The sequence below is a fragment of the Mytilus californianus genome, unplaced genomic scaffold, assembly GCF_021869535.1.
Source record: "Mytilus californianus isolate M0D057914Y unplaced genomic scaffold, xbMytCali1.0.p SCAF_3, whole genome shotgun sequence".
NCBI lineage: Eukaryota > Metazoa > Mollusca > Bivalvia > Mytilida > Mytilidae > Mytilus > Mytilus californianus.
Window position 1 is genome coordinate 43766244 of NW_026262679.1, and position 124665 is coordinate 43890908.

Genomic DNA, 124665 nt, shown 5'->3' on the forward strand with positions numbered 1-124665 from the left:
TATTAATTATTTACATACATGTATCTTAATATATATATATAAACATATGAAAAAATAATAACCACAATTATTCCGAAAAAACGAAACCATGATATGTTATTATATACTATTAGGTACAACTTAGCTAGAATAATGTAAACCTTATACGAACAAGAGCTATTATATGGTTGACATGAATGTAAACTGAATAACTGAATAAATGAATAACTCGATCATGAACGACCTCGCCGGCCAGGAACAACCAAACAAACCCAATAATGGGATAAACTGGAAACCTGGGTCCGACCCAATGCGACATGTCGTCTCACGAGACATACTCGGACGTGTATTGTTTTGAAAACATATAAATACATGTATCATAATATATTCATAATATGAATGAAACTTGAATGTTGCCCTGTCTGCGGCGGGCTAGAAAGTGATAGTCTCAGGGAAAAAATTTCCCGCTATAAAATTAGTCACGTGTCTTATACCTAGTGACGTAAACTTATAAAACTATACGCTAGTACCGTACATACAATAATTTCTCCCTATACTAGCGAAACGTGAGAAATTATACATATTTAAACCATTACAGTGATATATGCCTTTTTATTAACCGTGAATTCTTTTATATTATTCAAAACGTATTTAAAAAGAACTGAAAAGTGCAGGGGGCAAACTTCTGAATTAAGTGACAAAAAATATCATTTGTTGTAGTTAGTCAATGTCTTCTTTAACTTTTAATTTTATTTTCAATATATAAGTTGTCTGCCAGAAAGTGGCACAGGAACCGAAAAAGTTGAAATGTCAAAAATATTACAAAGTTACGAAGTTGAAAAGCTTCGAAATCTCGTATATCGATTAAGAAGAGACAAATGAAGGTAACAAACAAAAACTGAGGGAATGATCATCACACGGACTCACAAGGGAGCGAGAATGGGTGTAGACCGTTGTTTTTCTCTTTTCAATTGTCTCACATTTTGCTTACTATACAGTATGGAATGTTGAAGGCCGTACGGTTACCTGTTATTGTTTAAATCTTTGTCCTTTGTGTTGACTTGACAGTTGTCCCATTGCCAATACCACATTCCTTACTTTTTACAGTACAAGCACGTTAGTAATCTAAAGTAAAACCTATGCCAATAAGACAAACTAGATGCCGATTTATTTCTGTTGTTAGGTTACTATTGCATTGATCCGCCTATGCATCCCCTCTTATTCTTATTCATTAGGAGCTTCTTCGGAAGAACGAAAAGAAGCTATAGTAACATTATCCTTTAACTTCACATTCTACTATAAAGATGATGTCTTCTCACTAAATAAAGATTGGCGACTGTATTAAAAGATTATATCACATCGAACTTGAAATAAAGGATACAACAGACACAGTTAAGTCTGTCTTATATCTTGACTAGCACCTAGAAATTGACAATGAAAGTTGGCTGAGAACAAAACTTTACGACAAAAAAGATGATTTCAGCTTCAGATATTGTGAACTTTCCATTTATATATAGCAAAATTCCAGCAGCGCCTGCATATAAAGTATATATCTCTCATTTGATACGATACTCAAGAGCTTGCATTTCCTATCATGATTTCCTTGATAGAGAGTTGAGGCTTAATAGGAAGCTTTTAAACCAAGAGTTCTAAGTGGTGAAGTTGAAATCATCGCTTTGAAAATTTTATGGATGCCATCACGACTTAGTTTACAGTTTTGGAACATCTATTTTACAGATGACGACAGATATTTTCCTACTATAGTGAACACAGTCCCGTCCTCTTTTCCTCGAATGTGACCTACCGAATTAGACTTATCACCGGATTTGTACTTACATGAGCAACACGACAGGTGCCACATGTGGAGAAGAATCTGTTACCTTTCCGGAGCACAGAAATACTATCCCCGGTTTTTTATGAGATTCGTGTAGTTTAGTTTTCTATGTTGTATATGTTTTGTATACTGTTGTTTGTTTTGTTGGTCGTTTTTTCGTTTTTTGTAATGGCGTTGTCAGTTCGTTTTCGTCTTATGAGTTTGATTATCACTTCGGTATCTTTCGCCTCTTCTTTAATGAATATATTTTTTATAACATATCTATTTGTTTGCTCTGTAGTTATTTATACCAAACTAATTATCTACCGAACTGATGAACTCAAAATTATTTTATGTTAATTTTTTCAGACATCAGAATTAAAAAAACCAGAGAAAACTTCTAAAAAAACAAATAGAAAATAAAATATATTTTCATTTATACAATTATATGATAGTTTTTTCTTTTATCGGAATAAAACCAGGATAACATCGTCTTCAAACCTAGGAGACAACACAATGTATGTATTGAAAACATGTTTTTATAACAGTGTAAATTTTTTATTAGGCTTCGTGAGAGCATACATCCACATCTTTTAGTCTCTTGTGGATAGTTGTCATATTGGCAATCATGTCACATTTCCTTATTTTTATTTTAAGTTATCGTGAGAGATATGGCAAATCTTCCTTTTTGTTGACCATTTGAAGTCGCTTAATCTCTAAAAAGCAAATCAGACAATCGTCTAAATAATATAGGATTTTACTTAGTTTTTTTTTACATCAAATTTCCGTTGATAGCCCACGTGCAAATGTGATTTATCACAGTCATGGCCTATTAAAAGTTGTTTAGTTATTAATGATTGTAGTTCAACAACAATTGGACGAATAACTTGAAAGGTAGAGGAAGCTTTATGCTGTTTGAGGTTTAATGTCATAAAAGAATTCAGGAAACCATACGTGAGACATTTGATAAATTGCATGTCTGATTTTTGACGAATAATGTTCCATATTTCTGCAACAACTAATCTAAAACATCAACAACACCAAAAGGTAGGTAGTCGTCGTGAAACCAACATTGTGTACATAATTTCGTTCAAGTATACTTCAGTTAATGATGGATAGCAAACGGATGGATAGCAAACGGATGGATAGCAAACGGATAGATAACAAACGGATGGATAGCAAACGGATGGACAAAGGTATACAATAACAAGCATTCTGTGAGTATTGCATGGCAATACATAGTCCCCTACCGGTTAAAAATTCATTGTATTGGAACAAAATTCTAACTTGTCATGGTGTAAACTATATAACAAATATCAAGTCAATATCTTCAAGCATGACGAAAAAATGTGTTGAAAACTGATTATTTAAGTGAATTTTCTAAGTCCAAGGACCATAACTCTGCACAAAATCATCAAACCACAACAAAATTCAAACTTGATCTGTAACTTGTCATGATAAAACTATATACCAATTTTCAAATCAATATCTTCAAGAATGACGAAAAAAAGTGTGGAAAACTGATTATTTTAGTAAATTTTCTAAGTTCAAGGACCATAACTCTGCACAAAATCATCAGACCGGAACAAAATTCAAACTTGATCTGTACCTTGTCATGATAAAACTATATACCAATTTTTAAATCAATATCTTCAAGAATGACGAAAAAAAGTGTGGAAAACTGATTATTTTAGTAAATTTTCTAAGTTCAAGGACCATAACTCTGCACAAAATCATCAGACCGGAACAAAATTCAAACTTGAACTGTAACTTGTCATGATAAAACTATATATCAATTATCAAATCAATGTCTTTAAGAATGACAAAGAAAAGTGCGGAAAACTGATTATTTTAGTAAATTTTCTAAGTCAAAGGACCATAACTCTGCACAAAATCATCAGACCGGAACAAAATTCAAACTTGATCTGTAACTTGTCATGATAAAACTATATATCAATTATCAAATCAATATCTTTAAGAATGACAAAAAAAAAAAGTGCGGAAAACTGATTATTTTAGTAAATTTTCTAAGTTCAAGGACCATAACTCTGCACAAAATCATCAGACCGGAACAAAATTCAAACTTGATCTGTACCTTGTCATGATAAAACTATATACCAATTTTTAAATCAATATCTTCAAGAATGACGAAAAAAAGTGTGGAAAACTGATTATTTTAGTAAATTTTCTAAGTTCAAGGACCATAACTCTGCACAAAATCATCAGACCGGAACAAAATTCAAACTTGAACTGTAACTTGTCATGATAAAACTATATATCAATTATCAAATCAATGTCTTTAAGAATGACAAAGAAAAGTGCGGAAAACTGATTATTTTAGTAAATTTTCTAAGTCAAAGGACCATAACTCTGCACAAAATCATCAGACCGGAACAAAATTCAAACTTGATCTGTAACTTGTCATGATAAAACTATATACCAATTTTCAAATCAATATCTTCAAGAATGACGAAAAAAAGTGTGGAAAACTGATTATTTTAGTAAATTTTCTAAGTTCAAGGACCATAACTCTGCACAAAATCATCAGACCGGAACAAAATTCAAACTTGAACTGTAACTTGTCATGATAAAACTATATATCAATTATCAAATCAATATCTTGAAGAATGACAAAAAAAAAGTGCGGAAAACTGATTATTTTAGTAAATTTTCTAAGTCAAAGGACCATAACTCTGCACAAAATCATCAGACCGAAATAAAATTCGAACTTGATCTGTAACTTGTCATTATAAAACAATGCACCAAATATCAAATCAATATCTTCAAGCATGAAGAAAAAAAGTGTGGAAAACTGATTTGCCGGACTGACGGATGGACAGACAGACAGACAGACGGACAGAGTGCAAACCTAAAGTCCCCTTCGACTTCGTCGGTAGGGGACTAATTACGGATATATAAAATAAAATAAAAGCTGAGATTTGTAACTCCATGGTGAAATCATAGATAAAGGAAAAGCAAAATTCTAGAAATGCTGACAGTTTAATTGTTAAAATTGCAATTACTTTGCAAAATTGTTAGCCATAAAAACATAATGGTAAAAAAATTACATTAAAGTATAGCTCGCTTGTCTATTGAAACTTATATATTTATTGCTCAAATCATATTAGATCTATTATACACTTCTAGTATCTATCAAATTTATACTATGCGAAAATCGAAATTCTTAGTATAATACATATTGTTTAAAACGATGACTGTAGTTGAAAAAATTAAACTAATATAGTTTGTATTGAGCTACATTGTATCAATGCTTCACACGAAAAGTCTGGTAAAAAATCAAGTAATTAACTTGTGTAGACTTCATAATTTTATACATGGTTAAACAGGAACTCAACTATCTTAAATTATCAAAAATAACAACAACAATAAAAGTAGTAATAACAGTAATGACCGTGATTTTTTTTAGATATTATTTGTAAGAATAAATATTCATTCTAAACACCCCCTTTTCAAAAAGTCTAAGAAAAAACTAAACATCTTAGAAAATATTTGTTTTGTTTTGGTTTTTTTTCAGAAAAAAATTGCGACTTAATTGCTTTATAAAATAATGAGATGTGGTACATGTATGATTGCCAATGAGACAACTATCCACCGGAGACCAAATGACATAGATGTTATATGACCTTCTACAATGAGCAAATAAAATACCGCATAGCAAACTAAAAAAAGCCCCGACATAACAAAAGATAAAACATTTCAAATAAGAAACCAAATGGCCTATAAACATTGAACATATATTCTGTGTTCATCTAAAAGTACTTGACCTTTGAATTGTCTCTTAATTTAGACAACGTTTTTGAACCTTTGAAAAAAACTGTAAAAAATAATCACGATGCCTAATTATATTGTTAGCAAAGAATTATATAAAAAGTACAAAAATAGCAATACAAATAAGTAAAACAAAATGGGAATTGCCCGAACAGAAAATTCGTTCATAGAAAAATTCACACGTTAAAAAAATTGCTAAGGGCATATGCCAATGACTCCTATGACTGCAAGTACTACAATAACTAACATTTTATATCTTAAAAGTTTCATAAAAATGGCGCCCATCAAAACCACCTAAGTAAAAATTTGTCAAACATTTGTTAGCAAATACCAAAACTTTATGTATGTTTTGAATATGACTTTTAAGGTGTTACATAGACATATTACTTGTGTTTATGGTATTGATAAATTTGTGCTTTTGCAATAAAACAATAAAATACAAATACAAAAAAAAAACCAATACTAATATTGAACTAAATAACAGAAAGAATAACTTCATGTTAGCAACTGAAGGAATTACAACTTACATATCAAATAAATGGCAATACACGAATACAACAGTGACAACTCAAACATTTCATTATTTCATTAATACACATGATTGATTATTGTTCGCCTAACATTCAGTGGCAGATATTTCATGCACACTTAAAACGACCTCATTGTTTTTATATATATATTTTTTTGACAAAGATATAAAAATACGAGTCTTTATGTTCCAATTCCTACAAATGTCATAAAACCAATTCATTCTTGATTACATATGTTAACATCGCCTACTAAAATTATTTTTTAATTATATTTAAAAGAAAACTGTATTTAATTCAAAACAAATGTTTCAGAAATCATCACATGTGTATGTTTTCTTACAAATTACATAGTGTTGAATTTAATCTGATATTTTTCGACACACTTGCATATTGTACATTTTATGAATATTGACAATTGAAACATTGGGGAAATATTTTTTAAGTATTAGAGTGATCATCAAGGCTTATGTGATAGTCTTAGTTGATTTGACTGTCGGAAGGTTAAAATATTCATCCGTCCAAACACTTTTAATGTACGAAATGAAAAGCAATGCATTTCCCGGATATAAAAATATCCTAATATCATTTTCTCAAGAGGTTAGGGATTATTGAACTTTCACTGTATTTAAGCATACTGTTGAATCATTTAAAATGGGTAAAGCAATTTTCGCACATTGAGAAAAAAAAAAATTTGTCAATACTTGATTGTGTGGATTTGAAAACATCCTACTTACAAACATAGACTGTTTGGATTATTTATGATATGCCTAAAATCGTTGTTCACTTTTACCCCCAAAATCCAACAATGTGTATCCCACGAATAATAACGAATCCACTACATTTATTTGTAACCAACAGTTATTTACAAATTTTGAACTGAATTAATAGTAATTGATAACTTCGGGTACATTATATTGATAAAATATTGTACATATTTGTAAAAACGCTATTATCAATAGTTTTTATCAGCGACCACGACGGCCCCTACCACGACCTCTGTTTCCACCACGACCTCGTCCACGGCCGCGATATTCCTGAATTCCTCTGTCATTAGAATCATCTTGATGTCTGTCTCTACTGAATTCTCGACTTCTTCTATCAGGAATTTCATCTCCATTATTGTTGTCTTCATGAACACGACCACGACCCCTATCACGACCACTATTACCACCACGACCTTGTCCACGATTGATTTCTCGACTTCTACCACCACGACTTTCATTTCCATACTTGTTGTCTTCATGACCACGACCCCTACCACGACCTCTGTTATTACCACGACCTTGTCCACGATTGAAATCTAGACTTCTACCATCAGGACTTTCATTTTCATATTTGTTGTCTTCATGACCACGACCTCTGTTACCACCACGACCTCGACCACGGCCGCGATATCCCCGACTTCCTCTGTCCTGATGATCATCTCGATGTCCGTCTCTTTTAAATTCACCGCCTCTACCACCACGACTTGTATTATCACCTATATTGTCTGTTTCCACCTGCATTGTTTTCTCAATTCCCTTCCAACGACCTCTACGATTTTGTCCCCGACCTCCGCGGAAGTTTTCACTATTACGTTTGTTTCTCGAAGGTAGCTGCAACTTTTGAGGCGAATTCATATTTCCAACGTCATCGCTAAAATCTGCTTGTTTGTCATTACAAATAATACTTTTTTTCCCACTACCAATAGACACCTTGTTTTTTTTATTGGTCCTTTGCTTTGTCTTTCCATGTGTGGCAAAATGTAGTCCATCATAATACTTGAATTCTTTTTGTTGATTATCGTTACCTTCACATATGTGACAAGAACAGTCCATGAGCATAGGCATAGCATGCCCTAAAATTTAATATACAAATATTTAAATATAAATTCTACTAGGCATAATTTTATGGATTAAGAAACTGTAACAATGTTTTTACTTGTATGGAACTTCAAATAAATGACAACATTGAGAAAACATTTCACTATTTAAAACAAGAGTGTACATGCTGAAATGTCTCGTCTGCCTTACTGATCATGATTGAATTTTGACTGAAAGTCTTTAAGAGAAAGGTTTTACTACAAGTATAACATACGGTTTACATTATGAATGATCCATGAAAATGAGTTCAATGTCAGATAATTATAAACCCTTCCAGGCGGACATGCACACAATACAATTATTCCATACACCAAAACTAATTAACCTATTGCTATTGCTGAGCGACAGACATCACAAAAAACTTAAACATTGAAAAAAGAACCTTGAAAATAGGTCAAGGTCAGAAGACCCTACCAAGCAGATATACACACCTTACAATCATTTCACACTTCTATTTATATATAGTTAACTTGTTATATATACTTAAACCATTGTGATGACGTCAGCCTATTCATTTACCGTGGATTCTTTTTCTAGAATCAACGCTTCCTAAATCTGCCGCTGAAATTGACTCACCAAATTATATTCAATTGTTTCCTTTGTGTGCCTAATTTCTTTAAGTTTGAATTGGCTAATTTACTGATTTCTGTTCACTAATGGAATTAATTTAAAAACTTACCTTTAATTTTTGTAATTTTTATATGCCTTCACTGGGAATCGAACCCTTCCTTGAAATCTGTTATGTGTGACTGACATCAACACACCGACGAAACCTCTCGGCTACCAATGGGTTACACTATAGATGTTTATTTTATATATTTAAATGAACATCTGATATACATCGGTTCATAGGACACACAGGGCTTGTACCTTTATATAGACACAATAGGCGGTCGTATAGTATGAGTTGGTAGCCGCGAGGTTAGCATGGTTAAAATCAATGCGTTAAAGATCGGGATTTGTCGGTTTAGGTTCGAATCCCTGTATTCTCTCTGTTGTTCCAATTCTTAAGCTATCCTTGTTTTTTTCTAATTTTGCAAGTTATAGCGGATATTTTTGTAATAATAGCGAGTTTTACCGTTTTTTTATATATTATTATCGGCTATTTCACATGTTTGAAACAAAAATGATTACATTCTATTTGTCAATTTTTGTTTTATAAATATAGTATGATTTCATCTGTTTTACTACATAATTTTACAAAGGTTTGTTCGCAAATTCCTATGCGAGAAAATCGTGATGTGCCTAGAGTGTTAGAAAAGTTTCGATAACATACTTATTATATTTGTATTTGACACGTTCCCCATTTCCATTTTCAATTTTATTAGAAATAATTTCGAATATGTCTTATTTTGTATAAACAGATAATATTCATATGCCTGGTAATATAAAGATCTTTAAAGGTAGAAGTGTTATATTTGTATTTTGTTAACCAATTAATTGTGATCTGAGATTTATCAATGCATCGTTGGACACGATAACATGGTAATTTAAACTCACTTACAATACCTTCTAATTAAGAAAAGGCTTTAATTTTGAAAAGAAATTAACACAATAGTTTAAGTTATAGATACAATGGATAAGCGTAGATTCATGAAAAAACAAACCATTCGCCCTCCGGGCTCATGGTTTCTTTTTCAAGAATCCACGCTTATCCATTGTATCTATATAACATATAGTATCTCAGAAACAGACTTAACCACTAGAAATAATATAACGCATGAACTATGACAATGAGGTCAAGATCAAATGAAACCTGCCATACGGGCATGTATGCATTACAATAATTGTGTACACCAAATGGTTCAGACATTGCTAACATTTATGAGTTTGAATGTTCCTCTGGTATCTTTTGCCTCAATTTTACAATATTTGAGAACCGGACCAAACCACGAAAACGTAACATTGACCAATGAACCATCCATATGAGGTCAACAGCAGATGAAACCTGCCGGACAGACATTTACACCCTACAATATGTTCACCAAATATATTTGATCTATTGATTATAGTTTCTAAGAAATAGACCTATCTACAAAAAACTTCACACTGAACAATAAACCATGAAAATGATGCAAAATTCAGATGACACCTACCAGACGGACATGTACACATAACAAATTGACAAATTGCTTACAATATCTGAAAAACGCAACATTGACAAATGAACCATAAAAATGAGATCAAGATCAGTTGAATCCTGCTAGAAAGACATGAACAAATTACAGTCATTCCATATAACAAATATAGTTAAACTATTGCGTATAATATCGAGAAACAAACCTAACAATGAAAACTTCTCATTGATTTATATGTATGAACAATGAAAATGTAGCCGCTGTTGGATGAAACATGCCAGACATGGACACCTTGCGTATTCCAAGTACGGTTGACCTATTGTTAACAGTTTCTTCGATACGGACTTGAACACGAAACTTTAATCACTGGAATTGATACATGGTCAGGTGAACCCTGTATGAAGGTATGGTGACATTGAAAGGATTCAATAAACCAAATAAACGCTATTACACGTAATAAGTGATTTATTCAAGTGCCAAAAAGTAAAGGTTTTTAAGCAGTCGGTGATCCATGAAAATGACGGTTTGTCTTGATGGATCTCTGTGACTATATGGTAGCTCTCCACTTATTTATATAAAGTTGGCTATATAATATATTTTGCTATAGTATCAGAGAGTTCCCGATAAAAAGTACAGAAAAAAACACCTTAAACAGAAAATTAAATATTTTCATTTTTATTTTTGTTTTGTGTATAATTCTGTAATTATTCATTATTCAAGTAATGAATAATTAAAGATCGCACGATAGACGATCATCAGAAATTTATATGCTTTGTTAATGATTAACGACTCATCGTAAAACGTATATATGGAATGAACTTTTGTAAAACGCAAGTCTGGTCTTAAAACACAAAAATGAAAAACAGTTTTCCGTTTTAAGATGTTTATGTATATGTAGAATCTTCGATTTTTTTTATTATTGAAGACCCTACGTTATCTCTACGTTATTGAATTGTGTTGTTGTTGATATGCTATTTTAAATATATGTGTGAATGCATTGACAAGTAAATGACTCAATAATACATAGTTTACCTTTTTGACATATTGTCCAATCACTGCTATGTATGCCAACCACATCCCGTAATTTGGGATATCGTCTTGTATTGGCCAAGTATCCGTCGCCTTCCATGTCAACAATAAAAGGTTTTAATATCTCATTTAGCTGTTCCAGTTTAATTTGTTTCTCCATCACACGTACAACTACAACTATATCATGGCCGGTTATCGTGAGATGACCATTCGGGTCGGTCAATGTTCGATCATTTTCTTTTAAAATGTTTTCCATCGACTGGACCAGTTCAAGTGGAAAATCTTTTGAATAATTTTTCATAGACTTAACCAATGGCGGAAACCAATCCGCAATGTAATATTTCTTTAATAGTTCTGGCTTTGTCGTGAAAAGGCACAAAATCCATTGGATATGCAAAATTAATATCTTCTTAGAAATTGGTAAGCAATTTTCGAATGAAGTTGAATCAGTTGTTTCAATATCTTCGAGAATAGATTCGGTCAATTTCTCGGCATCTTGGAATTCTTGATCAAACTCAGTTTTATACTGTGTATGCTGAACAATGTGAAGATATGTTGCAATGCTTGTTGTATACTGTTCAAATGATTTTAGTATTCCCGCTTCACACGCAGGATATAGCGTTTTGGAATTTATTCGCACTTTACCAATTTGTTTTTTAACATCTTCTAGCGCCATTTTTTGCCTTTTCAAAATCAGTTCATACCTTGGATGATAACAAATAATTGTTCTACAACATGGGCATTTTGACACTAAGTCATGTGTCATCTGATCCATACAAGCATCAAGATAACTGCTTTCAAAGGAGTGACCACAGTGTACCAATGTTACAATTATGTTATCTTTAGTAGGATCTTTAAACACATACATTTCAGGTTTACAACCAGCACACTGCAGTGGACACGGTTCACTGCAGTACCCAGGACACTGATGGCCACAAGACAAAGTTCTATCGCAATTATAATTACATCTTTGGCGGTTGCACTCTTCGAAGCATAATTTGGTACACTTATAATGTTTACATTCCCATGGACATTCTTTCTTGCACAGTGTGCATGGATCCGTGCATTTAGAATAACATTTCGAATGTGAACATGCAAATAAACAAGACTTTTGACAGGGACTGCACTTCGTGCAAGCTTTACTTGGACAGGCATGACCACATAACAATTCTTTTTCACAGTGGCTTGTGCATTCACTATGGTGGTCATTTTCTCGACATGCATAACATGACCCCGGGCAGGGATGTCCACATGACAATGGTTTTTCACACTTCTTGTCACAGAGTTTTTCTTCAGACTCACCGCATACGCTTTTTATAAAATGGCCGCATGAAAGTGACGTGTCTACGAATTCCTTGCATTTAGGTAACTCTTTTTTTGATATTTCCCAACATTGCGATGTTACAATATGGTCACAGTCGGAGCGTTTGTGTGCTACAATCTCTGAACATTTAATTTCTGGTAAAATCATAGTTCGTTTCTCCCAGCATTTTATCTTAGCTAAATGTCCGCATTTTTCCAATTCCATTTTTACCTCTATTGTACATTTAACGTCTGAAACATTTGCTGAACATATAACCATTTTCTTATGTCCACATTTAGGCAAAGATTTCATGACTACAAATTTACATGTTACAGTTTCGGGGTCTATATGGCATTCCATTTCCTGAGTATGGCCGCATGAAGTAAGAACTTTCTTCACCATTGCTTTACACGGATATGCTTTAGGGTCGGCTGAACATGGGATACTTTGATGGTGTTGACAGCCTTTTAAAATGGTTTTAGTTAGCACTTTGCAGTCACAGGATGTTGGGAAATGACATAATTTTATACACTGATGGCCGTTTTTGCATATTTCATTGCATTTGTCGGTACATTTGATTGAATTACTTACGCTACATTCGTGTGTCTTGGAATGTTTGCATTCAAAGAAAGTTGTAACTTTTTCTTTACATTTTACCGACTTAACATCTTGATGGCATGGGAGCATCACTTTATGGCCACAAAGTGGGAATTCTTTTTCTACGTTGACGCTGCATTTGTGTTCCATCTGATAATTCGTATCAGAACATTTCCTTACATATTCATGACCACAATCATCTCTTTTGTCAGGAATTACAACCTGACATGTGTGCCTCTGAACATAGTTAGAATCATAGCAATATCTTATATAGCTATGTTCACACGATAACCATTGTTCAGTTACAGTGTCATTGCATTCATGACGCATCTCATACAATTGGTCATGACACTGCCTTTGATATTCGTGTCCACATGATGATCTGTTCATTGTTACAGTAACGCTGCACTTAATACGCATTTCAAATTTGGTGTCAAAACAATGCCGTTCGATCACATGGTCACAGGAGGATCGTTTTTCTTTTATCAAAACTCTACACTCATTTAACCTCTCATAATTAACGTCATGACACTGACGTTCGAATTCATGTTCACACTTTGATCGTGTCTCTGTTAGGACTGTTACACACTTCAGGCGTTTTGGATCAACATGACATTTTAACTGTGTTGTATGTCCACATTCTAGTTCTCTGTCAACAATGACTTTACAGAGAATAGAATCTGGATCGATGCAGCATTTCATAGTTGCAGCATGTCCACATAATAAAGTTCTGGTTACTTCAGCTGGACATGGGTATTCAGAATAATCCTCGTGGCACTGAAGATTAATTGTGTGTTCACATTTTAGTTCTCTTGTCATTACTACACTACAATAACATAAATCACCAAAATGGCATCTCTTACGGCATTTATGTCCTTCTTCACAAGTCTGCGAACATTGTTTGTTGCATTTATATGTTTTATGTTCCATGTCAAATGGATGACAATCGTATCGACACGCATGTCCGCATGGTAATCCAAATTCACATGGAAGATCACAGCCTCCATCTTTTACTTTCTTGAAGTCACTAGGCGACTCGGCTAGAATTCCTTCGTTTAATGGGTGATTTTGACAGTACAATGGTAATGCCTTTCCAAGCGAAGTGTATTTAGGAATTGTTTCGTTTTCATCGCTGTCTACCTCCTGAATTTGTAGTTTTTTAATAATAGTCTGCCAATGCTGAGACTTCATTGTCAACGTAGAGCTGTTTCCAATTATAAAAAGACCTTGTTTAGCTCTTGACAAAGCCACACAAATTCTGTTTTCCCGATTTAAGAATCCAATATCGCCTTTGGCATTGCTGCGCACTAATGATAAAAGAATGATTTCATTTTCTTCGCCTTGATAATTGTCAAGCACACAAATGTTCACTCCTTCGAATTTCGATCTAGGCATTTTTTCTTTTAAGCAGAACATCTGACCAGTGTATGCTGCAATAATCGTAATATCAGATGGTTTGTATCCCTGTTTAAGCAGATAAAGACAAAGCTCTCTGAGATATTCAGCTTCGTATTCGTTTGAAAAACTTCTTCCTTCATCCTTGAAAGCTTCCTTTTTGTTATGTGTGATGAAGAACAAACTTTTCCGAACCCCTTTAATCGGGGGATATTCATATACATTTTCGTTGTCATAAAGAACATCATATATGTGGCGTACCAGTTCTGAAATTTCTGGTCTCATTCGATGTTGTCGTTGAAGGCAGTGGTAACTCAATTCGTTCTTTACCATTCTTTCAAACAGGGAGACAGATAGATTATATCTAATGGCAAGGTTATAAACGGCTGGTTTTGGTTCCAATTGCTTATGGTCCCCAATCAAAATCAAATGTTTACATCTTGGGCTGATTGCAGTTATTATATGAGCCTCAGGCACTTCTGCCGCTTCTTCAATTATGGTGATAAGAGGTCCAACTTTGTGTAAAGATTCACTGTATCGCACTGCATTGGTTGTAGTCATGGCGATAACCGTTGTCTGTTGCATGATAAATTCGTCTAATTCCTTACTGGCACGCATGTAGTCGTCAAATATTTCATTAAATTCCTGTTCACTGGTGCGCAGCTGCTCGTGAAGTATCTTAATGTACTGCATTAACCAATACCTATACATTTTCCAACGATCTTCCATCGAAAGTGTCCAGATATTTTGTATTTCATTGATTTGGGCTTCGGACATGTTTTCGCCGTAATGCAATTCCTTTGCTGCTTTCTCTTTTTCCAAACGCAAAATTAATCGACATTTTTCTTCAAGTTTTTTTGTTCTCTGCAGCTGATTTTCATATTGCTTGTCCAGATCGAGACCAATGGATTCAGTGTTAAGCGTTAAACCAACATCATCAACCTCTAAGTACCGGTCGTTGTATGCATGTTCCGACTCAGAAATTACTGTAATTAATTCTTCCTCTTTATGTTCAGTCTCAATAGCACTAAGTTTATCTTTGATTTCCTTGTCAGTTTGTTGATTTTGATAATGCTTGTTCACTTCTTTATACCATGACTGTTCTAACACATGTAGCCACTGCAACCAAACAACACCTTTATTGTCTCCAAATTGATTTGCATGATTTTCTGAAAGAACACATTTCAAAATATTGAACCATAAAACAATATTTCTGCTTTGTAATGCCTCGATTGTTTCCCGAATCTTTTTTATTTTCCTTTTAGCTGCTGTTGCTTTTTCAAGTACACCAGCTCGGTGATTATCAAATTCCCGTCGAACTTTTCTCCGTAAATTTTTTATCGAAAGTTCTTCAACTTTCGGATTTTTACAACGGCTTCCAAATCTAACTACTCTGGGGAAACGACCATCAAATAAATTTTCCGGCATAAAATCAACAATTCCTTCAACAAACTGATCTAATGCATGGTTTGTATAACAAACAACTAACATGTACGGTTTCAGTAATGCTGCAGGTCTTCGAGCGTTACGAGTAGGTTTTGGATCCTCTTCATCCACACCAATGGAATCAATTTGGAGCCATCTGCTACTATTATGCAGTAATGCTTTAGCAATTTGCAATCCAAGGTACGTCTTTCCAGTTCCTGGTGGGCCTTGGATGAGCACAAATTCCTTTGTTAGTGCTGAAATAAACGCTTTTCTCTGCGATTCATCCATCCTTAATACAGCAGTTGACGGCCAGTCTTCCTGAAACAACCTTACATCATTTGTTGGTGTCTGTTTAGGTATACCAATTCTACGATTTCCACGTAGAGTATTTTCTATGCCAATACGGAAATTTTTAATTAAAGGTCTTAGATCATATACACAATCTTTTAAAATGTACGATGGCATACTAACATCTTTTTCACAATGAACAAGATATCGTTGGAAGGGGAACGTTTCCTCCTTTATGCGCTGTAAGGCTTTTAGTACATGTTTGTAAGCTTCAAAATACGCTGATGTCGCCTCTATCATTATACCATATTCATTTCTTGGAAGTTTGAAATTGTTTCCAGACTTAAAAACTTGTACAGCAAAGCAACCTTTCTTTTGTAAAGTTTCTCTCTCACTTTCAGCTACAACAGCGAAGAAAATTGTGTTGAACCGATCAAAAGAAACAAGCAATAAAGCACCATAAATGAGTCTCTTTGATTTTATCCAGTTTATCTTTTTACAATGGTCTGGGTCTAGTTGTAGTTCAAAAACTTCCCCATTATCTATCGAAGTGCTCTGTTTCACTACCACTACGTTTCTATACACAAGACCACTTTCTAATCTAAATTTTCCACTCCTCTTTTCATTATCTTTCTGTTTAAATTCCAAAAGAGCATCTCGGAGAGGTGACACACAGTCTTCTCTGTACAACCTAAACTGTACATCTAAATAATGATCTAAATTCAAATATTTCCCGTTAACTTTGTTTCGTCTTAAGAAATTTGTAGCGTATAGAACGTCGTTCTGCCCAGGAATAACTGACATAGTTCGGAAATCCTCTGGAGGGGCAAACTTGTCTTCAATGTCTTGCTTTTTTACATGTTTTGGCTTTGATCGTTCCTCGGCAATCTTCATAATGTCATTCTTCAATTCAAACACAGTGTCAAGCATCATTTCTGTTCCTTCCCAATCATCACATTCCCTTATTTGTTCCTTCAAAAATTCTACCAGTCCAATAACTTGTGGAGTTGTACACAAATGAGGCATACGTTGATATAGTTCCTGAAGTATTGTTAAGTAATCGGATAATAAACAATGAAAATCATGATCACGGGAGTTGTTACATGTTACCCCTACAAGCAATGGAATACTCCTGGTTGTGATCAGTGAAGAATCCGACAGCATATTCAACAGCTGAAAGACTTCCTGTTTCCTTCTCTGTTCCGTACAAGTAGAAGCCTTTGCTATAAGATGGACAAGCAAAGATAAATAATCATCTGATAGTTTCGTATTATCAATCGCCCTATTTATTACTTTCATTGCCTTTACCAATATCTCTAATAACTCTTCACTTTGGAGGTTTGATATGTATAATTTCTCTATAAAATCTGTAGGTTGAAGTTTGTCTGGACCTTTTGAAGCCATTGTCAATTTTTTTCTGTTTGATTACCTAAAAAGATATTCAATATAAAAAAGAAGATGTGGTATGATTGTCAATGAGACAACTCTTCACAAGAGACCAAATGACACAGAAATTAACATATATAGGTCACCGTACGGCCTTCAACAATAAGCAAAGCCCATACCGCATAGTCAGCTATAAAAGGCCCCGAAATGACAAATGTAAAACAATTCAAACGAAGCAACTAACAGCCTTATTTAAATAATGAACGAAAAACAAATATGTAACACAGCAACAAACGACAACCACTGAATTACAGGCTCCTGACTTGGGACAGGCACATACAGAATGTGGCGGGGTTAAACATGTTAGCGGGCGCCCAACCCTCCCCTATGAAGTAATTCTTATTAACGCAGATTGTAACTTTTCGGATTAATTTCTTAATAAATAAAAGTTGAGTCATTGTAAAATAAACATGAATTTCTTTTAATAACCTTCTTTCAATATCCTTACATTTTGAAATTATAACATGTGGAACTGCATATGAATATCGAAAAAAATATACAGTACAGAAATTTGTATTCTTCGGAGAAATAGCCAAATGAATTTTCTGTGGAAAGAATACATTATATAGGATGCAGTGCACGTAAATATCGCGAACATTATTGAATAATTTGACTTTAAATTGCCTTCTCTGAAAAACCTATCCTACGAATATTCTTTGAAAATAATATATAATTGCCACTAACATTTCCGTTTTATTGATATGAAAATGATAGGGGGTCAACGAATTCGTTTTTGCTGTATGAATCATTCAAATGTCTCTGTTATATCTAAATAAAATGCTTCGCCGAGCGCAGCCTGATACGATCGCAGAGGTCGAACCCTAAACAGTTGGGGCAAGTTTGGACACAATATTCAAGCTTGATACTGTCTGAATTTGGATTGTGATCAAATTTTTGACATAATAGGTTTCTGACACAAAATAAATGTGGTCAAGATCTTAAAAATTTGAAATGGGAAATTTGATTTACCTAGTATGGTCTTATATCCAAAATCTAACAACATGGTTAGAATCAGCATATAAAAAACACCCAAAATTTAGTTTTAGTTGAAATCAAATAAAGTTTAATTTTGGACCTTCAAACCTTAATATGGACTAATTAGAAAACAGGGCCCAAAATAAAAAATCTAAATGCACAATAAGATTCAGCATATCATAGAGCCGCAATAATTCAGTTTTTGATGAAATCAAACAAAGTTTAATTTTGGACCCTTTGGACCTCAATGTAGACCAATTTAAAAATGGGACCCAATATCCAAAATAGTAATACAAGGTTAGAACCCCCAAAAATTAAAGACTTAATTTAATCCCATTGAAATTGGTTAAAAGATTTGTATTTATTTTCAATTGAAGATTTCTTGCTATTGTGCAATACTGTGCTATTGCGCAATACTGTGCTGTTGCACAATACTTAGTTAATCTGTTATATATAATAATTTACACACCCTGTTTGGTGTGTATCTCCTGCCATATCAGTATTTGTTGCTTTTATATATAAATCAGAAATAATCAATGTAAAAATGGAAAATTTTGGGAAAAAAAACCCCAAAAATTATGAAAAAAAAAAAATCCCCACAAAAAATTTGTCCCCCCAAAAAATTTTTTTTTTAAATAAAAATATGAACCCCCCAAAAAAAAATTTGAAAATAAATACATCAAAGAGTTGATGGTCAATACTTAATCAGTTTAATGATCTTTCATCTTGATTAATGTGACAGTTTATACGGTACATGGGTTGCATAGTAGAGTTGCAATAACATTTATAAGTTTATCAAAATACTCTAAAACCATAAAGCAATGTTTAGTCTAAATTAAGAACAGATGTTTATAGCACGATCTTGTGGGAAATATTATATTGGTCAGTAGTAGCTTGAAGTACCAAGTTGTATGTACGAACGTTTATTGGAAATTATAATTGTGAATATTTATTATATATGTACTGTTATATGAAGATTATATATATGATTAAACATGTGAACATTAAACGGACTTCGTTATATAGACAGTACTTAGTGAGCTTACGGAGAAACTTTACATTAGCTAGTTCCCTATGCTAACGGGCAAAATGGAGTTATTGATCCCGGATACATAGATCCCGAAATAATGAGTAGGTACAAAAAATACAGAGTAATGCCCGTTACATTTTTTTTAAAACCTCCCCCCAAATTTTTTTGGAAATTTTGAAGATTATTTTCTTTTCAGGAAAAATGAAAAATTTCAGAGAGTTCCATAAACTAGAAAAATGCTTGTTTTTGGCCCCTTTTTTGCCCCTAATTTCTAAACGTTTAGGGCAATTACCCCCAAACTCAATCCCAGCCTCCCCTTTGTGGTATGGAACCTTGTAGTACAATTTCAAAGAGATCCATACACTTAAACACAAGTTAGTGTCAGGAAACTAGAAAAATGCTTGTTTTTGGCCCCTTTTTTGCCCCTTATTCCTGAACGTTTGTGGCAATTACACCCAAACTCAATCCCAGCCTTCCCTTTGTAATATGAAACCTTGTGGTACAATTTCAGAGAGATCCATACACTTACACACAAGTTATTGTCCGGAAACTACAAAAATGCTTGTTTTTGGCCCCTTTTTGCCCCTCATTCCTAAACTGTTGGTACAATAACCCCCAAAATCAATCCGAACCTTCCTTTTGTGGTATTGAACCTTCTGGTAAAATGTCATAGAGATCCATTTACTTAAACTAAAGTTATTGTCCGGAAACCAAATGTGTCTTCGGACGACGACGACGACGATATGATAGCATTATACGAACGCTCACCCGATTCTACTCTGGTTTTTGAAATCATGTAAAAATAGATTAAAATCATAACAGATACCCTAATAATGATTGAGGCCAAATTTGGTTTAATATTGGCCCCAAAATTTAATAAAAAATTGCCATCTTGAACAGTAAATCGGCAACAAAGTAGCAACACTTCATGCACCTCATAAGGAACATTTATGCCATGTTTGGTTTCATTCCATTCAGTGCTCCTCTAGAAGAAGCATTTGTATGTATTTCCCATAGGGTCTTATGTTAAACTAAGTCCCCTGCTGTCGGCCATCTTGGATGATGGTTCGGCTACAAAGTAACAACACTCTGTCAGCACCTCATTAGGAACATTCATGCCATGTGTGGTTTCATTCTATTCAGTGGTTCTCTAGAAGAAAACATTTGTATGTATTTCCCATAGGGTCCTACGTGTATGTTAAACTTACTCCCCCTGCTGGTAGCCATCTTGGATGACAAATCAGCTACAAAGTAACAACACTTGGTCAGCATCTCAAAAGAAACATTCATACCATGTTTGGTTTCAATCCATTAAGCGGTTTTCTAGAAGAAGACATTTGTATATATTTCCCATAGGGTCCTTTGTTAAACTAAGTTCCCCGCTGGCAGCCATCTTAGTTGATGGATTTGCTACAAAGTAACACTTGGCCAACACCTCATAAGGAACATTCATGCAATGTTTGGTTTCATTCCGTTCAGTGGTTCTTCAAGAAGAAGACTTTTGTATGTATTGTCCATAGGGTCCTTTGTTAAACTAAGTTCCCCGCTGGCAGCCATCTTGGATGATTGATTGGATACAAAGTAACAACACTTGGCCAACACCTCATAAGGAACATTCATGCAATGTTTGGTTTCATTCCGTTCAGTGGTTCTTCAAGAAGAAGACTTTTGTATGTATTGTCCATAGGGTCCTTTGTTAAACTAAGTTCCCCGCTGGCAGCCATCTTGGATGATTGATTGGCTACAAAGTAACAACACTTGGCCAGCACCTCATTTGGAACATTCATGCCATGTTTGGTTTCATTCCATTCAGTGGTTCTCTAAAAGAAAACATTTGTATGTATTTCCCATAGGGTCCTATGTTAAACTAAGTCCCAGCTGGCGGTCATCTTGGATGATTGATCGCCTACAAAGTTACAACACTTGGTCAGCACCTCATAAGGAACATTCATGCCATGTTTTATTTCATTCCATTTAGTGGTTCTCTAAAAGAAGACATTTGTATGTATTTCCCATAGGGTCCTATGTTAAACGAAGTCCCCCTCTGGCTTAATCTTTGATGATGGATCGGCTTCCAAGTAACAACACTTTGTCAACACCTCATAAGGAACATTCATGCCATGTTTTATTTCATTCCATTAAGTGGTTCTCTAGAAGAAGTTCAAAATGTAAAAAGTTAACGACGACGACGGACGACGGACGCCAAGTGATGAGAAAAGCTCACTTGGCCCTTCGGGCTAGGTGAGCTTAAAAAGGTCGAAAAATAAGATTTCTATGCACAGTGCCGTCATGAATCGAGTTCGGTGACCCCGAATATATTATTATAATATTAATCTGAAATTTCAGTAGCAATAACATATCGTTTTTAAAGAAAATTCGTAGGACAGGATTTCGAGAAACAATAGTTTTAATTCAAAATTACTAATCTTTTGTACGATATTGACGTGTATTTTATACATTTGTAATACTATTTTCCGGATATTTGATTTGCTATATCTCAGAAGTTATAACAGCTACATGTACATATGTGTATATTTATTCATATGCAATTCTTCATTTTTGTTGCATGCAAAATTTCGTAAAATTCCTCGAGACTTATAGGTTTCATAAGGAGTGAGAATTCGATATCGCTTGATATCAACTCGAGTTCTTCAATTTCAATATAATTATAAACGAGCCTTCTGTGATTTTATTATTACTATTTAAATTAGCGAGTTAATTTTATATTCGTCAATTATAGGTAAAATTGGACACATGGTATCAGAGAAGAAGCTTTGCACTTATACACAAGAAGATTTTGTAAAATTGGTAAAACAGAATACAAGATTGCCCCTTGTGTTGACGTTTTTATACAAGAATATATTTAATAATTACAATGCAGACGACATATCATACATTATTTCTGAAAAGATCGGTTAAAATTGGCCACACGATATCGGATAAGAAGATACAAATGATTTTCTATTGTGTTTAACTTTTTTCTCAACCTAACGAAACCAATTGGAGGTCGTATGCAGAAATTTTCCTGGAAAAGTGTAAACTTGGCCAAATGGTTGAAGAGAAGAAGATGAAAATGTAAAATTTTACGAATGACGGTCAACGACGTATGCTTTCAGGCGAGATAAGCCAAACAGTGTTGGTGGGTCAAGAATCGTGATTAATCAGTATTTGACGTGTTACCAAAAATGTATTCAATGATTTTTTTATTAGTTAGGACAATACAACCTAAATAAAAAGCAATGCGTCGGTTCTGTAATTTTTAAGTAGAGTACTTACAAGATTTAACGTCCTTTCTATAAAATGGCTGCAAAACCAGATGAGCCTTTCAAACCTAACCAATTGTTAATACTAGTGATTGATCATGTCTTTTGGCCACACCTAAAAATAGAGATAAAAAATACAAACATTGAAGTATAGGAACAATATCGTATTTATCTAGCTTAACATTGAAAAGGACGGAAATGGCAAAAAAGGATGAACTTTACAGCATTTGTCTTTCCTACACAGTCCAATGTTAAAATACAAACCAGTGACTGCGTTATCAACCTAATAGAAAACATCTACCATGTTATCAATTTGTCAGATTAATTAATACAAGGCAGTTACCATAGTGTCAGTCTTATCCCAACCAGTCACGGTGTTGATGGTCACAGTAATTTCAAACTATACAAATCAATCAATGTGTTGTCAAGCGTGTTATCATATGTCAGACTAATACAAATAAAACTAACAATCAGTCACAGTGTTGTCAATCTTATACCAATCAGTCACAGTGTTGTCAATCTTTTATCAATCAGTCACAATGTCAATCTTATATCAATCAGTCACAGTGTCAATCTTATACCAAGCAACGTGTTGTCATTTTAATAACAATCAATAACGTGCTGTCAATCTAATTTCAACCAGTCGCAGTGATGTCAATCTTATACTATCAGTTACAGTGATGTCAATATCATACCGACAGTCACAGTGTTATCAATATTACACTTATCAGTCACAGTGTCGTCAATATTATACTTATCAGTCACAGTGTTGTCAATATTATACAAATCAGTCACAATGTTGTCAATCTTATACTTATCCGTCACAGTGATATCAATCCTATACCAATCAGTCACAGTGTTGTCAATCTTATACCATTCAGTCACAGTGTTGTCAATCTTATACTAATCAGTCACAATGTTGTCAATCTTATACTAACCAGTCACAGTGTTTATCAATTCTATACCAATCAGTCACAGTGTTGTCTATCTGATACCATGCAGTCACAGTGTTGTCATTATTATACCAATCACTTAGTGTTGTCAATCTTATATTAAGCAATCAACGTAATGTCAATTTAATATCAATCAATTAAAGTGTTGTCTATATAATTCCAACCAGTCGCAGTGTTGTCAATCTAATACACATCAGTTACAGTGATGTCAATCCTAAACCAATCAGTCAAAGTGTTGTCATTTTTATACTTATCAGTCACATTGTTGTTAATCTTATACTTATTAGTCACAGTGATGTCAATCTTAAACCAATCAATCACAGTATTGTTAATCTTATACTTATCAATTACAATGTTGTCAATCTTATACTTATCAGTCACAGTGTTTTCAATTCTAAACCAATCAGTCACAGTATTGTCAATATTATACTTATCAGGCAAAGTGATTTCAATCTTATACCAATCAGTCAAAGTGTTGTCAATCTTATACTTATCAGTCAGCGTTATCAATCTGATACCAATCAGTCACGGTGTTATTAATCTTTCACCATTCAGTCACAGTGTTGTTAACATGATACCAATTAGTCACAATGGTGTCAATCTTATACTTATCAGTCACAGTGTTGTCCCAGTATTATCAATCTTATACCATTCAATCACAGTGTTTTCAATCTTATACCAAGCAATCAACGTGTTGTCATTTTTAATAACAATCAATAACGTGTTGTCAATCTAATTTCAAACAGTCGCAGTGATGTCGATCTTATCTTATCACTTACAGTGATGTCAATATTATACCAATCAGTCACAGTGTTATCAATATTATACCATTTAGTAACAGGGTTGTCAATATTACACCAAACAGTCTAAATGTTGGTAATCTTATACCATTCAGTCACAGTGATTGCAATCTTATACCATTCAGTCACAGTGATGGCAATCTTATACTAATCAGTCACAATGTTGTCAATCTTATACTAATCAGTCACAGTGTTTATCAATTCTATACCAATCAGTCACAGTGTTGTCAATCTGATACCATGCAGTCACAGTGTTGTCAATATTATACCAATCACTCAGTGTTGTCAATCTTATATTAAGCAATCAACGTAATGTCAATTTAATATCAATCAATTAAAGAGTTGTCTATATAATTCCAACCAGTCGCAGTGTTGTCAATCTAATACACATCAGTTACAGTGATGTCAATCCTATAATAAATCAGTCAAAGTGTTGTCATTCTTATACTTATCAGTCACATTGTTGTTAATCTTATACTTATTAGTCACAGTGATGTCAATCTTATACTTATCAATTACAATGTTGTCAATCTTATACTTATCAGTCACAGTGTTTTCAATTCTAAACCAATCAGTCACAGTATTGTCATTATTATAATTATCAGGCAAAGTGATGTCAATCTTATACCAATCAGTCAAAGTGTTGTCAATCTTGTACTTATCAGTCAGCGTTATCAATCTGATACCAATCAGTCACGGTGTTATTAATCTTTCACCATTCAGTCACAGTGTTGTTAACATGATACCAATTAGTCACAATGGTGTCAATCTTATACTTATCAGTCACAGTGTTGTCCCAGTATTATCAATCTTATACCATTCAATCACAGTGTTTTTAATCTTATACCAAGCAATCAACGTGTTGTCATTTTAATAACAATCAATAACGTGTTGTCAAGATAATTTCAAACAGTCGCAGTGATGTCGATCTTATCTTATCACTTACAGTGATGTCAATATTATACCAATCAGTCACAGTGTTATCAATATTATACCATTTAGTAACAGGGTTGTCAATATTACACCAAACAGTCTAAATGTTGGTAATCTTATACCATTCAGTCACAGTGATTGCAATCTTATACCATTTAGTCACAGTGATGGCAATCTTATACTAATCAGTAACAGTGTTATCAATATTATACCAATCAGTCAAAGTGTTCTTAATTAAACACCAATCAGTCACAGTGTTCAATGTCAATCTTACACTAATCAGTGACAGTGGTCTCAATATTAGACCAATGAGTTAAAGTGTTAACAATATTATACTAATCAGTCACAGTGTTATCAATATTATACCAATCAGTCACAGGGTTGTCAATATTATACTTATCAGTCACAGTGTTGTCAATCTTTTACTTTTCAGTCACAGTGTTATCGATATTATACCAATCAGTCACAGTAATGTCATCTTATACTTATCAATCAATGTAATTTCAATCTTATACCAATCGGTCACAGTGTTGTCAATCTTATACTAACCAGTAACAGTATTATCAATGTTATACCAATCAGTCACAGTGTTGTCTATATTGTACAGATCAAACACAATGGTGTCTGTCTTAAACTTTTCCGTCACAGTTTGTCAATATTTTACCATTTAGTCACAGTGTTGTCAATTTAATAACAATCAATAAAGTGTTTTCAATCTAATTTCAATCAATAAAGTGTTTTCAATCTAATTTCAACCAATCGCAATGTTTTCAATCTTATACGTGAAAGTTACATTGATGTCAGTCTTATACCAATCAGTCACAGTGGTATAAATATAATACCATTCAGTCACAGTGTTGTCATTATTATATCAAACAGTCTAAGTGTTGGTAACATTATACCATTCAGTCACAGTGTTGGCAGTCTTATATCAATCAGTCACTGTATTGTTAATCTTGTACTTATCAGTAACAGTGGTATCAATAGTATACCATTCAGTCACAGTGTTGTCAATATTATACCAAACAGTCAAAGTGTTGGTAATATTTTACCATTCAGTCCCAGTGTTGGCAATCTTATATCAATCAGTCACTGTATTGTCAATCTTATACTAATCAGTAACAGTGGTATCAATATTATACCATTCTGTTACAGTGTTGTCAATATTATACCAAACAGTTTAAGTGTTGGTAATCTTATACCAATCAGTCAAAGTGTTGTCAATCAAACACCAATCAGTCACAGTGTTCAATGTCAATCTTATACCAATCAGTTACAGTGTTCTCAATGTTATACCAATTAGTCACAGTGTTGTCAATTTAATACCAATCAGTCGCAGTGTTGTCAATCTTATACTTATTAATCACAGTGTTGTCAATTTTATACAAATCAGTCACAGTGTTGTCAATCATATACCAATCAGTCACAGTGTTATCAATATTATACCAATCAGTCACAGTGTTGTCAATCTGATACCATTCAGTCACAGTGTTTTCAGTTTTATGCGTATCAGTCATACTGTGATTGATTGTTATCAGTCACAGTGATATCAATCTTATGGCAATTAGTCACAGTGTTGTCAATTTTATACCAATCAGTCACAGTGTTGTCAATCTGATACCATTTAGTCACAGTGTTGTCACTATTAAACTTTTTATATATGTTATATATATTTTTTATAATTTCTTTCTGTCATTGGAGCTCAAACCTAATATATGAAATCTTAATTAAAAAGCAAAGAAATACCTTTATTTTGGGGTGATTTATCCTTAGAAATTTAACAAATTTTACATCTCTTTGTCATATAAAAAGTAATAGCATGTCAGTAGCATGACACTGTTTACGGGACGGGCACGGGCCCCGGGGTTGAGCCGTTGGATAGGTAGCATTGCCAAGCGTCATAATATATGATTAGGTTGAGAAATTTAGATCTGATATGTGATCTGGTTTCTGATCATATCATAAGTATCGAAAATGTTAAGTATTTAATGAAAGTGCAGTTAAAACCTTAGTCATAAATGGATCAGATATTTGAAAAATCTATGTGTACTCTCCATGAAAAAGTGTAATATAGCTAATTGGTCTTTCTGTTGTCAAAAACCAATGAAAGGGTATGAGTTTATTTGATATTCAAAATATAAATATGAAAAAGGTGGGTACTGGATGTCTCTGATACTACTACCACAAAATAATCGAAATGCCCGCCCACACCCTTCCTCAATATGACGGACAACAGGGGCGGATTCAGGCGGTAAAATTTGCAAAGCATGGGTTATCCTCCCCCCCCCCCCCCCCCCCCCCCCCACCTAAAATCCTGGATCCGCCGTTGGACAGTGCCATGAACCAACATGTATATACATTTAAGCCAAGAGTGAAACTTCCTATACGATTCTATACAATCTTGTGGAAAATATGAGTATGGGTTGGGCTGATTTTTATTAAAACTATATCAGAAAAAATCTGCCTTTAGGGTTTATTTATAGACCAGCGATAAAATATTTGGACATGATTTTGTATTTTCCAAAAGTGTAAAATCAAGATCATTAGCTAAGTGGTTGATTTAAGTTGATTTAAAGAAAAACAAGGTGTTTTTTTGCAAATATAAAATTGGGGTACCATTTTTTACTATCGGTATCCCCTGGCAAACCGTATAAAAAAAGTCACGGTTTTCGAGGGAATTAAGCTCTTTTGATACTATATAGTATTCGTCTATGATATATATCATATCATTCCATGTGCTGTCACAAATTAAAGAACCCTTAATTTGAGCAATACATAGTCTTATATTTATCCAATACATGCAGGCATTTAACTGAATTGTAAATAGTTCCATATATCTACCGATTCTGCTGTAGATCCTGCCAATATATTCTAAGATTATTTTGGCATTATATATCGCAAATGTATTATTTGTCATAATTCGGTATCAAAGTACAGCTGCAATATTAAATTAGTATTCTTACCGATATTTTCCACGGATTTTGAGAAGACTCGTTCCACAAAAAATTAATTAGGTATATAATACATGTACATTTATTTCTCGTGACGTTTTAAAATGGATGTGGCTGTGAAATCGATTAAGATATACATGTATACATTTCATAAATTATTATACCTATCAATGCTGAGTCATATTAGTAAACTTTGCGGTAACCAAGATAACATATAATTCAAACAGAAAGTGAAAGCAGATGTCCTCAATGTTCAAATGATCATCATTTATATATAGTCCTATAATATATGCCTTCGCATTATATATTCACTATTTAACGTTTTCATGCTGATATTTTCTATATATAATTAACGTCATCAAATTGAAATTGTTCCTTCTTTTTTACTGTACCGACTTTGTTGTGGACCTTGCCATATTATCAGTAATATAGTCACAGGCACTTGTCTCAGAAAAAATACCTATATATACTTACTACCATGCAATGAATTCTTACCAGTTAGTCCTTTAACAGGTATTGAGCATAGTTATTCCTCGACAAGTTAAATATTGTAAGGAAGTAATTTTCTTTCCCGGATGTAAAATTTCTGTCCACTTTAAAAAATATTGTACGGTGTTCATGAAATAAATGAATATACATGTATAGATATTGATACATGTACTGAACACGATATATTGCGTGATTAATTATCCAGAAAATATATCCTTCAAAATAGAAAGTGAAAGGGGATTTCCATAATTTTCAGAAACATTACGTCATCGAATGTACAATGTTGTAATATTAAATGAATCACGCTACTTGTGCATGTGTCAACTTTTAGGTGCAAATCAGATGGTAGTAATTCCAAATAACTGACTAAAGTAAAAAGGGCATTAATGGTGGTGATTTTTGACAAGATTTCTTAAAGGTCAACAAAGAAGATTGTATAACTGTACATGTATATATTACACTTTTTTTTAAAGGACCACCAAATTAAATCCTATCATCTTCTGTGTCTTTTCGAAACTTTTGATCGCGTAGTATTAAAATTACGCACAGGGATTCTTAAGTCTACAGATGCAGATCCAGGATTTTAAAGGGGGAGGCACTACGCAACGTTAAAAGTGGGACAGATTAAAAGGTCTATGCATTAACCATATATGTAATTCCATAAGGGTGCCAATCCATTCCTCCTAAATCCGTCTTTGGTCTATACAAGAGGTTATACACACTATTTATAAAAATGACAGATGATACTAATATTCATAAAGTAACTGATCTACATGTGTAACGTGTTTGGCTTATATATGAACTATCTGTTCGTATCCGTTTTCACGGAATCTGAAACACTTCAATATCAATCTTTATCATTATTCCAAAACCCAACTACAACTTAGAAGTTTAATTATTAACTACGAGACCAACTGTATAAACTTTGAATCTAAACTACAAACACAGGAATCGGAAATTCTTTCAATAATAAGGCATAGAGGCATCTTAAAGATAGTCCGGCAGCTATGTGGTTTTTTATATAGTTGCCCGACGACCTTTGAGATAGATGCCCCTATACCTTATTATTGATAGAATTTCCGATTCCTGTGCTACAAAGAATCAAAAAAATTACACACAATTTACTTTGTTTTCAAAAGTCTAAACTATATTGTCTATAACTTCAATTTATCCTTAATCTTTTAACTGACTCCGAGGTCCAACGTTGATAAACAATAACCTTTTAGAAACTATAAGAACCGAACTCAAACTTACAAACCACAAGTTCCTGAGACACCTAATCTCCGAGACACCAGACAATCACAAGCTACCTGTTCGAAGGACTGCGACCATTCCCGAGGGAAATTACAGTTTCAGAAAAACCCGGTAGCTTGCAACTATCACTAAAACTTCTAATTACTGCTTGCTACAAACCACCAGCTTTCAACTTGAACTAAGTGTTTTTCGAAATTCCTACTTACTGCACTATTGTCTCTTTACAAACTAACTTTCTTCGTCTACCATCGATACGTAACTGACAAAACAAATGGGCTCATGTCTACTTTACTAATGTATGAGCGCGGACCTCGAAGAGAGCACCCTAGCAACAACGAGTCTCATAGCAACCAAGGATAAAGGGCTGAATTTTTATTGAAGTTTTCGTTCACTTCTTTGTTCAAACGTGTAAGTTATGATGGATTTTAATTAAACAATGAGTTACAAATATTACCTTATGCTTCAATTGTTTTTTTGTCACACATGTATCTATACGTCGTATCAATGTTTTTTTTAGGAATATTTCAAATAGTTCAAATGGGATAATAACACTGGCTGAAAGGAGTAATTCCACCAGTCAAACTAAATTACATGTGGCCAGCAAAAACTAAACTGGGTAAGAATGTCACAAACACCTGTTGAGTACAATTTTTTTTGTAAATAAAAGTATCGTTAAAGTCTTTGCATCTAAAAGTTGCTTTACAGTGTTCCGCGTGAATTATTTCAGCGAAGCATGCGATGAATTCTTTTTTTATCAGCTATACACTTGTTATCATTTTCCAACGATGTATTTACTGAATTCCTCAATTTGGTATTTTTTTTACATCGTAAAGTTTTCTATTGTAGATATCCTCCTGCATGCACATCCATGTTGCAATTGATTGATTGATTAATTGCTGTTTGCTTAACATCCAGATTCAAATATTTCAGGCACATTTATAACGTTCCATGTAACAAAGGGTGGTATATATCGTACATACACAAGGGGAAAAAGGGGGTCCCTGTAAAGTGAGAAACGAAACAGAGCGAAACGAAACACAGCGAAACACAGCGAAACAAAACGAAACACGGCGAAACGAAAAGAAACATGTAAATTGAGAAACGAAACACAACGAAACGGAAGAAAATCTGTATTTGGAGGAACGACCCATAAAAAATCTTCCTGACGAGATAGTGTAATATGATGTGTATATGTGCATAGCCGAAGATCATTGAGGGCGGTTTAGAGGCCCCTTTTGAACGAAAAAATCTAATTGTTTGCTTAAAAATTGTCAAAAAAAATACTCGGTGGTATGTTTATCTTTTTGGCCAATTACGCCTCCCCCTTTCCTTAAACCCTGAATCTGTCTCTGCTTTTTTTACAAAAGATCTGATTTAATCCCAAGAGAATGTGTGCATAACTACACGATTAACGGTTTATTCGAAGACACATTACATACTGGGCTTAATTTCACTGATTGCTGCATTACATACCAGTCCTATTGTGCTTTGTATTTGTCGATGCTTTATAGTCCAATACGTTGTTATCGTTAATAACATTATGATATATTAGTATGTATAACTTTTCATTCTATCATGTCTGTTAATATCATTGTATATGCAATAATCTGCAATAAGTCTTTATCATTTATTGTTAATGAGTTTGTGCCAATTAAGGTATTTGTATTCACGAATGAAACACTTAAGTATCCCAAATGAAATAACCATAGCTTAAATGTGTAAATGGTATGGACACTTTGTCATACCTTAAGATAGTAGGATCCGAATGTTCAAGTTGGATGCATTCACCCTATATGTGGCTACAACATGGTCAAATCCGACCTGCGACGTTAAGGGTGAGGTTGGTTGACCACCTTGCGACCTGACGTCTCTTTTGAAAGTACCTGTGACCTTTAAAATGTTTAAACCGAGAATCAAATCAGTTTAGAACTGAATAGTTTGCTTAAAAGTGACCTGGTGACCCGAGGCAATTTTAATCTTGACCTTATGTCATAAGGTGGGTACCCTACTGGAGCACCCTTTTTCTCTATTTATTCATACCATATTGTATGTTGGACTCTTCAAGTTCTACTTTCTTCTTTAAACTAACCCTAGATAAAGCAAATACATTGTGTTTTGTTATTCGCCATTTATCTTAACAGATGCGTGTTACTAGCTAGTATCTACCACATTTTCAAAATAGAAGTTAAGAAGTCACGGCATCTCCATAAAGTTGAAGTCGATGGTACCTGTTGCAAGTAGTTTGACAGGTTAATATGAATTGAACTTGTAACGAGATTATGTCTTGCTTGCTTTGCAACAAAATAAAAACACAAGAATGTCATGGACTGCCATAATAAACAATCTCTGAAACTAAAAGAAAAAGAAACGAATAAAAACAAGAATATGTATCCATAGGACAGTATGACTCGCTTAAACTATCACATTTTCATGTTCATTGAATCGCAAATTATAGTTCAAATACCTAATTTTGCATATATTTCAAAAAGACCATGTCATAATGAACATGTGTATAGTTTCAAGTTGACGTGATCACAACTCCATTGTAATTTAATCTACCTTAACAAACAACATAAACCTAGTATTGGACGGAAGGACTGACGGACGGCAGCACAGACTAGAAAACATTATGCCCCACTACCGTAGGCGGGGCATAAAAATCCTAGACTAAGTCACAAAGGAAATAATGGTCAATTCTGTTTGAGACTGATATTCAGACGATCCACAGTAACAGCTATTCTAATTTTAATGTTTCCTCATTTTGCACGTGACAAGAAGCCTTAATATTTGAACAGGCTCTGTAGCATAGCTGACGCACCTTAGCCTCAAATTAAACAAAAACAAAGTTGATGAATTGCAACTAATGCACGTAGATACCAATGTAAATGGTGAGTCATATTTTCTAAGTTGAATGAAATATTCGGTGTTGGCAACGAAGAAGGCGGAAAGTTTACACCAAGGTCTGGCTTTGCAATTGTAGTAGCCTAAAATTATCAAAGGACACCCTGAATCTGACCAGAAACCAGATGGAATTGTAATAACTGATGGATGAATAGTATTTCATGTTTGATTTGAACAGCCCTTAACAATTAGAGAACGATGAATGACAGAAATGTTAATTTTCTTACGGTTGAATATCAATATGTATCATTTTTTTTCTTAATGTTAAATGCTGCTGTTTCATCATTAAACTAGGAAATGGTTATAGTATTTCATGTTGCTATTCAACTCAGAACGATTTAGAGCTTGACATAATGAATAAACGCCTGTCTATAATGTTCACTTTTACCTCTAGATGTCTTTCGGTTGTTTGTGTCGATGTGTTGCTGTCTCATTGACATGCACCCTACATCTCCTTAATTATTTTTTAAAGATTGAGTGAGTATATTTTGGTCTGTTTATTTTGGTTTCAGAGAAGTCGATATTCAAACTTGACCGTTGACTGTTGCAGTGTTTTTGTCCAATCAGAAGAATAACATATATCGGCAGTTCAAACATTACTCTTATTCAGTCTTATTTTTGAGATGATAAAAATTAGTAATGTTTAACAAAGGAATGTGGATGGACACAAAATGATACAACTAAATTGAAGAAATAACTGTATGTTGTAACAATCATGTGCAACTTTTTCCAAAACCTTTTGGACCCCCTTCGTCAGACCTAACTGTAGTGTGCTAAGGCTTTTCCTCTTATACTCACAATCGTCTTCAGTGATTAGGTTTACATTTTCGATTCATCAAACAAGAAAAACAATGTATATTTCCACATCTTTTTACTACATAAACTATAAAATGAATTTTCATCAAATTAAGTATCATGGAACCAAATTATTTTGCAACAAAAAAACTCTTCAAATTTTCATCAAATTTTACAAATTATCAACAACTGCGCATGCCGCTAATGATCTGGTATCTACAACCAAGGCAGTTCGTTGAACAGAAGTGATGTTGCTGCTACAGGGGCTCTTTCGCCACGTCTTGGCTTAGAAATCTTCTTCTTTCCACCTCTAGTCCCTTCAAAAATTATATCAGATAATGCATTGGCCACTTTTTCCTTACTTCGCCATGCAATATACTTAGCTAAAACGCCCAAAAAGTCGGCTCCAGCCACGACATGTGAACAGATTTTCACGTTGTTGTATACAGGACAGTCATTACAAACGACTCGACCCTTACTAGTAGTAGTAACTAAATGAGGCTTACCAAATGAGTCTTGTGAATGTCGAACGTAACAACCATTAAATCCCGGTGCTGAAGAAATTGAAGATTTATTACTTTGTATCAATGCATCGGCCTTGACCATAACTCCTTTAGAAAGTCTTTTCCGACCCCTGAGAAAATAGTTTTCTCGTCGTAACTGATGGTTAGTCCCGGAGTATAATTTTTTTTCTGCAGCAGCTGTTTCATGAGATGGTCGTATGATATCTCGGTAGTATCCGTAGAGACCCTTATTTGCTTAGGTTTCGACATCCGAAAATCATCAGGGGCTTTCTTTCTCTCTGTTTGACTTGGGCCATTCCAAATATGTCTTTCCTGTCTGAGATGGCCGAATTCAGTGGACAAATCGTAGGAACCATACCTGTACACTGATAGTTCGAACTCCTGCATTTGTGCTTTCACATGTTCCTCTACCTTAGTTCGAACTCCTGCATTTGTGCTTTCACATGTTCCTCTACCTTAACATTAAGAACCGGCATAGTATATTTTTCAGTACGAGTAATCCAATCTTTCAAGTTATCATGAATACTTTCTACCCTATTGTTTGAAAACAACCCGTCTAAACCAACCTTTTGACAAACATATATATTCAAATGATATTTAAAAAGTAATGCCTGAAATTTGATAAACCAGGAATGAAAGCCCAGGGGCCGGTAATAGTTGATCCCAAGTGGCCTTAATATCACGGCAGTTTTTTGTCAAATTCAATGTCCGATTCAGATTCAATTAAACCCTTTTCATGTAATGTATCGAATTTGCGTCCAAAAATATCTGAAATGATATGTCGTTCCACAGATTATGTTGAATTGTATTCTCTTATTTTTTTTTCTATGTTTTCCTTTTTATGGTCAACACATATCAATATTTCGACTGTTGGGGGAAAAACATTAGTATACGACAAGCATTTAATAAAGCCTCTTCTCCGTCCGTTCCTATTGCCTTAATATCTTTTAAGCATGGTTCCATTCGTATCAATGACCCAAGGAATTGAGCATAACTGTCACTGCCCTGACTGGTATGTATAAGGGTAGGACCAAATGCATGGGGAAAGCGCCCTCTATATTTCCTTTCTGCATGAACAACTCTATAATATTGGTAACTCGTATCTGTTACGTAAAAATCACCTATGTTGAAAGTAGAGTCGATGGATAAAACAGAAAATTTAGTGGTTCCGGTACAGAATGTTTTCACATCCTGAATCTGTTGTGAAGTTGTCCGAATGTACTGAGTATTTTCACCCCACATGTTCCAGTCTCGAACAAATTCGTATCTGTGCGGCAAGATGTCCAAAGTCTGGACCAGATTTGTCTTTCCTTTTTCTTTTCATATGTCGGTTAACGTTATAGATCTATTGAACGTTTCTTGGTTCTAACGAAGCTGACGTTATTTCCAGAGGCCCTCCTGACTCCTTTAAAAGGTCACTGAAAAGTCTCTTTGGTTTAACATCAACAAAATTTTTCATTTTGCCAATTATTGAAGAGTCCGTCTTCATGTATGTCCGTCGTCCAATGCTGTTTCCGTGGGGTGCAATTACTATGTCATCAGATGTACAATTTTTTAGAATGTATTGAACAACTGCATATCTGTATGCAACGTCATTTTTTTATTTAACTGTTGAGATGATACGCTGGAAAATACTTTGATTTGTTTCATGTGTTGCCTTGTGTCGGCCGTATTGTCTTTTAAGAATATGAGAATAATCAGATTTGTTACTGGTTTCTGCTGTCGACACATGGCCATCATCTACTCTAACCTTGAAATACCGTCTTGGCGAAAAAGTTTCCCAAATACCATTGTCATCTGAAAACAACGATATAACATCTATTAACAAAAACGCAATTTGTTCGGACGCTGACTGGCTTTACTTTGCATATCTTTGCGTCATCTACCTCAACAAAGCAAATGCGGAATATATCTAAAGAGTCTAAACCCGTATTTGGTCTGCTATGGATTGGAATATCTTTGTTATTGTTAAGACACATGGCTAAGTCTTCAGTTTCAATTGTTTTGAATGGTGCATGCAACATTGGAAGACTGTCAGAGTCAGAACCAGATGATATTGTGACGTAACCTTGATCTTCCAATTTCACATCAGTCAATTCATTATCCAACGATAATGGCAAGTTAAAGTGCCTTGATTCTTTCATTTGTTTATTTTGGTTCATATTTATGTCATCGTGGTCTATTTTAATGTTTGTTAAGTTGTCGGAAGAGGACGATGATAAAATTGTGAAAGGTTCTGTTTGTTGTTGGTTCTGTTGTCTTAATATTTCTTCCTGATACCGCTCTAAATTATCATCCTACATCAATAACTCAATATCAACAACAGCGTTTATTTATTATACACAGAAAACGTAGAGCTCGGATAATTTAATTATTTAGTTTTCCTTTTCGTTATAAACAAAAAAGGAAGCCCTTTTGTATTTTTGAAACCATTCAATATTTGCTTCTATATTATTTCATTACAATTTGTTCAGTCTTTTTTCTTCTTTCTTTTTTTATCCCATTTGTAAAGCATTGCATAGATGGAAAATTTAACGAAACCTGCAGCTTGCAAATGACCTCGGTGATACTCTATTATAAATTCAACGATACAAGTATGTATGATATTTTAGCAAAGTACAATAATTAATATTGTTTTTGTATTTGTGGTTAAATTCCAATATTACATTAAAAATTATGGTGACTCCGAATGCGACAGTAGTAGTCATTGTCATCGTTATTGGTGGACACCAAAGAGTTTCTTATTAAAAATCATCTAACACTGAAAATAGCAAATTTATTGGTTTTATATCAGGAAGTAACCACTAACTTCGCGTTATTTAAATTGCAGCTCCTCCCATTTTTGAAATACCGGTGGTATATTATTCACGTTATTGCAGCATTTTAAACAGTTTCCTAGGTATGGAATATAACTTCAGTCTATGAAACAAATACAACTTTACAAAAAGGCATAGCTTGCTGTTCGGTGTGAGCCAAGGCTCCGTGTTGAAGACCTTACTTTGACCTGTAATGGTTTACTTTTATAAATTTTGACTTGGATGGAGAGTTGTCTCATTGGCACTCATACCACATCTTCTTATATCTATATCATATATAGAAGACTATAGATGATTGCTTGATTGTTATTTGCCAAAAGTCCTGTCGCAAATATTTCATGTATATCCGGGACAATGAATAAGATATAACATTTCTAAACAAGAGAAATGATTTAATTGAAATTGTGAAGATATGTTACTCATCATTTTCCATATCAGTACCAATAGCATCCCAGAAGTCCCAAAATAATTATATATTGGCGAAGTATCGATCTCACTTGATGTCTATGGGTGATATTGGGGGAACAAGCTCTTACTTATGCTTAGACTGGAAAAACATGATCATTACCAGTCATTTGTTGGTTTTATTGCTGTTAAAAAAAGAGTGTAATCATAAACTTGGACTAAAACAATCTCATATGGTTCACCTCCGTGGCCAATTTGCAAGCACTGGATTTGATATTCACGGTTTACTGAAATATATCTTAATATTACATATGGTTTGATGTTTTTTGTTTCTCATTGGTTTATTTGGTCACGTCTTTCCCAATATATATTTTGTATATTTTCACTATTTTGACATATTGACTCGACGTTCCTATTTTTAAAAATGATATTGACTCCATGTTACTAAAAATAGTAACATAGAGTCAATATCATTTCCAAAAATAGTAACATCGAATTAATATCATTTTTAAACTTACACTATATACATATTTATTTCATATCGGTTAAGAATTAGCTTCTCTTATTGGATAACAATGGGCCACATGACATTCTTTATTCTTCAGTAATAATTTCTATCGGTCGTTAACAGACTTTTACATGTTAATGACCGGTGGGGCGTGGTTTCTCTGTTTTCCCTTTAATAAAACATTTTCCTGATTTTAATTTTATATTGAAGTTGATGAATTGTTTACCATATGTTTTTGTTAATTATAAAATTATAGAAAACTTTATTTTGTTTCATATACTGAAAAATTTAATGTAAATGAATGGTAGTGACTTATAGTTATCACTATGACTGGTCTTCACTCTTTTCTATAGAAATCGTACAATAACTCGAGTTTGTTTTGACCAATTTGAATTTATGAGAATTTTTAAAAACATGGTTCCTCAATGAAATAAACATAATAGTTATTGAAGAACTGATCATTATCGTGATACATGGACTGCCCGTAGGACAGTGGTATTGACTGCGACAGCGATAATGACCTCGCCTACGGCTCAGTCATTATCGCTGTCTTAGTCAATACCACTGTCCTTTGTGCAGTCCATATATCACGATAATGACCGGTTTTTCAATAACTAATTTGTAAGTAATATATAAATTACGGACTTTCACTCAGTCAATACGTTATATATGGACCTGCTAGATTATATTAAACCTCGGACTTCGTCCTCGGTCAATATAATCTGAACAGGTTCATATATAACGTATTGACCTCGTCAAAAGTCCATAATTGATAAATATATGCATGGATAAATACTCACCTCTTCAATTGCATATATGATTGTTTAATCAAGTTCTGGTACTTCTTCCATGTCTGACGACTCTTAAAAAGTTTATTGTCAAATTTAAAAAAAAATCTTATTTGTTAGTCGTTCAAGCGTAATCTGCTTATATGATGTTTCTTAATTTGTTATATGCGGTCATCTAAAACCAGTAGTTGGCATGATACGGGTTTTGTTCTTCTCATATATTTTATGATGGTATGATACTTACATGTAACCCCTAACGGGAGGGATTGTGCTTGATTTTCATATGACGAAGACATAATCTTTCAATCAGTTTAATCGAAGTCTGGAGCTGACATGTCAGTATTAAACTGCTAGTAGTCCTTTGTTAATTTATGTATCATTGTCATTTTGCTTAGTTTCTTTTTTTACCTATTCTGACATCGGACTCGGACTTCTTTTAAACTGAGTTTTACTGTAGCGTATTGCTGTGTGTTTGTTTATTCTACATTGGCTAGAGGTAAAGGGGGAGGGTTGAGATCTCACAAAACATGTTTAACCCCGCCGCATTTTTGCGTCTGTCCCAAGTCAGGAGCCTCTGGCCTTTGTTAGTCTTGTATGTTTTTTAATTTTAGTTTATTTATATGTTTTGGAGTTTAGTATGACGTCCATTTTCACTGAACTAGTAAACATTTTTATTTAGGGGCCAGCTGAAGCCCGCCTCCGGTCGCGGGATTTTCTCGCTGTGTTGAAGACCCATTGGTGGCCTTCGGCTGTTTTCTGCTCTTTGGTCGGGTTTTTGTCTCTGACATATTCCCCATTTCCATTCTCATTTTATATTTATCTTATATTGATTTTTTGGTTGATGTTCACTACATATAAGGATTAAACAACGTATAAACTTATGTCAAAATTAGATGCAGAACTATCATGACTATAGCACTATTGTGTACGAATAAAAAGAGATGTGGGGTTTATGTCAATGTCTGATAGGAACCTATGTTTGTTATTGTGCTAGATAGAAATAATTCTGTCACTTAACACATCACCTGAACATTTCGTGTGTTCAAGACATTATGATGAACAAAGTTTGGTTTGACTAGGAATAAAGGAAAGATCTATATTGTGCCTCTATAAACGTAAGCGAAAGACGTATATATACATATTTTTACAGTCCGGTATATACACTCTAGAAGGGACTTTTCAAGACCAAGTCATCATCAATGAATAATTTTACGTATTATGTGCAATATTAAAGACCCTATTGTGACCAAAATAATTGAACAACGGCGTTGTCTTTTATAGCGTTATTATAAAGTTAAGTGCTTTTCCTGTATTGGTTTTTATTCAGTATGTTCACCTCTGTTCGTTTTTTTTTCATCTATTGCCTGAGGTTAAAAGGGGGTGACCTGAGATCTCAAAACTAGTGTAGCCCCGCTACATAAGCATTCGCCTGTCCAAAGTCCAGAACCTCGTCAGTTATTTGCAGAATTTGGTGTTGACAGCAGAAGTAGTTTCTGTTCGATTTATCAACAACTATTATAGACTCTGGGTAGTTTAGTCTAATAGCTTGACACATACCTATTGTTGAAGATTATAAATCTTCTGGTTGTTTTTGCCGTATGGTTGCTGTCACATTGATATACATGTATACCCATACCTCTTTTTGTTCTAAGTCTTGGACGTGTTAAATGACGAACATGGATGGCAAGTATTGGCAATGGCTGACATACCTTTTAGTCAGAGTGAGGAGCTTACAAAGGCTAGCCCAATCTAAAACATAGAGATATTATACCAAATTCCCCTGCCATCATAGGAACTTGATATCTTGGAAATATACAAATCTTTGATTTGATCGTACTTTCATTTTATTGAAACATTGCAATAGTTTCCAGCGTAGTCTGTAAATCCCCTCTACCTCGAGTGGGTTTGTTATTAAACATGAAAAGCTGCATCCCGTTTTTTACCACCGGACTTAGGGTAAAAAGAGAATGTAGAAATTATCGGCTATGAATGATATCCAGGAAGGGGGGATGGAGGTATAAGCGTTAAATTCTTACTAAAATGTGACATTGAATTTGAAGTTGTGACATCTTTTGTGCTGATTAAACGCGGATATAAATTCAAATTGAAATAAGTACGCAATTTTAAACAATAAAATTATAATAATTGATTGCACACTGCATCAAAGACGGTTTGTTGGCATATTTTTGCATTTTGTTTAATGTTGTGCCGTTACACCACCGGCCCATGTTAAGGAAAAATATGTTTAACCCCGCCATATTTTAATGTGTCTCCCAAGTCAGAAGCCTGTAATTCAGTGGTTGTAGTTGGTTGCTGTCTGTCATATTTGGTTTTCTTGTATGACTAAGTCATAAATCAGTGTTGGTTTTCTCGTTTAAATTGTTTCACATTTTGTAATGTCGGGTGCCTTAATTATCGACTAGACTCTTTGGGTTTTGCTCATTTTTGATGGCCGTACGGTGACCTATGAGGGTGGTAAAGGGTTATTTTCGTGCAACGTGTTTTGCCATTTTTATTTCACGTGCAGCCGTGAAAAAGGTTTCGTTATTCACCGTGTTTCGTGAAATCGGTAAAAAGATCAACGTGCAAGAAATTTTTAATTGTTCGTTCATCGTGAAATGGCAATTTTATTTCGCGTTCTTCCGTGCAGATACCCCCCCCTTTACGCCCCTCACCTATCGTTGCTTACATTCACTTCGTCTTAGACTCTAGTGAATAGTTGTCTCATTGGCAATCTTACCACATCTCAGGCCTTAATATAGACATAAAATCAATATTTCATGTGAACCGCTCCTCTGTTCCAGTTGAAAAATCAAAGGGATTAATCATCAAAGATTATGCTCTCCCTTAAATGACTCTTTGATCTATTATTAGCGACGGAGATAAAGGCAAAAAACCTCGGAATTCAAATATTCTTTGGTGGGTTCTAATTAATTTTGGAAAGAATTAACCCTTTGAAAAATCAAAAACATTACATGCAATTATTTAATTTACAAAATATATGATAAGGACATCAACTGTCAAAGCTAGGCATTCACTATTTTTATAGACGAAAATGAAAAAAAAAATCCGTTCCTCAATATACAGATTTTGTTCCGTTTCGTTGTGTTTCGTTTCTCAATTTACATGTTTCGTTTCGCCGTGTTTCGTTTATTTTCGCTGTGTTTCGTTTCGTTTCGCCATGTTTCGTTCCGTTTCTCACTTTACAGGGACCCTCTGCTGAACCATGTATTTGCCACTCATTAAAACGTAATAAAATATTTTTTACTGACATACAACGCAATTTTTCATCGATTGCCGGAAAAAAAAATCATCTTCTTTTTTCTTTTTATACGATTACATTTAGAAATCATAATATAAAGTATTAGTTATATGCTCAGATTAAGGAATAATTGTTTCTATCCTAAGGAAATAAATACTTTAACCACAACCACTAGTATTTTGGCTAAATTAACAAAGATTTCAGAAATTTGTTCACGAGACAAAAACCAAACGACACCAAAACTTTAATAATAATTAGTTATACCTGAATTCAGATTTCCAAAACGGCAGGCTCCTGAATTTTTCGTTATCTCGTAAAATAGGGGAATCAAGTATATTCGTAAAATGCAATCAAAAATCTTTTTTTTAAACAGAATATGTTGACCTTCTTCTGTTATTGCAAAGGTCAATAAAACTCAATAAAGGGGACTTTGTCAAATTTGAAATTACACTAGCATTGTTTTTCTGTAAATACTTATTGTCTTATAAGTTTATGGGAATATAATTCTATTCCTTAATCCTCACTTTTTTTCTCCTTCTAGAGTCACAACATAAATTTTTTGACAGTTACCTTTGAATTTTTCTGGTCACATTTTTGAACTGATTTCAAAAACTGTTTTTTTTTCCCCAAAAATAAACGGGACTATTTTTTCTACAGCGGTAGGTTACATGCATATTTAGGATGAGATTTGAATATATACCCAGTTTTGAACTAGACCGACATGCCGGCTAGTTTCATTTAACGCACATTTACCCGAACTCATTATTCTGACTCCTGGTCGATCAGCCTATTCTTTCACTCCTAAATATCGCGTGTTTAGCGGAAAGCAAATACCAATTTTCAAGTTTCTGGTTTGACCAGGCCAGGACACGTTTTTTTTTTAATCTGGGCCTTTAAACATATCTTGTTAAAACTTTATAAACTTTTCTTATATGAGAGATACATGCAACGGCGGGCACATGTGGAGCAGTATCTCCTTTCCTTTCTATTTTTTTTAGGGATTTTGTTACTAAATCTTCAGTTTTTATGTAGTTTTTGTAGACTCATTGTTTGCCTTTTTTATAGTTTTACTTTTTTTGTCATGGCGTTGCCAGTTTACCTTCAAATCATATGAGTTATATCTCTTTGGTATTTTCAGCCACCCTGTAAATTGTTTATTTTGTTATTGAAATTGGAAAGACAAAACAAAACAAAAGCGTTGACCATAAGACATATTTAAGAGAAGATATGACATGATAAATCTATTCTTCAGTACACTCATGATTATACATGCAATCTTTGTGTAAGCCTTTGTTACAGTTTCTGCATACGGTCTTTGTTCGATGACGACCACCAAATCCTTCTCTATCCGAACTTTATACATTACTTGGCAATTTTCCGCAAGCGCGTTCTCTTTGGTCTGCCAGGATTAACCTGTGCATTCATTTCACGAATATAGCAGATAATCGCGTGAGAGATCCTCTGTAATTGATTGTACAAACTGTAGTCTACTTTTCACTGGTTGATCAGAAGTGTTTTTACAAGCATTTATTACAATGCGCTGCAAGAAGTTAAGTTACCATCATATCTGCCAAATCAACGCTGTCCATGTTTTTATTATAAAATTCAAGTACTCGGGGTTAATTGTCGTTGTCTTGGATAGCCTTTTCGTGCGATGATAAGATGCGGACGGATTTTCTTCGTGCCCTTTCGCGATATACACACATTAAAATATGTCCCTGGCGAGCGTATTTGAATTCACGTTTTCCTAGTATGGCATGTTTATCATGTTCGGCATGTGCCTGTTTTGGCGAATAGTTCCTGTAAAATAAGTTTCGAGTTGTAACTTTAGCAAGCGCAATAGAAGTAAAGAAGCTGTCGCACACGACTAATACTTTTTATGAAGTAACCCAGCTTTTTCTAGCAACGTTTTTACAACGTAAGAACCATGGGTTTGAACTGGTGGTGTTGGGTCATACTTCTGTCCTCTATATATTATAGCGTGGATGATATCCTGACACTGCCTCTACCAGCATCCAAACTTTCACCCCGAACTTTTTGACGGAATGTATTGCAGCATGCCTTGTTCGACCACGAGTCCCTATTAAACTTTCATCTACACTTAAGTTTTGTTCTGGTTTATAATGAAATTTCGACTGACGATTGAATAAATCAATGAGGCACTGAAATTTTGCTGTCGGGCTGTAGTTTGGATCGTTTCTGCCGGGTATGTTATTGTTGTTAGTTAGATGAAAAAAATTAAAAATGAGATGAAATCGGTTGCGACTAAACATGACTTTTTTGTTCTTAAACCATTTTGTCTATTGACTTGGCAATTTACTGTTTCAATAGTCTGCTATCGTCGCCTATCTAATCAAACCCATGTTAAGAATGACGACAAAGAACCCCTTTATTTCATTCAGTGTTGTTTCTCCAACTTTAGGCCAAGCGTGTAGTCTTGAGAAGCGTCTTATTCTTTCCCGTCTTGCTATGAAATCTCTAGCATACCTAAAAGAATGGAATATGTCATAAAAACGCATTATCAAAGGTATAAATAAGAATTTTAAGTCTGAGCTTTAACATTTGTAATTTTTTGGGGCTTTTGATTTATCTTGCTCGCGTTATGAGCTCTTGCTCCGTGTTGAAAACCGTACGATTACCTATAGTTTCTTGCATCTACGACAATTGTTTTCTAGTAGAGAGTTCCATGGCAATTATACCACATCTTCTAATTCTTATTAGATACTTTCTTTCATGCAGAGTTACACTTTGACATGGATGTATATTAAAAAGTTGTCCGAACTTGTATCAAAGGACATGATATGATAATTTAAATTAAATTGGTTTACTTTGATTAAAAAACAAATATTGCACTTACAGTTTGTGCTATTAGTATACATGTATATCGTACGAGGAAAGGACTGATTTGTTTTTAAATGTATACGAAACGCAGAAGCGCTTTTTGCTATAAAAAAAATTATTGTAAAATAACGATAGCCAAAATTTTCGCGGTAGAAATGGTCAAGTATCTGAATCAACGTGCAGTCAAATATACATCATTCAGCTGAAAAAATTTCACGTTGAAGATGCCAACTTCAAAGTAAATACATGTATATACTATAACTCGCCGTTAATTATTTATCCAATTTCTATATTAATTATCATTTACGTGTATATCGTCGGATTATAATTTATTTTTACATGTTCTATCAGTTGTTTATAACACTTTTTCAATTGTGATTAAAAAAAAACTATTAGCACTTAGGCTATGCATACGGAAAAGCTGTCGGAGAATTCATATGTTATTATACGGGAAGACAATATAATTCAATGGCAGTAAATGCATATATATTTCTTTGGGATATGGACAAAATAAAACAAATCTATGTATGATCAGGTCTCGGTTATAAAACTTAACTCAGTCCTCGAAGTACAAAATGTGTGCTCGAACCACTCAATCCAGTGTTTTGATTGGTTGGTTTCTGAGTCTGAGTATGATAATCGTACTCGACAGATTTATTACCGATAGGCCAAGTATGCGTCTTTTATTAGAAAAATCAGCTATTTTAGTTAAAAAAAAACATGTTTATAAATTTTGTTCAATTTGGAGTTTCATACGACTTAAAAATATTTTTTAAGTAGATTTATAATTTATTTATGCATATTCGAAAATTGATTTCAACTTTCCCGTCAATTTTTATTTCTTCCCGCGTGTTTTCGCTAACACTTTCTTGCAGTATGCCTACGTTATGACATTTGGGTACTATAACGTCATAATGCACGACCAGTGTGGATGGAAAAAACATGCCTTGGCACTGAACGTATATTTCTACGATTTCGCCATGGCACTGAAATGGCAAAGGATTATTCTATATACATTACAATTATTACAGTAGATGAACAATTTTTCAATTCAAACCTTAATTTAGAGTCGGTACATATATAATATATAACATAACAAACACGTATACGGGATATCCGAGCATCACGTGACGATAGTTTTTACAATCCTTCTAGATCTCGCGCGTGGTTCTTCATTTTTAATAAAATGTTTTCATATAGAAAATAAATATTGAAACAAATTTATAAAGACAATTGCAAGGATGAATTTAAGGATGTTTAATTGATCCTTGCATGTTCCTATTGAAATTGATATAGGAACATGCCAGGCTATTCAAAGAAGGGGAAGCATTTTATATCCTTGCATGTTCCTATGTTCCTAAAAACACCAATATTTCAATAGAACTATTCATTTCGTTCTGACTTGAAAATATGCAATATGAATTGCTCAAAGTTGGGGCATGTTGTTTTACCCCCATCTGCACGCCCTTCCGTCCGTCCGTCCGTCCCATTATGGGTATATAGCTATTCCAAATAATTCCTCCTACAGTTTGAATGCTAGGAAGTTTTCACTTTGCTGGCTTTTGTACATATATTGAAGGTGTGCATGTGGTCAGGGTTAAGATTTTTATTGATATTTGCTCTTTTTGGGAGATAGTTAAACTTTGTCATTTTTGGAGTATATGCTTGCATAAGAGGTGCATAGCTATGCCAGATAACTCCTCCTACAGTTTGAATGCAAGGAAGTTTTCACTTAGCTGGCTGTTTGTACATATATTGAAGGTGTGCATGTGGCCAGGTTTTAGATTTTTATTTATATTTGCTCTTATTGGGAGATAGTTGAAATTTGTCATTTTTGGAGTATATACTTGCATAAGAGGTGCATAGTGTTTCCGGATAACTCCTCCTACAGTGAACCATAGACCTATGTGCTTCCATGCTCAAATTTGTGTATTTTAGAATAAAACTTTGCATCTGCGGGGCATCATTTGTGTCTCCCAGACATAATAATATCTCGAAAGAAAGTCCTACAGTTACTTCAAAGTGGAGTGCAGGCATCACTTTGTCTAGTTTTCTCTTATATTTGTTCGTTCTTAGACACCAGGTTCCATGTACTTAATAGAGAAACAAGCAGGCATTGGGTTATTGTAATCAGTAATCGTAATCAGCTGTAATCGACTATATTTTGCAGTGTAATCTTATGTAATCAGTAATCATGCATTTTCTGATTACAAGTAATCGTAATGTAATCGATTACAATGCAAAAAACAGGTGTAATCATGATTACTTTTAGATTACATTCAAATGATTACTTGATGATTATAAATTTTACATATAAAAATTGTTTTTTATATGAAAGCATAAATAAAAATATCCCCAAACTAATGTTCACTATGATTGAGTATGGTTCAAAATGATTGATCCTATTAAATATTTATTAATTTCAGTTTCAGTATAATCATGGTTAACGGTATGTAGGGTGTAAATGTGTGGCTTTTTTTAACAGTTTACTACATGAATTTACCTTTCCAAAAGTTTGATTTTGAGATTGAGCCCTTGTGATATAAGATGTGTGCTTTTTAAATGTTTTTTTGTTCCCTTAGGTTGCAGAAATTTCTCGGAATGTTAAAGTCAAGTGCAAATTTTGCCCTTTATATTGACTTTGATATTTGACTTTAAATGATAATGGAATTTAGAACCAACTTTTTTTCACAATTTTTATAACAAAATTCAATATTTTTTTATCATGTGTTTTCTTAATATGTTTGTATAAAATATAAATTTTACAATCATGAAAATAATAAAAAAATGAATTGTATAGAAATTTATTGATTATTCCAATCAAAACAATTAATTTTATTTGCCCAAGCTCACATTTTGTTTGTTATAAAATCGAGGTAGTGATTAATACCTATAAAAACACATTTAAGTGTCAATCATATTATCCGCAAAGACATAAAGGCTACTTGATCATAAAATAATCACTATTTGTTGATTTCTTTTTCTTAATTGAAAATATGTTTTATATCGGGGCTAAGATATTAAAAAAAAACCAATGTTATTCCTTTAACAGAAAAAGCAGAGACATTTACATTGAAAGTAAACCTGTCAAATAAAATAATATAAATAATGTCATCCAACAATATAAATATAACACTGCTCCTTTTCTAAGTTCTTATAAATAACATGTTTATATTGAAAAAATATTATAAACACAATATTTTGCTCAGATTGGCTTTTTTCTGTGAGGATCAAATGTTTAAAAAGTTTTAATTTAATATCACAGTATACAATGTAATCATGATTACTTTAAAAGAAAAGTAATCTAATGTAATCAATTACATTTGAATTTATGTGTAATTGTAATGTAATCGATTACATCAAATTAGCAAAGTAATTGTAATTTAATCGATTACATTTTAAAGTTATCGACCCCATCCCTGGAAGCTAGTCCCAAAAACTGCCCCAGATAAGGATAAAAGGGGAGTGGGAGGGTTTCAGAAATCTTAAACCTGTTAACAGAGTTTTTAATATGCATTAGATATTTGTCACTGGGTGTCAAATAAACAATCAATCAATACAAAAAAAAGCGTCAGTTTGGGTTACGCTATCTTCCAATCAAACATAATTATGATTAAATAAAACTTTTGGAAGAGAAATTCACATTTTTTATATCAAATTGATAATCTGTTATATCAAATTGGAAAATGTAAATTAAAAAGTCTTCCGTACATGCCTGATTTTTGACGAATGATGTTCGATACTTCTGGAACAACTTATCTAAAAAAAATCCTCAGCACCAAAAGGTACGTAGTCGTCATCAACCCAGCATTGTGTACATAATTTCGTTCAAGCATACTTGAGATAATCCAAAGACGTGCCCGGGCGAATTGAAAAAGGACGGATAGATAACAGACAGATGGATAGCAAACGGATGGACAAAGGTATACCATAAATGGCCGTTTCAGAATCTAAAATTCTATGGGTTTATTTCTTTGTTCGTATCCAAAAATTAAAATAAAGTCACGTCATTGGTTTAATTTCCATTGTTTAGGACGTTTTTAACAAATACCGATGTTTTAGTGTACACTTTTGAAAAAATACCCATAATGCATTAGATTCTGAAACGGTGAATTACGGATATACAAAATAAAATGTAACTCAATGGTGAAATCATAGATAAATGAAAAGCAAATTTCTAGAAATGCTGACAGTTTAATTGTTAAAATTGCAATTACTTTGCAATATTGTTAGTCATAAAACATAATGGTAAACAAATTACATTTAGGGCATACGATACAGTTTCGATCCCACGGGGAATTTTTGACGATAATGTGCAAACAAACTATTTTTCACCTAGTAAATTCATATATGCAATAAAAATATACCTTCATGTGCTCCTTTTAGAGAAAAATGGAGTCGAAATTTTAGACATTTACTAAAAATTTCGGTTTCTCTGATATTTCTATCCATTGGATAGACATACCTAACTTATTTGTTTCAAAAGATAAACATAAAAGGATTTTTTTATAAAACATCTGGATTATCTTCTCTACATAAGTGTGTTTTGAATTTGTGTAACAATTCTTTCGAAATAATTATTTTATCACATTTTCATAATTTGGTCAAAAAACGGCATTTTCGGCTGTATATTTATCTAATTAAAAAAAAAATCATCGGTAATTTCTTCATAAAAATTGGAACAAAAAATCTTCATATATAATCAAGCCAAATGTCATTTTTAAAAAGAGGAGTCCATGAATCGCTTTCAAGTTAAAACAGAATGAATGATAAAAATTTGATGAAAAATGCATCTTTTCTCATATGTCACAGTTTGACGTCGCAAAAAATAACATTTTACGTTAGCGACGTCCTTACCTCCCCTGTAACTGTATCGTATGCCCTTAAACTATAGCTCGCTCGTCTTTTGAAACTTACATACTTATAGCTCAAATTAGAGTATTATACACTACTAGTATCTAAGCTTATACAATAATTTATACTACACGAAAATCGAAATTCTTAGTATAATACATGTAGTTTAAAACGATGATTGTCGTTGAAAAAATTAAACAATAGTTTGTTTTAAGCTACATTCTATCAAAGCTTCACACAAGTCTGGTAAAAATCAGATACTAAATAACATGTGTATACTTCATAATTAATATGGTTAAACAAGAACTCAACTATCTTGAAAATAACCACAACAATAAAAGTAGTAACAACAATAACGACCGTGATTTGTTTTAGATATTACTTGTTACAATAAATATCCATTCTAAACACCCCTTTTTCAAAAAGTCTAACAAAAAAACTAAACATCTTAGAACATTGAAAAAAAAATGACTAAATTGCTTTATAAAATAATGAGATGTGGTATGATTGCCATTGAGACAACTATCCACCAGAGACCAAATGACATAGATGTTATATGGCCTTCAACAAGATAAAAAAAACCATACCGCATAGCAACCTATAAAAAGCCCCGACATAACAAAAGATAAAACAATTTAAATAAGAAACCAAACGGCCTATAAACAATGAACATATATTCTGGGTTCATCTAAAAGTACTTGACCTTTGAGTTGTCTCTTAATTTATACAACGTTTTTGAACCTTAGAAAAAAACTGCAAAAAATAATCACGAGGCCTAATTATATTGTTAGCAAAGAATTATACAAATAGTATAAAATAGCAATACTAGTAAGTAAAACAAAATGGGAATTGCCCGAACAGAAAATTCGTTCATAGAAAAAAATATCACATGTTTAAAAAAAAAATGCTTAGGGCATATGCCACTGGCTTCTCTGACTCCAATTACTACAATAACTAACACTTTTATATTAAAGTTTCATAAAAATGGCGCCAGTCAAATTAAATATGCCTTTTTAGGCTGTTATATGAACATATTATTTATGTTTATGGTATTGATATGCTTTAAAAATTGCAACAAAACTAGTACTATTCATCGAACTATAAAACAGAATTTCAATAAGTCTTATATAGCATCTGAAAGAAATACAACTTACATATAAAATAAATGGCAATGCATGAATACAACAATCACAACTCAAACATTTCATTAATAAATATGATTGATTATGTTCGCTTAACATTCAGTGGCAGATATTTCATGCACATTTAAAACAACCTCATTGTTTTTTTAATTTTTATTACAAAGATATTTATACACGGGTCTTTATGCTCCCATTCTTGCAAATGTCATACAGTCAATTCTTGATTACATGATAACCTTGGCTACTAAAATTAGTTTTGAATAAAATAAAAAAAAAATATTGTTTTTAATTTCAACAAATGATTCAGAATTCATCACGTATGTATGTTTTCTTACACATACATAGAGTGGAGATATTTTTCGTCACACTGGCAGATTGTGCATTTTATGAATATTGATAACAAATTATCAAATTTAAAACTTGATAATTGAAACAATGAGGAAATATTTTTTTGAATATTAGAGCGATCATCAAGGCTTGTGTGATAATCTTAGTTGATTTGACCAGTTGAAAAGTTGAAATATTTATCTGTCCAAACACTTTTAATGAACGAAATGTAAAGCCTGAAAAAATAACCTAATATCATTTTCTCGTATTAGGAATTATTGGACTTTCGCTGTATTTAAGCATATTGTTGAATCATTTAAAATGGGTATTGCAATTTTCATATATTGAGGAAACAATATATTTTTGTCGATACTTGTTTTGGTGAATTTGAAAACATCATACTTACAAACATAGACTATTTGGATTTTCAATGATATACCTAAAACCGTTGTTCACTTTTACCCCCAAAATCCACAAAAATGTGTATCCCACAAATAATAACGAATCCACACCATTTATTTCTAACCATTGCAATCTAATCTCTTTGTATCATGAACAGCTAATTACAGATTTAACTGTAATGATAGTAATCGATAATTTCTGGTACATTATATTGATAACTTATTGCACATATTTGTAAAAACACTATTATCCATTGTTTTCATCAGCGACCACGACGACCCCTACCACGACCTTTGTTTCCACCACGACCTCGTCCACGGCCGCGATATTCCTGACTACCTCTTTCATTATAATCATCTTGGTGTCTGTCTCTACTGAAATCTCGACTTCTACCACCAGGAATTTCATCTCCATCTTTGTTGTCTTCATGACCACGACCACGACCCCTACCACGACTTCTGTTACCTCCACGACCTCGTCCACGATTAAGTTCTCCACTTCTACCATCACGACTTTCATTTCCATACTTGTTGTCTTCATGAACACGACCCCTACTACGACCTTTGTTATTATCACCTTGTCCACGATTGAATTCTTGACTTTTACCATCAGGACTTTCATTTTCATATTTGCTGTCTTCATTTCCACGACCCCTACCACGACCTCTGTTATTACCACGACCTTGTCCTCGATTGAATTCTTGACTTCTACCATCATGACTTTCATTTTCATATTTGTTGTCTTCATGACCACGACCTCTGTTACCATCACGACCTCGTCCACGGCCGCGATATCCCCGACTTCCTCTGTCATGATGATCATCTCTATGTCTGTCTCTTTTAAATTCTCCGCTTCTACCAACACGACTTGTATTACCACCTATATTGTCTGTTTCAACCTGTATCGTTTTCTCAGTTCCCTTCCCACGACCTCTACGATTTTGTCCCCGACCTCCGCGGAAGTTTTCATTATTACGTTTGTTTCTCGAAGGATGCTTTAATTTTTGAGGCGAGTTCATATTTCCAACGTCATCGCTAAACTCTGCTTGTTTATCATTACAAATGATACTTCTTTTCCCACTACCAATAGACGCCTTGTTTCCTCTATTGGTTCTTGGCTTTGTCAGTCCATGTGTGGCAAAATGTAGTCCATCATAATACTTGAATTCTGTTTGTTGATTATCGTTACCTTCACATATGTGACACGAGCTGTCCATGAGCATAGACGTAGCATGCCCTAAAATTTGATATACAAATATTTTAGCAGATTGTAAATTCTACTAGGCATAATTATATGGATTAAGAAACTGTAATAAACAATGTTTTCACATGGATGGAACTTCAAATAACTGACAACCTTGAGAAACATTTTACTATTTAAAACAAGAGTGTACATGCTGAAATGTCTCGCCTGCCTCACTGATCATGACTACATTTATACTGACAGACTTTTAAAAAGGTTTTAATACCAGTATTACATGTATACAGTTTACATTATCAATGATCCACGTAAATGAGTTCAAGGTCGGATAATTATAAACCCTGCCAGGCGGACATGCACACAATACAATAATTCTATACACCGAAACTAGTTAACCTATTGCTATTACTGAGAGACAGACCTAACAAAAAACTGAACAATGAAAAAAAAAGAACCTTTAAAATAGGTCAAGGTCAGAAGACCCTACCAGGCAGACATACACACCTTACAATCATTTCACACTTCTGATATAGTTAACCTGTTGCATATAGTATCTGATAAACAGACTTACATTCCCAATTTCCATTCTCAATTTTAATAACCACTAGAAATAATATCACCAATGAACCGAGACAATGAGGTCAAGATCAAATGAAACCTACCAAATGGACATTACAATAATCGTGTACACCAAATATGGTTCAAACATTGCTTAAAATATTTGAAAACCGGACCAAACCACTTAAACGAAACATTGACCAATGAACCATCAATATGAGTCAAAAGTAGATGAACCCTGCCGGACAGACGTGTACAATCTGTTCATACACCAAATATATTTGATATCTTGCTTATAGTTTCTAAGAAATGGACCTATCCATGAAAACTTCATATTGACAAGTAAACCATAAAAATGATGCAAAATTCAGATAACACCTGTATACATAACAAATTGACAAATTGACAAATTGATTACAATATCCGAATAAACTGCTTCGCTGAGCGCAGCTGGATACGCCCGCAGAGGTTCAACCCTGAACAGTTGGGGCAAAAATGGACACAATATTCAAGCTTGATACAGGTCTGAATTTGGATTGTAATTAAATATTTGACATATTATAGGTTTCTGAATAAATGTAGTCAAAGAACTTGAAATTGGTTATATGAATTGAATTTATATTCAATTAAAGATTTCTTGCTGTTGTGCAATACACGCTGCTGTTGCGCAATACTTAGTAAATCTGTTGTCAGACTATAAACAAATAAAGTTCAATTAATTCTCAATGTCATATTAGAAATTTATGAAAATATAAAGGGAGCTTACATCAATAGATATAAACAATTCACCAAAGTTTCATGAGAATAGCTGACAGCATTTTTGAGTTATTGTCCGAAAACTGGAAAATCCCCCCTTTTTTAATGAATAAAACCCCATAACTCAGAAATGATAAATGAAAAATTTATAAAATTCTAAACGGAGCTTACATCAATAGATATAAACAATTCACCAAAGTTTCATAAGAACTGCTGAAGTTATTGTCTGAAAACTGGAAAATCCCCCCTTTTTTAATGAATAAAACCCCATAACTCAGAAATGATAAATGAAAAATTTATAAAATTCTAAACGATAAATAGATATAAACAATTTTATAAGAACTGCTGAAAGCATTTTTGATTTTTTGTTCGAAAACTGGAAAATCCTCCTTTTTTTATGAATAAAACCCTGTAACTCGGAAACGTAAAATCTAAAATATATAAAAATCGAAAGGGAGCTCATGTCAATAGATATAAACAATTCACCACAATTGCAAGTTGGTGAAAGCATTCTTGAGTTATTGTCCGAAAACTGGAAAATCCCCCTTTTTAGCCCCGAAGGGCCCCATGTGAGCTTATGCCATCACTTGGCGTCCGTCGTCGTCCGTCGTCTGTCGTCGTCTGTCGTCGTAAACTATTTCAAAAATCTTCTCCTCTGAAACTACTGGGCCAAATACCTTCAAACTTTAACTAAATGTTTCTCAGGGTATCTAGCTTATAAATTGTATCCGAAATTTTGATACATCGACAAACATGGCCGCCATGGCTAAAAATAGAACATAGGGGTCAAATGCAGTTTTTGGCTTATATCTCAAAAACTAAAGCTTTTAGAGCAAATCTGACAGCGGTAAAATTGTTCAATTGGTCAAGATCTATCAGCTCTGAAATTTTCAGACAAATCGAACAACCCATTGTTGGGTTGCTGCCACCAAATTGGTAGTTTTAACAAAATTTTGCAGTTTTTTGTTATTATTTTGAATATTATTATAGATATATATAAACTGTAAGCAGCAATAATGTCATGCAAAGTAAGATCTACAAAAAAGTTAATATGACCATAATTGTCAATTGACCCCTTAAGGAGTTATTGCCCTTTAAAGACAATTTTACACAATTTGTTCATCAAGTTTGCTAACATTTAAAAATCTTCTCCTCTGAAATACAGGTGAGCGATTCAGGCTCTTGAGAGCCTCTTGTTTAATGAATACACCCCAATAACTCGGAAACGAAAGGGAGCTCACGTCAATAGATATAAACAATTCACCAAAGTTTTATGCAAATTGGTTAAAGCGTTTTTGAGTTAATGTCAGACTTGTTGACGACGGACGGACAGACGGACAGACTGACAACGGTATACCATAATACGTCCCGTAAACGGGCGTATAAAAACGAATGAAACAATGATGGTACATGACCAATTAACCATAAAAATGAGATCAATATCAGATGAATCCTGCTAGATAGACATGTACAACTTACAATCATTCCATAAACACAATATAGTTAAACTATTGCGTATAATATCGAGAACCAGACCTAACCACGAAAACTCAACATTGACTTCTATGTATAAACAATGAAAATTAAGGCAAGGTAAGAACAAACCTGCCAGACATGGACACCTTACAATCATTCCGTTTTCGAAGTATAGTTGACCTATTGCTAACAGTATCTGCGATACGGACTTTACCACGAAATTTTAATCACTGGAATTGATACATGGTCAGGTGAAACCTGTATGAAGGTATGGAGACATTGCAAGGATCCAATATACCAAATATAGTTACACTATTAAACATAATAATTGATTAATATGCATTTGCCAAAAAGTAAAGGGTTTTAAGCAGTCGGTGACGGTTTGTCTTGATGGATCTCTGTGATTATGTAGTTCCCCACTTTATTATATATATTTGGCTACATAATACATTTTGCTTTAGTATCCGAGAGTTTCCGTTAATTTCAAGTACAGAAAAAACACTTTAAACCTAAAATTAAATATTTTCAATTTCATTTTTATTTTGTGTATAATTCTGCAATCATTCAATATTTAAACGTAATGAATAATTAAAGATCGCAGGATAGACGATCAGCAGAAATTTATATGTTTTTTTAATGATTAACGACTGATTGTAAAACGTATATATTATAGGAACTTTGCAAAACGCAAGTCTGGTCTAAACTCAAAGATGAAAACAGTTGTATTTATGAAATGTAAATGTGTATGTAGACTTGGTGTGATTATAAGCTTGACATGTAATATAAATATACAAAAAATTGTATATTATTGAAGACCATACGTAACCTCTACGTGATGAGCTTTTATTTTGTTGATAGGCTATGTTATATATGTGTGAATGTAATGACATGTACATGACTTATTAATACATTTTACCTTTTTGACATATTGTCCAACCACTGCTATGTATGCCAACCACATTCTGTAATTTTGGATATCTTCTGGTATTTGCCAAGTATCCGTCGCCTTCCATATCAGCAATAAAAGGTTTTAATATTTCATTTAGCTGTTTCTTTTTCATTTGTTTCTCCATCACGCTTACAACTACAACTATATCATGGCCGGTTATTGTGAGATGACCTTTGGTGTCGGTTAATCTTCCATCATTTTCTTCTAAAATGATTTCCATCGATTCTATAAGTTCGAGCGGGAAATTGTTTGAAGCATTTCTCATAGACTTAACCAATGGCGGAAACCAATCGGCAATGTAATACTTTTCTAGTAGTTTTGGTTTTGTTGTGAAAAGACACAGTATCCATTGGATATGCAAATGAAATATTTTCTCAGACAATTGTAAGCAAGTTTTGAATGAAGTTGCATTGGTTGTATCAATAACTTTGAGAATGGATTTTGTCAATATATCGGCATGTTGGAATTCCAATTCAAAGTCATTCTTACATTGTGTTTGCTGAACAATGTGAAGATATGTTGCAATGCTTGTTGTATACCGTTCGAACGATTTTAGCATTCCAGCTTCACAAACAGGATATAGCGTTTTGGAATTTATTCGTACTTTCCAAATTTGTTTTTTAGCATCTTCTAGTGCCATTTTTTGCCTTTTCAAAATCCGTTCATATCTTGGATGATAACAAATAATTTCTCCACAACATGGGCATTTTGACACTAATTCATTTGTCATTTCATCCATACGAGCATCAAGATAACTGCTTTCAAAAGAATGACCACATTGTAGCAATGTAACTATTTTGTTATCTTTACTAGTATCTTTAAAAAAATACATATCCGGTTTACAACTAGCACACTGTAGTGGACACGGTTCACCGCAGTAACCAGGACAATGATGGTCACAAGACAAAGTCTTATCACAGTCATGATAACATCTTTGACGATTGCATTCTTCAAAGCATAATTGTGTACACTTATAATGTTTACACTCCCATGGACAGTTTTCCTTACACGGTTTGCATGGATCAGTGCATTTAGAACGACATTTCGAATGCGAACATGCAAATACACAAGACTTTTGACACGGACTGCACTTCATGCAAGCTTTACTTTGACAGGCATGACCACATAACAATTCTTTTTCACAGTGGCTTTCGCATTCACTATGGCGGGAATTTTTTCGACATGCATAACATGACCCAGGGCAGGGATGTCCACATGGCAATGATATTTCACACTTCTGGTCACATATTTTGCCCTCCGACTCACTGCATACGCTTGTTATTAAATGACCACATGCTAGTGTCAAGTCTACGAATTCTTTGCATTTAGGTATTTTTTTACTTGATGTTTTCCAACATTGTAAAGTTATCTTATGTCGGCAGTCGGAGCGCACGTGTGTTACAGTCTCTGAACATTTAATTTCTGGTAAAGTATTTGTTACTTTCTCCCAGCATTTTATCGAAGCTGAATGTCTGCATTTATCCAACTCAATTTTAACCTCTATGGTACATTTTACGTCTGAAACATTTGCTGAACATAAAACCATTTTCCTATGTCCACATATAGGCAAAGACTTTAGGACTACAAATTTACAGGTTACTGTTTCGGGGTCTATATGGCATTCCATTTCCTGAGTATGGCCGCATGAATTAAGAACTTTCTTCACCATTGCTTTACAAGGATATACTTTAGGGTCGGCTGAACATGGGATACTTTGTTGATGGTTACAGCGTTCTAAAATGGTTTTGATGAGCTCTTTGCAGTCACAGGAAGTTGGGAAATGACAGGATTTTATACACTGATGACCGTTTTTGCATATTTCATTGCATTTGTCGGTACATTTGATTGAATTACTTTTGTGACATTCGTGTGACTTGGAATGTTTGCATTCGAAGACAGTGGTAACATTTGCTTTACATTTAATCAATGTAACATCTTGATGGCATGGGAGCATTATTTTATGGCCACAATATGGAAAATATTTTTCTACATAGACGCTGCATTTGTTTTCCTTCTGGTAATTCGTATCAGAACATTTCCTTATATATTCATGACCACAATCATCTCTTTTATCAGGAATTACAACCTCGCATGTGTGACTCTGAACATAGTTAGAATCATAGCAATATCTTTTATATCTATGTTCACACGATAACCATTGTTCCGTTACAATGTCATTGCATTCATGAGTCATCTCATACAATTGGTCATGACACTGCCTTTGATATTCGTGTCCACATGATGTTCTGTTTATTGTTACAGTAACGCTGCACTTAACACGCATTTCAAACTTGGTGTCGAAACAATACCGTTCAATCACATGGTCGCAGGAGGATCGTTTTTCTTCGATCAAAACTCTACACTCATTTAATATCTCATAATAGACGTTATGACACTGACGTTCAAATTCATGTCCACACTTTGATCGTGTCTCTGTTAGGACTGTGACACACTTGTGGCGTTTTGGATCAACATGACATTTTAACTGTGTTGTATGTCCACATTCTAGTTCTCTGTCAACAATGACTTTACAGAGAATAGTATCTGGATCGATGCAGCATTTCATAGTTGCAGCATGTCCACATAATAAAGTTCTTGTTACTTCAACTGGACACAGGTATTTAGAATAATCCACATGGCACTGAAGATTAGCTGTGTGTCCACATTTTAGTTCCCGTGTCATTACTACACTACAATAACATAAATCATCAAAATGACATCTCTTACGACATTTATGTCCTTCTTCACAAGTCTGTGAACATTGTTTTTTGCATTTATATGTTTTATGTTCCCTGTCAAATGGATGACAATCGTATCGACATGCATGTCCACATGATAATCGAAATTCACACGGAAGATCACAACCTCCATCTTTTACTTTCTTGAAGTCACTAGGCGACTCGGCCAGAATTCCTTCGTTGGATGGGTGATTTTGACAGTACAGAGGCAATGCCTTTCCAAGCGATGGGTATTTAGGAATTGTTTCATTTTCATCGCTGTCTACCTCCTGAATTTGTAGTTTTTTAATAATAGCCTGCCAATGGTGAGACTTCATTGTCAATGTCGAGCTGTTTCCTATTATAAAAAGACCTTGTTTAGCTCTTGACAAAGCAACGCAAATTCTGTTTTCCCGATTTAAGAATCCAATATCGCCTTTGGCATTGCTGCGCACTAATGATAAAAGAATGATTTCATTTTCTTCGCCTTGATAATTGTCAAGCACACAAATGTTCACTCCTTCGAATTTCGATCTAGGCATTTTTTCTTTTAAACAGAACATCTGACCAGTGTATGCTGCAATAATCGTAATATCAGATGGTTTATATCCCTGTTTAAGCAGGTAAAGACAAACTTCTCTGAGATATTCAGCTTCGTATTCGTTTGAGAAACTTCTTCCTTCATCTTTGAAAGCTTCCTTTTTGTTATGTGTAATGAAGAACAAACTCTTCCGTATTCCTTTAATCGGTGGATATTTATATACATTTTCGTTGTCATAAAGAACATCATATATGTGGCGTACCAGTTCAGAAATTTCTGGTCTCATTCGATGTTGTCGTTGAAGGCAGTGGTAACTCAAGTCATTCTTTACCATTCTTTCAAACAGGGAGACAGATAAATTAAATCTAATGGCAAGATCATAAACGGCTGGTTTTGGTTCCAATTGCTTGTGGTCCCCAATCAAAATCAAATGTTTACATCTTGGGCTGATTGCAGTAATAATATGGGCTTCTGGTACTTCAGCTGCTTCTTCAATTATGGTGATTAGAGGTCCAACTTTGTGTAAGGATTCGCTGTAGCGCGCTGCATTGGTTGTCGTCATGGCGATAACGGTTGTCTGTTGCATAATAAATTCGTCTAATTCCTTACTGGCACGCATGTAGTCGTCAAATATCTCATTAAATTCCTGTTCACTGGTGCGCAGCTGCTCGTGAAGTATCTTAATGTACTGCATTAACCAATACCTATACATTTTCCAACGATCTTCCATAGAAAGTGTCCAGATATTTTTTACGTCAATGACTTGGTCCTCTGACATGTTTTCGCCATAATGCAATTCCTTTGCTGCTTTCTCTTTTTCCAAACGCAAAATTAATCGACATTTTTCTTCAAGTTTTTTTGTTCTCTGTAGCTGATTTTCATATTGCATGTCCAGATCGAGACCGATAGTATCAGTATTGAGCGAAAAGCCAACATCATCAACCTCCAAGTACCGCTCGTTGTATGCATATTCTGACTCAGAAATCACCGTAATTAATTCTTCCTCTTTATGTTCAGTCTCAATCGCAATAAGTTGATCTTTGATTTCTTTGTCAGTTTGTTGGTTTTGATAATGCTTGTTCACTTCTTTATACCATGACTGTTCTAACACATGTAGCCACTGCAACCAAACAGAACTTTTATTGTCTCCAAATTGATTTACATGATTTTCTGAAAGGACACATTTCAAAATATTGAACCATAAAACAATATTTCTGCTTTGTAATGCCTCGATTGTTTCCCGAATCTCTTTTATTTTCCTTTTAGCTGTTGTTGCTTTTTCAAGTACACCAGCTCGGGGATTATCAAATTCCCGTCGAGCTTTTCTCCGTAAATTTTTTATCGAAAGTTCTTCAACTTTAGGATTTTTGCAACGGTTTCCAAATCTTACTACTCTGGGGAAACGACCATCAAATAAATTTTCCGGCATAAAATCAACAATTCCTTCAACAAACTGATCTAATGCATGGTTTGTATAGCAAACAACTAACATGTACGGTTTCGGTAATGCTGCAGGTCTTCGCGCGTTACGGATAGGTTTTGGATCCTCATCATCCACACCAATGGAATCCACTTGTAACCATCTGCTACTATTATGCAGTAATGCTTTAGCAATTTGTAATCCAAGGTACGTCTTTCCAGTTCCTGGTGGACCTTGGATGAGCACAAATTCTTTTGTAAGTGCTGAAATAAACGCTTTCTTCTGCGATTCATCCATCCTTAATACAGCAGTTGACGGCCAGTCTTCCTGAAACAACCTTACATCATTTGTTGGTGTCCGTTTAGGTATACCAATTCTTCGATTTCCACGTTGAGCGTTTTCTATGTCAATACGGGAATTTTTAATTAAAGGTCTTAGATCATATACACAATCTTTTAAAATGTACGATGGCATACTAACATCTTTTTCACAGAGAACGAGATATCGTTGAAAGGGGAACGTTTCCTCCTTAATGCGCTGTAAGGCTTTTAGTACATGTTTGTAAGCTTCAAAATACGCTGATGTCGCCTCTATCATTATACCATATTCATTTCTTGGAAGTTTGAAGCTGTTGCCCGATTTAAAAACTTGTACAGCAAAGCAGCCTTTATTTTGTAAAGTTTCTCTCTCACTTTCAGCTACAACAGCGAAGAAAATTGTGTTGAACCGATCAAAAGAAACAAGCAATAAAGCACCATAAATAAGTCTCTTTGATTTTATCCAGTTGATCTTTTTACAATGGTCCGGGTCTAGTTTTAGTTCAAAAACTTCCCCAGAATCGATAGAGGTGCTTTGGTTCACTACTAACACGTTCCTATAGACAAGACCACTTTCCAATCTAAATTTTCCGCTCCGAATTTCTCTATCTTTCTGCTTGAATTCCAGGAGAGCATCTCGAAGAGGTGACACGCAGTCTTCCCTGTACAACCTAAACTGTACATCTAAATAATGATCTAAATCCAAATACTTCCCGAAAACTTTGTTTCGTCTTAGGAAATTTGGAGCGTATAAAACATCGATTTGTCCCGGAATAACTGACATAGTTCGGAAATCCTCTGGAGGAGCAAACTTGTCTTCTATGTCTTGCTTTTTAACATGTTTTGGCTTTGATCGTTCTTCTGCGATCTTCATAATGTCATTCTTCAATTCAAACACAATGTCAACCATCTTATCTTTGTCTTCGCAATCATCACATTCGTTTACTTGTTCTTTCAAAAATTCTACAAGTCCAATAACTTGTGGAGTTGTACACAAATGAGGCATGCGTAAGTATAATTCCTGAAGTATTGTTAAGTAATCGGATAACAAACAATGAAAATCATGATCACGTGAGTTGTTACATGTTACCCCCACAAGCAATGGGATACTCCTGGTTGTGATCAGTGAAGAATCCGACAGCATATTCAACAGCTGAAAGACATCCTGTTTCCTTCTCTGTGCCGTACACGTAGAAGCCTTTGCTATAAGATGGACAAGTAAAGATAAATAATTATCTGATAGTTTCGTATTGTCAATCGCCTTATTAATTATTTTCATTACCTTTACCAATAATTCTAATAAATCTTCACTTTGGAGGTTTGATATGTATAATTTCTCTATATAATCTTTAAGTTTGCCTGGACTTTTTGAAGCCATTGTCAATGTGTTTCTGTTTGATTACCTAAAAAGATATTCAAGTAATTCTTATTAAAGCAGACTGTAACTTCGGATTAGTTTCTTTATAAATAACAATTGCGTCACTGTAAAATAAACAAGAATTTCTTTTAATAAACTTCTTTCATTATCCTTACATTTTGAAATTATAACATGTTCATATGAATTTCGAAAAAAATATATAAGTACAGAAATTTGTTATCTTAGGAGAAATAGCCAAATGAATTTTATTTGGAAAGAATACATTGTATAGGATGCAGTGCACGTAAATATCGCAAACAATATTGAATAATTTGGCTTTATATTGACTTTTCTCAAAAACCTATCATACGAATATTCTTTGGAAATAATTAATATATATGTGCCTCTTACATTTCCGTTTTATTGATATGAAAATGATTTGGGGTCATCGAATTCGTTTTTGCGGTATATTCAAATATCTCTGTTATATTTAAAAAAAAAAAAAAAAAAATCGAAAAATATTATCTCTATGCAAAATGCCGCCCTGAATCGAGTTCGGTGACCCCTAATATAACAACATTAATCTGAAATTTCAGTAGCAATAACATATAATTTTTATATAATTAAAGAAAATTCGTAGGAAAGGATTTCGATAAACAATAGTACGATATTTACGTGTATTTTATACATTTATAATACTATTTTCCGGATATTGGATTTGTTGCATATGTGTATATTAAGATATTCATATGCAATTCTTCATTTTTTGTTGCATGCAAAATTGGTATCAACTAGATTTTTTAAATTTTAATATAATGATAAACGAGCTTTTGTCGATTTTTATTATTATTAATCAAATTAAATAGGCTATTATAGCGAGTTAATTTAATATTCGCCAATTATAGGTAAAATTGGCCACATGGTAACAGAGAAGAAGATTTGCAGTTCTAAAAGAGAAGATTTTGTAAAACTGGTTAAAGAGAATAAAAGAATGCCTCTTGTGTAGACGTTTTTTTTTATTCAAGCATAATATAATTACAATGTAGAGAACCTTACATACATTATTTCTGAAAAGATCGGTTAAAATTGGCTACACCATATCGGATAAGAAGATACAAATGCGATTTTCTATTGTGTTTAAATGGGTGGGAATTATGTTCCACTAATGCCGCTTTGTTTGCCACCCAATGAACATTAAATGGGTATTTTTTTTTCCAGAGGGTATCTGTATCATCAATCGCATAAAGGTTTCAAAACACTTTGCCTTTCGGTTTTAGATTAGGGGAAAAAGTCATCTCTCAGACTTATTTCCAAACGTAACGAAACCAAATGGAGGTCGTATGCAGAAACTTTTCATACAATAACATTCATGTATGTTAATTTCATGTAAAAGTGTAAACTTGGCAAAATGGATGCACAGAAGTAGATGAAAATGTGAAATTTTATGGATGACGGTCGACGACGTATGCTTTGAGGCGAAATAAGCCAAACAGATGTTGGTGGATAAAGAATCGTGATTATGCAGTATTTTACGTACGCGTGTTAACAAAAAAAGTATTCAATGATTTTTTTTAATAAAGGACAATACAAGCTAAATAAAAAAAACGCGTTGGTTATGTTATGTTTAAGTAGAGTACTTAACGCCCTTTCTATAAACTGATTGTGACACCAGATGAGCTTTTCAACCCTAACCAATTGCTAATACAGTATTCTCAATCGATGAATGAGATCACTCAATTGTTTATGTCTATTGACCACACCTTAAAAGAGAGAGAAAAAAATACAAACATTGACGATATCGTATTAATATATAGTTTAAAATTGAACAGTACGGAAATGACAAAAAAGATGAACTTTACAACATTTGTCTTTCCTACACAGTCCATAATTGTTAAACAATACAAATCAGTGACTGCCTTTCCAACCTATTAGTGTCGTCAATCTTATACCAATCAGTCACAGTGTCGTCAATCTTTTACCAATCAGTCACAATGTCGTCAATCTTATACCAATCAGTCACAGTTTCGTCAATCTTATACCAATCAGTCACAGTGTCGTCAATCTTATACCAATCAGTCACAGTGTCAATCTTATTTAAAAAATAACAGGGTTGTCAATCTTAAACAGAGCAATCGATGCTTTTAGTCAAATTTTAATCAATCAAATTGTTGTCATTCTTACCTATCAGACACAGTGTTATTAATCTTACACTTATCAGTCACAGTGTTGTCAATATTATACTTATCAGTCACAGTGTTGTTAATCTTATAGCAATCAGTTACATTGTTATCAATCTTATACAAATCAGTCACAGTGTCGTCAATCTTTTACCAATCAGTCACAATGTCGTCAATCTTATACCAATCAGTCACAGTTTCGTCAATCTTATACCAATCAGTCACAGTGTCGTCAATATTATACCAATCAGTTACAGTGTTATCAAACTTATACACCAATATTATACAAATCAGTCACAGTGTTGTCAAACTTATACTTATCAGTCACAGTGTTATTAATCCTATACCATTCAGTCACAGTGTTGTCAATCTTATACCAATCTGTCACAGTGTTATCAATATAATACTACTCAGTAACAGTGTTTTCAATTTAACACCAATAAGTCACAGTGTTGTCAATCTTATACTTATCAGTCAAAGTGTTATCAATATTAAACCAATTAGTCACAATGATGTCAATATTATACCAATCAGTCACAGTATTGTCAATCTTATACTTATCAGTCACAGTGTTATCAATATTATACCAATCAGTTACAGTTTTATCAATCTTATACACCAATATTATAAAAATCAGTCACAGTGTTATCAATTCTATACCATTCAGTCACAGTGTTATCAATTCTATACCATTCAGTCACAGTGTTGTCAATCTTATACCAAGATATCACAGTTTTATCAATATAATACTACTCAGTAACAGTGTTGTCAATTTAACACCAATAAGTCACAATGTTGTCAATCTTATACCTGTCAGTCAAAGTGTTATCAATATTAAACCAATTAGTAACAATGATGTCAATATTATACCAATCAGTCATAGTATTGTCAATCTTATACTTATCAGTCACAGTGTTGTCAATAGTATACAAATTAGTTACAGTGTTATCAATCCTATACCAGTCAGTCATAGTGTTGTCAATCCTATACCAGTCAGTCACAGTGTTGTCAATATTATACAAGTCAGTCAGTGTTGTCAATCTCATAACAAGCAATCATCGTGTTGTCAATCTTATACATATTAGTCATATTGTTGTCAATTTTATATTTATTAGTCACAGTGTTGTCAAATCATTATCCAATCAATCACAGTGTTGTCAATCTTACACTTATCAGTAACAATGATGTCAATCTTATACCCATCAATCAGAGTGTTGTCAATCTTATACTTATCAGTCACAGTGTTGTCAATCTTATACCAATCAGTCGGAGTGTTGTCAATCTTTTACTTATCAGTCACAGAATTACCAATATTATACCAATCATTCACAGTGTTATCAATACTATACTTATTGGTCACAGTGATGTCAAATCATTTTCCAATCAATCACAGTGTTGTCAATCTGATACTTATCAGTCACAGTGTGGTCAATCTTACACTTATTAGTCAAAGTAGTGTCCATCTTATATCAATCAGTCACAGTGTTATCAATCTAATACCAATCAGTCACAGTGTTATTAATCTTATACCATCCAGTCACAGTTTTGTTAACCATATAGCAATCAGTTACATTGTTATCAATCTAATACAAATCAGTCACAGTGTTGTCAATCTTATACCAATCCGTCTCATTGTTGTCAATCTTATACTTATCAGTCACAGTGTTATCAATGTAATACCAATCAGTAACAGTGTTATCAATCTTATACACCAATATTATACACATCAGTCACAGTGTTGTCAATCTTATACTTATCAGTCAAAGTGTTATCAATACTATACCATTCAGTCACAGTGTTGTCAATGTGATGCCAGTTCATCACAATGTTATCAATATAATACTTATCAGTGAAAGTGTTATCAATATTAAACCAATTCGTCACAGTGTTGTCAATCTTATACATATCAGTCACAGTGTTGTCAATATTATACCAATCAGTCACAGTACTGTCAATCTTATACTTATCAGTCACAGTGTTGTCAATATTATACAAAGTAGTTACAGTGTTGTCAATATTATACTAATCAGTCACAGTGTTATCAACCCTATACTAATCAGTTACAGCGTTTTCAATCTGATACCAGTCAGTCACAGTGTTTTCAATATTATACAAGTAAGTCAGTGTTGCCAATCTCATAACAAGCAATCGTCGTGTTGTCAATTTTATACTTATTAGTCACAGTCATGTCAAATGATTATCTAATGAATCACAGTGTTGTCGATCTTACACTTATCAGTCACTGTGATGTCAATCTTATACCAATCGGTCACAGTGTTGTTAATGTTATACTTATCAGTCACAGTGTTATCAATCTTATACCAATCAGTCACAGTGTTAGTAATCTTATACCAATCAGTCACAGTGTTGTCAATCTTATGCCAATCAGTCACAGTGTTGTCAATATTATACCAATCAGTCACAGTGTTGTCAATCTTATACCAATCAGTCACAGTGTTGTCAATCTTATACCAATCAATCACAGTGTTATCAATCTTATACCAATCAGTCACAGTGTTGTCAATCTTATATCAATCAGTCACAGTGTTGTTAGTATTATACCAATCATTCACAGTGTTGTCAATCTTATACTAATCAGTCACAGTGTTGTCAATCTTATGCCAATCAGTCACAGGGTTGTCAATATTATAGCGATAAGTCAGTGTTGTAAGTCAATTGTTTACCAATCAATGACAATGTTGTCAATCTTATACAAAGCAATCAACGGTCTGTCAATTTAATAACAATCAATCACAGTGTTGTCGATCTAATTTCAACCAGTCGAAGTATTGTAAATTTTATACGTATCAGTTGCAGTGATGTCAATCTTATACACCAATATTATACAGATCAGTCACAGTGTTGTCAATCTGATACTTATCAGTCAAAGTGTTATCAATCCTATACCATTCAGTCACAGTGTTGTCAATCTTATGCCAATCCATCACAGTGTCACCAATATAATAATATTCAGTGACAGTGTTTTCAATTTAACACAAATAATTCACAATGTTGTCAATTTTATACTTATCAGTCAAAGTGTTATCAATATTAAACCAATTCGTCACAGTGTTGTCAATCTTATACCAATCAGTCACAGTGTTGTCAATATTATACCAATCAGTCACAGTACTGTCAATCTTATACTTATCAGTCACAGTGTTGTCAATATTATACAAAGTAGTTACAGTGTTGTCAATATTGTACTAATCAGTCACAGTGTTATCAATCCTATACCAATCAGTCACAGCGTTGTCAATCTGATACCACTCAGTCACATTGTTGTCAATCTTATGTCAATCAGTCACAGTGTTGTCAGTATTATACCAATCAGTCACAGTGTTGTCAATCTTATACTTATCAGTCACAGTGTTGTCAATCTTATGCCAATCAGTCACAGTGTTGTCAATTTTTCACTTATCAGTCACAGGGTTGTCAATATTATAGCGATAAGTCAGTGTTGTCAGTCAATTTTTTACCAATCAATGACATTGTTGTCAATCTTATACCAAGCAATCAACGGTTTGTCAATTTAATAACAATCAATCACAGTGTTGTCGATCTAATTTCAACCAGTCGAAGTATTGTAAATTTTATACGTATCAGTTGCAGTGATGTCAATCTTATACTTTTCAATCACAGTGTTATCGATATTATACCAATCAGTCACAGTTATGTCAATATTATACTTATCAGTCACTGTGATGACAGTCTTATACCAATTGGTCACAGTGTTGTCAATATTACACCAATCAGTCACAGTGTTATTAATTTTATACCAATCAGTCAGTGCTATCAATATTATACCAATCAACACAGTGTTATCAATCTTTAAATTATCAGTTACAGTGTTATCAATCTTATACCAATCAGTCATAATATTATCAATCTTACACCATTCTGTCACAGTGTTGTCAATATTGTACAATTCAGTCATAGTGTTGTCAATCTTATACCAAGCAATCAACGGGTCTACATTTTCATAACAATGAATAACGTGTTTGTAATCTTATTTCAACCAGTCCCAGTGATGTCAATCTTATACTATCATTAAATATAATGTCAATATTATACCAAGCAGTCAAAGTGTTGGTTATCTTATACCATTCAGTCACAGTGATGGTAATCTTTTACCAATCAGTCACAGTGTTGTCAATATTACACCAATCAGTCACAGTGTTATTAATTTTATACCAATCAGTCAGTGCTATCAATATTATACCAATCAACACAGTGTTATCAATCTTTAAATTATCAGTTACAGTGTTATCACAGTGTTAATAATCTTACACCATTCAGTAACAGTGTTGTCAATCGTATACCAAGCAATCAACGTGTTGGTGTCGTCAAATTAATAACAATCAACAAAGTATTGTCAATCTTTAATCAATCGCAGTGTTGTCAATCTCATACGTATCAGTTACATTGATGTCAATCTTATATTAATCAGCCACAGTGTTTTCAATCTTATACTAATCAGGAACAGTGTTGTAATTAAACACCAATCAGTCACAGTGATTAATGTCAATATTATACCAATCAGTCACAGTGTTCTCAATATTATACAAATCAGTCACAGTGTTATCATTCTTAAGCCAATCAGTCATAGTGTTATCTATATTATACCAATCAGTTACAGTGTTGTCAATCTGATATCTTTCAGTCACAGTGTTGTCAATTTTGTACCATTCAGTCACAGAGTTGTCAATCTTATAACAAGCAGTCAACGTCTGGTCAATTTAATAACAATCAATACCAGTGGTGTCAATCTAATTTTAACCAGTTGCAGTGTTATAAATTTTATACGTATCTGTTACAGTGATGTCAATCCTATACCAATTAGTCACAGTGTTGTCAATCTTATACTTACCAATCACAGTGTTGTCAATATTACACTTATTAGTCACAGTGTTGTTAATCTTATACCAATTAGTCACAGTGTTATTAATCTTATACTTATCAATCACAGTGTAGTCAATATTATACCAATCAGACACAGTGTCAATCTTATTTCAACAAATATCAGTGTTGTCAATCTTAAACAGAGCAATCATTGCTTTTAGTCAAATTTTAATCAATCAAATTGATGTCATGCTTACCTATCAGACACAGTGTTATTAATCTTAAACTTATCAGTCACAATGTTGTCAATATTATACTTATCAGTGACAGTGTTGTTAACGTTGTTAATCTTATAGCAATCAGTTACATTGTTGTCAATCTTATACAAATCAGTCACAGCGTTGTCAATCTTATACCAATCAGACACAGTGTCAATCTTATTTCAACAAATATCAGTGTTGTCAATCTTAAACAGAGCAATCAATGCTTTTAGTCAAATTTTAATCAATCAAATTGATGTCATGCTTACCTATCAGACACAGTGTTATTAATCTTATACTTATCAGTCACAATGTTGTCAATATTATACTTATCAGTGACAGTGTTGTTAACGTTGTTAATCTTATAGCAATCAGTTACATTGTTGTCAATCTTATACAAATCAGTCACAGCGTTGTCAATCTTATACTTATCAGTCACAGAGTTATCAATATTATACCAATTATATAACAATGATGTCCATCTTATACCAATCAATCAGAGTGTTGTCAATCTTATACTTATCAGTCACAGTGCTGTCAATCTTATACTTATCAGTCACTGTGTTGTCAATTCTTAACCAATCAGTCACAGTGTTGTCAATCTTATACCAATCAGTCACAGTGTTATCAATCTTATACCAATCAGTCATAATATTATCAATCTTACACCATTCTGTCACAGTGTTGTCAATATTGTACAATTCAGTCATAGTGTTGTCAATCTTATACCAAGCAATCAACGGGTCTACATTTTCATAACAATAAATAACGTGTTTGTAATCTTATTTCAACCAGTCCCAGTGATGTCAATCTTATACTATCATTAAATATAATGTCAATATTATACCAAGCAGTCAAAGTGTTGGTTATCTTATACCATTCAGTCACAGTAATGGTAATCTTATACCAATCAGTCACAGTGTTGTCAATCTTATACCAATCAGTCACAGTGTTATCAATTTTATACTTATCATTAATTGTATTATCAATATTATACCAATCAGTCAAAGTATTGTCAATTTAACACCAATCAGTCACAGTGTTGTCAATCTTATGCCAATCAGTCACAGTGTTGTCAATCTTATACCAATCAGTCACAGTGTTATCAATCTTATACTTATCAATCACAGTGTTGTCAATCTTATACTTATTAGTTACAGTGTTGTAAATCTTATACTAATTAGTCACAGTGTTGTCAATCTTATACTTCTCAGTCACAGTGTTGTCAATTTCATACCAATCAGTCACAGTGTTGTCAATCTGATACCATTCAGTCACAGTGTTGTCAAAATGATACTTTTTATATATATTATATACATTTGTTTTTAAATTTGTTTCTGTCATTGGAGCTCAAACCTAATATCTGACATCTAAATTAAAAAGCAAAGAAATACCTTTATTTTGGGGTGATATATCCATATAAATTTAACAAATTTTACATCTCTTTGTCATATAAAAAGTAATAGAATGTCAGTAGCATGACACTTTTTACAGAACGGGCACGGGTCCCGGGGATGAGCCGTTTGATAGGTAGCATTGTCAAGCGTCATAATATATGATAAGGTTGAGAAATTTAGACTTAATATGTGATCAGGTTTCTGATCATATCATAAACTTGTATCGAAAATGTTAAGTATTTTAAAAAAAGTGCAGTTAAAACCATAGTCATTAATGGATCAAATATTTGAAAAATCTGTTTGTACTCTCCACGAAATAGTGTATTATAGCTAATGGGTCTTTTTGTTGTCAAAACAATAATGAAAGGGTATGAGTTTATTCAAAACATAATAATTATTATGAAAAAGGTGGGTACTGGATGTCTCAACTGCTACTACTACAAAAGTGCCCACCCCACCCTTCCCCGTATTCAATTTGATTTTCATTATGCACATTTCGAAATTTAAAACAATATTTCAAAATAAGATGTATATACATATTAGCCAAGCGTGAAAATTCCCATACGGTTCTATACAATCTTGTGAAAAATATGTGTATGGGTTGGGCTGATTGTTTAAAAAATTATATCTGCGTTTATGGTTTATTTAGATAACAGCGATAAAATACTTGGACATGATTTTGTATTTTCCAGTGTAAAATCCAGATCTATGCTAGGTGGTTGATTTAGAGAAAAACAAGGTTTTTTTTTAGCAAATGTAAAATTTGGGTACCATTATTTACTATCAACTGGCAAACCGTATAAGAGTCACGGTTTTCGAGGGATTTAAGCTCTTTTGATACTTTATAGTATTCGTCTATGATATATATCATATCATTCCATGTGATGTCACCAAGAACCCTTAATTTGTGCAATACATATTCTTATCTTTCAGGCATTTAACTGAATTGTAAATGGTTCCATATATCTACCGATTCTGCTGTAGATCCTGTCCATATATTTGAAGAATATATTGGAATTATATATTACATTGTATTATTTGCCATATGTCGGTATCAAAATACTGCTATATTAAATTATTATTCTTACCGATAGTTTCCGCAGATTTTGAGAACACTGGTTCCACAAAAAACTAATTAAGTATTACATAATACATGTACATTTACTTTCCGTGACGTTTAATCTTTGTGTGTTTTAAAACGGATGTGGCTGTGAAATCGATGAAGATATATACATTCATATCAATGCTGAGTCATATTAGTAAACTAGGAGGTAACCAAGATAACATTTAATTCAAAACAGAAAGTGAAAGTAGATTACCTTAATTTTTAATTGAGCAGGGTACAATATCATTTATACGTCATCAAATCTGAAATTGTTCCTTCTGTTATACTGTACCGACTTTTTTGTGGACAGTGCCATATTATCAGAAATATAATCACAGGCACTTGTCTCTGAAAAAATACCTATATATATACCTTACTTCCATGCAATGAATTCTTACCAGTTAGTCCTTTAACATGTATTGAACACAAGTTAAATATTGTAAGGAAGTAATTTTCTTACCCGGATGTAAAATGTCTGTCCACTTTAAAAATCTTGTACGGTGTTCATAAAATCAATGAATATACATGTATATATATTAATACGTACTGAGCACGATACACTTCGTGACTGATTATCCAGATAACATATCTTTCAAAATAGAAAGTGAAAGTGGATTTCCATAATTTTCAGAGAACATTACGTCATGGAATGTAAAATGTGGTAATATATAAAATCACGCAACTTGTGCATGTGTTAACCTTAAGGTGCAAATCAGATGATAGGAATTTCAAATAACTGACTAAAGAAAAAAGGTTATTGGTGGTCGTGTGTACATATTTTCAGCCTTTCTACACTGTACCTTTACGTGAAAAAAACCCATCTGAGACGCCTCTATATCAATCTTTATATTAACCCAAAACCTAACTAAATCTTAGAAGTTTTGCTACAAACTACGAGACCAGCCGTAAACTACAAAGAATCAACAAAATTATACACAATTTACTTTGTATTCAAAGTCTAAACTATAACGTCAATTTATCCTTTATAGTCCTTTAACTGACTCCGAGGTCCAACTTTGTTAAACATTAACTTTTTAGAAACTAACAACCGAGACTCAAATTTCCAAACCACAAGTTCCTGAGACACCAGGTCTCTGCAACACCGAGGTCGCCAGACAATCAAAAGCTACCAGTTCGCGGGACTGCGACCATTCCCGTAGAAAATTACAGTTTCAGAACAACCCGGTAGCTTGCAACTATCACAAAGCATTTTAACTGCTTGTAACAAACCACAAGCTTTCAACTTGAACTTAGTGTTCGAACTTCCTACTTACTGAACTATTGTCTCTTTACAAACCAACTTTCTTTGTCTACCATCCATATGTAACTGACAACAATATAGATGATGGGAGTTTTTAACGACCTTGACTGGCTATACATTGATTGATTGATTGTGGTTTGCTTTACGTCCAGTTTCAAATATTTCAGGCACATAATATGTTGTATGATATTTGACCTACTTTTGTCATTGCAAAGATCAATAAAACTCAATAAAGGGGACTTTGTCAAATTTGCAATTGCACTAGTTAGCATTAATTCTCTGTAAATACTTATTGCCTCAGTGATTGTTTAATAAGTTTAAGGGAATATAATTTATTTATATTCCTTAATCCTCAGTTGTTTCTACTTCTAGAAACACAACACATTTATGAAGGACCAACTGTGACTTTGAGATGAATAACAACAAGAAAAGCCAATTTTCTTTTCCTTTTGCGTGTGGTGATTTTCTCCTAACTTTTGCTATATTAAGTTGTCATTTTATATGTTTTTAACTTCAAATTGAAAGAGGTATGGTATATATATGCCAATGAGACAGCAACTAAACGACAGAAATAACCAAACGACAACTAGAGGGCAGTATCGAATTTTCAACAATAAACTGGTGTGTCACAGTCTATTTATATAACAAATTATTTAGAGTAGTAAATTTGATTCTTTTTTTTTGTAATTACTTAAACGGCATGTCAAGTCAAGACGTCCACGCAACCTTCAAATATTCTGTATCTGTCTTTAATTTCATGGTGCTTTGTAGCATGTAATTCTACTTGATATCAATAAGTATCTCAATGCTATATTGTCTGTGTTTTATGAAAGAGGATTGCTTTGGAAAGGCACAAGCAAACAGGAAACAAAAATTCTTTAAGCAAATAGTATTATTTAACCCATTATTTCCTTAATTAGTTTTAAAGAGCTCAATGGCATTTACTGTACAATGGACACTTCGTTGTTAATTTAACGTAAAATGAATACACAGGTACAGTGCATAACAATGAATTTGGTGATTGCATGGTTGTTTGTGTTAAATGCCACTCTCAACACTATTGGCTATTACTAATATATCGTGGCGGCCAGCTTTTATTGGTGGAGGAAGACGGAGAGAACCACCGACATTCGGAAGTAAACTGGCAATCCTTGTAAAATTTGATTTTGCGGGGTTTGAACTTACAACCTCAGTCTTGACAGACAAGTGATATAGAAGATGAACTACTAAGACCGCTCTGCCACCGAGGCCCACACAACAATAGACAAAATCTATTTAAGGAATGACTGTTAAACAAATTCTGTCTATGAAGAAATAACATAAAAAATGTTGTGCACACTTTTAAATAACCCGCATAACGAGCTACGCGGCCGGTTATTCAGTGTGTACCACGTGTTTTATGTTATTTATTCATAGATAGAATTTTTCTTACAGTTGATGACGTCACGATCACATGACAACATTATGTTTATGAGCTAATAGACAAAAACAATTTCAGCCAATCTGGAGACGTGTAACATCCAAAATTAAATTATCCTTTCTTACTTTGACAAGACTAAATAAAAAGTCGAATGCTGACACCAGTACACAGTACTTTTCAAATCTGAGCATGCAGATTAACTTAATGGATTATGCTATATACATTACAATTATTACAGTAGATGAACAATTTTTCAATTAAAAGATTAATTTAGAGTCGGTACATATATATATATATATTTTTGGTCTTTTGGAAAATGTTGTTTGTGCTGCATTTAGACCCCTCTACCAAGAAATTTGTTTTGCATGCACACGTATAAAAAATTGCGGTTTTTTTCCAACGCAATCATAGGTTTGAACGTTGTTTTCAATTTAGACTTGTATATATATATATATATATAGGTTTGAACGTTGTTTTCAATTTAGACTTATTTATATATATATATATATATATATATATATGTTACCCGGGTCTGGTTGGTACCTGGGAAAGAATAAAGAATTATAAATACATTTTCATAATATTTATTTTACATGTGGTATGTCGGCTTGTCAGCAATATAATGATTAAGAATTAACATACTGTTCATAGGTTTTACAAATAACATAATATCTGACATAATTAATAACCATATGATTGTACCTGATGAATAATTTACTTAATACATTTCTTAAACTCTGTTATGTCTAGGAGTCAATTGAACTTAAGTATTCACTTTAATGGGTCTTAATATACTTTTTACGCATTGAACGAACTTCATTAATTAATTTAAATAACTTGTCATGACATTTATTTAATTAACTAATCTTTCTTTTCATAAAACAATATGGGTATTTCCTTAAATCAAAGATGTTTTTATTTCTCCGAACGTACATTAGAACATTTACGGTAATCTATTTTTATCTTGGAAACTCTTCATTGATACCAATTCGTAATGAACTTGAGGGTCAATAAGGGAAAAATGAGATAAGAAAAGAATACAAAATAATAACTTATTAACGGGTATAGGGCTACATAAAAATATATAAAAACTAATCTAATAACAAACATATAAATGTAATAAAGTATTCAATGAATTTTCTACTAGAGCACAGCTCTATATCGAGGTATCACGTGAATTCCTTTGTTCTCTGAAGACACGTGTTATTCGTACATTCCCATCCATTTCATGAGATAAACAATAATACACTAATCAACAAAACTAATACTTTCTACCGATAGTTTAAACTGGAGAATTGTAAATACTTAACGCTTTAAAATATATATGTTCAAAATAATAGTGAAAATCATTATTAAATCAATAAAACAAACAAAGATGTAATCAGTTAAATTAATCAATTAATCAATTAAAATTAACTAAAGATTCAAAAATATCCAAAAAGTTTAGAAGAAATTATACCTTTCTTTAAAATGAAAATATAATAAAATTTAACTTGGGAAAGAATAAAGAATTATAAATACATTTTCATAATATTTATTTTACATGTGGTATGTCGGCTTGTCAGCAATATAATGATAAAGCCCGATGCATCTCGCAGGATACACATGATACCGTAAACCACCTAAACAACTGTATTGAAATTGTAACTATTATAATATAATAAAAAAATAGGGGTCCCTACTTTTTACAAAACTTCACTGTCTCACATATATACAAGTCTAAATTGAAAACAACGTTCAAACCTATGTTGCGTTGGATAAAAACCGCAATTTTTATACGTTTGCATGCAAAACAAATGTCTTGGTAGAGGGGTCTAAATACAGCACAAACAACATTTTCCAAAAGACCAAAAAAGTGAAAAAGTATATTTTAACAAAACGCATTTGACTAGCAGATCGAACAACGGATGTTCTTTAACCCTGCTGACTGCCATTTGCGATTGCCAAATAAACAGATCACCAGATGTAACAAAATGGATCTTAACTATTAATTCAATACCAAACAGAAAACAATAAATTTGCGGAAAAGATGGTATACCGCAAACAAAAGGTGCAAAAATTAGTACACCATCTATATATATAATTCGTCTAAATAAGAGCCCAACAATGTTAGATCTGTAAATTTGCGGAAGCAAATTTTTTGTTCTTCCCTGGCCTGGATTCGAACTCATGCTACTGAGATATCGTGGCACCAAATCGCCTTGCACTATGCCCGGCGCGCTAGACCACTCGACCACCTAGGCTCGATAAAAATCAAGCTTTCGGTGGCCGGGTGTTACCTTTCCTCGTCAGTTTTTATCTAGCGTCGTAACACAGTACATGATATATAAGGCATAAAGATGGAATATTACAGATCAGCTAAATTATCATAGAGTATCTTATAAATTAATGTAGGATACAGTCACAGAAATAATTACATTATTAAAATATATATATATATATATATCTTCAAAGGTGATTGCTGACTTATTTTAAAGCGAAAATAAATTCCATGAATAATTTTCCTTTTCGTAATGTAGAGGCTAAGAGTGTGAACGTTTCTCAATGATAAGTTTTTTTATTAGTATAAAAATAGATTTAATGGAATAATGGTGCAACAGTAATGCTATCGTGATGATGATAACCGTGTTGAAAAGTTTTCCTGTTCCCTTTTTTTGTTATTGCATATCTTTTCTTGGTTTAACTTTGGGTCTTCGTTTTTTAAGCTTATGACGTGTTAGACAGTATTAGTGGTGCTGCTCACATGTTCTTATCTAAAAAGTACCACACCTTTATACCTTAGTTCTATCACCATCTCAGGTTTGTGTTACTAATACTGTTCTCTGAACATTGTATGAGAATAAAAGAAATTGTATCAGTAATTCACAAATAATATGTTTTTTGTGTTAGTCGACTTATCATCGGTACAAGATTGTGTAATGCCTATTCAGCAGGACGATTTCGATATTCTTATCGATCTTCCAAGGAGAACAAGCCATTATGTCAATCAAGCAAATCAACCGGCAGATTACACAACTCCGTACTGGAAGTGATTGCTGCACTATACGTTTCTTTTTTTTCCAGCCGAGACTTTTTTGCATGGTTATTTGATAATTCCGAGCAAGTTGTATACACTAATGCAGTCTTGAAATTCGAAGCATCAAAGCCACACTACTTTGTGGTAGAGCAAAGTTTCTGGTCGGAACAAAATGAAAATCCAGTGGAGATACAGTGCTAAGCTAATTCTTAAGTTAATAATCTATTAATCGAGAAAGCATATACAGTATTAAAACGAGACGTCCAACCGACCGGCAACAATAAGAGACGTCCAAGCCGACCGGCAACAATAAGAGACGTCCAAGCCGACCGGCAACACTAAGGCAAGTAGGAAGATATCGACAAAGAGTTCAAAAAGTACAAATACTAAGATGCTCAACAAAAATCCCGTAGCAAAAACATACAAATGATATAAAACGCAACTACAGTCAAAACGAGACGTCTAAGCCGACCGACAACAATAAGTCAAGTAGGAAGATATCGACAAAGAGTTCAAAAAGTACAAATACTAAGATGCTCAACAAAATTTAGTAGCAAAAACATACAAATGATATAAAACGCAACTACGTAACAGTCAAAACGAAATTAATAACTGTTCAATATGAAAGGAAATCAAATATGATAAGCATGTTACTGTTAGTAAGACTAATAAAGAATGTCGTAATAATAAATAAAGTAGGAAACTAAAATATAATACTAGTTATTATAGTATAGTAGCCGAATTTCTCTACACATGTACTGCTGCTTAAAAGATGTTATCAAAGTGTTGCCCATTCATATTCTTTAATGGCATCTGTTCTATGCCCAAAATTGCACAACATCCATTTATAAAAGAAACAAAGATGTAATAATGTCAAAAGAAGGTCACCGTAACAGTCCAAACTCTGTTGTTACACAATTACTTACAGAAAAAGAAAGCAGTAGTTACAGTAAGGCGTTGCATGAAACCAGAAAGATAAAAGCACACATTTACAGCCATCCAGAATGCAATCAAATTCCAAATCTCATTTAAACATTTTTTTTAATTTTTTTTTGTCAAGTCCACCCCCTATAATTAGATAAAAGCAAATCGATCAATTAAAACGAAACTCAAATGACCTTTCAAGTTTTTACTTACATTACAACTCAAATTTACTCATACAAAAACAGGTCAGGAAGACTGGCATAAAAAGAAAAACCCTACCATTGTCATAGTATTTTCTCCATAAGAATTGCCGTAGAATCTTCATGATTGATTAAAGACACAGTTCACTGGGAATGAGAGATTTGACATGATTGTTGCAGAATGTCGTAATTGATTTAATATACACGTGTATGCACCATTGATGACAATGGATGCCCAAGTTCCTCAAAGTTAAACCTAGATAGAACGAGGACCATGATCTCCAAATACGTCGTTACGATTATACGTTAACGTTTTTATGATCGACAAGCTACCATTACATTTTGAGCATTCATGAACATTCACTCGTCCCCCCAATAATTAAAGAGTTGCTAATGTGTAGTTGTTGGTTATTTCCATTTGAAAGTCCGGTATTGTAAGACGGACTGACATTAGGAGAAAAAAGTGCATAGCATCCACAGTTCCATATCAACAACTTCCCATGAAGAAGAGGGAGGGAGCTTTCCATAATCGATACTGCTCATCAAATTGAACCTAGTCTCCAGAGTAATCTCTTCAGGCTGCTATTTTGACTGTTGTTAGGCCATTTTTCTAACATTACACTATTGCAAATTATAAAGGCGAAGGTTCATACGCATATACTTTTTATTGGACTTCTCTTTTGAATAACTATGGACAAATTACCCCCTTTCATTGCCAGTTTAATCCCTAAATTTGGATCGTTTACAAGGTCACGAGTAGATTTTAAAAGTATATTGAGGTCAATGAACTCACCATTCCATATTTTTTCTTTAAGCTTAACCGGAATGTGAGATAAAATAGGATCGAAAACTCTTGAAATATATAAAGGGGATTGTTCCACTTGTAAAACGAGTATCAGAAGAAATACAAAAACTCCTGACCGTTGTGAATGGAATAGTGTGGATACATTAGACATACCAAGATTGTTGTTGGACGGTATCTGCAAATGCTACCACCAGGTTGTGGAATCACTGAATCTGCGATGCTCTTTGAACTTTGAGGGATGTTTCCTCGTTGAGTTTTGGTCTATATTGTAAGGTTCCTTGTTGATTTCCAGATGCCGAACCGATAGTTTGACCGTCGTTTGTTGTATCACTTGGTTCTGAATCGTGCTGGTTTAGGCTTTGATTCGGGATCCTGTGTGGGACCTCCTGTTGATAAGAGTCTGTCGTAATATTTATCACCGGTCCATTCAGGACTGTCACTGTCCTTGATAATGGTGCATTTTGTACACTCCTTTGCATAGATACTCGTATTGCATTGTTTTGATTTTGGGGTCTTCGTACACTCATGGCCGATAATGGTATTCGTGTTGATGGCAACTGATCAAGTCGTCTCGATCTGCTATTTTTGGATTTCTTGGCTTGTACTGGCTGCTGAAATTCCTTTCTTAACGATTTACGAGGTCTTGTCGGTGGTTTCATATTTTAATGAAATACGAATGGCGTAGAATTTGAATGATTTGAAACTTTAAAATAATGTACAAGTTTGGCCAGATCAATTCAAGGTTAAATTTTTTAAAGTGCCACTTGATATTAGTGGGAAAATCAAGCATTTTAATATACGGAAAGTTACTATGCACCGGATTTTACAAATGATTGTGTTGATTTGCTCTATAAATACAATTCATTGAACTATTCAAAACAATGCATGTCTAGCGGAACTTCCCGTCTCAGCGTGTATGGAAGTGAATAGTTAGCAGCTCTATTGTTTAGTATGAATTAAGTGAATGGGAGCAACGCATTTGTGTTGTCTGTGACTTTAACGTATTTAAAAAGGTACATGAAATATTTCAGCCTTATCCCGCATGGACTGTTTTCATGATCCTAGCAAAAAATGTAATCATAAGTATTGAATGCTTCTTTTAGTAATTTATATAGTGTGCCTTATCCCGCATGGACTGTTGCATTAGACCTTTCGTATTTGCGAAAACAGACAAATTATAGAAGGATTCATATGTAACAGTTGTTTCGAGTATACGAACGCCGATATTCTTCCTATACGTGATAGATGTTGTAAATTTTTAACTTATCATGCAATCTCTTCTTGTGACTACTTATCTGACATTCGCGATGATTTCTGATTCGAGTTACTATGTATATACCCGATCACTTGCAGTGCTTTTCTTGGTTCCTTAGCTATTAAAGATATCTGTTATCTATACTGTCCTGTGAAACCAAATTCAAACTAAACTGTGACAAGAAAAAAACGTTTTCATTTTGTAAGCGTCACCGTTGTTTACAAATTTTCGAAACCATGTTCTCTCTCTTACGTAGCAATGTAAAATCTTAAACGTTTAAAATCAATAGATGTTTTCACCTGTTCGCTTATTGACATGTATATTGCATTATTTGTTTGACTTTTTATTTTAATCACTATCTCTTCTAACGAGGCTAATAAAGAGATATTGTTATTCATTCATCGTTTTGTAAATAAATCAGGCCGTTATTTTTTTCTTTTTAATTGTTTCACATTTTGTCTTGTCGGGCCTTTTTCTAGCTCACTTAACAGTATAGGTTTTGCACATTGTTGAATGCCGTATAGTTACTTCACATTGTTTGAACCTTTATCCTTTTGTCTTTATTGAACAGTTGTCTCATTGACAATCATATCCTATCTCCTTATTTAAACACTTTTGTGCAGGTTCAGTTATTTAGAGGACGAAGGAAATAAGGTGAAACCTATGCCAATAATTCAAAAGCAATGAAATGGGAACTTTAGATGATGTCTGTGCTGGTTTATTTGTATTTCTAGGTGCCCCCATTAGGACAGAATCAATTTGCGCCAATTACAGTTTTGAAAAGGTATCAATTGCGCCACTCTCTATTGTTTTATGGTATTAATTGCGCCAATAAATAGAATCAAATTGCGCCACATTTTACATATATATTTGTTTACCTATATCATACATGTAACCGTTAACATATCCACTTTAGATTAAACTGAACACTCATCAAAATTAGGAAAACTCACCAATACATAAATTGTTCAGTAAAAGAATAGTTTTTCACACGGAAAGATGCCTGATACATGTATATCGTTTAAGAAAATTGAGTCCGATAAAGGGAAACCCATCACTATTGTAGAAGATCACAAATTTCGTCAGGCATTTAATTATTAAGAAAACCGAAGAAAATCAGATGGAGAGCTCGGAAAAAGTTGAAAAAAAACTAGTGAGAGGAGAAGTGAGCAGAAAGGAATATGTTTCTATTTTAAGTTATAAATACTAGCCTTTGGTTTAATTTTGAACAGAGAAATTTTATAGTTTTAACCGTATATATATATATGAGTAAGCATTTTAATTCAGCATACTTTTTGTATTCAAATGACTTTAATCCGCCAGTCGGTAAACTGCCGGACTCAAGCCTGGATAAAGGAGGACATCATTAAGTTGATATGTATAAGTAAATGTTAATAAATTCATAAAAATGGCGCAATTAGATGATTTTTTAATTGGCGCAAATGATACCTACAGTTTTTAAAATGAAGTGGCGCAAAAGTAGTATTGGCGCAAATAAGTTGTGGCGCAAATGAGTTCATTTTTGGCGCAAAAAGATATCGCCCTCCCATTGTTTGTTCTGTATTGAATTACCAAACTGATTAACTCAAAAATTATTATCTGTTTATTTTCAATTATCAAAAACAACAACAAAACAAAACTTCTCATTAAACTAGCAATAAAATGTACAATACTATACATATTTTCATTTCTACAACATATTATTCTTTCGTCGGCAAGATTTGAGATTTGACATAGCTGCACAAGGAGCGCACGATAGAGTCGTCTACAAACCTTGGAGACGGCACAGTGAATAAATTGAAAACATATTTTTAAAAAGAATGTGTAAAATTTCATTATTGGATTCTTAAAGGTGTACTTGATCAAGTCTTCGCGAGACATATGTCAAAACTTCATCTAATTCACACAACCCTTGAAAAGCAAATTAGAAAATCGTCATAATCAAAAAGGAGTTTACATTTATAAGTTGTGACATTGTTACCGGTATTTTGGTGAGAGCAAAATTGATTTATCACAAGGCATATGAAAAGTTGCCCAGTTTTCATTTAATGGAAAGACAAGTACCTAAAAGGTTGATGTCTATATGAACCCATGTGTTATTTGACGTTCTGAAAAGGATTCAAAAAGCATGTTTGATGTATCGTGAAAAACATTCGATAAATTGCATGCTTGATTTTTTTACCAGTATACTGTTTCATATTTCGAGGGGGGAGGGGGGACACACACACACACAAACAGACAGAAGGAAACATGTCATGGAACTAACATTGTATAAATAATTTGTAAATTTGTTTAAAGCATAACTTAGTTAATCTCAGGACATGCCCGGACGAATGGACAGACTGCTCGGACGGATGGACAAAAGAATATTTTAATTCGTCTGTATTCAACGGACTTACAAAATAATATGGAAACGGAGGTATGCAACTACATGTAGAAATAGAAAGTCAGATTTAAGTAACAATTACGCATATTCTTTTCGAAATGGTCATGCAACAGATAAAAATCGAAGGAAAGTCTTGCCGACTCGTCTATTGAAATTTAAAACACTAAAGCATTACTTCAAAAAAATGTATCGTATACATTTGTTATACCAATCACTTGTTTAATCTTGTTATCATCTTTGAGATTAGACATGTTAGACGTATGTGTTCTCTGTTTATACAATGATATATACTATAGAAATTGTAATATATATTTTAATATGGTTAGATTAGATTAACACAATGTTGATACAATTATTTATACTACACGAAACTAGCAATTTTTAATATATATATATATATATATATATATATATATATATATATATATATATATATATATATATATATATAAATATAAACAAGTCTAAATTGAAAACAACGTTCAAACCTATGAATGCGTTGGATAAAAACCGCAATTTTTATACGTGTGCATGCAAAACAAATTTCTAGGTAGAGGGGTCTAAATACAGCACAAACAACATTTTCCAAAAGACCAAATGAGTGAAAAAGTATATTTTAACAAAACGCATTTGACTAGCAGGTCGAACAACTGATTTTCTTAAACCCTGCTGACTGCCATTGGCGACTGCCAAATAAACGGATCACAAGATGTAACAAAATAGATCTTATTATTAATTTATTACCAAACAGAAAACAATAAACTTGCGGAAAAGATGGCATACCGCAAACATGAGGTGCAAAAATTTGTACACCATATCCGGATTTCGACAATTAATGTCTCTTCAGTGATGTTAGGAATCGAAACGGTATTTGGAAGGCCATATAATTTACCTCAATTGAGAATAGACTCTTGAATTTTGAAAGAGTCAAAATATATATATAGTTTATTAGACCAAAAAAATCAAACAGTAGTTCGCATTAAGCTATCAAAGCATCACACATATTATTATATGGTAAAAAATCAGATTATTTTTACCCTTTGTAGACTATAAATAACTTAAAAGATTTTATCCTGCAATCAGCCAACTAATGTACAAATAATAGGTGAACAAATACATGTTTGTTTTATTTGTACTTGTACAAATACAGTCTCCTGTTATCCCGCTTCCATGTTGAGCAAGCGGTAATGTGGATATATCTTTTTGGGTAACATTTCTTTTTGGGGTCCTCTTTGCGGTCCGCGTTTAAACTATGTCGATTTCTTTGAAAAATTAGACAATGATTTGGATTTTAACAACTAAAGTTTCAAGTGCCAGGTTTAAATTGCATGATAAAAACAATATATGTACATTGTCGGAAATATAAAATGTATTTGTACTCGCTACGAAACACGAGAAAAGCTCGGCGAGCCTCGCTTTTCGTCCTATTTCTAAACCTCGTACAAATATTTTATGTTTTCCGACAATGTTCATATATTGTATGTTTATTTGATCGTTACCATTACTTATTGATTTTGTATAAAATTTGACATTATTAAGTAGTGAACAGGCAAGGGTTCACTGATAATTATTTATGATATATGCATACCCAATAAAAGATTTTAAGAGTTGGGGGTTCCCTCCCCTGACATACTGCAATAATGAATGATCTATGATGAATTATCAGAAATACATTATATACTATCATAATATTTTATCCATTTTGTATTGGAAAGGATTTGTATACTCTTTGCCTTTTGTCTAATCCCTTTGTTTAAATGGACGTTTGATATTTGAACAATGAAATATATTGAATTGAATTGAATTTTGGAAACTTAAGTTGACTAGTTGGCAGAGCAAGCTATATTTAGTGGTTTGGGGAGTTTTTTCTGACTCTTTCTCTGCATTTCCTATATTGGGCTTTAAAAGTAAACTTTTTCTACGTAAATCTTTAAGAATTACACAGTAATAAGTTATTGAAATGATGTCTAAAGCACTAACAAATTAATTATTCAATAAAAGCGAACCATTACAAAATGTATGTGTCTCTCTTTGAAAAACGGCATAAAGTTAAGTTTTACGTGTGGACTTATGGAAACCTCCATAAAGTCAGTGCTTTTTTTATAGGGATGGCTCATTTATCGTGAACACTTCAATAACTCATTTAAACTGACATTTCTTACATATATGTGTGATAGTAACCCCAAAATTTCGATCTAGTAGGGAAAGCTTAAAAAGCTCAAATTTTGCAGAGGATGAGGGATATATTGACCAAAAAATGAAGACAAAGAGGTGAATAAGAGATGTTTATCTTCTAGAATCTCCTTTTGTATGCTATTCAACTGTCAGATGAGATGAGCATTTGATCATTTCTTGGCTTACGCTGTATTTTATCATGCTGCGGCTTAATTTGGAATTTTGGAAGAAATTCTTACTACTAAAATCGCTGTATGGTGGTGCCTTACATTATACTAATTTTCTCTTAAAGTATTGAACTGATTATGACAAAACTTCACAGTAATGCTTTAAATAATGAGTAATAATGAAGAAAAAAACCATTCAGTTTATTTAATATTAAAGAATTTTTAAGAGGAATCTGGTAATAAAATAGTGCATTAATCACTGATGAAGATGCATGTGTATTGACCTGGAAAATTTTTCGAACTAATATGAAACTAATACTAAATTTCTCACATGTCAGTGTTAACTTTAATCATTTCATTTAAGTGCACTTAGAAAGTAAAGTATATTAGAATGTTTTTATATATCCATCAAAAGCACACACCACAGTTGAAAAAGGGGGTTTAGTTTAAATAAAAAATTATTATTATTACTAAAATATAAAGACGGTCACATCACATAACTAAACACCAAAAACTACAGTATTATAGGACCACTACCAATTACATTGAAACAACGATTTTTTTCTTCAAAAATCAAATAATGATAAATGTTTTCTGTAGGTAACACAGAAACATTGAGCATGTATTATGGGCTCAGCTAAAAATGTTTGACCTTTAACTGCCTTTTAATTAAGACGTAGTTTTTTAATCTTGAGAAATATCTCAAGGCTTGATTATATTGTTCGGAAAGAATTGCCAAAAAAAAAAAATTTATACATAGAAAAAAAAATAACATTATTTAAAAAAAAGCATTGCTCTTGGCATATGCCCTGCTAGATATCCGGCTTCAATTACTAGAATATATAACACTTTTATATTCTAAGCTTCAAAGAAATGGCTCCATTCAAAACCACCTACCATCAATATATAAATTTGCCGAGATTTAATTAAAAACAAAAAAATTATGTTTTTGTTTGCCTTTTCGGGCTTTTGCATGTACATATTAACTATATTTGTGATATTTTAAAATGATTTTGACATACATAATATAAACTGATAAAAAAACTAATACAATTCACCGAGCTATAAACAAACTACTTTTTAAAATACTGTTAGAAAAAAATGAAATATTAAAATCAATGGCAATATATGTATATTACAGGCAAGAGATGAGCGATTGGAAACTCAAAAATTTCATTAATATATATGATTGACTATTATAGTTGCTTAACATTCAGTTGTAAATATTTCATGCACCTTTAGGACGACGTCAATATTTTATATTTGTTTTCTTTATAACGAGTCTTATTAATACACAAATTAAAGGACTCATGCTCCAATTCCTGTAAATATAATTATATTGGCTTCTGAATTTCATTTTTGAATAATATTCTAATGAAAGACTGTTTCGATTAACTACATGCACCAATGTTTTGAAAATAAAAAAAAAACTTCTGTTGTGTGTATGTTTAATTGCAGTCTAGATTTGTTTTAGAGAGCCACCGTGATTATTGATAATAAAAATCAAAATTTTACAACTGAAACAATGAGAAAATGTTTTAAAAAATATATTGAGCAGGCATCAATGCTCGTATGATAATGTTAATTGATGTTGACCTGTCGTAAGGTTGAGATATTGTGTGTAAAATACTTTCAATTAGCGAAATATAAAGTGTGTACTATCCGAAAATTAACCCCCCCCCCCTAAAAAAAAAACCTAACCTGATATATTTTTAAATGCAAGGGCTTATTGAACTTTCATTGTGTTTAAATCAGGAAAAATCATATCGTTGCATCATTTACAAAGCATAGGGTATCAATTTTGGTAGACTGAGGAAAACATTGTATTTTTGTCGAAGTTTGATTTTGTCGATTTGGAAACTTTCTACATATAAACTAATAGAATATGCGTATTTGATATAGATTAATGCTTTCAAATTCGTTTTTTTTTAAAACACAATATCCACAAAAATTAGTATCCCACAAAACTTAACGAATCCTTAGGATTTCGTTCAATTCATTGAATATAAACTCTTTGTATCATGAAAAGTTATTTACAAATTTTACAAACAGGAATTAGTAATCAAAGAGTTCTTAACACTATTATAAACATGTTCGTATCTGTAAAAATACTAGTATTCGATTGTTATTATAGGCGACCACCACGACCTCTGCCACGACCCCTGCTTCCACCACGACCTCGTCCACGGCCGCGAAATCCCTGATATCCTCTGTTATGGTTATTGTCTCGATATCCGTCTGTATTAAATTCTCCGCTTCTCCCATCAGATCTTCCATTATAATATATGTAATCTTCCTGGTCATGGACACGTCCACTTGAACCATTATTATCATCCCTACCATCCCTTTTATTTGGTCTACCCCTAGCCGAGGTCTTGTTTTGAAATCTCTTTTTACCTTCCTGTGCGTTATGTTTATCTTTTCGGTCTCTCTTAGGGCCTTTTTCTACATGTAACTTTAACGATGGCGGTATATGCACTTTGTCAGGTTTGTTAGGTTTCCTTGTTTTCTCATTTGTTGTTACCACTTGCATCGCTTTCTCCATACCTTTACCACGACCTCTACGAGTTTGTCCCCGGTCTCCACGGAAGTTTTCACTATTACTTATATAAGGATTCTTAAATCTTTGAAGCGAATTCATATCCCCAACGTCCTCACTAAAATCAGCTTGTTTGTCTGTACAAAAAGTACTTTTTTTACCTGTAACATTTGCCACCTGGGTCTTTCTATTGATTTTTGGCTTTGTCAGTCCGTGTGTGACGAAATGTTGCCCATCATCATACTGGAACTGTGTTTGTTGATTATCGTTTCCCTTACAAATCACACACGAACTGTCCATGAGCGTTGATACAGCATGTCCTGAAATTGACAAATGAATATTTTATTGTATGACAGATATGTACATGTAGAAAATGAGAGGATATGGAGTAAATGTACATGGGACAAAATCGCACACAATACATAGAAAACATAGAAAATTATCAATGAACAGGGCTTTTATTCCTGTTCTTCATGTAGGTATTCTGTTTCAACTGTTTTTGTTTAACTGAGCTGGAATTTCACAATAGTTGACAATTTCATGAAAACAATTAACTTAATAAAAAACTGAGAAGCTATAAAAAAAAGAAATTTTAATAAAAGTATTTATTTTTTCATTCTGTTTGCACAAAAAAAAGTTTATTATATATATTATTGACGGTTTTCGTTATTCTTGATGGACCCTTGTGGTTATAGCTTTCCAAATATTTATTCTTCTTTTGAGTATCAAAATATTTGGCTCCGCGTTATAACCGAAATACAGGAAAAACGTATTTGATAAGGAAAATACAATAAAAATGTTAGCGTTGATTTACCTTTCTGTGAAATTCTATATCATATTTTTCAATGGTTATGCACATAAAATATGCTTTTTTATTAAAACAAAAAATAATTTTAAGGTATTGTGCCTTTTTGTAGGATCCATTGTGAATCGCAAGCCTGGTCTTCAAAGATAAAAAGCGAACAGTTTGTCCTTTAAAGAATTTGTTGTAAATAGCAACTTTGTTGGTGCTTTTGGTAAATCTATTCACAATTAACATATATAGACTTGCGTCGATCTTAAGCTCGACATATGGTATAGGCAAGCACATCGTGTTTGTTATTGAAGATTTTGCTACTTCTTTTAATACTATTCAATAATATCTGTTGGTATTCACTTACAATAAGAATGAACACGGTATCGTGCTTAGTACGGAGTATCGGAAAACGGGAAGTAAGGGTCTGACAGATCTAAGAGCTCTCACACTTTACAACTAATCACTGCAAAGATGTTGACCAAATACGAAGTCATTCTGTTCATTTTAATTAGTACTGAAGAAATGTGCGACGAAAAACTCAAATTCATTCAAAATGTTGACAAATTCATAGTATCGGCAAACAGGAAGTTGTTGTCTGACAGATCAGAAAAAACCACACACTTTACAACTCTTCACTGTTAAGCTGCTAACCAAATATGAAGTTATTTTGTGACCGAAATATTTGTTGGACGAAGAAACGGACAATATAATTGCAATATAACTCCTCTCATGGAATGAGGTATAATTATATGACTTGATAAAATTCCTACCATTTTGACATATTGTCCAATCGCTGCTATGTATGCCAACCACATTCTGCAATTGTGGATATTTTCTGGTTTTTGACAAGTATCCATCGCCCTCCATGTCAGCAATGAACGGTCTTAATATTTTATTTAGCTGCTCTCTTTTTAGATATTTCTTCATCAAGAGTACAACTACAACTATATCGTGACCTGTTATTGTGAGATGACCATTCATGTCGGTAAATATGCCATCATTTTCTTCGAAAATAATTTCAATCGACTCCACTAGTTCGGGAGGAAAATCTTTTGATTTTTTTCTCACAGGCTTCTCTACCCATGCCGGAAACCAATCAGCAATATAAAATTTGCCCAATAACTCTGGGTTTGTCGTGAAAAGGCACAACAGCCATTGGATATGCAAATTGTATATTTTCTCAGATAATTGTAGGCTATCTTTAAATGAAGTTGATTGTGTTGTTTCAATATCTTTATGAATAAATTCGGTCAATTCCTCTGCATCTTGAAATTCCTGTTCAAACTCATTTATACGCCGTGTGTGCTGAACAACATGAAGATATGTCGCAATGCTTGTTGTATACTCTTCGAATAATGTTAGCATTCCAGGATCACACGCAGGATACAACGTTTTGGAATTAATTCGTACGTTATGAACCTCTTTTTTGGCATCTTCTAGTGCCATTTTCTGCCTTTTCAGAATCCGTTCATATCTCGGATGATAACATATAGTTGCATCACAACATGGACATTCTGACAATAAGTCATTCTTCATTTTATCCATACAATTATCGAGATAACAGCTGTCAAAAGAGTGACGGCATTGTGTCAAAGTTACAATTATGCTATCTTTAGTAACATCTTTAAAAACATACATTTCAGGTTTACAATCAACACACTTCAGTGGACATGGTTCACCACAATAACCAGGACATTGATGGCCACAGGACAACGTCTTATCACAAACGTTATTGCATCTTTGGCGATTGCACTCTTCAAAGCATAGTTTGGTACACTTATAATGTTTACATTCCCATGGACATTTCTCTTTGCATGGCTTGCATGGATCAATGCATTTAGAACGACATTTCGAATGGGCACATACAAATAAGCAAGACTTTTGGCACGGACTGCACTTCATGCAAGTTTTACTTTGACAGGTATGGCCACACAACATTTTTTTTCTACATTGGCTTGTACATTCACTATGATCATTTATTCGGCTTGCATGACACGGCCCCGAACAAGAATGTCCACATGACATAGATTTTTCACACTTTTGATCACATTTTTCTTTTTTTGGATTACTGCATGCTACTTTTATTACATGGCCGCAGGAAAGTGTCTTGTCTACGACTACCTTGCATGGAGATAATTTTGTACTTGCTATTTTCCAACATGATACAGTTATATTATGTCCACAGTCGGCACGCGTGTGTGTAATATGCTCTAAACATTTAATATCTGGTAGAACCATACTTCTTTTCTGCCAGCATTTTATTTTAGCTGAATGTCCGCATTTTTCCAATTTTATCTTAACTTCTGTGGTACATTTTACGTCGGAAACATTTTCTGAACATAAAACCATTTTCCTATGCTGACACTCAGGCAAATACTTTAAGACTGCAAATTTACACGTTACAGTTTCAGGGTTTATATGGCATTTTATTTTCTGAGTATGGCCACATGAATTAAGAACTTTCTTCACCATTGATGTACACAGATACACTTTAGGGTCAGCTGAACATGGGATACTTTGTTGGTGTTTGCAACCTTCCAAAACAACTTTAATAAGCTGTTCGCAATCACAGGAAGTTTGGAAATGACATAATTTCGTACATTGGTGGCCATTTTTGCAAGTTTTGCTGCATGAGTCAGTACATTTAATTGAATTACTTTTGTAACATTCGTGTGTCTTGGAATGTTTGCATTCGAAGACAGTTGTTACATTTTCTCTACATCTAACCGATTCAACATCCTGATGGCACAGGAGCTTTATTTTGTGGCCACAAAATGGGAATTCTTTTTCAACTTTCGCACTGCATTTGTGTTCATTGTGATAATTCGTATCAGAACATTTCCTTTCATATTCATGACCGCATTCGACTCTTTTGTCTGGAATAACTACCTGGCATGTGTTATTCTGGACGTAGTTGGAATCGTAACAGTGTCTTCTGTAGTTATGTTCACACGATAACCATTGTTCAGTAACAATATCATTGCATCTATGAACCATCTCAAACAATTGGTCATGACACTGCTTTTGATATTCGTGTCTACATGATGCTCTATTCACTGTTACAATAACGCTGCACTTAACGCGTATTTCATACGTTGTATCAAAACAATGCCGTTCGATCAAATGATCACAGGAGGATCGTTTTTCGATTATCTGAACTCTACAATGATTCAGCCTTTCAAAACTTGTATCATGACATTGACGTTTAAACTCATGTACACAGTTTGATCTCGTCTCTGTTAGGACTGTGTCACATTTGTGGCGTTTTGGATTAACATGACATTTTATTTGTGCTGTATGCCCACACTGTAGTTCTCTTTCAACAATGGATTTACAGAGAACAGTACTTGGATCGACGCAGCATTCCATTATAGCAGGATGTCCACATGATAACGTTCGGGTTACTTTAGTTGGGCATGGATATTCAGAATAATCCACATGGCACTTGAGATTAATCGTGTGCTGACATTTAAGCTCCCGTGTCGTTATTGCACAGCATTGACAGTCAGAATCAAAATGGCATCTCTTAGGACAGCTATGCCCTTCTTCACATGTCTCTGAACATTGTTTGTTGCATTTATATGTTTTATGTTCCCTGTCAAGTGGATGACAGTCGTATCGACACGCATGTCCACATGCTAACCGAAATTCACATGGAAGATCACAACCTCCATCTTTCACTTTCATAAAGTCACTTGGTGACTCTGCTAGAATTCCTTCGTTGGATGGGTGATTTTGACAGTACAGAGGTAACGCTTTTCCAAAGGATTTGTATTTATGGAAAGCTTCGTTTTCATTGCTGATGTCCTCTCCAATTTGTAGTTTTCTAATTATAGTCTGCCAGTGTTTAGACTTCGTTGTCAACGTACAGCTGTTTCCTATTATAAAAAGACCCTGCTTTGCTCTCGACAGAGCCACGCAAATTCTGTTTTCCCGATTTAAGAATCCAATATCGCCTCTCGCATTGCTACGCACTAATGATAAAAGAATAATTTCATTTTCTTCGCCTTGATAATTGTCAAGCACACAAATGTTTACTCCTTCGAATTTTGATCTTGGCATTTTTTCTTTTAAGCGAAACATCTGACCAGTGTATGCCGCAATTATCGTTATCTCCGATGGTTTATATCCCTGCTTTATCAGATACAGACAAAGTTCTTTGAGGTATTCAGCTTCGTGTTCATTTGAATAACTTCTCCCTTCATCTTTGAACACCTCTTTTTGGTTATGTGTGATGAAGAATAAGCTCTTCCGTACACCTTTAATCGGTGGATATTCATATACATTTTCGTTATCTATAAGAACATCATATATATGGCGTACCAATTCAGAAATTTCTGGTCTCATTCGATGCTGTTGTTGTAGACAATGGTAACTCAGGTCGTTTTTCACCATTCTTTCAAACAGAGAAACAGATAAATTGAATTTTATGGCAAGCTCATGCACGGCTGGTTTTGGTTCCAATTGCTTATGGTCCCCAATCAAAATCAAATGTTTACATCTTGAGCTGATTGCAGTCACAATGTGAGCCTCTGGTACTTCTGCCGCTTCTTCAATAATGGTGATCAGAGGTCCAACTTTGTTTAGGGATTCACTGTATCTTGCTGCATTGGTTGTAGTCATAGCAATAACTGAGGCCTGTTGCATGATAAATTCGTCTACTTCCATACTAGTACGTTTGTAGTTGTCAAATATCTCATTATATTCCCTTTCCCTGTTTCGCAATTGTTCATGTAGTATCATAATGTATTTTCTTAACCAATACCTATACATTTGCCATCGATCCTTCATGGAGAGTGTCCAGATATTTTGGATTTCATTGACTTGACCTTCTGACATGTGTTCACCATAATGCAGTTCTTTTGCTGCCTTCTCTTTTTCTAAACCCAAAATATGTTGACATTTATCTTCAAGCTTTTTTTTCTTTTTAAAATTAAACAGACTTTTATATTGTTTGTCCAGATCGATGCCTATTGAGTCAGGGCTAAGTGTAGGGCCAACATCATCAACATCAATGTACCGCTGATTGTTTGCATATTCTGCCTCAGAAATCACTGTAATAAACTCCTCCTCGTTAAGTTCAATCGCAATAGTATTGAGCTGATCGTGGTTTTCTTTGTCAGTTTGTTGGTTTTGGTAGTATTTGTCTACTTCTTTATACCAGGAATTCGTTAACACATGAAGCCATTGCAACCAAACAAAATTTGTGTTATCTCCAAATTGATTTGCATGACTTTCGGAAAGAACACATTTCAAAACATTAAACCACAGAACAATATTTCTGCTTTGTAAGACATCGATTGTGTCTTTAATCTCCTTGATTTTTCTTTTAGCTGCTTTTGCTTTATCAAGTACACCAGCTCGTGGATCATCAAATTCCCTTCGAACTTTTCTTCGTACGTATTGTATCGAAAGCTGTTCAAGTTTAGGATTTTTACATTGACGTCCAAATCTAACTACTCTGGGGAAACGAACATCACAAAAGTATTCTGGCATAAAATCAACAATTCCCTCTACAAATTGATCTAATGCATGGTTGGTGTAACAAACAACTAACATATATGGTTTCGGTAATGATGCAGGACCTCGAGCGTTTTCCTGTAAATTTTCATCCTCCTGACAATCAGAATCCACTTGTAACCATCGGTTACTGTTATGCAGTAATGTTTTAGCAATTTGCAATCCAAGGTACGTCTTACCAGTCCCAGGTGGACCTTGGATAAGCACAAACTCTTTTGTAAGTGCAGAAATAAACGCTTTCCTCTGAGATTCGTCCATTCTCAATATCCCAGTCGAAGGCCAGTCTTCTTCAAACATTTTTACATTATTTGTTGGTGTCTGTTTAGCAATATTGGTTCTACGGTTTAACTGATGTGTGCTTTCTATGTCAATATGGCAACTTCTAATAACAGGGCTAAGATCATACACACAATCTTTTGATATGTATGATGGTATATTAACCTCTTTTTCACAATCAACAAGATATCGTTGGAAGGTGAAAGTTTCTTCCTTTATGCATTGCAAGGCTTTTAGCACATGCTTGTACGCTTCAAAAAATGCTGACGTCGCCTCTATCATCATACCATACGTATTTCGTGGCAGCTTTATGTTGGTTCCAACTTTAAAGACTTGTACAGCAAAACAGCCTGTCTTTTGTAAAGTTTCTCTTTCACTTTCAGCTACAATAGCGAAGAAAATCGTATTGAAACGATCAAATGAAAAAAGCAATAAAGCACCATAAATAAGTCTCTTTGATTTCAACCAGTTGATGCGTTTACGATGGTCTGGGTCTAGTTGTATTTCAAACACTTCACCAGATTCTATTGAAGTGTTTTGTTTCGTTACTTGCACGTTCCTATAGACGAGACCAGTTTCTAATCTAAAAATTCCACTCCGACTCTCTTTATCTTTCTGCTTGAACTCCATAAGAGCATCTCGGAGAGGTGACACACAGTCTTCTCTGTACAACCTAAACTGTACGTCTAAATAATGATCTAAATTCAAATATTTCCCATTAACTTTGTTTCGTCTTAAGAAATTTGCTGCATTTAATACGTCGTTCTGGCCAGGAATAACTGACATAGTTCGGAAATCCTCCGGAGGAGCAAATTTGTCTTCAGCGTCTTGTTTTGTCAAATATTTTGGCTTTGGTCGTTCTTCACCAATCTTCATTATATCCTTCTTTAATTCTAAAACACCGCCAAGCATTGTCTCTTTGTCTTTGTAATCATCACATTCGCTTACTTGTTCCTTCAAAAAATCTACAAGTCCAATAACTTGTGGAGTTGTGCACAAATGGGGCATGCAGTGGTATAGTTCTTGAAGGATAGTTAAATAATCGCCAAGTAAACAATGAAAATCATGATCACGTGTGTTATTGCATGTCACTCCCACAAGAAGTGGAATACTTCGGTTCTTGATTAAGGTTGAATCAGACAGCATATTCAATAGCTGAAAAACTTCCTGTTTCTTAGTCTGTTTCGTACAAGTAGAAGCCCTTGCAATCAGATGGACAAGCAAGGATAAAAAATCGTCTGAAATTTTCTTATTGTCAATTAATTTATTAAAAACGTTCATCCCCTTCACCAATATATCTAGTAGCTCGTCACTCTGAAGATTTGATCTGTATAACTTCCCTATGAGATCTGTATGTTCTATTTTGCCTGGACTTTTTGACGCCATTGCCAATGTGTATTACTGTTTGATTTCCTAAAATGACATTTAAGTGATTCTAATTAAAATACTTGCAACATTTCTGTGAACGAGATAAGATTGATGAAACTCCTTACGTAATAATATCGTCAATGAATTTAATTATTGATTGCTTCCAATAGCAAGTATTTCAACCGTTTTAATATTTTAAAGAAATTCAACAATATAAAAACTTTCCAGCAATAGAGGTTGGTTTGAACAAAGATGCGCAAAGACATTTGAATGACACTGAAACAGTGGGGACAGCAGGTAAGGGTTGTTGTACTTCAAGGTTAGCTCTTTTGAAAACCCATAATAGGATATCTTTAAAACCTATTTCAATTGTAAATTTCGACTGTTGTCCAAATGTGACAAGCTATGGACCGTGTGAATGGGTTTTATTTCTACATTTAAATCTCACAACCTCCTGCAATAAGGAAAACCTATTCATCACCGTCTTAATTTGACCGAATATAAATCAAATGCCAAGTTTCAAGTTGATATAACCACAAAGTTCCGTAAACCAAAACTTTAACTTATCACATTTTTTATGTTCAAAGAATCGTGAAATCTGGATAGTAAAACTAATTTGGCATATATTTTCAGTTCTCTTCATAATGAACATATGTACTAAGGTTCGAGTTATTGAGCCACAAAAAAACTTTATATTAATTCAATCACTGGACCATGATCTAGTGGGCAGGGCCTGAAAATGATCGACAAACTGAAATGTACAGGCAGTAATGTAACTTTATAGAAAATCTCGTTGTTTATTGTAAGTAGTTCCTATCAATATAACTTAACATTGAAAATTGCTAATTAATTCAAAGTCACTGGATAATGTCTTCATAAATAGTGTTCAAACTGATACATGTATGTACTGATAGTAATGCAACTTCATACAAAATATCATTGAAATAACACAAGTAGATCATATTATACTAACTTAGCAGAAAACTTAACATTGAAAATTGCTAATCAATTCAAAGTCACTGGACCATGTCCAAGGGGGCAGGGCCTCAAAAATAGTTTTCAAAGTGATATGTACTGATAGTAATGCAACTTTAAATTAAATATCAATGATCTATCACAAGTAGTTCCTATCAAACTACTTAAGAAGAAAGCTTAACAATTGTTGACGCCGTCGCCGGAAAAGCAATCTCTACGCGACTTTCGTCGCAGGTGAGACAAAAACAGCGCCCATAACCATGTTTAACACCGCCACATTCTGTTTGTGCCCGTCCCAATTCAGGAGCCTTTAATTTAGTGGTTGTCGTTTGTTACTGCATATCGTTTTTGTTTTCCAATTGTTTTGTACATAACTCAGGCCTTTGGTTTTTTCTTATTGGAATTGTTTTACATTTTGCTATGTCCCCACTTATTATAGCTTGCTATGCAGTATGTGTTTTGCTTTTTGTTGAAGGTCGTCTGCGACCTACATGCAAATTTGCTAACATCTACGTCTTTTTATCTGGTGGGTAGTCGTCTCATTGACATCCATACCACATCTCCTTATTTTATGTAAATATACCCCTTATGCAGGTGCGTCTTTAGTGTTGATACATAAAATTGAAAATTAACGTTGGGAAAGTTGAAGTAATCTTTTTTAAAAGTAAGTTCACAGCCGATACTCAATACCAGCTACTGGATATTGTTGAAGGTATAATGATTATTAAACTCATCATAGATACAAGATATTTGTGTACGCCAGACGTGCGTTTCGTCTACAAAAGACTCATCGGTGACGCTCGAATTTAAAAGTTAACAAGGCCAGATAAAGTAAGAAGTTAAATATTATTAAGGACCCAAAATTCCGAAAGGTTTTGTCAAATACAACTAAGGTAATCTATTCCGGGGGTAGAAAATCCTTAGTATTTCGAAAAAAAATCAAAGCTTTGTAAACAATTAATTTATAATAATGACCATGTCAATGATAATTCGTGTCAAACGTGACTTAGAGCTAGCTGACAAGTAGTTGTACACATGAATTAACCTTTACTATACGGTCATTATGATGGATGTGATGGACATAAACATCAAATTTAAAACTATTCAATGAGAAGATAGTATCTACTTTAGTTTACAGCAGAACATTAAGTTGAAGGATAATGCTTAATCTAGCTTTTTTCCTTCTATTTGATGAGTCCCCGCACAGTGTCTTTGATGAACGAAGGAACAAGTTGGCGAAAGGAGGAACTGTACTGGATCTCCTAGGATTACCAACTGTCAGTTGAAAGACACAACCCTCTTCAAAGACGAGGTAAACGACAAAAAATACTGTTGTTTTATAACATTCAAAATGAAAATTCTCCTCGCTACCTTTGCAATTTAATAACACCTTAAATGCAAGCTTATGTCGTATATGGTTTGAAACAATGGGTAGATCAATCGAAGTTTACAATGCTACAATAATGCGTTTATTATATTAATCAAGTAAATCAAGCTAGAAGGATCATTTAACTTGACATTACAATACAGTTACTATAGTCTTAAACTACTGATTTAAATGAATAATGTAATCATCCAACAGATATATACATGGACTTGTTTTGAACGTTTGATTATATAATTGTATAATTATATCATTACACTACAAATTAATAAAAGGCCATAATATAAAAAAGAAGATGTGGTATGATTGCCAATGAGACAACTCTTCACAAGAGACCAAATGACACAGAATTTAACAACTATAGGTCACTGTACGGCTTTCGACAAGGAGCAAAGCCCACACAGCATAGTCAGCTATAAAAGGCCCCGAAATAACAAATGTAAAACAATTCAAACGAGAAAACTAACGGCCTAATTTATGTACAAAAAAAATGAACGAAAAACAAATATATAACACATCAACAAACGACAACCACTGAATTACAGGCTCCTGTTAGTAATAATGCACGGTTTTACTATTTTTCCAGAATTGTATGTGATAATTAAATATAAAACTGTACACTAAAAAAAGATCCAATAAGTTGATTATCGAATATCTTGCTCTATTTTTCTGGTGAGTTTGTGACCCTTAAGGTATCAGTATATTAAAAACATATTTGACTCTGTAATTTCTTTTTTCAGCAAACACTCTTATATACAGCAATGACCGCAATTTATGTTATATACAATTTCTTAGCTTTAGACTGTATTAAAGAATTATCATTCTATATATTGTCTGGATCCTTTTAAAAACTGATCGTGTAAATGATTTTCAGATATGACGATCAGTCACTTCCTGTTTTACGGTTTATTTTTTCGTCAATGTCTAATAACGAGCGGTTTATAATTTGCATGGCATGGCGAGATCCTTTTGTTAAAATACTGATATGGAGTCATTTATATTGTTGTGAATATCCAAGCAAATATATTGATTGTTTTTATAGATTCGTTGTATATCGGAATTTGGTTTAAACCCAACGCGACGCGTTTAACAGGTACAAACGTAATCTATAATTGGCAAAATTCCAAAATGTACAAGTATCAGTCAAACATATACTCAAACGTACGTTTTTTTAAAATTTGAAATATTGGCACCAATTTGTTTGAAAATAGTAAAGGCGGATAGAAGTATTAGTCACGGTGTGTCTTTTTAAAATGTCTCCTAATATAGTACTTTTTTTAACTATTTACATTCGGCGTCATAATTTGTATCATCTGACATATTTAGTACCGAAAAATAAATTTATAACACTTAAAAATAAGTTTATTCAAAGGACTCCAGTGAGTGCACATGGATCTTAATTTACGAGCTCTATAAACAACATCGCCGTAAAAACTAGGATATGATATCCCATTTGTAATATCAAGTATATTGTTGTTTTAATAATTAAGATGTTAACATGTTAACATGTACAAATGTAAGAAAGAATTTAGTAAAGGTTTTAAGTAATGTGTGGTCACGAAATCGCTGACTTAATAATTATCAGTTATACATTATTGGGAAAAAACTTTTAAAAGACACACAAGAAAAATAAAAAGCAAAGAAATACGTTTGTGTCTGGAATATAGACAATCTTAGATTAACAAATTCTACATGTTTTTGTCATCCATCTGCATTCGCATAAACCCAACAGTATTCACATAAAGCTCTGAAGAATCATAAGTTAATAAGTTGGTGTACCATATGCGAATTTCGAAGTAAGATATAAACCCAGGGAGAAATGCCCTAAACGATTCTATACGGGTGTATGCAAAAAGAATTAGGCTAACTTTTGGTCAATACCAGAAAAAGTCTACGCTTTAGAATTTAGTTGAGAACTGTAATAAAATACTTTATTTGATTAAATACTGGCATTTTCCAGAAAGGGGCTTCAACTAGATTGACTTTTAAAAATTCTTTATATATCGTTGGATTTAATTGGACGTCACGAGATGTAAACTCATTGGGTACTACAGAGTATTCGTCTTATATCTCATACCATATAAATGTGATGTTGCCTATCAATTGCCCTTATTATGAGCAATAATTCTCACTTTTATCAATTTGATTGGTTTGTGAATGTTTCCTCATTTCTACCGACTCTTATGTAGACCCCGCCATATTATAAAAATACCACATTAAATAATTTGATATTCAACTAGATTCTTACCACTTGTTCCAACAGATATTGAGAACACTAGTTCCACAAAAAGTAATAGTAATTTTCTTTCCGTTCCGTTCAAATTTTGTTCGCTTTAAAATTGATATTATGATCTTTCTTTAAAGGTTTCAATAAAATATGATAAAAGAAGATTATCTATCAATATAACTGAGTCGTGCAGCACCGATCATTCATCTTTTGTGGGGCACATTTGTTTTTTAAAAAACAATTTTAGACTTTTTTTTAATTCCCCCCCCCCCCCCCCAGTCACACATAGCAACATGACTTGTTTAGCACTCATTGTTTTCACCCCCACCCCTACTAATTTTAACTTCCCTTTTGAAACAAATTATTTTTTTTCAAGAAATTTATAATCAAACAATTTAAAAACCCATGTCCCCCCTAAAAAGGATGAATGATTGATGCCTAGTCTTGTAAACTGGTGGACTGGAAATCAAGATGTGTTATACAAACGATAAACGGAAAAATATCTCCTAAATTAAAAAAACCATCAAATCTTAAATTGTTTCTTTATTAAGGGGATGATTATTTGATTTTCTTAGGGGCAGGAGGATTTGGAAACTGAAATAATATTCTTGCCCAAGGCGTGATGAAAACGAACATTCTACTAAAAAAAGTAGGAAATAATTGTCTGTAAAAAAAGTAAAAATAACTTCAGCCGGCCTAGCAACAGGCGAAAATGAATATTCTGACCCCCCCCCCCCCCCCCCCGCAAATCAAAGGGTAATCTCTGCTGTAGACTCTGTCATATCATAACACACTATTGGTTTCCTCATTGTATTACATTGTACTTTCCCGTCTATAATATATTCTGTATGCCCCATAAGGGCTCCGAATTGGAATCAAATGTGTTTAAAGTTTAATATTTTATTCTATCCTATATGCATCTATTCCAGTACGTCAATACAATTATGATATTCTTACCAGTTGGTCCTATAATAGATATATAACACCCTGATTCCAAGATAGGTTATGATGTAGTAAACTATCCGGGACGTGCACACTCTGTCCACCTTTAAATCTTTAACGATTTATATGAAATCTTTGAATATATATCCGAGATATTATTCCAAATAGAAAGTGAAAGTGGATTTCTTTGATTTTTAGAAAACATAACGTCAACGAATTCAAAATGTATTGATTACACAAGTAACCAGGGGAGTTATAATATTAAATCACAACACTTGTTCGTGTGCATTTTAGGCTTTGGTATCAGGAGTATCAAGTTAAGACGATGTTTCTGATTTTTTAAAAGATTCCTGTACTGTCAACAAAGAACCTATTTTGTCCTCATGAATGTCGAATCGTAATATAAATTGTATGAATTAAGTTAAAATATCTATTGATTTTTTTATTTATTATCAATCATTCATTACTACCTTAAATTTGGTGTTGTTGTGAAAATGTCAACAGCAGAGACGAAACAAATGTGGGGTTTAGGTCAAAGATACAATAACCAAAATACATCTGCAGTGCTACATACATTCTTCAACCATAGACAAGACCGTGGCTATACAATGTGTCAAGTTCTAAAATGTTCTTTTTTAAAAACTAGATCTTGAAGTTCTTTTACTTTCTATTTGAATAATAGTCTTGTAGAACATGAAGTATTTATCAGTTGAAATTATGCTTTGACTAGCCTTAAGCAACTGCGAGTTCTCGTACATCAGTGCTCCATGTCTTTTGTCTTTTGTTATTTGTTTTTGTGCTTCGTGCTGTTCTGCATGATGAGCCAAGTCCTTTCCAACTGATTTTTACAATTTGTTCTTAATAAAGGGGAGGGTTGAACGCTCAGAGATATGAAAAACCTGCAACATTCTTTATGTGTCTTTAGGTACTGTCTACCATATTTGTTTTTGTTCATTGTTGTAGTAAAAATCAGGCCGCTGGTTTTCACTTTTGAATTGTCTCACGTTTTGTCAGACCGTGGTCTTTATAGCTTACTATACGATATGGGTTTGGCTCTTTGTTGAAGGCAGTTTGTGGACCCTTAATCATTCAGCTATTTGTCCTTTGGTCTTTATGGATCATATGTGTTTCAATTGGCAATCAAACCACATCTCTTGCTTTATATATATATAGTGATCACAACTATTTTTGGTAGTTCAACTAAAGGAATAATCCTACCAAATGAGGTGTCCTTATTTATTAGTGTCCATATTTTTGTATCTTTTTCTTCTTTGCGTATTAAGTCGCGTTGATTTTTTTTCTGGTGTTTTTCCTTTTCCTCCGCTATTTTCTTTTCTTCTGATTTTTTTCAAATTAATTTTTGGCAATATGATTTTGCAGTTGAACTGCGTAATCTAACAGAGTCAAAACGTTTTTTTTGTTTCTTCTTATAAATAAAACTGTCTAGGTCGATCAAACCTCGGGGTAAAATACATTAACATATTCTTCTTAAATCTTAGAACCTACTAGGCAATAACAAACAAATGTTACATGGATGCTTCTCACACACGCTTGGTATATGCCATACAATTCGACATTTCTTGACAGCAATCGAGGTCAATAATTGTCGTTGGTGTAGCACTTGAGGCTCGCAAAAGCTCTTTGCATAAAATGTGCTATATCACTTGCTATCTGGTAATCGGTTTTCACACGATATGAATTGTTTGTGTCTGCACAATGTGAAAATGAACGAGGGATACTCAAAGAAGTATAGAGGATCTGTTTGGTTTTGTTTTGTATTGGTGTATACAAACAAGGATGATATAAATATTCAGGAATAATGTTTCTTGTAGTATGTCATATTGTATTTGTGAGGTGCAAGCTAATATCTTATAATTACATTACATGTATGTTTCATTATAATACGTTATTTTGATTGGCTAACAGCAATCTCGCGTCATTCTGAAATTAACCTTCGTTTCAAAATGAAATGTAACATTCATGATGACACGAGCTTCCACAATAAAGTGCACAGGTAAATAAAAGAAAAACTTGATGGAAATCATGTTTTCGTGATCCTAGCAAAAAATGTAGTTATAAGTATTGAATGCTTCTTTTAGTAATTTTATAGGGTTGTAAAAGCGTTGACCGTGTTCCGCGCTTCATACAAAATGTACTTCAGTCAACGCTTTTACACCCCAATAAAATTACAAAATCTTAAATGATGTATGTATAACATGCCTTTTTCATATCAGCGCTTGTATCTTCATGAGACTCCCATATTTTGGCCCAAGGTTCAAACCGAAGGCTCATAAGGGTCAAAGGATGATACCAGGGCCTTTTTATCAATTAAAATACTTACTAGTAACGAATGCTTAAACAAGAGGCTCTCAAGAGCCTGAATCGCTCCCCTGGTAAACAATTATATGCCATTTTGATATTTTCCGCATTTATAGCAATCAGTTTTAAGGCAATGAATCATATTACTAGTGAGAAGGTTTGGCCATATTTAATACTTGCAGATCCTATTTTGTTGATCTTTTTTAACTCCAATAATTTTTGACAAAAATGCAGAAAAATTGATAAAAATCATCATTCAGGGGAAATAACTTCTATAAGGAGTCTGTTGATAGTTTCGGCCTTGATGACTAATTTGTAGCTCTTATTGTCCTGAACAGTTTTTCCAAACATGCATAAATAGAAAAAAAAAACTCTTCCAAGGGCAATAACTCCGAAAAGGAGTCAGTTGACATTTTCAGCTACGTTGACTTATTTTTATATATTATTGTGCTAAACATCTTTGCTCTTTACAATTTCTCCATATCTATTATGATATCTGCCCCCCCCCCCCCACCCCCCCTAAAAAAAATGGAGAGAAAAAAAACATCTGTTAAGGGCAATAACTCATCTAAGAAGTCAACTTGACTTATTTGTTGATCTCATTTTGCTGAAAAATTTTTCTATTCACAATTTTTCTCTTTACATTACAGTTTCTGCAGATAGAAACGCAAATAATGTGCAAAACAAGTCTTTCAAGGGCAATAACTCTTATAATTGTTCAATTGAACATTTGTCCATGTTGACTTATTTGTCGATCTTATTTTGCTGAACACTCCTTTTTACAATTTCTCTCCATCTGTTTTTTAATTTAGTTTCTGCAAAAAATGCAAAAAAAACAACCTCAACAAATGAGCAAAATTAGTCGTCCAAGTTAACTCAATTGTAGATCTCACTGTTCTTGTCGTTTTTACTGTTTAAAATTCCTTTGTATTTACTAGTTTTCTTCATAATAACGAAAAATGCGAAATTTGCCCCTATGTTCTATTTTTAGCAACAGCAGCCATGCATTTTGCCCCGTAGTTTCTGAGGAGAAGATTAAAAAAAAGTTTACCACAACAGACGCCAAGTGATGACAAAAGCTCACATGGCCTTTTGAGGCAGAAATATGACAAGGGCAATTGAGCGGTTATCACAAATGCAAAAACCAATGTTTGTGCTACAGTTATATGACTAAGGTGTCAGACAACCAATTCAAAATTCCTAACTATTCAACCAAATTTTGCAATTTTACAGCTTTCTAAATATTGTACCTTAAGTTTTACATCATACAAACCAGGTATATCCTAAATTGTACATGTATCATCTTTCTACATGCCAATTTTCAAACTATGTTTAAAGTCTTGTAATGCTATACTAACGTTCGGAAGACAAGTACTGCTAAACATAACCCCTGGTTTTCTTGAAATCTTAAATAAGTATACTATGGAGCGCATTAATCCTCAATTTTTAATGCAACTCATGGACAAGTAAATGTTGGCTCAAAATGGTCTACATATAATTCTCTTTCAATAAAAGTTTCTTTTCTGCAAATTTGTTGGTAAGTTTAAGTAAACAATGACATCAAAAGCACTATTTTTGTCAGGGAAGGGCTACTTTTACATACGTTCTAAATTGGAGTGGGTGAATTGGTGGTCTGACACCTAAAGTTACATGTATACTGAACGAGCAAGTAATCCATCATAAAAGTGCAATAACAATATATTACATTCAACACGTCGCATGATTTAAGCTTTACAAAATCATAACAGCAAAACTGGTATTTTTCTGAATTCAATAGAATTTTGAATTTTCATGTGAAATACATATGTATGTGTGTGTGTGGTGGGGGAGTATTTCATCGATTCCTACGCAATTTAATCATATATATTTTGAAATTTCAGCACTCAGGAGATGGTAACCAAACTACCATGTTACGAAACTGTTTTGGAAACGTGGAAGCTTGCGAATGCACAATACAAAAAAGTTTATTTAACTGTAAACTGTCTCATGTTTTACTGTCAGTAAGACAACACCCGCATACAAGTTGGAATCAAGAAAATCATATCAATAAATAGAATAGGAACCTTAAGTCAATGTCAGACGCGAATAACGAATAATCGCGATCAAGCTTTCTGCATCGGTCACATGTATAATATTTATGATGATGGATGACCAAGGATATAGATCTAATTTAGACCAGTTTATGCTTTTAAATTTCCCATGTGATCTTTACTATAAAAAGTAAAATAACAAAAATACCGAACTCCAAGGGAAATTCAAAACAGAAATTGCTTTATAAAATGGCAAAATCAAAAGCTCAAACACATCAAACGAATGGAAAACAACTGTCATATTCCTAACTTGGTACAGGCATTTCCTTTATATGTAGAAAATGATGGATTAAACCAATTATACTGTTGAAAAAATATGTCATTCTGTTAAAGATCTTAAGCCATTTGGACCACAAAATTCAATGAAAGCCATATGTAAGACATTAAATTGATTTTGGCAGATGTTAAATAAACATGCTCAGCTGCTTGAGGATATTCTACAAATATTTCTGCTTAAAAAAAAACAAAATTAATGTGATATACATTAATTGGAACTTGTACCAAACCAAAGATGTAACGTAGACAAAAGGAGGTCCACGTAACAGTTCCAAGCTATTTGTTACACAATTACTTACAGGAAAGGAAAGCCTTATGTGTTGAAACGAAGGCGATGCATAATACGTTGTTTGTAAGGACATTTATGTTATTTGGTATCCAAAGATAGAATGATGGAGGATCCAGTACTTCATATTTGGTTGAAATTCCAAAGTAACATAAAACCGACCAATGATTGCCCGCTTTTGTAAGTGTCATTTAGGTGTGTATGTTGAGTTTCCAAGTGAATTTTCAACATCTATCTTTTTTTATCAAGCATTGAATATTAATATGGGATTAACAAATTGTGCTTAGCAATATTAAGATCTTTAAAGCTAAATGTAACACGACTGTTTAAATGCCTATTAATCTGTTTATCCTGATATGTATCAATAATTTAATTTTGGATGTAACGAGTCTTCTGATTGGCTGAAAGTGTTTTGTCTATCAGCTCATAGACACAATTTTGTCATGTGACCGCGACGTCATCAACGTTTTTATCATTATTTACTCCTTTTTAGAATTAAATTATAAGGAATTACTTTAATATTTTTTCTGTCTATTCCGTCGGAAATAACATAAAAAATGTGGTGCACACTTTTAAATAACCTGCTACGCCGGTTATTCAGTGTGCACCACATTTTTGATGTTATTTCTTCATAGACAGAAAAAATATTACAATCATTCCTTAAATAACCTTACAGCCGCAACCCATTCGGAAATAGGCTATAAGTCTTTTTTTTTTGTGTTTTGCCCATTGTATTGCATATTCGTCGACTGAATACACAATTATTGTAAAGTTGACATGTGTTTCCAGTTTATGGATCTGAGCTCACGGTCTTTCTACCATTTAGCTTACACATTTCCTAGAAAAGTGTTGGGGACAAAGTGCTTAGGTCACAAGTAAAACGTGGCTAGCTAGATTATATATGAATCAGTGACATAACTGAACAATTATATTGAAAGACAATTGATTCATGCCAGACTTGGGCTATGAAACAGCGAAAGAGAAAAAAATATATATATAGAATTTATAATAGTCGGGCAAAAGGTCCTTCACATAGATAAAATCGTTGTTTAAAGTTAAGTTATAAAACAGATGCCACATTTTAGATGCATTATAAAGACAATGAGCAAAAACTCTGCTTGGGATGCTGAAAATATGTTTAAACATGTTAGAATCGTTTTCATAACAGCGTAGACAACCGTAAAACTTTTGTTGATTATAATACTGAATGAGTTACCTTTAACTTGTTTGCTATCGATAACAATGATTTTACGCTCACTCAGTCTGTCAGAGGCCTACCAGTGGGGATTTAAATAATGATCACTTGTTACACATTTCGATACATAAAATGAAACTTTCTTTTCACAAAACTTTAAAAGATTTGTTTTAAATATTTGTTTATACCATCACATACAACAGTTTCATTTTAAAGAAAAATAATGTTCAGAGCTGATATCATTAAATAATCCAAAAATACGTTTATTCATTGTAAAAAAAATTAAGTTCATGGGGTTAATTCACAAAATATCAGTCTTATTGATTACGAGAAGAAGTTCTTCTACGTTGTAATCATTTTAAAAGAGTGACCTACTATTTATTCAATGCATACATGCAGGTTTTGTTTGTGAAGAGTTCAGTATAATTAAAAAATCATTTTATTTTTTGTTTTGTTTAATACCTTGATTTTTTTTTTACATAAATCGATTCATTCATTCAGATATTTATCAGTTTGTCTTGGCTATTCAAGTCCTACACAACGTCTCACGAATTTGGTCTTTTTCTTACAAAAATTATATTCTTGTGATGTATTCTTTTGTTGAAGAATGAATGTTGCCCCTTTTTTAATTTTTTGTCGTTTTTTTGTGTCTCATTGACATATAAGACAACCGGACTACCCCTTTCTTCATATTTAAAAACATACGAGTGACATCAATACCAATTCATGACACAAAATAACTAAGTTAAACTTACAACAGAAGAAAGATAATGAACATTTTATGGTCTACTTAATATCGAAGTCAGAATGTGGTCTTTGTAAAGATGTTGTAATCAAATAACAATTATCGGACACGTTTAGGGCTTTGAAATCGGACACGTTTGGGCGATATCACAATTTTTAAGGACACGTTTGGGGGGAATAGACACGTTTTGGGGAATCGGACACGTTTGGGGGGATGGACACGTTTGGGAGTGTTCCTAAATAAGATAAAAGTCCTAAATGTAAGCAATTATAGGCAACCGTAGGGCTTCAACAATGAGAAAAACCCATACCGTATAGTCGGCTACAACAGTCCGGGCCTGACCTGAAAAATATGAAATAATTCAATTGAGAAAACCAACGGCCTAATCTACAACAAAACAATTAACGAAAAACAAATTTTCTGCTTTTTGGTCGGATTGTTGTCTCTTTGATACATTTCCCGTTTCTATTCTCAATTTTATTATAGATATAACTGCATATAGAAATAAGAATATGTGGTGTGATAGACAATCAGACAAATCCCTTCCAGTGGTCAACAGACGTTAGCAATATAGGTCACCGTGCGACCTTCAACAATAAGCAAAACACACTCTGTATAGCATGAGTCCATTACTATGTAAATTGGGTCGATTAAAAAAAAACTTAATATATTTCTGTTGCCAAGGGTTTTTCACAAGTATAGTAGTTAGCAGAAAAGTTCACCAAACTATACATTTTACCTATTCAAAAACGTAAATGCAAATTTCACAAGGCTTGATCCAAATATCTTTTTTACTGTCTAATAACTTGTAAGTACGAAAAAGACAGGACAGAAGTATATTTTGTCTATATGTTTTGTGTTTGCACTTTAAAGTTGATCATGCATTCGTTCTAAAATAAAATTTTGACCAGATAAAAGTTAAAAGATGACATAATTGGACAACCGCAATTGTTAAATCGCTTTGACGTCCGAAAAAAAGATAATAATCAACACATGCATTGTAACTTTTAAAGCCAGATAAATCCCTTTTTTGCTGAAAGAACGTGAGATTTCATAAGAATTGATTACCAAAACATAACAAAAACACAAGTAAAGAACGTTTAAATATTCAATATAAATCAAAACACAAAGGTTTTTCGAATTATTTTATTTAGGCGTTGAGACCCTTTGGTGACCCCACAGTTTAAATGTCTATAACAAATACGTCATGAGTAGTGGGCGTTACAGACGAACGTTCACCTAATCTGACCCAGTCAATGGGATATTTTAGCGCGCCAATCAATGGTCTCGTCTGCGCTGTTATGCACACGATTCTATTAGTGTTGAACCCCCAGTTTTTGGTGGGGTTCGTGTTGCTTAGTCTTTAGTTTTCTATGTTGTGCCATCTGTACTATTATTTGTCTTTTTGTCTTTTTATTTTTGGCCATGGTGTTGTCAGTTTGTTTTCGATTTATGAGTTTGACTGTCCCTCTGGTATCTTTCGTCCCTCTTGAAATCTTTCTAAATTTAATTAATTATTTGATTGATTGATTATTGGTTGCATAAAGAACATGTCAGTTGAAACATGCTTCATGCATATTCAGGTCTATAAAAGGAACAATATTCTATTAATTTGGTACAATTCAGGTTTAAGCTAGAGACTGATGGCTAAAAAAGTACAGGAATTTTATCTCAACACTTCGGGAAGTCATATATATCGAAAACCTCGCCACACCACCGAGTATTTGCTTGTGTTCTTGAACGCACAGAAAGCTTAATACTGTCTAAATTTGGGCCTTGGTATTGACGTCCTCGTTGAACATGTCGTGATTGCGTATTTATTATATACACCATACACATTTAAGATGTTACTTATATAGCAAGGATCATTCAATAAGGCAGAAGAGGTAAATATAGTCACATTGCGACACATCGACTACTATTGGGATTAAATCTTAATTTAAATGTATCAATGTTCACGAACTTATTCTTTTCTTTTCTATTTTACGTTAGATATTTTTTTTTTTATAAAAATAGGGTATAATAATATATTGTTTTTTAATCACTTAGTTTTAGTGTCCTATTTGGATTTTCCATAAATATAAGCAAAACCATGCCGGTTCAATTCTGGTCATGTCTTCCTTAATTATACCTTTTTTAATTATATTTAGAACAGTAAGAAACAATTACGATCATAACAACAATACACGTGTTTATATAAAATAAATAGAATTCGACTTCATTCATATCTATAATAATTGTATTTTCTTCGTTTTTCTTTGGTGTTTCTGTTTTCTTCAACCTATGGTTTATAATTGTCCCTAAGTATATTCTACTCTACTACAACTTGAATTTTTATTTAATTTTGATTTTATCATTTTACGTGACACTTCCATAATACCAGTACACATTCACGTGTTAAGGGGTGGTTAAGGAAATGAAAATTGCATAAATAGGATTTTTTTTGTTTCCAAAGATTAATTACATGAGGAAAATAACTAAATTCCATAGTAGATTACTCTGACTGCTTTATCAATCAACTTACAGAAACAGTTTTACTGTGAACACAGTGTTATCGTACCCTCAAATGAACTTTGTGGTGGTTTATCTTAAATTTTGATAAAATTCAATCTCTGAATATTGAACAATGGCGTGTTCGTCATAATTCATACAAGGAAAATGGCTGTTCTCAAAACAATGTTTCTACGTATTATATGTATTCTTCTTGTCATGAAGAGTGTGGATTCTGAGGTAAAGTTTTAAAAGCACATTACTATTGTCATTAGTCAAAGTATTTCATTAACGTTTACATATACCACGTGTAATTCTTAAAGTTTCATTGAATGTGTACCATGATAAAAGTGTATAATCAGTAAGAGAGATTTATAAGGAGTGCTTGATACATCCTAGATTTGTTGTGGGCTGAAGCATCGATATTTCGATTTGATGTTTAATAACGTTTGCAATGGCATAATGATTTTTGACTTCAATCGTTCACCCGTGTTTGTTTACGTTTCTGGCAAATGGACAAATATGGTATGTTTGAAATAAACAAACATGTTAAATGATATTCCAAAATTATCGATGTCAGAAATACCATGGTCAAATGTTAAAAAATGCGAAATGATGACCAATTATAGTTTACAAAATAAGACATATGTAATATACGTAAAATAACCAAAACAAGTTTCTTTTCACCTAGAACCCAATTGATATCAACAACAAAAAATGTTGCATCAATGTACGTCAGGTTTAATATCACCAATTTTAGTTATTGAACGATAATGATCCCACTGGCACAGAATTATGATAATGTCTTCTGAGCATGCCAATTTATTACATTCTTAATGATCACATAAGATTTATTTATATACTAGTAATATCAAAATAAGGAGATGTAAAAGGATTGCCAATTAGATAACCATCCCTAAAGAACAACGAACAAAAATTATAACAATTACAGTACACCATACTGCCTCCAACAATGAGCAATTGAATACTGTAGCTATAAAAGACGCCGGTATGGCAACGTGTAAAATCATTCAAACGAAAAAACCATAGACAGCAATGAACAACAATAACCACTGGATTGCAGGCTCATATGACAGGCGCTAAAGAAAGTGGCGGGGTTAAACGTATTTATGGGCGCTCATTTAAGAGTAAGAGCAAAGACTAGTCGGCCTTGGAGTCAAAAGTATCCGGGTAGAGTGACATATATCTTCATGTGGACTGTTACCTTGTGGACTTGCACTTTGAAAATCAGACCAAGTATGTCGGTCAAGTACAACACTGGGTTCATATTCATATTAAATTAACATTTTCTCTTCCTTATTTACCAGTATATCAAAATAAGGAGATGTGGTATGGTACGTTGCCTATACCTGGGAGATAGTAGGAAAGTAGAATTGAAATTAGATGGATCTTTACTGAGTTTGGCCATCAACTGAGATTGAAGAACATCATGCCATCTTAAGTTAGAGCACGCCTATGACAACACATAAATAAATTATGTAAAAATCAATCAGCATCTATGGACATCTTACATTTATGTCCGATGAAGGGATTTATGTTGAATGTTATTTTTTTCTGCAACCACCAACTGACGTGATGTTAAAGTTGGATAAATAATGATTGTGGTACGCATAAACTGGCATACTTAAAATAACCAATTAAATGGGGAACACTCGTTGTCATTTAAAAGTATATTGTAATGTCTCAATTCTTTTGATACAAGGCTTATTAACCAAAATCAAGAAAAATACATTAACATCAACCGAAAAATTCGTTAATTTTTATCTAGTTATGATTATTTCTTTTATGCCTTAAGGAAGAATGGGAGTTTTTTTCCATACTTTGCCCAATTGTAGTATATAATATTTTGATTTGTTCAAAATAGTTATAAAAATGAAAGATCACCAAGCAGTTACCTCCCCTTAACAAGCTAAGTTAAAAATAATTGAAATCAAACAAATATATTCTACTTTTGTAGAAATATTAGTAATTATTAGAACAAATCACATAAATTTGTTTATTTAAATGAAAATTCTTATTAGTAAATTGCATTCTTTTGAATACATTACATTTTTTCAGTAAATTGCATTCTATTGAGCAAATTGCATTCTTTGAGTAAATTGCATTCCATCGAAATTTGCTGAATTGATTGAAAATCTATGTGCTATTTTTCAATCCAAAATGGCTGGAGACACCGATACTTCCATATATGGTCTTACTTGGCCTAACATTTTACTGATATTTGGAACTTTTTATTGAGCAAACGAAAATGTATTTATATCAGCAATATAACTATGATTTGCAAGCGTATATAATTATTTTTCACTTGGAGTTAAACACCTCTGTAAAACTATACAAGTGAGGAGATGATTGTCGGATGATAAACTTTTAAATGTCTTGCTAAACTTTTCATGTTTAGGGGGAGGGGGCGGCATCTCTCAAAACATACACAGCTTATATGTAAGGATTAAATCTTGGATGAAAACAAGACAATATATATAACCTGGGAACAGTATATCTGTCAATATATATGTTCCTGATATAACACAATACCTTTTTTTTTAGAATACTACGCTGAAACAAGAATATACAGGATCGTCTAACCCATCAACTGTACAACCAACAACTACAACAATTTCGTCAACTGTACCAACGACAACTGCACCAAGAACAGCATTACCAACCAAACCAACAACAGAATCACCAACCAAACCATCTACAGAATCACCAACCAAACCATCAACAGCGCCACCAACCAAACCATCAACAGCGCCACCAACCAATGCACCAACAGCATCACCAACCAAACTATCAACAGCATCACCAACCAAACCAACAACAGCATCACCAACCAAAGCACCAACAGCATCAACAACCAATCCATCAACAGCATCACCAACAAAACCACCAATATCTGTACCCACGACAAACAAATCAACAACAGCATCATCAATTAAACCACCAACAACATCAAAAACTGCACTCACGAAAACCAAATCAACAACAGGAAATACAACATCTACTACACTAGCAATAACAATGACAAAAACAGTAAGTACAAAAATATGTATTATTTTATGCAGATAATCAAGTCGTAGAATCTAATACCAAAAGCGGTTTTGAACATCTTTAATTAATCACTGTAATGTTGTAACAACCTTAAAGTGTACACATTAACCTGTCATACTTTTATTTTTATTACATATTGAAATTCTTTCTCAAAATGACTCCAATATGAAATAAATTTTAGGGGAACATTGTCAGATACTATATATGTTAGACACATAGGTTAGTTAGTATCCCTCGCAAGTTCGGTGACCACGTTTATATCTTGGGCATTTTTTTACATATAAAGTTTAACATGCTATACTTTTGGAGAACATTTAAATAAAATCCCTTTAACAGCACACTTATGATGTATTCAGTAATTATTTTTTACATGACAACTGTTACGTATACATGTAGTAGGTAAATAGCTGGGAAAAAACTACTGTTGTCAATATCAATTTTATATCTTATGTATATAAAAAAAATAACAAAAACTGACTTTAACTGACTTTACCTAAATATGTAATCTGTTTAAATTGAATTTTTGAAACTTTAAGGTTAAGGTTAATGTGTATCGACTACGATAGTTATAAAATGAAAAGCTTCTTACTTAAAACAGGCGAATGCAATATTATTGATGTAAATTTAGTAAGATGCATATAGCCTGTATACCAGTTAAGATGCATATTAACTGTATACGTGTATTTGCAAAGCTATAAGCTATAAAATGTACATCCGTTGAGATTCATATCAACTATACATCTGTGTATATGTATATAAACTGTATATCTGTAAAGATGTACATATTAGATAGGTTTATACGCAAATCTAAAAACGTACATAATATTACTATTACAGATGCACAGTCAGTTTATATGCATCTCGACAGATGTACAGTTTATATACATCTGAACAGATGAACATCAAGATTGTTTGCAATAAAGCAGCTTGTGACGAGATATACATGTATATAGTTTCTTTAGTTCTGTAGATAGAATTTCGAGAGATCACTATTTAACATGAAAAAAAACCTAACATTTATTAAAACATCTTTTGCGTACGTTTCATGTGTTCATAGATCTAGTTTAAATTTTTTATTGTTCGTATGATATCTAACGATACCAATGCTATATGTATAATTTTTTTTCAATACTAAGATGCAGTTAAACGATTTTTAGGCATAAAAATTTCATTAAAATCCAAAATACCACTCCATTACGTATACGTCACCTTAGAAATGTAAAATTTTGCAACTTGTCACTGTCACTCAGTATTAAATGTGTGTGCAAACACCCATCAAAGACGCGTTTTGCCTACAAAAGACTCATCAGAGGCGCTTGTGCTTATGTCCAAATAATTGGATGGCCTAAAATCAACTAAACGTAAATACGTAAATAAAATAGAGATACAACTGATTCAGCTTAGTTAATTTGATTGCACTTTTTTGACAGTCGTTCTTGGTATGATTGAATCATATGTTTACGGAAATATGATACGAAATGAAAAAAAAAAAGATATTTATCAACTCCTGACATAAAATTTCTACAAACTAGACAAAAACCAACATAACAATGATTTTATTGCAGTTTATTTTGTTAATGTTTATTGATAATATTGATTTCAATTTAGAACCATTCAAATTCTGCATCAGCATCTCCAACTCCAGCACCAACACCAGGGATAACTCCGACCACTCCCAAAAATACCCAAACAACAGATGGTACAATATCTGGAGGAAATAGTACAGGAGAAACAGATAGCACAGAATTCACTATAAATACCCAGACAACAACGCCCAAAACAACTAAAACAACACAAAAGTCGAAAGTCGCAGATACGTCACCTCTTCCGACAGTGCCTACTAAAGTGACTACTGTAGCACAAAATAGGAGTAAGAGTAAATCTAAATCGTACGACAGAGAACTTGTTATTATATTCGGTGTTATGTTAGGACTAATGTTTGTGGTTATTGTTATTTTCGGAATACATAAGTGTCGCCATAGAAACAAAGAATCGGACGATTTACCAATGTCATCTACGGACAAATATAGAAACGGCGGTGAGGACGTTACCATAGCAGCATCTTCGTTTTAATCCATGGCGATTTAAAATTCTGTGTTCACCTGTATTGAAACATACATTGTATGCTATTATATATTTAAATGCATTTTTCGAATTATTAAGTATTATCTCCCTGTACAAAACATACATGTATATTGTATTTTCTCGCATGTTTCAAATTGCATTGTTTACCATAGATTCAAAATCATAAATCATAATCATAGATTTATCTTAAATATGAATACAAAATTAAATAATATTCTGAAACTCATTGAGTAGGTGGATTTCAAAAATGCACCTTTGATTTTTCTTAATCAAATTGATATATCTGATCTGAATAATGGTACGCTATTTTCTACATTAACACTGCACTGGTCAAAATATGGCCAGAAATGTCCTCTCAACTTTTCATTAAACAAAATTACATTTTATTACAGTTTTTCCATTCAACCATTGGTCGATGAACGAATCTCTTCATTGTATAAATATAATTATCTATAATACTAAAGGAACGAATTTGCCAGATTTTCAGGAAAACGAGTGTTTCAAACTGAATTTGGATTGTGCAGGTTGATTGTTCTCGCATTATCATATACACTCTAAATAGCATAGATCTCTTTGCGTTCATTTAAAAATGCATTCTATATGCAGTTTTGACAATTAAAAGTACACTATTCCCAGATGAAACATAGCGAAATTGAATATCAGTAATAAAATAACATATTTTTTTTACAATGTTTACCGATATTGATTTGAATACACATACATTTATAAATTTGATTTAATCCTAAACATTTCTGTTTGATGACAAATGTTTGATAGAACATACATTTGATAGAACATTGCACACATCGAATTTTGTAAGTGCATTGTATTACACCTGAAGCCCAAATGAGTCGATTCAAAATACGTACAATGAAGAGCTAGCCAATGAAGATGCACATTGATAGATGGGAATGCCTTTGAGATAACTACTCAAAATAAAATAAAAACTAATAATTGCAGTTTGTGTCATCTTTATATCATATGTAATTTGATGATAAGAATTATGCTCATAAATACGATATAAGAGTCATCAATCTCACTTGTAAAATTATTACACACAGCCTCTTTGATCTCTTGTATTTCAGAGAAGCATGTATACATCATGGTTTAACATAAGGTGGAAACATCTGGGAATGTCTACAATGATTGTAATGTATTATATATATGAGCGATTCAGACTCCTTTGATGCTCTTAGTCCATATTTAAATTTGTTATTATTTAGAAAAAAAAAGTGCAAGAATGAACAGTGAAAGTGTATCGTTCAACTATAATTTAATGAGCAGGTTATTTTGCTCCTATTGTCTTGTGCTTAAGACTATGTAACAATTTACAATATCGATTTTGTTACTTGTAACTGCTTGTTTTTAAGAAATAAAAGCAAATAGAAAGATAAACTTTTCAGAAGTATGTAAAAACAAATTATGCTTTCAAAATAATGACCATTTTTTATGATGAACAAGTAAAACTGTACTAGTGCGAGACCATGGACTTCAAGGGAAAATTATCTGTCATCCGAAAAATGGCTAACAATTGTCAGTCCTGGAGCAATGGAAAGAAATCAAACATAAAATATCTTTCAACTGCTAACAATGATTTGTACAAAATAGTGTAAGCGTTTCTGTATTTTTAATTTTGATTTTCCCGCCACTTTGTTGGTTGCGACATTATACGAATTTATAAAAAAAATGAAAGGCACAAAAGTTACTTTTCTACGCCAAACTTACTAAATGTATTCCGGGTTTTCTATATCGTTTACATCGACAACAACATGATATTCCCGGCATACTTGTCGTTTTAACTGATTTTTATAGTTTGTTCTTATGTTGTACTGTTACACCACTGTCCTAGGTTAGTGTAGGGTTTTGCGCCAGTAAACATCTTTAACCCCGCCACAGTCTGTATGTGCCTGTCCCAAATCAGACGCCTGTTATTCAGTGGTTGTCATCTGTTGCTATATCATATTTGTTTTTCGTTTATTGTTTTGATCATTAACCAGGCCGCGAGTTTTCTCGTTTGAATTGTTTTGCATTTGTCATTTCGGGGCCTTTTATAACCTACTATGTGGTATGGGTTTTGCTCATTGTTGAAGGCCGTTCGATGACCTATAGTTGTTAACTTCTATGTCATTTAATCTCTGGATGAGAGTTGTCTCATTGGCAATCTTACCACATCTTTTTATTTTTATATTGTGTAATACATGGATGGTCATCTACACTTTTATTGACCAATTTTGCATGTCGACATTTGCTGGCATTTTCAACATCGCACCATTCAGATTCGATAATGACTGAAGCTGATACAACTGTGTTATTTCCTCTGTTGAATGTTTCTGGTTTAAAGTTATAGGCAAAAATTTATTAACAAATTATCAGTAATTTGCACACCTCTTTATACATAAGGGAACAACTATTTGGCATTCTGAGGGTGGCCTGGAGGATTTCGTCACTTGATCTCACTTGCTATGCATGTTCATTTTTCCACTTCTGTGCAGTTATTTCCTACATTTTGTGTTGCAGAATATTCATTTTCAACCTGTTTTATGCAAGGTTATTTATTTCCAGCTACAACCATGTCACGTTTTTTAATTTTTTTATTTTAAATCCTCCACCCCCCAGTAAGTGAAGACGAATTAACTTTTATCACCCGGTGCAAAAAGGTTGGTGTGACAATAATAACTTTTAAAAATAGTCTATTATAAATACTTTGTACAAAATTACAACTTCTATACTCAACATATGTATAATCTTGTTTTAAAGGTGAAATATAGAACATAAATCTGAGATAAAATCAAAGACATTGACCAATTGACCGATTTTATTTTAATGAAATGATAACATGAATTTACTGATATATTGAAGAGTACAACAGACTTGATAAGCTGTTGAGTTTGAATAACCAAGTGGCTTTAGTTATTAAAGGTGTTTACGAACGATGTTGTTGGTGTATAAGGGGACGGCCATTTGATGATCTCTGGTGGGGGAGAGGATTCTCACGGGGAAAAAATTTCTAGGCCAGAATATTTATTTCCAAATTCTTATGTCTTGCCAATCTAGAATATCAAAATGATTGACCCCTAATGGAACTATATGTATTTCCCGTCAAACATGTTTGGAATCATATTAGGTTCTCGCTTGCGTGGTACTTTTTCTCAGTCCTACTTTACCTCGAATATTATCGTACACAATAAGTATCTGCATTGGAATATCTATTCTACTAAAATAACGAGATCCAATTTGTTAGCCGGCATGACACAAAAACGACGATTCAAAGAATACAATTTTATATATAACTAATATAGGACAATGGTGTAGATTAAAAATTACACCATTCCAGGCCCTTTTGTTTCCACATAATTAATATTACCAATAATTGACAAGTTCCGGGTCGAATCCGATACTGATACCAATAGTAAATGTCTTATTTAGTTTCCGGTTGTAGTTCTTCCTTTATTCTTCCCTCCACTATCTGGAGTACCACTACTATTTTGAAGTAAGAAAACCATGACGGGTTCAAACCGAAAGATTTTAAAAGCAGAGAAAAACGGTTCACCTTATAATCAGCATGACTTTATCAAATGACAATACGAATACTGAAAATCCAGGCTAAAAATAAGGCGTAGGTACTTTATTCAGTCACGGACCCGCGATGTCGCGGGTGTGTTCATGTAGATTTATAGTTCTTGGATTGCTGTCTTTAAGGTAAATTATGTTATTGAAAAAAATGGTTATTTCTGATCATCATGATTTCCCAGAGCACTGGCGGACAAGGATTTCGGCCAAATTACAACTGTTCTGTACTTGGCTACATTCAAAATGTTCCTACTTATTTTTGCTGTTTTGCAAGAGGGGACATAAAAAAACCAAAAACTGATATCGTTTCATCAATTAACTTCTGTTTTCTCTTAATTTTTTTTAAGTCTGAGTAGATTTAAAGGAAGCATATCCAACGTGCGGATATTTTGTTTTCGGTCCCTTTAAAGAAAATTATATTAAAAATGAAATATCAGACGGCTTTCAAAAGTTTGGATTTGAGCTTTCCTGAGGTAGGTTATTCCAGCTAAAACGTTAATCTGAGGCAGAACATTTATAATGTGATATTTTCATTGTATACCGTTCACATAATTCTTAATTGGACTCTTTGTCTTAAACTTAGCGACTTTCAGATAAACATTTTCGGAAAAGATCAAAGAAAAAGCTTAAAATATATCCTCAAAACTGCAGAAAAAAAGCTTTAAATTTGTTTTATTCCGACAGAAAATACTGCAACATAGGAATTTGTTGTTTCCAAATTTAAATTGACCAATCGAATTGTTCCGTTATTTTTAGTCGTTGGTCTTGTGACAACGTGCTCGCCATGATCAAGGATAAACAAAAACAACAGTAGTATTCCACTGTTCAATAGTCATAATTCGATTTAGCAAAAAAAAAAATCCTGGTAACAAACTAAAACCGAGGGAAACACATCAACTATAAGAGGAAAACAACGGAACAACAAAAACACTGAACTACAACAAAAGCAAACGCCAACATACATAGAAACGGACTGTCTGATAACAACTGCCATATTCCTGATTTGGTACAGGACATTCAAAGAAAAAATGGTGGGTTGAACCTGGTTTTATGTCTAGCCAAACCTCCCACTTATATGGCAATGTTAAAAATACCGCTAAAATGACAACACTACTTAACAGGAATATAGTACAAACAAACGGAAGAACACTCAGCACAAAGAAATACATAGATAAATAATATAATAGTACATTACAACATGTAAACAGCAGAATAACAACGGACACCTCCCATGAATTTACGACAGCACACCAGGACACCACAAACGAAATATAAACTGAGCGTCACATGAATGGATCAACGTCACAAAAAGTGACGATTTTTTTTTTACTTTTATATTATCACAGGTAAATTTCTAAAAATAAAATAGATTTGTTTTATTTATAGACACGTACAAGAATATTAAATCGGGATTGAGTTTGTAATAGTGTTACTTTGTGTATTTTCTAATCATTATTATTAATTGTTTTGGTACATTCGTGTTAATTTGACCTGTTACACAATTTGTTATGCATTTTTGTTATTCAATGTTTACTTATTTTGTGTTATATCTCGTCTCACTATTTTTGATATGTACCACCTTTGATAAGTATTTAGTATGACGATAAATTGTCAATGCTGTTCTCGTACTATGAACAACAAATTAATTTATTTTGTAAAAAATATCTCCGTACTCCTAACAACAAAGTTATTAAATTTTAATTTACCTGTGTACGTTATTTTATTTACCGCCATTTTGTCCAAGGTCATAGTTGCCTTTTTGACACTGTGTCATAGATCAAATTTATTCGTTCAGTGTATGTTTACTTGTTTTTGTTAATATGTCTTTTTAATTGAGTTAAGCCAATTCAATTGATATTTTATAGTGTGTCTTTCTATATTGTAATGTTACACTACTATTTCAGGTTAGAGTGAAGGTTGGCGCCTGTTAAAACGTTTAAACCCGCTGCATTTGTTTGCACCTGTCGTAAGTCAGGAACCTGTTTCAGTGGTTGTCGTTTGTTGATGTGGTTCTTAAGCGTTTCTCGTTTCTCGTTTTTTATATAGACTATACCATATATATAGATTAGACCGATGGTTTTCCTGTTTGAATTGTTTTACACTAGTCATTTTGGGGCCCTTTATAGCTTTCTGTTCGGTGTGAGCCAAGGATCCGTGTTGAAGGCCGTACTTTGACCTATAATTGTTTACTTTTTACACATTGTGACTTGGATGGAGAGTTGTCTCATTGGCACTCATACCACATCTTCTTATTTCTATGACAAGAATATTAAAAATGGAATTGTGTTTGTAATGGTGTTATTATTGTATTTTCTAACCATGTCAGTTTTTCTTCTAAATCAAAACTGTGTACAAACAAAAAAATCATGTGCATATAGTTCCTTTAAACCTAAAATCATATAAACGAAGTAGCTGATTTTCTATCTTAACTTTTACATACATATAGAAAATAAAAATAAAATAACTGTAATATAAGGCAAGATCATGTAAGAACAAACAGTAAACACACATGAAAACAAACAACATAAAACAAAGACCCTGTAGACGAACCACGAGTAACTCGTCTATACTGACAAATAAGACATATGTGAAATGTACCGAAAATACAGAATTCAAACCACATACGAAACAAACAGACAACTCAGCACAAAATGACACACCGGATCCACACGTATAAGAAAGTAACAACAAAATGCCCGAAAGCGGGATATATAAATACCGAATATTTCTATGCTCTGGTCAATCCTTGTGGTCTAATGTAAAGGAGGATGTATTAATTAAAACATATATTCATTTTTTGTTTGAATGTCCTCTTTATGATACTCAAAGGGAAGACTTTTTTCAATACATATCTGACAATTGTTATAATTTTAAAAATTTAAATAAATCTTCTAAATTTTTATGGCTCTTGACTCAAGAAAATGTAACTCTTATGGAAAAACTGGGTTGTTATATTTGTGACTGTTTTGAATTAAGGAGATCAGGTATGCATATTGACACTAAGTCAAGCAAATGATTTGAGAATGAATGCATATAATGTAATTTTATTCTTTTATTCACAATATATATGTGGTTTTTGGCTCTGATTCTGACCAATGCTAATATACTAAATATATATTTTCAAGTGACTATTATTGTTGTTGTTACCAATTATGTAAATCAATTGTATCTGATTTTATGTCCTTTATGGGTCCTGTAATTTGGGAAATAAAAATATTCTATTCTATTCTATTCTATTCTATTATATTCTATTCTATATAACTAAACTGGTATCTGTGCTATATTTGCTTTTATATAAATAAATTAGATATATTTTGAAATTACCAATTTACAAAATAGAAAACTAAACATTGCTTCTTCTCCGCTAAGCAGGCGTAATTTTGCATTAAGAGCAAACGACTGAGCAAACTGGATTCAAAACAACTGTGTGCTCGGGTAGGACATGGTGTTCCTGTGAACTGTTACCTTGAGCGCTAGTATGTTAAAATTCGCATTTAGTGGAAGTAAATAAACATTACACTTTATAAATTGTATGCACCGAAGCACTTTTACGTGATTACCTTCATCAGGAACGCTCAAAGCCAAATATTTCGAAGCCAAGGACGTATATGTACCGAAACACGAGTAGAGCTATATGACTAAACAGGACCCAAATATAATAGCCAAATCTATCACAGGCCAATCAGTGTGTTTGACTGATTATTGTTGCTTGCTTTACATCCATTTGTTTCCTGCATATATTCAGGACTAGAACAGAGAGCTCTCTCTCTCCCTTCATTAAAATTTGGATTTAAGCATGGTCAGCTCTGCACGAGACATCGGATTTAACGTGACATGGCTCGTTATTTACCCCCCCCCCCCCCTTTTACACAGCCACACTCCCTCCCTTCTTAAGCATGTAGACGGGCACGTGCAGATTCAGGATTTAAAAAAAAGGAGGGCACTAGGCAAAATAACGTTATGAGTGCAATATATGAAGCTCCAAAAGCGAGGCCCGAGTCCCCTGTCCACAAGAACCCTTAATCCGCCTTTTGGATGTGATTATATGTCTATGCTCTAGTCAACCCTTGTAGTCTAATGTA

General features: G+C 33.3%; 3 protein-coding genes across 6 annotated transcripts; 1 reads left to right on the forward strand and 2 right to left on the reverse strand.

The window, feature by feature from the left end:
- Positions 1–4773: 4773 nt before the first annotated feature.
- Positions 4774–63062, reverse strand: LOC127734628 (NFX1-type zinc finger-containing protein 1-like). Of its 2 annotated transcripts, XM_052244603.1 has the most exons (3): positions 56657–63062; positions 52060–52986; positions 4774–7105 (listed from the first exon to the last, which is right to left on the reverse strand). In XM_052244603.1, the coding sequence occupies exons 1-3, from the start codon at positions 63060–63062 to the stop codon at positions 7077–7079; spliced, it is 7362 nt and encodes a 2453-aa protein (XP_052100563.1). In that variant the 3' UTR covers positions 4774–7076. The 2 variants fall into 2 exon arrangements, with proteins under 2 accessions (XP_052100563.1, XP_052100562.1); XM_052244602.1 differs by lacking the exon at positions 4774–7105 and having other exon boundaries at positions 47814–52986.
- On the reverse strand, positions 4774–102645 carry LOC127734629 (NFX1-type zinc finger-containing protein 1-like). Of its 3 annotated transcripts, none has more exons than XM_052244606.1 (3): positions 102474–102641; positions 88610–89290; positions 4774–7486 (listed from the first exon to the last, which is right to left on the reverse strand). In XM_052244606.1, exons 2-3 carry the CDS (start codon positions 89268–89270, stop codon positions 7077–7079), a joined length of 1071 nt encoding a protein of 356 aa, XP_052100566.1. In that variant the 5' UTR covers positions 89271–89290; positions 102474–102641; the 3' UTR covers positions 4774–7076. The 3 variants fall into 3 exon arrangements, with proteins under 3 accessions (XP_052100566.1, XP_052100564.1, XP_052100565.1); XM_052244604.1 differs by lacking the exons at positions 88610–89290; positions 102474–102641 and adding exons at positions 11084–17520; positions 28938–29181 and having other exon boundaries at positions 4774–7948; XM_052244605.1 differs by lacking the exon at positions 4774–7486 and adding an exon at positions 90537–96975 and having other exon boundaries at positions 84987–89290; positions 102474–102645.
- A 9433-nt stretch (positions 102646–112078) lies between these two features.
- On the forward strand, positions 112079–117161 carry LOC127733487 (salivary glue protein Sgs-3-like). The gene is made up of 3 exons (XM_052242841.1): positions 112079–112099; positions 114425–114910; positions 116537–117161. Exons 1-3 carry the CDS (start codon positions 112079–112081, stop codon positions 116999–117001), a joined length of 972 nt encoding a protein of 323 aa, XP_052098801.1. The 3' UTR covers positions 117002–117161.
- Positions 117162–124665: the final 7504 nt, after the last annotated feature.

Bases quoted from the DNA above. Each gene is read 5' to 3' on its own strand.
- LOC127734629 (XM_052244604.1), bottom strand. From the start codon at position 17,495: ATGGCTTCAAAAGGTCCAGACAAACTTCAACCTACAGATTTTATAGAG. The intron at 7,949-11,083 runs GTAAACTATGTA...ATTAAATTTTAG, and splicing joins TTGGACAATATGTCAAAAAG to GGCATGCTATGCCTATGCTC.
- LOC127733487 (XM_052242841.1), top strand. From the start codon at position 112,079: ATGAAGAGTGTGGATTCTGAG. The intron at 112,100-114,424 runs GTAAAGTTTTAA...CTTTTTTTTTAG, and splicing joins TGAAGAGTGTGGATTCTGAG to AATACTACGCTGAAACAAGA. The intron at 114,911-116,536 runs GTAAGTACAAAA...ATTTCAATTTAG, and splicing joins CAATAACAATGACAAAAACA to AACCATTCAAATTCTGCATC.
- LOC127734628 (XM_052244602.1), bottom strand. From the start codon at position 63,062: ATGGCTTCAAAAAGTCCAGGCAAACTTAAAGATTATATAGAGAAATTA. The intron at 52,987-56,656 runs GTAAAATGTATT...ATCAAATTTTAG, and splicing joins TTGGACAATATGTCAAAAAG to GGCATGCTACGTCTATGCTC.